At 30.6% G+C, this 118986-nt stretch overlaps 27 protein-coding genes and 2 long non-coding RNA genes across 36 annotated transcripts; 12 read left to right on the forward strand and 17 right to left on the reverse strand.

The window, feature by feature from the left end:
- Positions 1 to 564: 564 nt before the first annotated feature.
- On the reverse strand, positions 565 to 9874 carry LOC139094530 (protein dead ringer-like). The gene is made up of 5 exons (XM_070645599.1): positions 9419 to 9874; positions 8778 to 9149; positions 5355 to 5427; positions 1839 to 2197; positions 565 to 1597 (listed from the first exon to the last, which is right to left on the reverse strand). Exons 1-5 carry the CDS (start codon positions 9455 to 9457, stop codon positions 1394 to 1396), a joined length of 1047 nt encoding a protein of 348 aa, XP_070501700.1. The 5' UTR covers positions 9458 to 9874; the 3' UTR covers positions 565 to 1393.
- Positions 9875 to 14391: 4517 nt separating this feature from the next.
- Positions 14392 to 16553, forward strand: LOC139094408 (cytosolic carboxypeptidase 6). The gene is made up of 6 exons (XM_070645445.1): positions 14392 to 14449; positions 14510 to 14599; positions 14657 to 15578; positions 15652 to 15881; positions 15942 to 16471; positions 16545 to 16553. The coding sequence occupies exons 1-6, from the start codon at positions 14392 to 14394 to the stop codon at positions 16551 to 16553; spliced, it is 1839 nt and encodes a 612-aa protein (XP_070501546.1).
- Positions 16554 to 17406: 853 nt separating this feature from the next.
- Positions 17407 to 29995, reverse strand: LOC139094689 (uncharacterized). 3 transcript variants are annotated; one of them, XM_070645825.1, is made up of 7 exons: positions 29878 to 29895; positions 22428 to 22858; positions 19801 to 19933; positions 18628 to 19719; positions 18542 to 18564; positions 18306 to 18464; positions 17407 to 18245 (listed from the first exon to the last, which is right to left on the reverse strand). In XM_070645825.1, the coding sequence occupies exons 2-7, from the start codon at positions 22469 to 22471 to the stop codon at positions 18029 to 18031; spliced, it is 1668 nt and encodes a 555-aa protein (XP_070501926.1). In that variant the 5' UTR covers positions 22472 to 22858; positions 29878 to 29895; the 3' UTR covers positions 17407 to 18028. The 3 variants fall into 3 exon arrangements, with proteins under 3 accessions (XP_070501926.1, XP_070501925.1, XP_070501927.1); XM_070645824.1 differs by lacking the exon at positions 29878 to 29895 and adding an exon at positions 27930 to 28108; XM_070645826.1 differs by lacking the exon at positions 22428 to 22858 and having other exon boundaries at positions 29878 to 29995.
- Positions 29996 to 31110: 1115 nt separating this feature from the next.
- On the reverse strand, positions 31111 to 31884 carry LOC139094410 (Golgi-associated plant pathogenesis-related protein 1-like). Its single transcript, XM_070645447.1, has 3 exons — positions 31645 to 31884; positions 31455 to 31582; positions 31111 to 31284 (listed from the first exon to the last, which is right to left on the reverse strand). The coding sequence occupies exons 1-3, from the start codon at positions 31882 to 31884 to the stop codon at positions 31143 to 31145; spliced, it is 510 nt and encodes a 169-aa protein (XP_070501548.1). The 3' UTR covers positions 31111 to 31142.
- A 932-nt stretch (positions 31885 to 32816) lies between these two features.
- On the reverse strand, positions 32817 to 36056 carry LOC139094629 (gamma-soluble NSF attachment protein-like). The gene is made up of 4 exons (XM_070645757.1): positions 35920 to 36056; positions 35751 to 35818; positions 35368 to 35678; positions 32817 to 35277 (listed from the first exon to the last, which is right to left on the reverse strand). Exons 1-4 carry the CDS (start codon positions 35970 to 35972, stop codon positions 34753 to 34755), a joined length of 957 nt encoding a protein of 318 aa, XP_070501858.1. The 5' UTR covers positions 35973 to 36056; the 3' UTR covers positions 32817 to 34752.
- Positions 36057 to 36199: 143 nt separating this feature from the next.
- Positions 36200 to 39761, forward strand: LOC139094506 (E3 ubiquitin-protein ligase LRSAM1-like). Its single transcript, XM_070645551.1, has 9 exons — positions 36200 to 36386; positions 36473 to 36810; positions 36938 to 37238; positions 37302 to 37628; positions 37755 to 37864; positions 37930 to 38254; positions 38311 to 38426; positions 38493 to 39036; positions 39089 to 39761. Exons 1-9 carry the CDS (start codon positions 36365 to 36367, stop codon positions 39184 to 39186), a joined length of 2181 nt encoding a protein of 726 aa, XP_070501652.1. The 5' UTR covers positions 36200 to 36364; the 3' UTR covers positions 39187 to 39761.
- On the reverse strand, positions 39446 to 41746 carry phr (deoxyribodipyrimidine photo-lyase photorepair). Its single transcript, XM_070645552.1, has 4 exons — positions 41600 to 41746; positions 41317 to 41541; positions 40098 to 41251; positions 39446 to 39952 (listed from the first exon to the last, which is right to left on the reverse strand). The coding sequence occupies exons 1-4, from the start codon at positions 41644 to 41646 to the stop codon at positions 39810 to 39812; spliced, it is 1569 nt and encodes a 522-aa protein (XP_070501653.1). The 5' UTR covers positions 41647 to 41746; the 3' UTR covers positions 39446 to 39809.
- Positions 41698 to 43029, forward strand: slx1 (Nuclease slx1). Of its 2 annotated transcripts, none has more exons than XM_070645553.1 (2): positions 41698 to 41838; positions 42068 to 43029. In XM_070645553.1, exons 1-2 carry the CDS (start codon positions 41745 to 41747, stop codon positions 42778 to 42780), a joined length of 807 nt encoding a protein of 268 aa, XP_070501654.1. In that variant the 5' UTR covers positions 41698 to 41744; the 3' UTR covers positions 42781 to 43029. The 2 variants fall into 2 exon arrangements, with proteins under 2 accessions (XP_070501654.1, XP_070501655.1); XM_070645554.1 differs by lacking the exon at positions 41698 to 41838 and adding an exon at positions 41989 to 42007.
- Positions 43030 to 43670: 641 nt separating this feature from the next.
- LOC139094652 (larval cuticle protein LCP-17-like) lies at positions 43671 to 44323 on the forward strand. The gene is made up of 3 exons (XM_070645779.1): positions 43671 to 43741; positions 43804 to 43945; positions 44002 to 44323. Exons 1-3 carry the CDS (start codon positions 43730 to 43732, stop codon positions 44205 to 44207), a joined length of 360 nt encoding a protein of 119 aa, XP_070501880.1. The 5' UTR covers positions 43671 to 43729; the 3' UTR covers positions 44208 to 44323.
- A 1127-nt stretch (positions 44324 to 45450) lies between these two features.
- Dis3l2 (Dis3 like 3'-5' exoribonuclease 2) lies at positions 45451 to 49903 on the reverse strand. Of its 2 annotated transcripts, none has more exons than XM_070645783.1 (5): positions 49755 to 49903; positions 49597 to 49692; positions 47344 to 49532; positions 46148 to 47173; positions 45451 to 45782 (listed from the first exon to the last, which is right to left on the reverse strand). In XM_070645783.1, exons 1-5 carry the CDS (start codon positions 49834 to 49836, stop codon positions 45576 to 45578), a joined length of 3600 nt encoding a protein of 1199 aa, XP_070501884.1. In that variant the 5' UTR covers positions 49837 to 49903; the 3' UTR covers positions 45451 to 45575. The 2 variants fall into 2 exon arrangements, with proteins under 2 accessions (XP_070501884.1, XP_070501882.1); XM_070645781.1 differs by having other exon boundaries at positions 49597 to 49695.
- A 122-nt stretch (positions 49904 to 50025) lies between these two features.
- On the reverse strand, positions 50026 to 60316 carry LOC139094656 (oxysterol-binding protein-related protein 2). The gene is made up of 4 exons (XM_070645786.1): positions 59789 to 60316; positions 52087 to 52764; positions 51409 to 51999; positions 50026 to 51009 (listed from the first exon to the last, which is right to left on the reverse strand). The coding sequence occupies exons 1-4, from the start codon at positions 59815 to 59817 to the stop codon at positions 50907 to 50909; spliced, it is 1401 nt and encodes a 466-aa protein (XP_070501887.1). The 5' UTR covers positions 59818 to 60316; the 3' UTR covers positions 50026 to 50906.
- Positions 53760 to 57502, forward strand: LOC139094657 (uncharacterized). Its single transcript, XM_070645788.1, has 8 exons — positions 53760 to 53841; positions 53919 to 54585; positions 54644 to 54844; positions 54913 to 55131; positions 55970 to 56034; positions 56099 to 56573; positions 56645 to 57296; positions 57358 to 57502. The coding sequence occupies exons 1-6, from the start codon at positions 53835 to 53837 to the stop codon at positions 56221 to 56223; spliced, it is 1284 nt and encodes a 427-aa protein (XP_070501889.1). The 5' UTR covers positions 53760 to 53834; the 3' UTR covers positions 56224 to 56573; positions 56645 to 57296; positions 57358 to 57502.
- Positions 58708 to 59451, reverse strand: LOC139094659 (peptidyl-prolyl cis-trans isomerase-like 3). The gene is made up of 2 exons (XM_070645790.1): positions 59395 to 59451; positions 58708 to 59216 (listed from the first exon to the last, which is right to left on the reverse strand). Exons 1-2 carry the CDS (start codon positions 59395 to 59397, stop codon positions 58731 to 58733), a joined length of 489 nt encoding a protein of 162 aa, XP_070501891.1. The 5' UTR covers positions 59398 to 59451; the 3' UTR covers positions 58708 to 58730.
- A 494-nt stretch (positions 60317 to 60810) lies between the features above and the next one.
- RpL19 (ribosomal protein L19) lies at positions 60811 to 62157 on the reverse strand. Its single transcript, XM_070645789.1, has 3 exons — positions 62102 to 62157; positions 61627 to 61733; positions 60811 to 61399 (listed from the first exon to the last, which is right to left on the reverse strand). Exons 1-3 carry the CDS (start codon positions 62104 to 62106, stop codon positions 60906 to 60908), a joined length of 606 nt encoding a protein of 201 aa, XP_070501890.1. The 5' UTR covers positions 62107 to 62157; the 3' UTR covers positions 60811 to 60905.
- Positions 62158 to 62311: 154 nt separating this feature from the next.
- On the reverse strand, positions 62312 to 63559 carry LOC139094660 (uncharacterized). Of its 2 annotated transcripts, XR_011544789.1 has the most exons (5): positions 63408 to 63559; positions 63113 to 63153; positions 62859 to 62930; positions 62579 to 62639; positions 62312 to 62389 (listed from the first exon to the last, which is right to left on the reverse strand). It is a non-coding gene; the product is annotated as an uncharacterized lncRNA (long non-coding RNA). The 2 variants fall into 2 exon arrangements; XR_011544788.1 differs by having other exon boundaries at positions 62312 to 62639.
- Positions 63559 to 64932, forward strand: LOC139094662 (uncharacterized). The gene is made up of 3 exons (XR_011544790.1): positions 63559 to 63795; positions 63861 to 64227; positions 64719 to 64932. It is a non-coding gene; the product is annotated as an uncharacterized lncRNA (long non-coding RNA).
- Xpc (DNA repair protein complementing XP-C cells homolog) lies at positions 64852 to 68972 on the reverse strand. 2 transcript variants are annotated; one of them, XM_070645785.1, is made up of 5 exons: positions 68541 to 68972; positions 67904 to 68481; positions 66903 to 67777; positions 65716 to 66848; positions 64852 to 65606 (listed from the first exon to the last, which is right to left on the reverse strand). In XM_070645785.1, the coding sequence occupies exons 1-5, from the start codon at positions 68774 to 68776 to the stop codon at positions 64922 to 64924; spliced, it is 3507 nt and encodes a 1168-aa protein (XP_070501886.1). In that variant the 5' UTR covers positions 68777 to 68972; the 3' UTR covers positions 64852 to 64921. The 2 variants fall into 2 exon arrangements, with proteins under 2 accessions (XP_070501886.1, XP_070501885.1); XM_070645784.1 differs by having other exon boundaries at positions 65716 to 67777.
- An 849-nt stretch (positions 68973 to 69821) lies between these two features.
- Positions 69822 to 71308, forward strand: Polr3D (RNA polymerase III subunit C53). The gene is made up of 5 exons (XM_070645816.1): positions 69822 to 70067; positions 70127 to 70290; positions 70353 to 70547; positions 70611 to 70670; positions 70751 to 71308. Exons 1-5 carry the CDS (start codon positions 69886 to 69888, stop codon positions 71242 to 71244), a joined length of 1095 nt encoding a protein of 364 aa, XP_070501917.1. The 5' UTR covers positions 69822 to 69885; the 3' UTR covers positions 71245 to 71308.
- mRpS26 (mitochondrial ribosomal protein S26) lies at positions 71261 to 72066 on the reverse strand. Its single transcript, XM_070645818.1, has 2 exons — positions 71798 to 72066; positions 71261 to 71735 (listed from the first exon to the last, which is right to left on the reverse strand). Exons 1-2 carry the CDS (start codon positions 71995 to 71997, stop codon positions 71318 to 71320), a joined length of 618 nt encoding a protein of 205 aa, XP_070501919.1. The 5' UTR covers positions 71998 to 72066; the 3' UTR covers positions 71261 to 71317.
- On the reverse strand, positions 71955 to 75760 carry ValRS-m (Valyl-tRNA synthetase, mitochondrial). 2 transcript variants are annotated; one of them, XM_070645815.1, is made up of 4 exons: positions 75660 to 75760; positions 72843 to 75604; positions 72653 to 72706; positions 71955 to 72071 (listed from the first exon to the last, which is right to left on the reverse strand). In XM_070645815.1, exons 1-3 carry the CDS (start codon positions 75751 to 75753, stop codon positions 72656 to 72658), a joined length of 2907 nt encoding a protein of 968 aa, XP_070501916.1. In that variant the 5' UTR covers positions 75754 to 75760; the 3' UTR covers positions 71955 to 72071; positions 72653 to 72655. The 2 variants fall into 2 exon arrangements, with proteins under 2 accessions (XP_070501916.1, XP_070501915.1); XM_070645814.1 differs by lacking the exon at positions 71955 to 72071 and having other exon boundaries at positions 72592 to 72706.
- Positions 75761 to 75838: 78 nt separating this feature from the next.
- Wbp2 (WW domain binding protein 2) lies at positions 75839 to 77597 on the forward strand. Its single transcript, XM_070645549.1, has 7 exons — positions 75839 to 75996; positions 76077 to 76149; positions 76241 to 76357; positions 76445 to 76637; positions 76700 to 76806; positions 76867 to 77179; positions 77238 to 77597. Exons 1-7 carry the CDS (start codon positions 75941 to 75943, stop codon positions 77384 to 77386), a joined length of 1008 nt encoding a protein of 335 aa, XP_070501650.1. The 5' UTR covers positions 75839 to 75940; the 3' UTR covers positions 77387 to 77597.
- LOC139094505 (golgin subfamily A member 6-like protein 7) lies at positions 77517 to 78451 on the reverse strand. Its single transcript, XM_070645550.1, has 2 exons — positions 78305 to 78451; positions 77517 to 78252 (listed from the first exon to the last, which is right to left on the reverse strand). The coding sequence occupies exons 1-2, from the start codon at positions 78356 to 78358 to the stop codon at positions 77614 to 77616; spliced, it is 693 nt and encodes a 230-aa protein (XP_070501651.1). The 5' UTR covers positions 78359 to 78451; the 3' UTR covers positions 77517 to 77613.
- Positions 78452 to 78557: 106 nt separating this feature from the next.
- Positions 78558 to 79852, forward strand: LOC139094676 (heterogeneous nuclear ribonucleoprotein K-like). The gene has a single exon (XM_070645808.1). The coding sequence runs from the start codon at positions 78631 to 78633 to the stop codon at positions 79822 to 79824; it is 1194 nt and encodes a 397-aa protein (XP_070501909.1). The 5' UTR covers positions 78558 to 78630; the 3' UTR covers positions 79825 to 79852.
- A 940-nt stretch (positions 79853 to 80792) lies between these two features.
- Positions 80793 to 82313, reverse strand: TyrRS-m (Tyrosine--tRNA ligase, mitochondrial). The gene is made up of 2 exons (XM_070645756.1): positions 82155 to 82313; positions 80793 to 82089 (listed from the first exon to the last, which is right to left on the reverse strand). Exons 1-2 carry the CDS (start codon positions 82265 to 82267, stop codon positions 80835 to 80837), a joined length of 1368 nt encoding a protein of 455 aa, XP_070501857.1. The 5' UTR covers positions 82268 to 82313; the 3' UTR covers positions 80793 to 80834.
- A 217-nt stretch (positions 82314 to 82530) lies between these two features.
- Tsen34 (tRNA splicing endonuclease subunit 34) lies at positions 82531 to 83485 on the reverse strand. Its single transcript, XM_070645449.1, has 2 exons — positions 83079 to 83485; positions 82531 to 83021 (listed from the first exon to the last, which is right to left on the reverse strand). Exons 1-2 carry the CDS (start codon positions 83482 to 83484, stop codon positions 82531 to 82533), a joined length of 897 nt encoding a protein of 298 aa, XP_070501550.1. The 5' UTR covers position 83485.
- Positions 83486 to 83548: 63 nt separating this feature from the next.
- On the forward strand, positions 83549 to 84057 carry LOC139094645 (small integral membrane protein 12-A). The gene is made up of 2 exons (XM_070645773.1): positions 83549 to 83717; positions 83804 to 84057. Exons 1-2 carry the CDS (start codon positions 83621 to 83623, stop codon positions 83956 to 83958), a joined length of 252 nt encoding a protein of 83 aa, XP_070501874.1. The 5' UTR covers positions 83549 to 83620; the 3' UTR covers positions 83959 to 84057.
- On the reverse strand, positions 83831 to 85318 carry LOC139094644 (putative leucine-rich repeat-containing protein DDB_G0290503). Its single transcript, XM_070645772.1, has 2 exons — positions 85290 to 85318; positions 83831 to 85237 (listed from the first exon to the last, which is right to left on the reverse strand). The coding sequence occupies exon 2, from the start codon at positions 85213 to 85215 to the stop codon at positions 84118 to 84120; it is 1098 nt and encodes a 365-aa protein (XP_070501873.1). The 5' UTR covers positions 85216 to 85237; positions 85290 to 85318; the 3' UTR covers positions 83831 to 84117.
- A 436-nt stretch (positions 85319 to 85754) lies between these two features.
- On the forward strand, positions 85755 to 86210 carry mRpS18B (mitochondrial ribosomal protein S18B). Its single transcript, XM_070645450.1, has one exon. It carries the CDS (start codon positions 85755 to 85757, stop codon positions 86208 to 86210), a length of 456 nt encoding a protein of 151 aa, XP_070501551.1.
- Pyroxd1 (pyridine nucleotide-disulfide oxidoreductase domain 1) lies at positions 86068 to 87878 on the forward strand. Its single transcript, XM_070645774.1, has 2 exons — positions 86068 to 86201; positions 86264 to 87878. Exon 2 carries the CDS (start codon positions 86361 to 86363, stop codon positions 87840 to 87842), a length of 1482 nt encoding a protein of 493 aa, XP_070501875.1. The 5' UTR covers positions 86068 to 86201; positions 86264 to 86360; the 3' UTR covers positions 87843 to 87878.
- Positions 87879 to 118986: the final 31108 nt, after the last annotated feature.

The following is a 118986-nucleotide window of genomic DNA, read 5'->3' on the forward strand; positions in this document are numbered from 1 at the left end:
TTGTGGACGGATTTACTCGTCTGTATGTCCATTCATGTAGATAGACAGACAACAAAAAGGAATAAAAATATCTTCGGCCTTGAAACTTACCATTCTCAAAATTATGATACTTACAAGCCTGAAATAAATAAGAAAATCCATATGGCGAACAGATTTTTTCAGACTTTTCTGTTCCTCATGTTCCTTATTCTTTTCTTCACAAATTACTGTAATAATAATGTAGGGCGACTGGACTGGACGATTTAATGGATATGCAACTTTCTAACAATTTTTATACATTTTGTTTCAATGAAGGAAGCCAGTCATTTCAACAACAAAAAAAATCGATAACTATTGAAATTCGACTCTTTACCATAAATATTAAATGCAGTCACAGGCATTGAAATGACTCCAAAAATAAAAAGGCAAATTTCTTTAATTTCTAAAATCTTTTCAATACTCATTTCCTTTATTTTTTTCTTTTTTTGTATATTTTTGTATTTTTGTGTTTTGTTTTTCTGTCTATAAAGAAAATCTAATTTTTTTCTCGATAAATTGATTTTTATTCCTTGCAAATTATTATCACATAAAATTTTTAAGCATCTACTGTTTTAATGGATAAAGAAAAAACTAAAAAGATGATTTTTAAAAGTTTTGGACTTTTTCACAATTTTATCTATCAATTTAAAGAAATTTTTGTCATAAAAACTTGCATTTCAAAAATAATTTTTCGCATCTTTTCCAATTTTACTCGAAAATTCCGCATCAATTTTATCTTTTTAATTTTGCAATTTTAGCGTCAATTTTTTGCTTCTTTTAAAAATTTCTGCATCACTTAATTTTTTTGCAAAATTTAATTTTTTTAAGTCATTTAAATTTATTGCATCTTTATCAAAAACTTTGCGTCTTTTAGAATTTTCGCATCTTTTACTGTTTAATTAATTTTCTAAACTTTGACTCAATTATATTAAAAAGTCCTCAATGAAACAATAGAAAGAAAATAAAATTAACATTTTTCTACAGTTTTGAGGTTAACAAAAATTAATAAAAATTATAATGGAAAATCAAATAATTTTTCATCAACAAAATGAAAATTTTTCTAGTTAATAAGAAATGCATTCGTTACACGTCAAAAATTTCCTTCAATTTTTTGTCATAAAAAGCTCTAAATAGCAAAATATTAGAGAAGAAAAATTACATCCCTCACTAAATCTATATTAACATCATTCTTTACATGAAAATTTGTCCTTTTTTTGCACAATTTTGTCATGAAATATTTTCTACTACTTCCTCATCTTCCTCCTTAATTGTAATAATATGTATTTTTAGAAATTTCTTTAAAAAAATTTTTGGCCTTCAAATCAAAAGTTTAATTTATATATTAAATTACTCGTCAAAATAAACGACTTGCAGTTCATGTTGATTGTCCTTGAGCTTGTATCATTTGATTATAAAGGAACATCATCATCATAAAACGTTGTTGTGCCAATTGCATTTCATTGAGTTGTTGTTGATGATTGCTAGGTAAATCATTCTGTTGACTATTGTTGTTATTGCCTGTTAAGTTTAATCCTACATTGGCGGTTGCTGCGGTTGCTAGTGTTGATGCCATAGCCGCCTATTTTTAAACAAAAATAATAAAATTGATTAAATGAAATGTTTTTGAATCAAAAATAATTGTAACGGTCATTTTCAATTTGAATTTTCAAGGGGAGTAAAACTATAAAATTTAAATTTTTTGTGAACAGTTGAATCTTAATAATTGTTAACTAGATCAACTTCTAGTAGATCAATGTCATTAGATTCTTTAAGGATAGCATCAAAAAATCATTTAAGAAATGCAAATAAATTCGACTTACCATTTGAAGTTGCTGATGATGAGGGTTTTGTGGTGATTGTGGGGTGAATTGATTGTAATTTGACGTTGATCGACGACTACCGTCACGCTTATTATTCTCAATAGCTGCTTGCAGTTCCGATTCAGATGATAGATTATATTTTTCACACTCATATGGATATAAATATTTTGTGTATTGTGTGCGTAAAGTGAAAGCAGCACTTGTTATACTTGATGGTAAATTTAAATCTTTGATAATTTCCTGCCATAATTTTTTGTTGATAACATTAACAAGACCACCACGTGCGATTACAAGCTTGTATAATTCATAAAGATCCAATACAGATTTTGCCATGATGGGAAGTCGGTTGATTGGTGTGCCTGAATTGAAAATAAAGAAAAAATTAAAAAATCTGAAGAAATAAATTTATTCCTTTCAACATTCATGAATGATAAATTGGATCTCATCTTTAATAATTTAATGCTTCTTTTAAAAAGTAAACGAAGATGAAATTTTTAAAATTTCCAGATTTTTCTTCTGTCTTTTAGTTGACATAAACCCGATCCTCATTCATTTCTTCAAATAAATTGTGAAATAAAAGTCGTAAGCATCATGTGAGTCATGTGAGAATTATGACATTACCACTAATTTATCATAAGCTAGCGACACAATTAATTGTAATTCATATTGGATGAAAAACGTAAGATGATTTAGTCGTTAAAGATCATTTATATCATCATAATACACATCACGCACGGTATATAACATAAATAATTGAATAGAGACTGAACCGACAGAGAGTATAAAATAATTGGAATAAAAAAGCAATTTGTCAGGTTCGTTTTGTGAATAGAAAAATTATTCATATTGTATATCTATGATACCATTTTACCTATGTAGTCCATAGAGTTCATTCGTACTATACCGTATAATAAATAATGACTTAAAGATTACAATTGTAAAACATAATCATACAATTTGTAATTTTTTAGGTTAGATTTAATCCCATAATGACTCATTAATGGCTGACATATAAGTCTTTAAATAATGTTAAATTCTCAATTCTATTCAAGTAAGCACTGCGAACTCTGCGTTGATCAATTAATGAAATAGTGTGATCTAATATCCAATAAATCATCATCTACACTCTCTACACAGCAAAATAAATGAATTGTTCTTCCTCTGCAGACATTTTTCACACACAAATTCGAAATCAATTAACGTTTAATGACTTGTTCACAAAGAGACGTGAGCTTCGCTTATTTCATGTTTGTACATAAAGAAATGTGGAAAGAGACGAAGAAAGCAAGAAACTTATTTCTTTCTAAATGATGAAGAAAATGTGGCTATAACGTTCAATTGTCGAAAATAGTGCGACATTGATTGCTCTTTATTTTCAAATCAAATATATTAAGATTTGTGTCACATCGTCCACACGTCACTTTTTTTGTCTTCATTGCTTTAATGTTTATTCTATTTTTATTATGTCCTCTTATTTTGCTTTCGCATGTTGATGAATGATTGAAGGTTTTAGTGAAAAATTGTTCATTAAAATAATTAAGTGTTTATTGTGAGTTAAATTTTTCCTTATCATAAGCTCTGTGTATGATGTGCGTAATTTTTTTTTTTGGGGATATTATGTAAGCTCATTATGCAAAATATTATTTCTCATGGGGGACATCAAAAATTATTCGTAAATAAAGGCAAACAAATGAAAGAGAAAATTAATGAGTAATAAAAATTTGCAATTTTGAAATACGTAAGGTAATTGATAAGCAAATTACTCAATATTCATGAATCTGAGGATGATGAACATTTATAGGCTGTTGATCTTGTTGGATTCTTCAATAGTCTAAACAATTCTAATGTTAGTCTGGATTTATGGACCATTCTGACAGTTACGAACAGTGAGTCGAAGTGGCTCTATGGGAGAGTAATCTCATCAAAAGAATTCTGCAATGGGTAGGTCTACTGAATACAGGTCTAGCTCACGCTCAGTCGTTAAACATTTATTAGCCGCGAATTGCCTTAGTACAGCTCTGGATCTCAATGATCTGAATAGCTCAAGGTATTTTTCACTTAAGAGCAACTACTTAGGTCCAGAAAGCATTAAAATCAATTATGATTCACAGCATTTTCCCACGGATTGAGGTGATCCAATTTACCTCGCGCCAAATTCCTTTCTATCTGAAATCCGTTCAATCTCAATTGTATGTTATAGACAAATCTGAAAGCTTCAAGTCACAACACACGTCTCAAATGTCAAAAAAGATTAAGTTGGAGATTTATGACTTGTTGCTGTGAATTCTCAAATACAAGAAATAATTTATGCATTCTTATCAAATCAGATGGCAGTAGCTACCTAATTAATGATTTTATATCTAAATCCGATTAATAAAATTCAAATTAGTGTATATTTTTGCACCAGACCATGAGAAAATCGAGTCTAATCCATATCCAAAGACCACATAATGATCATTTTCAGTATTAATTAAATATATTATCGCATAAATTTTCTCATGATTTCGATTATTGCCTTAAAAAATCCATAAAAATAGCTCATTCACAAACCAATAAGAATGAATTTCTTGACTCTTTGCTCTACAAGCCAAAAATTGAGCGAGTAAGTGAGATAGAGATAAATTTTACCATAATTTATTATCAAACATCAGACGAACGTGAACATCTAATCGACATCGCGTGTGAGAATCATCACTTTGATGAGGAATATACACATAAAAACTAGTCTCGTCTCTCATATATGAGAAGATAGAATGTGATGTTTTTACGATCATCAAAAATGTGTTTTTCAATCTACATAATTTTTAATGGGAATAAGAATAAGAATTGATGATGATGATGAATTCTGTGGTGAACCGCGGGTTCCATCAACATTATTTGACTGCGTCTAAATCTATACTCTTTTTTCCCTCAAAATCTTTAAGAATTTAATTGATGATAAAATTAATTGATGCGCTTATAAATAAAATGAAGCTTATAAGAATGGAATTTATGTGAGGGACTAAAGCGTTTTATTGCCTTAGATCTTCATTTAATTGCTTTATAATTAATAGCAAGCGTGATTTTGAATTAATTTGTCAAACGAATCTCATTCTTTCCACATCATTTTGATGTTGTTGATTATGATGATCGTTATTTTACAAACAATATAGGAAGATAAATGCCCTCTGATCATCGCCAGTGTGAGACATGAGGCAGAGATGCTTAAACTTTAGACAATTTTGCGAAAATCATCGCAAACTCGAAAATTCAGCATTTTTACTGATTGTAAGCCTATTCAGATTTATTCAGCAAATTTAGCTGAATTCAAAAAATTGATCTAAATTCAAAATGTTCAGCTGAATTCAGCAAAATAAACCAAATTCAGCTAGACAATTTCGATAATTCGCACGCTAATAGCACCAATAATCAAGTATGTACCTCAGCACAAACCTTAAGTACCAATGCCATAGAGTAAAGTGAGTCGCAAATGAATGTTGAATAATAAAATACTTTAATACTTTTTCTTCTACTTACCTCGATCTTTCATGAACGTAAATAAATCATCTAAAAATTCTTTGCGCTTTGGATCGTCATTAATTTCATAAAGCTGTAAAAGAACATGAGAAGAAATATAAAAAATTGTATTTTATAAGATTGATTAAAGAAATGAAATGAAAAAAAGTTTAAATATTATTTTTTTTCTCTTCAGCTACGTCAAAATAATTAAGTCAATTAATCAAATTTCACGTTTTTTTCTCTACTCAGCCTCTCTTTTTTCATAATAAAGAAAACAAATTTTATAAAACAAGAACAAGCAATTTGATGAGATTTCAAGATTAAAAGGAAATTTGAATATTTTTATATTGATTCCTTTCGATAATCATCGCGGATAAAAAAACAAAGGTTTAATCTTTTTGCATGTTTGATAGATTTGCAGGGATGCATGCTGATATATTTATGAAGCAAGTAAGTGTTGATATGTTAGATTCTAAACATCAATCTACAAATTTATTGGAGTATCTTACTGATAGTGCGCGTTTTGGTCGAAGAACTTCCTCATTCAGGAATCATCCATGGATTTCTCAGGAAGCTTTGTGGTATCACCAAAATTGTCGAGTGAAGTCCATGCGATGAAGATATTTGAGAACTAGAAATGCTTGAAACTATTCGATGATAAGGCTACATAAAGCCAAGTCATATGAGAATGTGTCATGAAGGCACACCCCTGATAAAAGTGAAAAAGAGAAGGAAAAAAGAAATTGAAAGGAATTTGCAACGAAAAAGAATTTTAATCGGCCATGCATCCTGTGACTTGAGAATTTATAATTCGCTCTTATCACGTAATTTACCATAGGAACTTGTTCGAATAAGCAGTAGCAACAGTATACACGAGCGAGTGAGTGAGAGAGAGAGGTACATTATATTTTTGATGTGAAGTCGCCTTCAAGAAATGCTCGACGCGGCTACGGCTACCGTTGAATGAGTAATTCAGTTGCAATTTTTCTTCTCTTATTTTATTATGCACCAGGCCTAACAACAATAATATCGTGAAATGCCAAAGAAATATCAAGAATTAACATCACGCAATATATGATGATTATTATTATTTAAATATATTTCTCTTATAATGAATTGAACAATTTTTTATTTAAAATTATTATAAAAAAATGAGAAATTGGAATGAAATTAAAATAATTATGTGCACAGTTCAGTGCAAATGCCGAGAGTTTTGAGCTGCAGGATGCAAAGGTGATGAATTGTAATTAGTTATGTATACATATCATTCTACAACTTGTCGGACGTTAAATATTATGTTCAATTAATTTCATTAGTGAATTACACATGTATTATAATTAATTCCATAACACAACTCATTTTATTATTATTTATTTAACTTAATTTATCTCAACACTTTAATCTCTTTTTAGATTAAGAAAGGCCTGCAATTTTCCAGTCAAAACATGACTAGACTCTGAGGTAAAGTGAAATAAACTTCCATTTCTGTTATACATTAATTACATGAGCGCAAGCGAAACCAATTAAAATCTATAATTTTCATTTTCATTTTCTTTTGATTGTTTGCTTGTTTGCTCACCAACCAGACAACTACTGTATGTTCTCACTCCCTTTTGATATGCATCAACACAAATGCACATCTGCAATTGCAATTATTGATACGAAACTTCTTTGTTTATATTCAACGTGAATTTGGAATTAATTATAACTTGCTATGTGAATTTTGATAGACAATGCCTGATATGAATGCTGTATTGCAATCAACTAAGGGATTACATGCAGTGAAATTCAAGGATTCTGATCGAATTATTTTAACGGAAAATTTTATTTTGAAATTTAATTTCGAATTTTCGAAAATCTTCAAAAAAACACGTTCACACCCCTTGAAAATCTCTTGAGAGAAAAGAGTGAAAAATTAGTTAATTTAATATATGCCAATGGGCGGAAATGAAATAAAATACATGAAAACGGGATGTTAAATGCTATTGCATATCGATCGCTATGAAAATTGATCCACTTACGCACAATCTTATTTTTTTAATTCTTGTTTATTTGCAAATGGATTGCATGTGAAATTAATTAGAAAGCGTATTTATGTAATTAGCAAAAAAAGGCAGCATAAATGGATGTTATATCTATGTGAACAAGCACAGATAGATATTTTCTAATTGACAATTTTTAAAAATGAAGTTAATGAAAAACATTTCGTTTGTGGTTAATTTTGTCCACGTAACAAGTCGTTCATTATTATTGGCAATAATCTATGGATAGGTTATGTGAATATGGGAAAATTTACGTGCATTTGGAAAAAGTGCGATGATTTCAAGTGAAAAGAAATAAACAAAAGAGACGATTCATTTGATGTGAAAAATCACATGATAGTCATAGCTGAAAATTTCCAATAACGGGTTTTATCATTGAAACAAATCATCGACACTAAAACATTTCCAATCATAGAATGGGATTAATGATAGATAATTACAAAAAATTAACAATTGTTTTAATTCACACGCACTCCATCTTTTTGTAACAAAATAATCAATTTTAAAATGAATTGTGATTGTGAATGAATATATCCCATCGTACATACATAATTGCAATTCATCTATACAATTTTCACACCCTAATCAAGTCATTAATAATCCAGTGAAACAAACCTAATTAAGATCGTTCTCAATTTTTAGAATTTTTTTAATTATTGAACATCACGAGAATTAATAGAAAAATAGAACTGACCATGAAAAGCCCTCTGAATTTCCATAAAACTCTCCCTAATGCTGACATAAATATCATCATCAAGAGCAACCCTCAAAAAATATAGAAATTCAATCGATAGCAATGCATGCAAGCAGATGAAGACATTTTTAAGGATGCATGAAAAATGCGAAACACATGTTTTGTGACTGCATAAATATGTATAAGTATATGCATGCATATAGTTACAAAAGAAATCAGTCCTTTTTTACAAATGGAATTTTTATGGAAGATGCATCAATAAAAATTTTCTAAGACTTATCCTTAATATTCTTATTCTATTCTCCCTCACATTATCCTTGAAATAAAATACTTAAGACATAGAGGCACAATCTTCTTATATTTAAGGAATTAATTAAAAATTTTGTAGCTTTTGAGATGTTTTCTTGTAAATTTTGAAAGATGAGGAGCAATAGAGATATAATTATTATGACGCCATATGACAGTATGCTTAGGATAATGACTAGAGGTTCTAGACGCTCGGATTAACGTGTTATGCTGTTTATGCCGATTTAATGACAATTATCAGATGTTAAGGAGTATTATCTGATAGTTTATGAAGGAACTAGACTCTATAATTCCAAATTCCTTAATTTATGGCTTCAAGCACAATCAATATTTTCGAACATCCAAGAACCCCTAGTTCCAGCTGTAAAATTCAATTAACCTATAAAAATCTCAACTTACTTGTCTCACTTGTTTGAATTGATCCTCATAACTCCATCCATGGTTAACTACATTCTTCTTCGATGACGATGATATTTTGATTTCTTCTTTTGATGGCGGAGGTGTTGGAAATCGGAAGGGAAATTCATTTTGAGCCTCTGGTTTTATTTTTTTATTTTCTTTACTTATACCGACTCCGGTATATTGGACCGGATTTTGAAATGGAAATGTTGAGAACTGTTCCTTCAGTCGCTCGAGTAATTCATGTTGCTGTTGTGCGTAGGCGTCTGGATCTTCATGCGGTGGTGATTCATCTAAATATTTTGCAGGCGGTGATCGTGCAAAGTCTTCACTATGTTTGTCATCTTCCTCTGAATGTGGTGTTGAGTTTGACTGGATGTTTTTTTTGGAAGTAAATAAGATATTATTAGAAATTTTGTTGTTTTATGATATGCGGCATGAGAATATTTTATCAAAGACATAACGGGACAGAAGACCTTCTTGTGAATAGAAGATTTAAGGGATTATTTTATTATCACTTTAGGTACAAAATTCTATACAAATTTCTGCATATATTGTTGTAAAAGAAGGAAAGAAAGTAGATATTCAGCAAAAACAAAGAACATGAAATGGAAACGTGCTTAAGAGATACTTTAACTTACCAGTGGTGAATCATCGTCTGAAAAATGCTCACGATCCATTTTGTTAATTAATTATTTATTTTCTATTTGAATATTCACAATAATAAAACAGCACTGAATCCCTTAATTAATTAACCTTTTAATTAATTTCCACTATTTTTTCTCTTATCACTAAATTAACAAGCGAATTTTGTTTATTTATTTATTTAAGTTTAAACTCGTTTTCTTATCACTTCCAAAGTTAACAAACAGGCGCAATATATTAATTTTCAATTGTCTATCACGAAACTTCGTGAAAATTAATTAAAATGACTTAAAAAAATTATTTTTTGCTAAGCGCGTTTTTCAGCGCTTTTTGTCAACTGCTCAAATACTTTTTTCTATCGAGAACGACCGAAAGTTATTTTTTACATCTATACTTCAGAAAAAAGGAAAAAAAAACGAAGCGAGAAATATTTTTTGTTCGCTTGCAAGCAGTTGATATAAAGAATGATATTAAAATGAATTCGGAATCTTTAAATTTCACTCACGACAAACATTTTATCATTGCATGATAGATGTGTTGGTGAGAGAGCGCAATTCTCATAAATACACAGATAAGTCTACAAAAAACATTACCCCCACCTTAATTTCATTACTAATACAAATAAACATCAAGTAATCTTTTCTTTTTGTTTCTCATTTATTTATTTTAATTTTATATTCATGTTTAAATTATTTTTTACATATTACAATTTTTAGCAAAATTTATTGACAGATAATAATGAGGCAAAAGAGAGGAACTTGCGCTTTGTCCTTGTTTATGATGAAATTTCTAGAATTAAAACTCCTCCTACAATCTTAATCGTTTACATACATAACAAAAGGTTATACCTGCTTTTTATATCAGACAGTGTGAAACTTATCACTTTAGGCCTTTCTCTTTCTCATTAATCACATTCGTTTAGAGTCTAAAAAACTAAAAACCTTTCAAGATGGAATGATTGATTTAGATTTTCATCTAATTTTAGCATCGACCAAAGGAGGAAATTTTTGTTTCTTCTTGCAATGTCATTAAACAAATATTCTGATGAGTACATTACGATCTGATCACGTTTCAGACGAAACAAAAGTAAAATCACGATTTTTTCACCTTTTTCATAAGTACAATTAACTGATAATAATTAAATGATAAAAAATCTATAAAAATGAATCTTTATGGTCATTGAAGCTGTTTATCACGTTTAAGTAAACATGATATACTTTATTTAAGTAGATTTTTTGTTGCTTAACTTAATCAACAAACACTGTTCTGTCATTTAATTAAAATAACCTTATTTTTGTACAAAAATGTGCTTTTAATCCTTTATCACTAATGTCATGTCCGAGAGAAAACTACTTAGTTCAATATAATTTGAATTTTTATAATACGTTATTGACAAAATTTTAAAATTTCGTGAAAATTTTTTACAAATTTAAGCAACTTGCGGTAAGAAGAGATTTTAGATGCTTTAATTGATCTTTGTCAATTTTTCCTGTTAAATTAAATAATTTACCTGAGGATTAAGAGTGGATTTCATTTATAATTTTACATATTAAAAGATTTAGTGTTAATTCTAAGAATTTAACTCGCACTAAGACCATGAATTTAATTAACTTTTTACAGGAAGCACTGTTTTTACTTACTTAATCAAATACTGTAAAGTAAACTGCAAAGTAATTAAAATAAGTACATTTAAATTATGTTTTCGTGCTTAAATTTTATTTTATTTTCTTCACGTGCCGAAAAAAATATCAAAGCTTACTGATTTCTTGAAAAACATTTGGATTTCACTAGAGTGGATTATCATCAAATTTGGATTGGGCACCATAAAGTCAGCTATTAAATCCTTTTGCACACAGCATCAAAAAGCGCTCAACATTTACTCTTCAAATTCAACGCAGAAAAATTAAACTCGCTTATCGTCTATCCCCACCAAAAAAACAGCTCAGTTACTCTCTTCTCCATTTGTATGTGTATATAGCATTATTTAATTTTAATTAGAGGTGTTTTTCTGTATATTCAATTGAAATAAAACACAAAAAAAAGATTGTGAGAAACAAGCTCATGAGCAAATATTTTCTGATGTACAATTGCCACGCCAGTTTTTATCATGATAATCCAATTGGAATTTATTGAGAAAATAAGGCAAAAAATGACCAGCATGAGTCAGATTGTAAACATCAAACTCAAACTTTCGTACATATAATTGCAATAGATATCCATTTATGACTGTGGTATTATTATTGAGTTTTTGTAAGGCTAGAAAATCAAATATTTACCCGACACACAACTCTTTTTATTGCTAATAAGGCATGAAGGCATGACGTGGGTATGTCAAAGTCAATCTAGTTACTTATAATTTAACATATTGAAAAAAGAGGGATGAACGACTGAACCACGAGATCTAATTTTGATTTAATATTTTTCTTCTTTCCTTCTTTCTTCGTTTAATTTTATTTAGGTTTTTTTGGAACTGAAATAAATGAGAATTGTAAATTATGCATGAATACTTTTTATTCTTTGTAACAGGAGCTTTTTATTTCCAAATTTAATCATTGAATGCTCAAAATTTATTCAGTTTTTGATTGATTTGTCAATGACTGAAGGTGTTTCTTGAACTTTATGAAACTGTTGTTAATCCAGTTGTGGCTTTAATATTTAAAAAGACCGGGAACTAAAAGATGTAGGACTGAGTAGCAAAACTAGAACAAATTGTTAATATTGTAACTTCTGGATTTGTTTTGATGACATTTTCATCCGGTTTATTGTTTGTTGGATGAAATGAAAACAAAAACATGCCCAGATATCAAAATGTTACCTGATAGCCGCCTAATTCAACCAAATCAAGTACCTGCTCAGACTATTTTTCCTGAATGACAATTTGACAAATAATCAAAACAGACTAAATATTTATATTAAGGGGACTAACAACTATTAGAGGGGAAATCTAGTGATTGCAGTTGCAAATATAATTTGAATATTAAACGACAGTTGACATATTCTCAAAAGGGTTGTCAACAGCTTGACAAATAAAATTTAGTATGAATCGCTAAATTATTAAATTATTTTTCAGACAATCCAGCCGCAAAAATAAAATTTTCAATCAAGTAAGCTTTGAAGAAATATTAATTAACTATTTTCACGATTCAAATCAGACCAATTTTATAGTCTTATTGGAAAAATTTAATATCATTTCAACTAAAACAAAAGAGAACCTCGAAATGAAATTTTTTTCATTTTCTTTTGTCCCATTTGACTGATTCCGACTTGTATTTTTTCCTGTCGCTAACAACAATGTTGAAAAAGTTTGTATAAATATTCCCTAATATGCTGAATTAAATTTTTTTGAATCTAATAATTCCACATATTAGTGAATGTGAAGTAAAGCAATATGACTTTGCTGACGGCATTGTTACTATGCAACATAAATTTATTATTTTTCATATATTGATTAAACAAATATATATTTCTAAATTTTTTAGTAACTTTAAACTAGCAAAAAAATTAAAATTCAATTTATTAATTAGGTAATAATAGTAAATTTAAATTCCGAGTATCGGTCGAGATAGGATAGACGTTGAGCGATGGGATCAGGTAAAACCGGCAGACAGAAATTATTAGAATTTATTAAATTAGACGAGACATAATTAAAAGCTTGTAAAATTTCAATTGAAACCCATAAAATGTTTTTAATTAACCTGTCTGGATTAAAGATGAATTTTGTATTGTTTTATACCTCCCACGAGTCTGTAAATATTAACTGCTTATCGACCTGAGCAAAAAATCCTTTCTGTATTATGTGATCTCGTTGCCTGTTCAAAATCAACTGAGCCTTTACAAAAAAAGCATTTCTATTGCGAAAAAAATTCATGGCTAAAAATAGCAAGAATTTGCATTTCATGCTAAATAGCTCTTTACTTACTTTACATGGGCAAGAAAGAAAAGCAAAATCATTTCTATTTACTTACTTTTCACTGCTTCACCCTCTCCTTCCTCGATAAAGGAGGGTAGATACTGTCTTTTGATATTATTTATGGATAGAGCGCATTTTAGTTGATTCTAATTTTCACAAAGTTGGCTTTGAAATTTTTTTGTCTAAGCTTTTAAGCTTTAGAACACAGCAACCATAGCGTCAGATTGGTTTTTAGTCAGATAAGGCATGGAAGTGGAAGTAGTCAACTGTTACAGTTGATATCACTTGCCAGTTGACGAGACAAACTGAAAGTTGCACATTCCAAAAAGCACATTCCTAACAAAAAACCATCAATAAAAATGTACAAGCAAACTCCTGTCTTGTTCATGAAAAGAGGCGTTTAATTGGAATTCAATTCATGTACATACACTCTTCGGCAAAACTTTATAATTAAGGATATCGTGCACGGCAGGAATTTATCGTGCAATATAGGTATGCAAGGAATTGCCTCATGTATATACAATTTAAATTAAATGTAGCTATTTGATGTTTATGTTCTAGCATCTAATCTATTCCAAATTGCAAACTCAATTTCAAAGCGTTATAGCTTTTTATAAAGCTATAGCATTAAAGTAAATGCAAAGATTGAAGTTTAAAATGATGTTCACTCATATTTGTTTTGATTGAACATCAAAAAAGTTTTACAGGAAAGTTTGCTTGAAGCTTTCGTCGTGCATGTAACGTTAAGAACTACGAGTACATATGGAATGCAACAGTAGTTTACTTATATGATGCACAAATCATACATTTCCTTGTCCATTGTTTGAACATGCTGTATAAAGCTCATTTGAACTTTCGCACTCATTCTAAGCGCGCAACAATATTGCAACTATTGGCATCAACTTCGTACAATTGATTTATATTCCGATTGAAAATTTAATTTCACTTCTAGTTATTTAACCCAATTACTCACTTCCCTTACACTTTCCAACCCTTCTATTTCTTGCACGTTTCTATATCCATTATTCAGTATTGTGTAAGATTAAGTGGTGTAAAGTTATGACTATGATTGCTTGTGATCCTTTAGCGGATCGGTCTATGTATGAAAAGAATGGAGGTGGATTGGATGTGCCTTTTTGTGGAAGTTGAATTAATTCAAAGTTATTTATTCTTACAGATAGTGAAGATTCGGATGAAGAAGGAGGATTGGGAAATGTCAATCGACTGATTATTCGACCACATGGACATAGTGGAAAGGCAAAGAAAGGTGAGTGTTTAAAATCCTCAGATCCGTTCCTTATCTTGATTATCAATTTGATTTTAGGACATTTGTGCTTCGATGCTGCATTTGAGACTGGAAATTTGGGGAATGTATTATTGATTAATGAGTACGAATATGACCTTTGTCTTCGTCCCGACACTTGCAATCCGCGCTACCGCTTCTGGTTTAACTTTACTGTCGACAACTGTAAGCAAGATCAGCGTGTCATATTTAACATTGTAAATTTAAATAAGAATAATAATCTCTTCAATCAACGAATGACCCCGCTTGTAAAATCAACATCACGCCCGAAATGGCAACGGCTGCCAAAGGAGCACGTCTTTTATTATAAATCGACAATTCATCAACAGCACTATGTGTTGAGTTTCGCATTTATTTTTGATCGTGAAGATGATGTTTATCAGTTTGCATTGACCTATCCATACTCATATTCGAGACTTCAATCTTACTTGTCGGTTTTGGAGCAGAAATTTCCACTTCAAAGGGATGCGCTGACTTATAGTGTTCAGCAGAGGAGATTAGAACTGATAACATTTGATGATGTTAAGAAACCAGAAGCACTTGAGCCTGGAAAGAATCAAATACGTGTTGTGGTCATTATGGCAAGGATTCATGCAAGCGAATCACCAACATCTTATGTGGTTCAAGGTCTGATTGAGTTTCTTGCCATCGCGAATCATCCAATAGCTAAATTATTACGTGAAAATGTCGTCTTTAAAATTCTTCCAATGATGAATCCGGATGGTGTATTTTTAGGCAACAATCGTGTCAATTGCTTAGGACATGATCTCAATCGTAATTGGAACAATATTTCATTCTATACGCATCCAACCTTATCAGCCACAATGGACATGCTTAAAGAATTCGATACATCTGAATGCTATCAATTGGATTTTGTAATCGACATACATGCGCACTCTACATTCATGGGATGTTTCATATATGGAAATGCATATGAGGATGTGTAAGGCTGAATATATGCAAATTTTAAAGATTTTAATTCATATCACATTTTCTCTTCTTTTTCACATTTCAAGCTATCGATACGAACGTCATCTCGTATTTCCGAAATTATTTGCCAGTCGTTGTGCTGACTTTCAAAATGACAATATGATTTTTAATGCTGATGATCGTAAGCAGGGAACAGCACGTCGTTATTTGTGTAATCGATTGAGTGAAAATGTTAATGTCTATACATTACAAGTGTCAATGAATGGATATTTTATTAAAGGAACAAATATTGCAACACCATACACTGAGGCTGACTGTAAGGAATTGAAATTCAAGAATCCATAATGATTTTGCACATTTTATTTTTACTTTGTAGATATGAAAGTGGGAAGGAATTTAGCACGTTCATTATTGGAATATTATAGATTCACCAATATTCTACCCATTCCGCCGCTCATGGAAATAATCACGAAACGAAGGGGAAGACCGAAAACTCATCGACCACGACGTAAAATCAAGAATATCTATCCACTCCGACCCAAAACAACACGCGAGAATGCTCCAATTAATTACACTGACTTATCAATTTGTTATGACAGTGACACGTCAGTCGGGGAGAACTTATCCCCCGTTCGATATCCGTTCCATAGTCATTTTATGCTGCAACATAATCGATTACGATTTATTCAGACTCAAAGTGACCTATTTCCATCACTAAAGTTAGCAAATCTTGAATTGAGTCCAAAGCACAAGAAGAAGCCAGCACCAGCATCAACAATTTCTGAAAATTTTCCTTCAAAAGCTGAAACATTTATGGCACCGCCAAAAGCTTATGTATCGGTAATTGACTTTAATCTTTTGACCCGCGGAGGGCTGGAAGAAGCAACACAAAAGACTTCTGATAAGGTATGCGCACATCACTATCAAAAATTGAATCGATCTAAGAATTCCAAGTAAATCCTCAATTTTGTTCCTATAGTTAGCTTAAATTTATTTGTGCTTGTGTTTTGGGAATCATTCGTAAATGACGGTCAATATTTTAGATGTCTGGTGGATCTAGGATTCAAACTTAGATTATTTGATACAGTTATAGTATTGCATGATATGCATGGCTGTCCTGTGCTTTGACTTAAGCCTTGCATGGATTAATTGACGTCATTTATGGATGTCCCTTCTTAGGGGAAATTTTACTGATAATAAAGAAATTGTAGATTTTTTATTTGTGAGAGGAGCTGAATTTTGAGAATTTAAATCAATAGTAGTATGTAGATGTAAGGAGCATGAAGTATGATGTTTGTATTGTTTCACCCTGAGAATGCAGAAATGTGGTCGAGTTATAAAAACTTTAATTTTCCATTACGAAATGTACAAAAATTTTATGATTCTCGTCAGGTAAATTGCTGATATACAAAACTTAATGTATGTTTCAGGTAATTTGATAAGACAAGAAAAAAAAAGATTTACAACCACACCCGGGCAATGGCTATAAAATATAAAGAAAGGCAATATAATCAGGGCTTCCAATATTCACCATTGTTGTTGTTTTTCTTGCTGCCTTTTACTTTCTTTCCTCTTTACATGAGATTTAATTATTATTGAGTATTTCTACACAACATTGGCTCATAAAGGCTCCTTTTGTTGCCCATATTCGAGTCATAAATGAATTGATAATAGGCAAATTCCAATGCCAACATTGATGATGCATTTTACCTTGATTGATTTATCGATAAAATTCAAATTTATTTCGGTCGTTATTTTTCTATTCGTCATTTTCACTAAAATTTGTCCAATTTTCTTGATTGTTAGTGCTGAGTGTCATCAAAAAGTGATAAAACATCTCATTTAAGAGTTCATCAAAATGGAAATTCAAGGATTTTATTAACTTTCATCAAAAATTTTTGTTGAACAAATTCGAATAAAATATTTTATTTAAATTTTTTATTTCATTCTTTTCGACTTTCCCTGTAAGTTCAAAATTATTAGTCATCGATCCCTTACTCACTAAAATTATTCATGATAATACTTTCAATAATTTATAATATTATTAAAGTTTAATTAAGTCAAAAATGTGTTCATATCCAACAATATGTGTGTATATTTTCCGACCGACACAAGTTTTTCATGGCAATCAATTGGCTACCACGATTAAATTGTGCCGGTCGGGTGTTTATGAATAAGTTTTAATGCAAAAATCTTAAAAATGCTTTTTTTGTGCATAATTATGTTTAAAAAGACTTTTTTTAAAAAATCCTTTTTATGGCATTTATTAGGAAAATATTAAGGAATAAAAATGGGATTCTCATAAATAGTCGGTGAAGGCTTATTAAACCTGGATTCTTGCAATGAGAAAGCATCTATTGCTTGCGTTAGAAATCTATAATGGTTTTACAATGCTTTTGTAATAAAAAAAATTCTATTTGGTATTATGCATATTATTGACAAGGGATTCCAGTCTCATTCAGTTTAGTTACTTCTCCTCACATTATTCAAGAAATGTCCAATGATATTTCCACGGGGATAGTAGGAAGCTACAACGATTACTTTTCCATTCTTAGTGCGGCCAACACCAATGCCTAATTCTTTCGATGACTTCCAGACCAACTGCGAGAATTGGCCAGCCTTAAAGGACGTTTTCGGTTCTACATTCCACGCGTATTGCTTGACTTCATCATACCAAGATCTGCAAAAATACAAAATAAATTTAAGGCCCCCAATAAATGTGAATCTAGTTCCAACTCACTTGCAAACTTCTTTGGGATTCGGCCATGCATCTCTGTCACTGCTCCATAAGCAATACAAATTTTCTCCATATTGAGAGCTCTGTCTGTAGGTAAATTTATCTGCTTCAGCTAATTTTTCAGCCCAACGTTGTGCATCATTCATGACTTCTTTTGTTAGTCTAAAAAAATAACGGAAAAAAATTATTTGAAATTATCGTCAGTTACGCCATCTACATGTCATGTCTGTAATACTCACTTTAATTCGGGTGCAAAGTGTTTCTGTAATGAAGGATAATAATAATTAGTACAGAAGATTAACATAACAAGTGATTAATTACCAACCTTTCGGTATTCATTGTGATGTTTTAGCATTTTTTGAGCAAATTCTTCCAGTTCCTCATCAAACGTCTTCGTACTTTCAATGCTTGATTTCTCCATCGATTGTCGTGACTTTAAGTCATCACCAAGTAAAGGCGGTACATTTTTCTCAAACGATCCGATAAAATTACCGGGTGGATCATAATTAGCAACCACAAATACCTCACCGCTTCTATTTCGAGCCATTCCAACGCCCAATTCTCGACTTTCTTTCCATACGACTTGTGTAAAGTGACCTGTCTTTAATGTTGTCGGTTCCTTATGAAACACATGTTGAGAGATTTCTGCATACCATGAATCAACAACCTCACGTCCATTTACATGATTATTATTTGCATTGGAACTCCACAAACAGAAAATATTTTCACCATATTGCGAATTGTTTCTGTGAATTAAAACACCACGACTTGCCAAAATTCTCGCCCATTCTTCAGCATGTTTACACAATCTCTTACTTAATTTTAGCGCCGGTACACCATGTCTCGCTCTATATTCATTATGTGTTTTAAGACATTCAATTTCAAAGTCACTGTAAAATGACCTACGATTAATTGGCGAAGGTGTTGAGTGACGAAGGCTTGGTGAAGACCGGAGACTAGGGGAATTTCTGAGACTAACTGCTCGCTCATCATTATGCTGGTTCAGTTGTTGCTGTTGAATCTTGACATTAAGTGAATTGCGGTTGTGTTTCGAGTATAAAGTCGGCGTACCATAAGGATTATTATTTGTGTCACGATTGACGACACCATTAAGGATTGTTTTCCTCGGATTATTATTGGGGCTGTTACTTGTACTGTTATAAGCTGTAGCATCATCTGGAGTCAACAAGCTTAGTGAACTAAAATCTTTGCTCATTTCCGAATTCAATTTCCGACTTAATGGTGAGAATGTGGAATTATTGAGTGATGAATATCCTTGATCACGTTCACATGACGGTGATGTTGATAATACAGCATTCGCTGATAAGTCACGCTTCTTTATCACCACAGTTCTATCCGGCTTATGTCCCTTATATGTCTGAATTGTTTCCATAGTAATCGTCTCAACAGGATGATCCTATGTAGAGAAAACACGCACGTGTTTTAATGAGAAAATCGATATGTGGCGCCAGCAAATTAATAATTAAGCTCAATTTACCTTTTGGCTTTTGTGGTTAATGACACGCTGATCTGTTTTCCGCACCATAACAACTCTCGCGAGATTTCCGCAGTCATGATTTGATATTGCGTTACTGAATTTTGTTACATCCTTTGCTGTTGGTCGAATAGGCCTGTTATGGAAATAGACATGAAGAAAAAGAAATTGAAGGTTATACAATAATAAATTGTTCTGTGATTTATGACGTGACGAAAACAAATACTAAGAATCTTGTCGAGGAAAACTATTTCACTAAGGAAAAAGCTTTTGAGAGCTTTTATGATTTTCTTTGTTTGTTCGTTTATGTTCTGTTCATTTTAATTTGATAGAAATGCTTGATATTTCAAGAGTTTTATGAATACAGAAAGGGTGTATCTGCTTTTGTGATTTCAAAATAAGAACATAGCCGGAAGGTTTGAATTCTGCTTTGTTTAAACAAGGCAATAAAAGTATAGCTATTTTATGACGCATAACAGTAGTCAAAAAAGATCCAGTAAATGTAAATAAAGCTTCTAGGTTTTTAATAGTTAATTAAATATACTGGATCTAGTAAATCAACTACAAAACAGTCAAGTACACTCAATTGTAACTATTAAGAATTCAAGTTATGCTTATAACTAGCCTAAAACTGAACATTTTCAATATGTCCAGTTTGTAAACAAAAGGTTTGGCGCGCAAATTTTCTAAAGGTCAAAGTTTATGAGCAATTATATTCATCCTTGTAAAAGGACATCAAATTAAGGAAATAGCTCACAATTCATCCATAAAACTCATGAAATATGTCACTAAGAGAGCAAAAAGTGATGGCAGCATAAGCAAATGTAATAAAAACTGAAAGTCAAGGATAAACATGTAACATAAAATTTTATTATACTAAATGGCAAGTAGGAATGACATTTTAAGCACTCAATATAAAGAAAATAATTCCAACTATGCCAGCATATATCATATAAATAACCCCATTCTACTCTTGCCTATCTCTATCTCACTCCCTTATTGTTTTCATTCTTGTCGTGAAATCCAATGAATACACATAAGCCGGCAATGAACTGAATTATAAGCAAAAAATTTAATTACGAATTCAGAATGCATTCACGATTATTTTAAGAATCAAGCATATAAACACATACAGCAACAACATAAAAGAGTGAAAATAAAGACAAAAAGAAAGCCGGAATGAAAAATAAATCAATAAGATTCAATGTTAAATTCTATCGATTTTCGGAAGGTGGGTAATTTCGTTCACATAATTTACATTCTCGCTTCTTTATGTTAATTAAGGCGAGATTATCAATTCCAATTTATTTTTTTGTAAGTGTGTCTGAAAACTTTCGAAGCCGCTCATATGCACGTGAATTGCGAAAAACTAAAAGCGGAAGTAGTAAGAAGACTATGAAGGCTGAGGATGCCATAAATCATGCAATTTCTTCATGCTAATTATGGACTAAACTGTTTGTACATCGCGATATTCCCCCAATGTATTAACTTCAATTTATTAGTTCGTGGTAATTCCACTGATGTTTGTTACTTAACATTGAAATTAATCTTGGTTTTATTGAATCACTAAATAATCCGTGGGCATATACGACATACAAATAAAGGCAAAATAAGAACCAGAATAGTTTTATTTATTACACAATTTTTTAAGTGTCACATCGATCTATTTTTGTTCTTACTTCAATTGAATTGAATGTAACTAGCTAAGCTCTTCACTTACATCGGCGCGAGCCAAGATCAATGCCTGATACATGATGTAAACAACAAAAATAGAAAATAGTTTGACGAAGATAAAATCGTGTCGCGAGCATATTAACTCAATTGGACACGCGATTCAATTGCCTTTTTTAGGGAAACGGAAAATATTTAGAAATAGGGAAAATTAAGTAATTTATGGTGTAAAGTGACTTTTAGGTCTATAACAAGTAATTGAATGTAAGCAATAAATTCTAATCGTCAATGAAGATAAATTGAAATTGTAACTGATCTACAATGTAATCCAAAACATTTTTATTATTGTAAGCTTATGTAAGGAAATGACTTGAAATGAGCCGAAAGTTTTCTCACGTGCTGATCATTTAGATTCTGATCTAATCTTGTTGTTAGAAAATAGATTTACAAGAGTTATGGCTGTTCTACATTTATGGGAATCCATAAGGCTTCCATAAAATCGTGCGAATCATAAAATGCTTAAAACTTTTATTGCAGTCATTAAAATTTCTGCAATTTTAAATCGGAATAAACAACCAAATCGCACAATAAACACCATTATTCTGTGTCTGTTCTGCATAATGGGAAGTTTACATGTAAATAAAATATCAATTAAGGTATGAACAAAAACATAAACAAAGAATTCTCTTGAGATTTTTTCATACAAAATCTAAAATATTAAGGAGGAATTTAGAAAAATCAATAGCAGCGCATGCTGCACAGTGTAAAGGAATTTTGAGCTAGCTATATGTGAATTTATCCTTCCCAATCATAGTCAAAATATGCAAAATTGATTAATTTTCTGAATTTAAGCCCAGAATTGCTGAGATTTAAATTCAAAATATGATTTTTTCAGTTTGAATTGGAATTTTCATAAGCCAACTGAGATATCTATTAAAATAGCATAAATAATGATTTACCTCGAGCATCTCGCAGACATACGGAGACAACAAACATCAACCATGTTTATTGAGTTATAAATTTTATTGTTATATCAATTAACGGACGAAATAGTAGGTATTAAAAAGTTGTATGCAAATAAAACAGTTTGTTATGATTATGATTATTTAATTAATCGCACTTGTGCTCATTCACTTGTTCGTTGTCAAGTTTAATGTTACAAACTCAGATATTTTTCGCTGTGTCTGTGAATATTTTTTTCTACACTTAATTAATATTTTTATTGACAACTTGATTATCGTTTCACTTTTTCAAAGATAAAAATTGATATAGGCATTGCATTAATATTATTATTTTCTCGACACAGATTGCAGTATGCGTTGGCTTTTCATCATTCAATGTTTTTAATGTCAATATTTTATTTTGCAGCTATTCCATTGTCGATATTTATCTATCAAATTTTAATAAATAGACATTAATTAGCATTGACTTGTTACTTCTTAGTTTTCAACTAATTTATGCTGAAGCATGAGCTTCAAAAGTAATTAATTCATAGAAATATTTGCACAAAAGTGATTTGTAGTCTATGCTGGTCTATGCATAAGCACACACCCATTTCATAACATGATTTACACTCTATCAATCCGTTAATATCTATCATGTATGTAACTACATCAATCATGCGACTAATTGAGTATGATATCTTAATTCCATGCGACTAATTCCTTATACTGTCAACAAATAATTAACGTCACTCTCCCGGGTATTTTTGTTACTTCCGTTCCTCATATACTTCCACTAGATTGATGATGAGTTTTATAATAGAAGTTCCATAAAAGACATACAACGTTGCGAATATAAATTAGTAGTAGGGTGCTAGTAAGCAATAGAATGTGACGAAAAATATTTTAGAACACAGCCAATGGTCATTATCATCATCATCATACTCATTATTACTCTTTATGAATATGAAAAAGTAATTTACAATGGGCTTGGTTTATGTTCTATTATTACAAACAGATCTTCCTTTACTTCATGTGCCTTGCATACAATAAGCTATAAATTCTCGAATATTCTTTTGCCAATTTTAATAAATTTCATTCTTGATGACTCATGAATAATGTTGATTTTATGAATTAACAATTTTGACACAAGAGATATTAATATGATGATTAAGTCATATGTTGTGAGGATGATTAAGACGTGGATAAGAAGTTAACCGCTTTCAAAAATTTAAAATTTAATCGGTTTTGTAAAGTTCAAAAATTTAACGGTTTTAAAGTTCAAAATTTTATCGGTTTTCCAAGATTCAAAATTCAAAATAACCGTTATAAAATTGTAATTTTATAAATTTACGAATAATGATTCAATTCCAGCATAAGTGATCACTCCATGAGATCTCTAATTTACAGCAAGTCGCGAATAAAAAATTATTCAAGTTTCTGTTTGTGCAATTGCTATTCAGAGAAATAAATATATTGCTGTTTCTGTGCTGGCCTTTCACAAATGTTATTTGAGCAAGCAATTTGTAAAAAGAGAATTTCAACAAGTTTGCATGTTTCTAAAAAGAAGATCATCATATTAATGATGTCCATAAAACACTTTTGCGAAGACAAAAAGTGTCTCATGCAAATTTCATTATTACAGATGATTCAAGAGCATTTATACAAGTGTATTTCAGCTCTTTTTATCACGATTATGCTAATTAATAATGTCGGCAACAATGAAGCATTTTGTAAAGTCTATATTTTTCTACACTATGAATGGACAGCATGAAATAGCAATAAAAAGTCATTTCAAGTGAATAAATAGAATTTTTGTGTTTGAGACTTTTGTGATCGTTATCATTAATAGCTGTAACATTTCAACTTATTACGTAATGATTAATGAGAAATAATTTGTATATTGTAATTTAATAAGGTATGAATGATATCTAGATTAACTCAAACGATGCACTTTTCGTGGAAACTGATGATGCGATCATGTGACTTGACAACAATTTGTTATGCTGTTATTTAATTTTGAGCATTCATCCTATTGTCACACAATTTACATTCAGGAAAAGTTTAAATTCCCAGGCAGTTCAAGAGCAGTCAATTTCTTGAAATGCCAGTTTCAGAAACTCTTAAGTGAATGACCCCTAATGTTGTCAGTGCCAAAACAGCTTCAATGTATGAAAATTTCTTCAAAATATTTTTGGCACGAAAGGAATTCTGATAAACATCAAAAGCTCGTTCTAGCTCATTCAAGCAACAAAGTTCACAGAAGTAAAAATCAAATTCCAAAAAGTTCAAAAGATTAGAGATTTAGAAAAGAGCTACAAACTTTTCAAAGGTTCCCTCGATCAAACCCTTTTTAATTCTTAATGTTATGTACCGACAGCTCTTAGCATATTATAAACCTTTTGCTGCCATAACTCAAAAATCTTCTTTCCATACCCATAAAATATTCAAGATACAGGAGAAAATTTTGCAATGTTTGCTCAAAATATCCTACACACAGTATACAGCATACAGAGAACATGAATTGATGGGAATTTAACATCAATTAAAATCCGATTGACTACAGCTGGAATGTCTAAATTCTTAAATCATACAAAAATTCAATGCATCAGCATGAGAATTTGAATTAATCACTTCAAGGCCGCTCCTTTGCTGCATGTATGCACTAGCAGTAGTTATAAACTTAATTACAGCAATAATAAATAGCTGTAGAAAGAAAAAAATGCAATCGAAGTCCACTGGAGCGTAAATAATTCGCCTAACTATATAAATTATCATCATGAGTAAGCTAATACATCATACCGAGAGGCAGGTTACTCGATATGAACTTTCTGTTATTTATTGTCAACGATCAAATTTTATTGTACGTAATTTGAGATGGAAGCAGTTTTCACTATTTTTAGACTCGACTTAATGAATTTTTCGTGTCGATCTGAATCATAATTTTTCATATTTTTCCATAGTTTTCTTCGCGTTCTTGTTTTGACAAAAGTTTTTCCTTTTTCATGATAAAAAAGCCGCACATAAAAATGAACTAAAGTTGATTTTTCTTGGAAAAACCAACAATAATCTTAATTCTTTCATGAATCACTTGGTATTTACGTATGAAAAAGTTATACCATTCACAGTGAATCTTATCGTCATCAATCTCCTTGGAAATAACAAAGTACCTGATTAAATGTGGCGGCACGTAAGAATACTTTCAAGAATTGGCAGTTTTATAACGGTTAAAAATTATTTGAATTTGAAATTTGGAAAAAAACTGAAATTATGTCATCTCGGTAATATTTGTTTTCATTCTATGCTTTTGGTTCTTTATTGTACTCTAGAGACCTATCCTGAATAGCATGTGCAACCAAAACAACTGTGTCTTCCAACCAGTATCGAAGATTAATTTATAAACGGAAGTTTAATACCAAAAAAATGTCAATTTTTCATCCAACCAACCCTATTAGAAACTCAATAAATTCTATCCATCTCCCTCAAATACCGCAAAAACAATTTTTCTTTTTATTATATTATTTTTATTACTTTCTTTCATACTCAAAACTTGTACATTCGTTCTCGATTTTCTTTTTATCTCCCCCAATTGTATCCAATGATGTTCTTGTGCAACATTTATAAATAAAATGAGTAGAGTGAATCAGATTAAATGACTTTAAAGGCGACACGTCGTCGAATTGGGAAGAAGAGAATGGATAAAAAATAAGAAGATCATTGATAGTAGCATAAGAATCAGGATAGCAAGAGTCGATGATCTTTTTATTTGTGCGGATATTTCAGAAAGGTTATAAATAAAACTGTGTATAAAATGCATTGTGCTGAAAACTCAACTCAATTTGTGTCATTCAAATCATGTTCAAGTTGCATGAAGCTTAATCAATAATGAATAGCAGAAATTATTACGAGAACTAAATAAAGAAGGTCAATTTTTTTACAAAAGGATTCACAACTCATAAATTCCGAAAGTTTTCAATCGGAAATTTGACTCCTCATTGGCATTCGTATACGAAAATTGAATACGTCAGGTGGTATTTAAGTGTCTATTCATGCAACGTGACGTGAAAACCTTTATATAATTTATTTTAAAAGAAAAATAATATTTTTTTACGTTTTCGATTCATGTCAAGTTTGAGGAATGAACCATTAATGCAACTGATTTTTATGAGGATATAAAAGAGTTTATTCTCGTCAAGAACGGATTTTGTCGATACTGGTTTTTTTAATGAATTATTGAATAATATTTAAGAGCCTTTGGGACGCAATAAAGTTATTTTGGGAATCATGACAACCAGGAACGAATTTTGAAATCTTAAAAGTCGTTAGAATTTCAAATTCAAAAAGTCATAAAATTCTTTGAATTTTAAAAAGTCGTTAATTTTTTGAAATCTCTAAAATCCGTTAGATTCTTAAAAATCGTTAAATCAAAACTTTCATTCTTATTTATTTGCGCTAGTCTAGACAATATAATAACATAAATTACAGCATTAAATCACACATTTCAGAATACGTAATTACGTTCTATATATATCAGGATATTGCACGAAAACTTCACAGTACAACGAAAAGGAAGAAAATCATTTCCCCGACATCGAACATAACAATTTCACTTAAGGCTATGAAATAATATTGATGTATCTTTTAAAAGCTAATCATAAGCCTTTAGCGGCATGAATTATTAAATTCCAATTCCGTTTTATGTTTATTTTTAAACTCGCAAAATCTTCCAACCCTCAATTTAGCATCCAGTGAATCCTTAGAAGTTCATTCATTCATAAAAATTGACAAAATGGAACCAAGGAGGATTACTGAGTCATCAAGTTTTATTAATTGTCTCATCACATCACTAATTCATGCTCATAACGTAAATATTTTTCCACCCCCATCCACCAACCGACCTACATAGAATGTGAGATGAGAGGAAAGGAACTGACGTTTCATCTCCTCATCCTCCCACTTCCAATCTAGTTTAACAGAATTTTCTCGTTTTTACCTCCCACAATTTTTTATTGTGTACTGCCGCATACTGTTTCGAGCAACAAAAACATTTCATTTGTGTCCTTTTTTGCCAACATCGCAATTTGTAATGAGAAAATGGCAAAAAGCCGGAAAAATGTCGAAAAGCTATAGGCTTGTACACATTGAATGGATATTATGCCGCGCTCAAAGAATTTATGGCTGTGGAGCTTCCTAGCAAATATGCTCCCGATTTTCACTTTCGTGCTCGCAAATGAAAGGGAGAAAAATCGATTGTGTGCATTTTCTCCCCTATTTACTGCTACTATACAGGATATAGAATATTCATTGAGTACGAAATTTATGTTGACAAATTGTATGTCCTGCAATATGTTATTTGTCGTAGATAATCACTTTGATTTTAAGGAATCACTGCATATAATCAGCTTCCAGTATTTATTATGTCCAAAAAAATAGATTTATGTAAACATTAATCTCATCTAAACTTTTGTGCAAATATTTCCACATCACTTTTGTCAATAAAAGACAGGCATTGTCACCAACATTTGCTTGATTCTTCTCTGTGACTTTATAATCATTCTCGATAAATAAAAAAATAATAAAAAATATACACAAAACAGTGTAAGAAAAAAAAGAAGTAGGTATACTATGTAAACTTGTGCACGAAACAGAAAACTTAACGACTTATCATCAGCGCGTCTCAACATCAACTGAAAATGAAAACTGATTGTGCCGATTTTTTTTCGCATACAAGTGCGGAATCTCCCAAAGTGCAATGGGATATTAAATTGTTGTTGTCATCACGAATGAAAAATATTTTCTGAGAGAGAGTTCTAACAGTGCGCATAAGCACTGAGTCATTCTCTTCTCATTCATGCTGAGAACAAAAATTTTCCCTCCAAAATATGAGCTTTGAGAATGTGTGGTCGTCTTATCAAGAAGTTATTGAGTTGTAGGCACAAGAAAATCTTTTATTGCTTTTTAATTGATTGATAATGAACAGCAGAAAGGAACCTCAAGTAGTTATTGTTAGACAAAACACGTGATAAGATTTCGTACTTCCCGTTAATGTAATACATTTTCAGTTGTACTTGAAAATCACATTTGGAAGTAAATAAACCTTAACTTGCACAAAAGGAACTCATTTTTTATGAACGAAAAAAATTTTAATCCATAAAACTGGAACTAATTGTTGATCGTTTTTTTCAAGGTTCCTAAAACATTTTCCCAAGGAACAATGAACTTTTTATTTTCATTTGAATGACTGCATCTCATGAAATTGCAATATTTGCTTCTGAGAATATGAATATCATAATGTTTTGTACTTAGTGTTAAGCAATGCTTACTTTTCAACAATTCTTAACAAATTTTGATTTTTTTGAAAAGTAAAATGTAAACAAATGAAAATTTCAAAGATTTTTAAAAATTGATCAGTTTTAACTAAGCAGACAATGAATCTAATTAGATCAATGAATCCTTGCCACTTTTTTCTATTAATTTCAGTTATAAAAGGTAAGAATCCATGAAAGTTAAGTAAAAGAATCCAAAAATAAAACTTTTAGTGTAAAATCACACTTTTACATTCTTGTTTAGTATTAACCTCATTAATTCATCCAAACTGCACTCCTACTTACGTAATTAATCCATCCCAATTAAAATCATCACAAACTACTCTAAAAATCAAAGCATACGAGATCAAAAACTGCCAATTGACAACTCAATAACACTGCTAATTCATTCCAATAACATTTTGCGAAAAATGTGCTAATAATTCTTATCGGCCTGCGACAACCCATACAAAAGTAATCAAGAATGAAACAATAAAAAAATGAACTATAAAAATTGCATAAATATAGAAACAGCTGATAGCCGACGTAATATTATTTTGTTCCAGTCTCAAGATGAAATTTACACAACTGGAGTTGAAAATGTTGAAGATGTATATCAAGTCTACATGATAAATAGGCTGTTCTCTTAATAAATACTCCAAAAAATAATAACTAACTTAATCGAGTAAGATAAAAACATTATCATATCCAAGCTAGTGTCGCGATCATCAATGTAATATATGAGTCATAAAAAACGCCTTATAAGAGATCTCTTTGAGACAGCGATTGTCTTATCAGTTTAAAAGTGTATTGTATAATTTATTGCCATTCTTATCACATTATAGCACTTGCATTTGGGTAGTTTTGCTCAATGTCGCAATGCTTTGATTTGATTCTAATTATAAGCATCTATCATATAATTACTTAATGACGTATGACTCTAACATTTAGACTTGAAAGTCATATCATTTATGATGTATAGGAAATGCTTTCGAAATTAAATTTATGTGAAGCAATTCCAACTCGGGAAAATTATAAAGTCATGTGAAAATGCTATAAATGAGTTCACTCAATTTTATGAAGGCTCCAACAAAACAATTACAAAATTTTTAAGCACTCTACGATCCATAAAAATGCATAAATTGCAAAACTTCATTCCTTACTTTTCCTTCTCGCACATTTTCACTGGAAAAATCAAAAATTTTAATTGAAAAACTGAAGATTATTATTTATTTCTCCACTTGAACTAGTTCCGCGTCTAACTCCCTTAACACATTGCTTTGAACTAACAGCAAAATATGAACTGACACATCAGTTATTGAAACAAGTTGTTTATGTGTTTAGGGAGTGCTTTTAATAATTTTTATGGCGCATTTTTTTTGGGACAAAATGGATTTTTGGGAGGAATCTACAATTTAAGAATCAGGTTTGGAGCAGGGACAAAGACAGGAATTTTTTAAAAGGGTTTAACCCCATACCCTTCTCCCTGGTGATAGCATAATAAATGAATAAGTGAGCGACTCTTCGTCATACCAGCATAGTCTCAGGGTATATCCATGTGACATTGACTACCATAATTCAAACTAAGTATGCAAATCTGTGTCTATCTCAAGTTATTATGATGTGTATATTGGTCTCCTTGACCCCCTATGACCTTATGTTGCACAAATACCGATTACTGCTTTTTACGGAAGGGGGAGGAGAGACAGGTCAACAAGTCTATTTTTCCCGTTACGCAATAAATGAAGGTCCATGAAAACTCAAAGATTACTCTGAATTAGTCAAAACTCGAACCCATGGTCACTTTGTCTCTGTTCCAAATTGCATCATTCCATGTACACCGCGTCACTCCAACTCATAGAGATCGGAAACAATCAATTGTATGCTTTAAAAAAGCCATAAGGCACCAATTCCTACACGTCTCGATAACAAATTTTATTATTTATGATGATTTAATAAAAATCAATTAATTAACGATTGAAAGTTGTCAAATATTTTATGCACGAGAATGAGAAAGTAAGCGAAATTCAGGAATTGATAATTGAGTCCATTAATAAGCAGAATGAATAAAAACTGCTCATATGCATTAAATTTATGAGTGATCATATTCTTTTAAAGATTAGCGAAATCTACAAAAGAGGTCACGTCAATACAAGAACTTACTTAATGGATCTGTTATCTCCAAACAATTTGTATATTCATGCGGTCGTGTACACAATTTAATAAATTAATTGAGACGTCTTCTTGTCAGACAAAGTGAAAATGCGTACTAAAATCGTATGAGGGAATGTAGTTAGGCATCATGAGTGAATGAATGGAGTTGTAAAAATGTGTTATTTATTTTTGTAAGTCATCAAGTACTTTAAACAATTTTTCATTGACAATTGAATGGAATGGATGTTCTAATTGTTTCGGGTGCTGTAAGCTGTCAAACAATCTTAACGACAGATGGAAGTGATTTATTCTTTTTTGCATAACTCTTTCGGACCGGCTTTACGTTATCACAGAATGTTTCATAGTCATTACCTGGTGGATAATAATTAGCCACGATATATAGCTTCGTCTCGGTGCTGTAAATATTGATGATTAATTGATTGTCATACCCGTGTGACACAACACAGTCAACATGAAAGTGACAAAATGTTGCATGGATTTATAAGTGTCGTAATGAACAAATTGAGGAAAAATTGGAAATGTCCAGCTGTGTACCGGTCGGGTTATGTATTAAAACTCAATTTACCTATTTAAAGCAAAGGCAACTCCCATGACACGTGTGTTCTTCCAAATCACCTGTGCGTAATGCTTGATATCTTTACTTGGATATTTTGGATTACAATTTCTTCCTTCGTCATACCAACTGAGGACAGGCTGAAGATATTTTCACGTTTCTGATAAGATTTTAGATAAGACAAAATAAGCATTGGACCTACCTCAATAGCATCGGGATAAATTTTGCGGTCACTGCACTTGAAGAAAATATTTTCACCAAATGTACAGTTTTTGCTTGGTGCCAAAACATTACATTTTGCTAGATATTCAGCATATAGTTTTGCATATTCACACAGTTCCTTATCAAGTTCTATTCTCGGTGATCCATGCTGAACTCGGAAATTGTTGTGAGCTTCTAGACAATCCACTTGAAATTCACTGTATTTTCGGCCGCCGCACATGGTGAACGTAAGTGACTTGGAATTTTTGATGATTAAGAGAAGCTATAGACTTATTCTTGAAATGTCAAATTTTGATGAAATTTTTTAACAAATGATATAAAAACCAATGATTGCTTTGACCAATAAAATTTATCGTTCATAAAATACTCTTACTTTACTTTTTGAAAGGTGAGTCAATCCATTGGAGAGTTTTATTTAATTCATTCAATGGAGCTTTCATTAAGTCATTCATGTCAAAGCTTTGAGAAAATTAAAATTTGAAATAACGGCTTTTTCAAAATTCAAATAAACTGTAATGAAACGAACTCATGATTCACTGAACGAATTTTGACTCATTTTAAATTCCATAAATTCGTTATTCAACCATAAAGTTGAAGTCATTAAAAAACTTAAAAATAATACAATAAAATCATAATTTGCTTATCTTTCACGCTATTTTTATTAGTAAAGAGAGCGCCGAGTGTTAATTTAATGACTAAATCTAAATATTTTGTCAACACCATTGAGAAAAACATATGGAAACAAACAAACAGAAAGAAATTTATCTCTAAAATCAACATGGGATTGTCTACATGTAGGAATCATATTTGTATGGATTTTGTTTACTCATTGTAATCTCAATACATACGTGTGTAAAAAAATCGAGCATTATCAATATTTTTCATATCTTATCATTACGAATACGTATGTAAGAGAGAGAGAGGAAGAGAGAAATCGACATTCGTGTCATGATTTTTAGTTCAGTTTTGTAAGCAGCATGGCAAAGTTTACAACGTTATTCGATACATTGATAGGATTTTTAGTAATTCTCTTGATATTAATCTTAACATTTGCACCATCAAGTATAAAATTAGTGCGAGTCAGGTCAAATAATGACGGAATAACAATGTGACATCTGTAATTGTAATAATAATTAGTTTAAGATATATATATAGTGAGTTGAACATTAATATTTTTATACATTTTATTGAATTTCAACCTTCTGGATGCATTTTAAGTTTTAATTCACAAGTTTTTGGGCGAAAAATATACTTTTGTTTTATTTATAATTGGAGTCGTCTACCTATGACGTCATATACAGTGTTTGAGGGATAAAGATTCAATCTTTGAATACAAATCTATTTTTGTGAAATTTGAGTTAGAGGGATCTTTAGGGAGTGGAAATAGACGTCACTTGTAAACGACCTCATGGAATAATAAATTTCTCTTAATTATAGGTACTTTATATTAGCAATTACTGACTGAGCGAGCAAAAAATGAAGCACAAGTGCCAAGTGTCTTGGTTAAATTATTCACAGCACTTCCTGATCTTTGCAAAACATTTAAAAACTGTCTTCACATTATTCTCTAAACATTTCATTCAAAATATAAATTTATTCCCTTTTTTGCTGTAATATGTTAGTTGAAATGCATTTACATCACAAAAAACTTAACATCATCGTAGCTATTGACATAATCATCTCTTTCATAATTTTTTAAATGGTATAGCCTTACTTTCATTCACAACAGAGAAATTGATCTCACTTGTCTTATTAATTTTATGTTTTTTAATGATAAATATCTCTGACTTTATACTTTTTTTAAAAATGAGGATTAAGTTTTTAGCAAGGAATGATAGTCATCAAACTGAATACAATGACATATTAAGTTTGATGACGATCACTTTCTCCGTGCAATCTACCACTAGTGAGACATCAGTAACAAGGTGTATATTGACAATATATTAATAATACTATAATTCCAGTTGAGTAACTGTATGTCACTTTGTGTGATTAAAAGAAATAAATTTTCGGGTCTGTTGTGCTTGACCAGAAGATGCGCTAGTTGTTTATGCATTTTATAGATGTATTTGTGATTTCATTGAATCAGCTGATCAACTTACTGTAACTTATACATCAACAACATCTCGCGTATCTCAAATTTTTGGCAATAAATTTTCACATTTTTGGATGGAATAGAAAGTTATTGCATATTTTCAATATAATCTAAATATGTTCAACATACTTTGTATCATTGCCTCATTATTGGTAAAATTTCACAGAGAATCTGTCACTTCCTTGCCTAATTTCTTATGTATACGTAATTACTTTTTTTATCATTAAAAAGGGAAATTTTTTAAATATTCATCATGTTGTATCTATATTTAATATTTTTTTCACATAACGAATTGCGAAAGAACAATTTATTCACTCCCTAATCAATTGATGATCTCAAAAAAATTGTTACATGTACATACTTTTTTTCCACGATAATGATGATGGATTTGTTTCGTAATGAGTTAAGAAGCTTTTTAAAACATTTTTTTACTGTAATCAATCATGCTGATTTTACATTTGCATTGACTTGTTATATGTTTGTTTATATATATCATTCTTTTATGATAATTTTAAAAGAAATTGTTAATATTAAGTTTTTGAAGTTAATCAAATCGAATCAATTGACTCAAAACCGTACAAATTATAATGAATAACTGTTGTATGGTTTTGTAAAACCATCCAAATTATTTGTAGGGTTTTCAGAATTATTCTTGAGTGTTTGAAAACCATACAATTCCTACCAAAGTCTTTGTAATTTGTACAGTTTTGAGGAATTTGATCACTTAACGCCTTCAATAGTTGATTAAAATTGTACATTTTTATATAAAAAGAAATAAAACTATTCTTATCACAATAATAAATAAATTGTCAACTTTAAATTAGCAAATTGCGATTTAAATCGCATAAAATCATTCAATAATTAATTAATTCAGTTATTTTACACGCACGCTATTTTCGATGTGCATAGAGTTACATTTTTTTAAGAAATAATTAAACTCAACAATGTAATTGCATCACGTTTTAATAAAATAGTTGTAAATGATTTACAAACTTAGCACAACCCGCCCTCATCGTCCTCATCATCAGCTGGTGGCGTTTGAGCTGTAGATGAAGATTCACCGCCAGTTGATGGAGATACATAAGATGCTGTCGCATTTTCAATTACGGCAGCTTTGGGTGCTTGCAGACCTTTTGGCAGTTTCAAATCTCTGGCTAATTTGGCATACTCAATATCCATGTGCTTAATGAATGGGCTTGATAATGCTCTCAAAGCCAATTCAGGATCTTCATCATCATAAGCTTGTAAGAGAGATTCCAATGTCTGAACTTCATGTGGGTCGCAGCAATTTCCCCATTCTTTAAATGCCTTTTCAGCTGCTACATAATCTTCACGTGCCAATTGAACGAGAACAAGTGCTACTGCTAATCGTCCAATAGCTCCATATGCCTCACTTGTTTGATGTAAACCTATTTCTCGACGAATTGCGTCAGCTGCCTGATCAAACATGTTTAATTTTACGAGAATACGAGCAACTTTACTGGCATATTCCGTAGCTTGACGACTAGAATCTTCAATCTTTTAAAAAAAGATACAGTGAAAAGTGGGGTGGAAAATATCAAAAAATGAATATGAATCAATCATTTCAAGTACTTTAAATTTACTTACCATTGAAACATCGAGTGCGCTTTGATATAAAGCAAGAGACTCTTGTGGATAATTTCCCTCCAAAATTTTTGCAGCTTTATCAAGAGAAGCAGCACCAGATTGTGGTGATCCATGCTGTTGATACAAATGGCAAGCTCGCTCAGCCAAATTTCTAATTGAATTGAAATCATTCAAATCCTTGCAGACGAGAATCGCTTGATCTAATGCTTTTGCGGAGTGGAATAATTGGCGATTCTGTTTGTTACATTCAGCACACTTCAACAAACAATCCTTGCATTCACTAAGCTGTTTTGCGTTTCTATATGCCATTGCTGGATTTTTTGATATCACAAAAAATTTATTAGAAATGACGAAAATCTTTATTAATCATTCAATAAACTTGCCTGCTTTGTTGTATTCATCAGCAGCACTATCATAATCAGGTCGCCATTTAAGAAGTGATGTTTTTAAGCTGAAAACATAATTTTTATCAAATTGAATTGATTTTTTCTTGAACACAAAATCAATAAAGTAAATTTTCACAAATATTCACATATTTTATGCTTGACTTACTATTTTTCAGCTTGTGCTATATGCTCTTGAGCTTGTTGAATTTTCGATGCCATGGTTTTTGTTAATTAAACACTCAAAATCACTTTTTTTTTCTTTTCTTTATTTTCTTTATATGAAAATTGTTTTCACAGAGAAATTCAGAAAAAAATTCAAATTTTTCACGACCGTTAAACGCTGATTATAGAAAATTTTAGTTGAAAGCCCCCGCTTGTACAAAAAGTTTAAGGGAAAGCTATTGGACAATAAAGTTTTGTGTGTATAAAGTAATTTTCGCACGACGATAGCTTACCGTCCAATTGGAAAACATTGAATGAGAATGTTTTGATTTTGAAAAAAAGCTTTTATTTCACAATTAATTAACTTTTCAGTGAATTACTCTTTGGTTTATTTTGTTCGTAGTGGATTGTAGTGAATATAGAAAAAATATACAAAATTGGTCAAATTAATGGGAAAAGGTTGTTCAAAAGGTAAATATAGAATGATAAGTAAATTAATTAATGATTTCACCATTATCGGATTTCTACATGATAATTTATTCATTGCGATGACTCAGATGCTCAACATACAGTACAAGACGACGGAAAACAAGATACAATGGAGAACCTCAAAACAAGTGACTACAAATCTCGTTTAGAGAATAAGTTATGCTTATCAAAAGAAAATCCAGCTCCAATTTTCGATATATCACAATGCAATATAGATAAATTACCCGTTTCGTTTGCATTCATCAAAGTACTACGAAAGGAAATCCTAATTCTCAGCAGAAATCAATTAAAATCGTTAGCTTCTGGAGGTGAAATAAAGGAACTTGAACTTATAAAAGTCATCGATTTAAGCTATAATAAGTTCAAGATCATCCCAACCGAATTATGCTATCTAAAAAATCTAAAGGTGAGTAAATAATGATGTCAGTATGATTGCATGCCATTAAATATTTATTATATGTTCTTTGAATGAATAATTCGTGTATGCATACAACATATAACATGTATCTATAAATATTATCTATAATTATTAGGAGCTATTTTTATCGCACAACAACTTGACGCGTCTCCCTAACGTGTTGAATCGGCTTCAACAGTTGGAATTATTAGATATTTCACATAATGACTTGGTTGATATTCGTTCAATATCATTTATGCCTAATTTGCGGATTCTCAATATTTCGGGCAATCCAAAACTGGAAATTTTACCACCAGAACTCGCAACAAATGACAATTTAAGCGATTTAGTGTTCGATCATGAAAACATCAAGTCTCCAGCTATGGAGATTGTATCAAAAGGAACCATAAACATTTTGAAATACTTCAGAAATTGTGGTACGTTCTTATCATTATCAGTTAATTGACGTATGTCAATAAATAATTAAATTTTTAATTCAGATGACTACTCGGAACTTATGACGGCACCAAATGATTTTGAAGCTGAAGATAATGCAATCAATCAACAATCCAAAATAACTACAAGTAGAATAATTGACGACTCAATGACAGCTGCAACGAAGAAATTCTTAAATAAAGAGAAAGTACAAGCACCCGACTTTATGAATAATGAAATGAACGAACAGTTGATGAAAGAACACCAAAAGAAAAAGGAAGAAATGCTTAAATCCTTATTGGAACAACAAAAATTCACTGAAGATGCTGTCAACAAAATTCATTTGGAGAAAGATGCTGAACGACAAAAGTTGATTGATGATATTAAGGAATGTAAGTAGGAATTGTAACGTTTTTTTTATATTTAAAAAAAGTGTCCTAAAGTTCAGTTTCGTTCAGTTCATTTTGAATTTTTGAAAATCGTTGAATTTCAAATTTTTAACTAACCGTTATTTTCAGACGAGGTGTCATCATCAGTAGTAGTTAACGAGTTGCTTTCGTTGAAAAAAGGACCTGATCCTGCTTTATTAGAGCTTGAGGATAAAGCGCGCGATGCTTTGTTAGAGAAAGTAAGAAAAATAAAATAATTAACTTAATGGTCTGTCATTAATGCTAATAAATTCTTATAAAACAGGTTCATTTAGAGCAAAGTGAACTTCGAAAAAAGGATATTATATCTGCTATGTCTCAACTGTTGAAAGAAGAACTGGATCTCATCGATAATTACAATTCAGAACGTTCAAAATCATCAAAAATTTTGTTAGAGAATGAAACGAAAAATAATCTCCTGCTCAATGAGGTATTCGATGAGTATGACAAAAACAGAAGTCAACTTGTTGAGAAAATTAATCAAGATGAAGAATGGCAAAAATCAGCTGTTGCTACATGCATTTTGCGTACCGATGCACGCACCTGGGGATTAATGGAACAAATCAAAATCGTTGAAGTACAAATAGCCGGTAAGATCAATAAGTTCAATTGTGTCAGTTGTAAATCTATAATGGATTATTTACAGCAATGACAAATTATGAAATCGATAAAAAGAAAATGAATCAAGAAGAACTACTAAATGACGTTGCCGAACAGAGATCAAATTTGACCATGATCTTGCTTGATTTGATGGATCAACAGGTAGTTTATTATTGTAATTAAAAAGTCGATAATCTTGTTTACATGAAATCTCGTGCACACATATAGGAAAAGAGAAAAAATCAGCTGCTACAAACACTTTCAGATATGGAAAATCAGAAGACAGAAAACGATTTCTGGCTATTACAATATCAAAAATTGATTGATCGAAATGGAGTCATGCAAAATGCACAGGCATCAATTGATCCCAATTTGGGATATAATTTCTTGCTCAATGGAGTAATTCATGTAGTGCCATTCCTGCTTAAAATATGGAATAATAAAAATTTCGCCCTCGAGAAAGTTACGAATGAAGATCTGCAAAATGCTGGAATCAAAAATCCAAAAGATCGTGAAGGAGTTTTAAAAGCAATTCAGGATTTCCTTGCCAATAATAAAAACAATAATGCAAAAAGTATCGATGATGATGATGACATTCCTTGTTGTTCAAAGACTACATCGAATGATGTTAATCCACAAATGCCTACTGCTCCCACTCAGGAACCAAAAAGCCCAACATCAAGTGCCTCGTCATCGCACGATGCTACTACAAATGCTGCTGAATGCGTTATTTGCATGGATGCGGTCACTCGTGTTATTTTCTTGCCTTGTGGTAAGTCATACTATATTCCTTATTTTTGGATGTGCCTAATTGTTTTTTCCAGGTCATTTATGCTGCTGCATTAGCTGTTCAAGTGATTTAACAAGCTGTCCAATGTGTCGTGGAACAATTGAAAGAAAAATTAAAGTTATACAACCCTAAAAAAATTATGTGTGCGTGATACTAGCAGAAACTAATGTTATTCTACACCAAACTTATTACCTATTTAGCTTTTCATTACTACTTATGACAAGGAGAAAGACATTCTTTATTTATATCTCTTTATGATGCTTCAAATTAATAAATGAAGAAAATCGTGCAAGTTTGTTCAACTTTGATATTTATACGCTATATTACTATATCAAGAAACAATGTTTTAATGCATATTTATGACATGTTGGTTTTTACGATCATACAAGATTTATATTGAAACAGTTTCCTTATCATTTGTACTTTGTGTATTTTTATTAAATTTTAAATTTTATTAACAAACTGAAAGAAAATTTGCAATAATATTATGTAAAATCACACGCCGTTTTCAGTCGTTAAGTGTGCCATTTCTTCTCAAATCGTTAAAAATGTTTTTCTACTCTATTACAAAACAAAAACAATAATATTAAGGAAAATTTTATAAATCATCAAGAAATTGTTACCAAAAAAATATTTGTGATGATACGCATTTTAAATATATATTATTAAAGTATGAAAAAAATGTTTTGGCGCTGAAAAAATACAAACCATCAGTCTTTAAATTTCACTTAATATAAACTTTCTAGGTTTCTCATCTATTTCTTCTTGTGATGAACGACTCCGCCATATCGAGCGATGAACTTTTTGATATCAAACTTGCGCTTGCAGCCATCATAGTTCATAAAACGAATCTTTCCAAAGATTTTTCTCTCGCCCCAGCCTTGATCGTGGATTCCTCCTGAAAAATTTAATTAATAGTTTAACGAATTTTCAAGATTTGAAAAGTTATAGTTCGAAATTTGAACTTTCCAGTTTCTTCCAATATAAAATTCAAATTTTCAAAAACGGTTAAATTTTAAATTCAAAAAAGCTTTAAATCTTACCAATACTCCACATGCAGCCAACATATCCATTCGGATCTCTGCCATCAAGATTAAAACGATCATTTAAATAAATTGCTGTTTCAAGACCTTCTTCTGGCGATGCTGTCCATTCTAAAATCTTCTTTGCCCAATACATTCGTAAAAATCCGTGCATTTTACCTTCCTTTGTCATTTGAATTTGTGCGCTATTCCATAAATCATCATGAGTTTTTGCCTCTTCAAATTCTTTGCGTGTATAAACATAATCACGTTTGTCTTTACGGTGATCATTTAATGTTTTCATTGCCCAATCAGTGATTCCTTTTAGATTATCGTAATTAGGATTATAGAAACAAAAATTATCACTCAATTCTCGACGAACAATTGCTTCCTCACAAAAGGCATCAACACTAGCGGAGGCTGAACTTTTGTATTTTTTGACTTCAATGATTGAACGTTGAACAGCGATTTGACCATAATGGAAATAAGGCGATAAATTTGACAAAGCATTTAAGGTTGGGTCATTCCGTTTGTCGCTGAAATGTTTTAATCGTTTCATTATGAAAGAGTCAATCATGTCAATGCCATTTTTGTATCCTGGCTTAATCCAGTCAACTGGTCCCACAGATCTATCAACTTTGAGTGATTCTATAAGATCCTTCCAATCAATTGGCTCTGGACGGTATGAATCTTTCGGTTTATAAGTATGCTTTATTAAAGGCGGAAATTCAGTCAAGTATTCTCCAAGCTTGCTGTTGATTTTATTACGAATTGTTCGAGCTGCATATTCCTGCTTATCAGAAGCTATCCAAATTGGAACAATATTATGAGCATCAACTTGAATAAATGGCACTTTTGATGGCAGTTCCTTCTTAATATTTTCAACCCATTCACGGTGAATCCTTAAAGGCGAAAAATCACAGACTAGAGCTCCAATCTTAAAGTCTTTAACAAACTTTGGTATTTCCTTCTTATGTTCTCCTCTTAATAGATGGAAATTAATACTTAATTTCTTCAGATCCTGTGCGACTTCTTCCAATCCTTCAAGCATAAACTGATAATGCCTTAATGTAGCTCCTGGAAAATTGTCTATTAAGCAGAATACGACGTGAAGTGGTAATTTATTCTTTAAAGCAAGCTTCTGTGTGAATAGCATAGCCCAATTATCCTGAACTCTGTAAGAAATAAAGTATATAGTCAGGATGCAGCAATAATTTATCATTATTATGAAATTACTTACCGCTGATCTCTTGCCATCCAGTAGCAAATTCCTCCTTCACTGTTTGTTTCTGGAACCTCCTCATACTTATTGAGGATCTTTATGCGTTTCTTGTTGAATTTGAAGTCTAGAATCGATTCCGCTGTTTTTAATCGATTATTTTGAATTTCTTCCAAGAAATTTTCATTTTTTGCTTTTTTGGATGTTGAAGGTTCCTCGGAGCTCGCTGTTCGCTTCATAATAATCCTAAAATATGTTATGATACTTAATAAATTTTGATAATTTATTAAAACTAGCTGCAAACCTTGTAAAATTAAAATATTTAATTCTTCTGAACAAAATTGTTGACATAAAAAAAATCTGACAGAAAAAAGTCGTTAAAATTCAAAAAGAGCGCAAAAAAATCGGATAAAAAAGTTTCTGAAAAAAAAAATGAGAATTAATAAATTATGGATCAAGTACAGGAGATAGAGAACTTCTATGGTGTTTATTTGCTTGTTAACAATAACGACAACCCAAAATTTAACGGGAGATGTTATGTCGGTGAGTCAAATTGGATTTTTTGCCATTTATTGATATTTTAAAAATAAAAACAGCTTAAAAATAATTTTTTTTGCCAATATTGCAACATAATCCACACGACAAAAGCCATTCCGGTCGTTTGCTATGACTGCATTAAATATATTGAATGCGTTTCAGATGTCAATTCTTCGTAATATGAATAAATTTACTTTCTAATGCCACCCATTATTATTTTTGACATATTTCTTAGGGTTTACGGTGAATCCAACAAGACGAATTAATCAGCACAATAAAGGAAATAAATTTGGAGGAGCAAAACATACTACAAGAGTTCCTGGACCATGGTCGATGGTATTAATTGTACATGATTTTCCGGATAATATTTCAGCACTAAGATTTGAATGGGCATGGCAGGAACCAAAGAATTCAAGAAGGCTTAAAGTCATCGAAAGTATACAAAGAAAGAAGCCTAGTGAAAGCTGGTTCAAATATCATTTTCGTATCCTAACAGAAATGATAAATCTTCCACCTTGGAATCGATTGCCATTAAAAGTTCGATGGCTAGAACAAGATTTTTGTACTGACTTTCCACAATCAAGATTCCCCAATCACATGGTAATCTGTTTTGGACCAATTAGAGCTCGAAAAAAGACAATAGCAGCTGCGGAACAAAGTAAGGAATTAATGGATATAATCAGAAAACGAAAGGAATGTCATTTGTGCATGAATGACATTCAAAATCTCGAAACAGATCGAGTTCTTTGTGTTAATCCAAAATGCAAATTAGTGGCGCATATGAAATGTCTCGCAAAGACATGCTTAGAGACAAATCATTATGTTCCAATACGAGGTGAATGTCCGCTTTGTGAATATAAATTCTTATGGAATGATATAATACGAAAGAAAAAGGGATTATCTGTAAATATTGCAGACAATGAAGATGAAGGAGACTATGATATCTGACTTGCTTGCTGTTGTTTTATGTATCTCATTGTGATTTAAGATGAATAAGAAGAATCGATTATTATTATTTCAATAAAAGCCTATACTTAAGTCTATAAAAATAAAATTTATGTTATTACGAATTGGCAACATCTGATGCGGTCAAGATTTAAATTTGTGAATTTTTTACGGTCAAAGCTTATCAGAGGCGAAAGGCATTAGATGTTAAAAGTGTCTGTTAACATCTTGTGATGACTTTATCATGATTTAATGAAAGACATGCTTTTTTGTAAACATTTTGTGAATATTTAATGCAATCTTGACTGTCTAACGATGTTATTGATGGCTTGGTTGGAGGAACGTTATTTTGGATGCTTTGGTTCTTGTTGTCAGTCGTTCAGTAATTTCTTTGACTTCGTTTCAATTCAGTTCATTTGAATTTCAAAAAACCGTTAAAATTTGAAATAAAAAAAACCGTTATTATGATCTTGAATTTTAAATCAATAATTTATTAATTAATGACATGATTAATCTGCGCTTACAAGCCATTAATTAAAGAAGACTCGATAATTTTTAATCAATATTCACGCCTCTCAACACAAACATTAGCAAATAGCTATAATCGTAAGAGATACTTGATGTATCTAAAGAGGATGCCTCCTTAAAGAAACTAATTGAACAATATAATATAAATAAACAAAATAGATGAAGGAATAAGAGGAGTAAAAATGAAATGGAAAAATTGCAAAAGCATTTCTTCAAAGCTCAAGCAAAAAAAAGACTGATAGTCCGTTATGTCATGGTATTGATGACCGAAAACTAGTATCAGAAGAAGAAAAAAGATTGAGCAATTACAGCAAAGTCAATCGCACTATAAAAGATGGTGTTCAGCGTTGATAACTTGCAGTCCATTTTCATCTGTCGAATATCTCTAGTATCTTTTTTATAAAGTGTTAAATATTTGTCAAACATGAAGTTTATGGTAAGGAAAATTTATGATCAACGGAATCGATTATGGAAATTAATTAATCAATTTTATTGTAGATTCTCATCGCATTTTTTGTGAGCGTGATGCAAGTTGTGCTTAGTGATCGGGATGCTATTGTGGTAGAACAATTGAGTAATGTTAATCCTGATGGAAGCTATAGTTATGTGTATAAGACTAGCAATGGAATCAATGCTGAAGGTTAGTAGCTCTAGATCTAATTCCGATACTTAATTAATTTCTTTTAAAAAATCTAGAAAGCGGAAAAGGCGCCGAATTTGCAAAGGGCAGCTTTAGTTATACATCAAATGATGGTCAACCAATTGCACTTGAGTACGAAGCTGATGAGAATGGTTATCGACCAAGAGGGGATCATCTTCCAACACCCCATCCAATCCCAGACTATATTCAGCGAGCTTTAGATTTCATTAGAAACAATCCACCAGAAAACTTATCTAAATAAGCTCAATTATTCTAGATAATTCATTCATCTTCCTCTACGTCTTTTGTATACATGATTTTTCACACTATTTTTAGTTTTATAAATATCAATAAAATATGAATTTTTGTTAATGTTAATGAACATTTTTTTCTCCTTTGACAACATTTTTGCATTTTTTGATATATTGAAGGTCATTAAACCGTCACTAATTCAGATGTTCACCATTTGACGAAGAAGAAAAATACTATAGGTGCAACCTTTAGCTTAACGATTCATAAGTTGTTGTTTTTTTCGATCTTATTTGAATATATTTTCATTAATAACGCAAAAAAAGCATGTTTGTCAACAATTTTGATTGGAATTTGAGGTTGAAGAGTTCTATTGAACGCAGATTGACAGATTTGGTCCACAATTAATTTATAGGGTTTTAGATGACTGTTATATAGTTTTGAATCATTCAAATTGAAAAAGTTCGTTAAATTTGTTATTTGAAACATTTGTATGGTTCTTATATGTAAATGTAATCATTTATATGGTTTCAATAAAAATTCAAATTTAAAAATTCCGTTTAAATTGAATAGAAATAAATTAGCAATTCTAATGCGCCTTGCTGCACCCAAACAATCAACAATCGTGACTAATTTCTTCAAGATAAGCTCTTTTCATTTGTTTATTTTGATTTTTACATTCAATGTTACCCAACAATATTCGCGAGCCATCAATGAATCATTTAATCTTAAGATTTTGTGCTTATAACAAATAAATATCTCGGTCGTCTAGACTCATATAAGTGCGATTGCATTTGATTGTAAAAAATTACAATTTTATGACATTTACTATGATTTAAGGAAAAGAGAGCACACCGATATGATTTATTGCTTCATATTTAAGTGTGTCTTCTTTTAAATAGCACTTTTATTGGGTCTGAAAATTTACAACAGTCTAATAAAGATCAGACAACGGCCTATTATTGCCCACGCACAAGCATAAAACTGTATTAACACATTCAATTAGCCCAACTTAATTTACCATAAATAATGTGAATATGACACCAACAGAAGTCACTCGATTTGCATATTGAATATCAAACAAACAAAAAAAAATTCACTAAAATTTCCATAAATCCCAACGGTTTGTAGCAAACGCCATTGATGACTATTCGATGAGATGTTTGTTTTAATGGATATACATGATAATATCTAAAGACTTTAAATCATTTATTATTTTTGAGATACACATCTTGTATATTGTGAATGTAAAAGAATTTATGTCTCATGAACTTGACAATGGCTGATTTTATTATCAAATGTTATATATTTTTCGTATAAAACAATATTCAATGATGATTAAGTGGCTCCTCTTATGATACATTTTGTACAATGGAATTCCTCAGTCTATCACTCTGCCCGGTAGCTTTTTATTGTATAAAATCTTGTTCACAACTAGCTTTTCATTAACTACTTCAACCTTTGCCAAAAGCTCCATTCCAAATGTGTATTTAATCATTTGTCTAAATTTTGGTAAAAGAATTCTTACACTTGGCGGTGATCTGTCTTTGAATACCTGAATTATGATTCCATCACTTTCTTGAAGATTCTATTTATTTATGGAAAGAAAGCGAGAAATTGTTATATCATTAATTAGCAAATAAATATCACACAAACGCGAAGCTTGATCCAAATGCATTTTTTTCCGCAAAATTAACTCTAAACTTTTTGTTAAATCATCAGATGTTAAACAAATAATAAATATTTTTTTTGGGTATTGTGCTCATCAAATTTTGGCGGTTTATCACATTTCGAATTAACAAGTTTCAAAGATCGGCTACTCGTATTTCACATCTGTTCCAGAAAAAAATCGATTTGCAATTTGATAGATCTTAATTATGTGAGGTATTTCACGCGGGAAAAATTTGCATTTGTATCGTTTTCAAAATGTCTTGGATTCAAAATAATAATTACCTTATAATACACCTTAATTACATGTCCTGTATCAAGAAGTACGATTTCAAAATTGAATTCATAAATTCCAACTATACAAGCAGTCATTAGTTTCGACTGTAATGCCTTAATAAAATGGATTAAATAAAGGTTTGAGCTATCATCACCAGCTAATTTAGCATTATATTTTTGAATGTTGCATATATTTGCCAATTTTTGAACTTCATCAGGTGTTCTTGACGGGACGGGTTCATAATTTAATGCGGCATTTAAAACTCGATGAACCAATATATCCGCATATCTACGAATTGGACTTGTAAAGTGTGTATAGATTGGTGTTGATAATGCATAATGCCAAAAAGCATCAGGATTTTTAGCCATTGAACTACAAAAATATCTTGCTCTTGTCATTGTTTTTGAAACCATTTGATTAATGCTTGTTCTCATGGCGTTTGGATATCTTGCAGACGCAACCAAATTTTCTATGGACTTTGAAAGTGCGGCAGATGAGCTCGTATCGAATTGAATTTTTTGTTTGTTCAGTATCTTTATCAACTTATTCAAAGCATTTTCGTTCGGAGCGTCATGCTGTCTCAATAGTGATATATCAGGAAATTTCTCATAGATGAATTTTGCAACATAAATATTTGCTAACAACATAAATTCCTCAATTAATCGATTTGAATCTTTTTGAATATAGTTTGCAAAATCAACAGGAGTTTCCATTCTCTGGTCATCTTTTTCAAACTTAAAATACAACTTCGGTTGATCAATTTTAAGTGCACCATTTGCTTTGCGATTAGATCGCATTACCACAGCCAAATTCTGTAGCTTTACAATCACTTCTGCTACATCAGCAACTGTAAATCCATTATAAATCACGGGAAAATCAGCCTTTAAATCATCCCAATTTTTGTCTTTCTTTTCAATCACTGCTTGTGCATGATCATAACTTAACTTTCCACATGAATTGACAATCGAACGTGTATATCGCGTGTTGAATATTTCTGCTGTCTCAGGATCCATTTCGAAGAAAACACTGTATGCCTGGATGGATAGAAGAAAGAAACAATCATTAAAAATTTTGTCAATTGCAATTTAATTAACGGTTTTTTGATATTCAAAAAAAATTCTTCGTGAAGTTTTAACGAAGTTTTGAAATTCAAAAATTTCAAATTTTGTTTGATCGTTAAATTATGAAAGTTTAAATAGCTTACCAATTTGTCTGATCCAGGCAATAATGAACATAAAAAGCATAGCTGCTCAGGCAACATGTGATAAACAGTATCAACCAGGTAGATTGTCGTAGCTTTTTCTTTCACAATATTGTCTAAATCTGAATTTTCTTTAACAAAATAAGAAACATCGGAAATATGAACTCCAATTTCGAGATTTCCATTCGGTAAACTTTCACAGGACAATGCATCGTCTAAATCTCTAGCGCTCTCGGGATCAATTGAAAAAATACATTTCTTTCTTAAATCCTCACGATATTCAAATTCTTTTGCGGGGATTTCAAATGGTTCTTTTGGCAATTCGTCGATAATTTTTTGCTCAAAAGGCACTGGATTTAAGTTATTTTGCTGTAAAATAGCAATATTTTCTGTCTTTAGTTGACCTTTATTTCCTAAAATGGAAACAACTTTTCCTTCTGGAATGTCGTTAAGCCAGCTAGTAATTTCTACCGTCAATAAAAGCCTTTCATTCAATTCGATGTTAGTCGGAATTCCAGTACGAACATCAATCTTTACATTCGGTACTTTTGGATCACGGACAATAACCATCAAAAATTTTCGATTTTTATTGACATTTAGGAATGGAGCAAAAGATCCAATAACTCGACGAGAATGTCGTTGCTCTAAAATTTCTAGGACAAATCCAAAATTCCTATTTTCAGATATATCAGGAGATGGCTCATCTAATACTGCTGCACTACTTTCTTCTGGACGTTTATTACATGGATCATTTTTCAACTCATTAGAATTATCTCTTTTGACAACAACGCGAACGTAATCTCCTTGAAATGCATGCTTACGTAAAATTATCATATTTATGCAGACATCCTTCATTCCACGTTCATGTGTCACATATGCTTCCTTATTATTCCTTTGATTGATACGAATTTCACCTTCAAGGATGTATGCTTGTTTACTATTTAAAAGATATTTAACTATATCCTCAAATGAAGTAATGCTCGCATCCATATCTCTTATCTCATTTTTGAAGAGAGAAAGTACATTTTGCTCATAAATTCGTTGATTCACATCTTCATAATTGCCTGGAATAAATCTTAATTGCTCGATTTGCTTTTTCTCTTCCTTAAGGACTTGCTTTTTCTCTTCCGGATTTGGACATTTTACTTCTGAATTATTCTTTTCTTCAGATACTTTGCTTGGAATAAATCTTGATTGCTCGATTTGCTTTTTCTCTTCCTTAAAGACTTGCTTTTTCTCTTCTGGATTTGGACATTTTACTTCTGATTTATTTTTTTCTTCAGATACTTTGCTTGGAATAAATCTTGATTGCTCGATTTGCTTTTTCTCTTCTGGATTTGGACATTTTACTTCTGATTTATTTTTATCTTCAGATACTAAAAATTTAGGTGGCATGTAAGTAAAATCATTGAATCCTTTACGTTTAATAAACATTCTTTCTTCAGCTTTCTTTAGAATTGCTTCATTTCGTTCATTGTCTGGCAGTTCCAATATTGACATCAAAAATTTATCAAGTTCATTCAAATGACTTTTACAAATCTTCAGTTTCAGCAACTTTGGTACCATTTGCCATGTACTGAATTGTTGTAATTGATAAAGCTGCTCAAATGAGTATCTATAGATTTCAACTTCATTGTTAGATGTCTTGATAAGAGTTTTTGGAATTGGCAGTTTATTATTTTTGTTAGACTTTATCTTAATTATCGGTGGACATCCAATGCTTGTGCTTGAAGAAGACTCAGAAATTGCAGGTTTCTCTACTACTATTCCATTTAATGGATTTTCATTAATAATCGACTTAAGCTTAGGTTTGACATTATTAGCAATTTCCTGAATTTTCTTATTTAATGCCAGTATTTCTTCTCGATTTCTTGCTTCCCTCTTTTTGATTTTTGGAACTTTTAGTTCTGGAACATTGTGTAATTTCATTACAGATTCGGAAGTCATTATACCAGTTTGCAGCTTTTTGAGGCAGTCAATAAGTTCTTTAGTTGCTTTTGTGTCCTCATTGTTTTTAGCTTGTGACTGACTTTTTTCTGGCGACTTTGCTTTTTGACTTTGATCATTTTTTATAGCGATTGACATGCTTTTAAATGATCCATCAAGATTTTTTACCTTGTCTATTGTCCGATGATCATCGTTTTTCTTTATTTCCTTCTTCCTCTTTTCCCTTTTCTTTTTATCTGGAGACACTGAAATTAATTTTATTTCATAATCCAGTGAAATTTTTCCACAATTTTTAATAATAATTCAAACCTGATTTTCGCGGCGACCTGTTGATTGCTGCCAAATTCTCGACTGCATTTAAATCAAGTCCATAATAATAAAACTCAGCTGTTGAAATTGCCGGTTCTACTGTAAGTAAGATTTTCCGTTTCGTGACAATGCAAATTACACAAAAATATACAATTTACCTTTGGAAATGCTTAATTTTGCAAGATCTGTACATAATTCATCGCCATCTGAAACCTTTTCTTTATTTTTATCCTTAGCCATTATTAAAAATGAGCATGTACTGTTAAATTATTAATAAAAATTAATGAATATTAAAATTTGCGAAATGAGCTTTCTAAATGAAAATAAAAATTGTCTGAAATTCAAAAATATTTTGACCGTTAAAAAAAACTCAAAAATTTATTTCGTTATAGAATACATTTTTATTAAAAGCAAATTAAAAGGCTTACATGTAAGTAAAATTGATCGATTTTTCATGATGATTTTTTTATGTCTTCTCTGTATAATTTCCTTTATCGCTAAATCATTAAAAAATGTAGTCAAAATTCTTTTTTTTGTCCCTAATTCATGTCATATAATTAAATTTTTTTACTCGATTTGATCAAAAACTAAGTGTATTGTCATGTTTAAATAATTTGCTTCCTCCTTTGCCATCATTCTTATTGAAATGAATACTGAATTAATGATACATTACGGCTCAAAATTGCCTTTTTTCTAATTTTTTCTAAATTCAGGATGTCTGGATGTGTTAACAAACAAGCATTTTTGGCCATCAATTCTTTGTAAGAATTTTGAAAGAGAACAGTCTAAAGAAACGTTTAATTCTTTGCATTTAAAATGCTATATTATCACAAAACATAACTGTCAAAGAAATTTTGAATTTTATCCTTAAAGATTTTTTTCAAATTATTTTTATCCGTTATAAATTTAATTTTTTTTTCAAACGTTAAACACATTCAAACATCCTGTCTAATTTTTAATTTTTTTGAAATTACATCGATTCCTCTATGGTCATATTCTCCTTTAATTCGCTATGATACGCTATATCCTCTAATTTAACACATTTTTAAACTTTTACCACTCAGCTTAATTAACAAAAAATAATTTTACGTCCATAATAACTTGAGTTAATGTGGTGATTATTCCCTTTCGTCCTACTTAATTGTGAATAACAATATTGCTATTTGAAAATTTCTCATTTCATACTGATTTTGTTGTGTTTTATGTATTTTAATTCTATTATAATAAAATGGATATGATTTCGTTTTTATTTGTGTTATGCAAATGTGGTTTTGCTGTTGATAATAACATTAATGTCCAACAAAAAAGCATTAAAACAGATCAACGTCCGTATTTCGGTGATTTTCCCAATAGCCTCCAGCATAGACCCAATCGTCTTGCTTCGTAATTGAATTGTGCTTTATCTTGAACCATCTGAAATATGATAAAGGATGAACAGGAAAGTAAATTGTTAGAAAATGTCTATATTAAGGATAATAGCTTGTCAAATTTCCTGATTGCTGACAAAAAATTATCGAAATTTAACAGTTTTTAAAAATTTAAAATAGAAATGAACTGAAATAAAATGAAGTATTGATTACTGAACAACATGAATTCAATTCAGTTCAGTTTAAAGATTTTCAATTATTTTCTAGTCGCCAAGCTGTCTCAATCTACATGCTGGATAACAGCCAACACAGTAACAAGAATAATGAATCGTTAAGCCAGTGAGTCAGTCAACCAAAACTGAACTCATTAGCATGATTATCTTCCAAAAAAACAGTGATAACAAGGTCATGTGACAGTATTAAGTATAAATCTGTTTTCGCATACCTTGGCTGCCAGTCATCAACTCCGCCATTTTTGGTTTTTCGAGACTTTCTGGTCTCACGTTGTTTCTCTTCTAAACGATTTTTCTCAACGATCGCACCTTCAACATCACCATGTTCTAATTTTCTAATGTCTGGTCGTAATCGTGAGTCCGTAGGCTGTAATTTTGTCATATGAGTTTCAATTTCGTTGAGCGACATTGCGAAATTCGTGAATGAGAAATAATTTGCACTACTGTCTGGTCGAGGATCAACAGTCCATAAAGTTTCTGAATTTGGTATTTCAATTGAATAAGTAGATTGTGATTTCGGGATGTTCATTTCGACCGTTTCTGGTTCCGGTGATTTATCGTGTGGATGTTCATGGACGTCATTATCTTGTATAGAGAGACTTCTAAATGAGGACATTTTTAAGCTATTAAGCTTTGAAAATACTTTTCTTGGTGTATGAGCTGGTGATTCTGAATTAGGGCTTTTGCTTCCGTCAGAACGTTTGAATTTACTGGGATTATCCTTCAAATACGCTTCATATGAATCATAATCTGTACATTTAAGTACGTCGGTCCATCGTCCATAAAGGAATAGCTTCTTCTTGCTATAAATTGGAAATTGAAAAAAGAAAAAAAAAAATCAATTAAATTCTTTATCACGTCAAAATGCCATTATCATCACTACTACGTACTTTCCGTCTAATATTGTTCCTTCAACGCGATGTAAATCCTTATGTATTGAGCCAGCTGCTTTAAATTGCAAAATTGCTTTTAATCCACTTTGATGATTGACAATCTCAATTGTTCCATACTGTTCCATCCATAACTTTCCGACAATAACATTGTGTATTGTACAATTTGGATTATTCCAAGAATAAGTCTCGCCCCATTTTGGCAATTTTACTGTCACCGTCCCTTTTGGTTGAATCTCAATAGATTTACCCCAGAATTTTATTTTCGGATAAATAGATCCGTAAAATTGAAAGCTTGGTGATTCAGCATGAAAAGCTGATACAGGTGGATGGTGACTAACTTGTTCACATAAGCATCGGAACTCAGGACGTTCTATTTCATATGTTTCGCCTAATAAAGGATTAAATGGCTTTCCCATTCTGTCCCAATTGCACGCTAAAGCTGATACAGCAAACGCCGCAATATATTTCATGCGATTTATCGGATCTGTTTGTTCTGATGCAATACGTAATAACTGTGCATATTCCATGTATTCAACCATTCGTTGTAAGAAGCTAAGAGGTTCATTGAAGTGAACGGGCATTGTTATTTTGCTTAGATCCTTTCCTATACATCCTTTAAGAATCGACATCATGTTTATGTCTTGTTTCTCGAACATCGGTGCTGGTAGGCTTTTTCTGTTGATTAAATATGAGTGATGGGTATGATAAATTAATGTGTAAAATTTGTTTAAAGCTAAAATGTCATGTGCCAAAATTTTGTGGTGACATGTGTCTGATTAATTCAATATTGTCGTAATTTTACACGACAGCTAATTTGGCCTAGTTCAAAGCTCGGCGAGCAATAATTTAATTTTTGAGTACAATCTCAGCTTTAATCTCAATTAAGATCGCAATAAATCATTTTCTCCTCATTTTTAATGCCGCACTTTTTTTCTTCATGTTTTATGGCTGCAGTTATCAAATAAAGAAAGAATAAGCTTTGGCAAACAAAAATAATGCTACGTCACTAACAGCGTAAAAATTCATTGTATTATTAATTTATGTGAATAAAGGAGATGAATATCCTTTTGTTCATCAAATGGAAAACATAAAACAATTTACACCTGTAAAGATAATCGTCACAACTTTTTGGGAATTCACCAGATTGGGATTAGTCTTATCCAAATAATCAGTGCTGACTCATGTTTATTTTTCCATTAAAATTTCTTACTCATATTTTCAATAAATGTAATTTCATCATAATCTCTAGAAAAAACCTTAATTAGATATATCAAGAAAACGAACAAATGTCGCAAAGTCAACATGTGCATGAAGCGCACGTTTTGAGGTGAAAATTTAATAATTTAAATTTGTAACGATTTTCAAAAATTTAAACTGTTGAACTTAACGAAAACGAAGTAGGTTTTTAAGTTTGTTTACAAATAAAATTTTATTTGGTAATGTTTCAATATTTTGCTAAGTCAGTTTTAAGCAAGTTTACGTGCATTTAATCAAGCAGTTCTGAAATAACAGAATGTGAAACCAAGTAAATATGTCAAATCGATGATTAATTTCTCAAAAGACTTTGTATGCTTCAATCAGATGTTATCAATAAAAAGTAAAATAATCCATGAATTTGGTTCCTTATCAGAACTAAGAGTAACGATAAGGAAACAATTTTCTTTTTGCAAAAATTGCATCAGTTTAGTTCTAGTCATCATAAGAGAAACATAGCATACAAAAATATCCATCGAAATTAATAAATAATGGAAGGTCAGGAAAAGAAAGAAAAATGTTTTCAACTTACAATAACGACCTAATAAATTAATTACAATTTTTCTTAATTACAGTTAAACATTTGCAGCTTCTTTGTATTCTGCTGATTTCAATTAGCACCATTCCGGCTGTTTTATGTGCGACAGTTGAGATACCCGTCATTCCTCAATTTCCATCAGTAAATGTCAGACAGGTTTGTTACGGATTATTTTTTGAAGCTCTTCCGCTACCATCAAATGAAAAGTACTTTATTGGCTGCATAAAAGGAGAAGGTGTAATTTTACAATGTAATGGAGAACAGATATTCGACCCAACCGTTCGGACATGTATTGACAAAATTGTGGATACTACGACAGAGATTCCATCCACAACGACATCGGAAATTCCGACCACAACACCCGGTTTCAATTATCTCTGTAGAGGGCTAAACAATGTGTTTATAAATCATCCTACAGATTGTGGTTTTGCCATTTATTGCCACAATGAAGTGGCCTACCTTAGAGAGTGTCCTGAGAATACAATTTTTGATATTAGTATAAGTCAGTGTCGTGGTGGAAATCGTGATACGTGCGAATTTTATGAAACAACAACGCCACCGGATTTTAATCGATTGTGTGACGGATTAGATCGAGTTTTTGTGGAACATCCGACTAATTGCCAAAGTGCTTTTTTCTGTCTTAATGGTATAGCAATTGAGTCGAGATGTCGAGAAAATACAATTTTTGACATAGTTATAAATAAGTAAGTCGGCTATAAAAGTGAATTTTATTGCATATATAAAATTTAATGCATTTTGCAGCTGTCGTGAAGGAAATCCTGAAACTTGTGAATTTCATGAGACTACAACTATTGCACCAGATTTCGATGGACTATGTGAAGGTGTTGTAGACCAATTTATTAATCATCCAACAAATTGTGCAAAAGCAATTTTCTGCCATAACAATCGAGCATTTCTCCGCGAATGTAATGGAGGATCTATCTTTGATTTAACTTCATCAATGTAAGTTAATTATGGATATACCGGGATATTTGAAAAAAAAATATTAATGTAATTGTTTTCCACACAAGATGTCGTCCTGGAAATCGAGAGACTTGCGATTTTTATGATGCGGACACAATCATACAACCAACACAAATTGAGGATAACTTGAAGGGTTTATGTAAAGGTCAACATTTTAATTACATTAAACATCCACATGAATGCGATAAGGCAATATTTTGCTACAATGGATATCCAATTTTAAAGGAATGCCCACTGAATAATGTATTTGATATCAGCACTGAAAGGTATGGATTTTGTCTACACAAAATTTGCAGATGTGGCTTTAACAAATAATTTATCATTTTTGGTATCTTTGCATCTAATCATAAATTTTTACTGTCAAAAGAAAAACGTTCTTCCTACATTTTTTTCTCTTGCTTCATTTGCATTTCCACCCAAACTAAATTCATCAAAATTTTCGCTCAAGTAGATTTAAAGTCTAGATAAATATCCTCATTTAGTTCTTGTTTGTTTCAAGCAATTTTATTAAATTTAACAAGTTTTCTATAATTTTAAATTAGCATTTAACTCTGATTGTCTTTCTTCTTTCTGCTCGCATTGCCATTACAAAATTTAAATTGAGATAAATCAAATAAATTCCACTCAGTGAGCATAAAATGAACCAATTAAAGCACTATGCTAGTTTGAAAGATAAAGGAGAAATTTATGCAAAATATTTAAGAACGAGAGAGACAATGGCAGATTTCGCTAAAAGACGTATTGTAAATTGTTGCTGAATGAGCTCTGGCATTATAATAAGCCATTATGTTTGGTTATCAAAACTTCTAATTAGAATGCTGAGCAGCACAAACCGTCATTTGAAATTCAAATTAAATTGAACTGAAATGAAATGAACTTGATTTTACTGAACGAAAATAATTTTATATCACTGGATTTATTTTTAATCCAATATTCATTTAATCCAATGAAGATTAATGAGCCACCGTTCTACCTACCATTCATCCAAATGGAATTTTTCAAGACATTCTCAAAAGCCCTTTTTGTAAATTTTCTATTTTAATACCTCATAATAAATTTAAATTAATGGATCAACTTTTCAACTCTCTTATTCCTCCTACATAGTTGTATAGAAAGGAACCGTGAGACATGTAAATTCAAACTTGAGGAAAAAGCTTCTTGTACAGAAGGTAAGAGTAAAAACATCATAAATATTTCAATTTATAAAATACATTTTTTCATTCCTTTTCAAAGATTTTCTACCTCACGAGACTGACAAATCAAGATATTATCGCTGTAAATCAGGTGTTGCTTATTCAATGATTTGTGAACAGAATCAAGTGTTTGATATTAGTCTATCGACTTGTGTAAATCTTTGAATTATTCCAAAGTTTATAAATGTGATATAAATTTTATGTGACAAGATATATAAAATAAATAAAAAATTAGTCATTGAGGCTTTAAAGTAACTCCAAATTCGTCTTATCAAAAAAATAGCAATTATTTCCTAAATCTTGCCTCAAGAGCTTTAGTCATCAATTAAATTTTTTGATGACATATTAAGGTAGCATTGGTAATCTTTTGTATTAATGCATTGACTTTAAAAGTACTTAAGCTGCAAGATTAGATTAGATAATGAGCATTTTATCAAATGTGATTTGTCAATTTTTAAAAAATCAAGTTCCCTTTAGTTTTAAGGTATTTTTTGGAGAATAAACACAAATTAAAAGTAATTCCTTTAATATTTTCATTAATCTTTTCCTAAATAATTCAGAAAATTCTTCTTTTTTTATTAATTAGTGAAGCAGGTATACATTGCTGTTTTACTAGCTTTCGTCTACTCTGTAGACGCTCAAGAAAATCCATGTGAAGGAGTTTACAATGGAAATCTTCCACATCCAGATTTCTGCTATAAATACTATTTTTGTTACATGTCAAATCTTACAGAGAGAACCTGTCCTAATAACACAATTTTCAGCACCATAACTGATTCTTGCGTTCATGGCAATCAGGATACATGTGAACCATACTCAATTGAAACCACAACATACCCAAATGTACAAAATACAACTTCAATTTATGTTGAAAGTACCACAACTGGATATGTAAATTTGACAACTACTCCATCCACCCCAGAAGTAGACTTGAATGAAATTTGCAAGGGTGTATTTTTTGCTGCAAGACCATATCCAAATTCAATTCATTTATACGTTGGTTGCATGCGTGGCTCGGGATTGGTCTATCAATGTCTCGATAAGGAAGAATTCGATGATGAAATTAACGAATGTGTTAGAATTTGTGAAGTACCAGATAATGTTTGTGCTGGAAGTCCACAAGTCAGAGTTATTGAAAATCCATGCAATTGTTCAAGCTTTATTGTATGTTATAATGAACGAATTATTGATACCCGAATGTGTGACGAGGGATACATATTTGATGTAGAACACGGAAGGTATAACTAGCTGTTGATATATTTTAAAGTTTAATGTATTCATTTTATTTTTCATTCACAGCTGCTATCCGGGAGATCCAAAAACTTGCCTTCCAATTGGTTCAACCACGATGGGAGTTACATTTTTCTAATATGTAGCAAGTCTGATAATTAAGTGAAATAAAATTTACGGTTGTGGATTAAATTGTGTAATTAATCATGAAAAATGTGTGATTAAAAATTTGGAACGATACTTGAAAGATATTGATAACTGCTAGTTTTTCAGGAAATGTTCAACAGACCTTCATGGAAAGTTCTACATTCCTGATATCGATTAACAAGTGAATCGGAAATAACATTGAAAAAAGGGGTGAAGCATAATAACAATGCAAAACTACTAATAACACGGAACTAATGCAAAAGGAAAACATTGTAGAATAATAATTTTACCATGAAATTATCCGTTAAGTTTAGTGAATTTGAAAAACCGGGGAATTTCCAAGAGAATTTCAGATCTTTGAATTCCTGAAAACCGTTACAAGTCTAAAATATTTGAACTTTCCAATATTTCCAAAAAATTAAGGGAAATTTTTCAAATTTTAAAATTCCGTTAAATTGTTTACTTATTCTTATTTCGCTTACCAAATGAAGAAATGGACAAAAAAAGCATGAATATATTAAGGACAAGCTTTTAAAATGTAAATAAGTTTCCATTGTTTGCTATAGATTTTCTAAAATGATAGCAATCAACGTGAAAATAGAGATAAAACTTGACTGCTAATTTATCATGCTTGTAAATGTACTAAGGAATGATGTATTACTTCAATATGGCATTAATAATTCATTGTCTTTTCAAGTCTATTTCCTAATTTATTTTCATTCTAGTGACTATCTACCGATAAATGTAATGTCAGATTATATTTCGATTTATAAAAAAAGAAGTGAATTTCACCGAGACATGAACTTTAAGGACGAAGATCTTCAACTTGATGAAAAATACATGAAGCTTTCAATTATTAATTACACATACTTAAAGAGCTTTTCTTAGCTTCCCCGGCGTCTTACTTTTTAATAAATTGTGCAAACATCTTCACTCCCTAATGAATTATGTGAGATAGATGAACGTTTATGTTGTCGTCTTCCCAAACCAACATCTTTAATTTGCATCAAGTGTCAAAAACTATAAATATTTTCCTCGTAATAAATAGAGCATAGAATTAGGAATTGTATGAGAATGAAAAGAAAAATCGATATGAAGGAACATTGTAAATTTATAGGCAACACGCAAAGCTGCAGATCTTTTTAACTTGTAAACGAAAAGCTTATAAAAGGTACCACACATAACTCAGCATTAAATGTATCATCAATATCACATTAAAGTAAGTAATCGTATCATTTTGATCTCAATCTATCTAAAGACTCGTTTTATTCAGTCATTAAAGGTCACATTATTAATTAAATCATTGCAAATGGATTGGAATGAATTGTAACATAATTTATCTTCTTTGACTGAAGAGGTCTATATGTTTTTGGATCAACTGAAAGCTTTTCTAATTCCTCAAGTGTCTCAAATCCATCAATGACCCGTCCAAAGACTGTATATTTTAAATCAAGCATTGGATGTGCTGAATATGTGATAAAGAATTGCGACTGATTAGTATTTGGACCGGAATTAGCAAAAGAAACTATGCCTCTCATATCATGCTTCAAGCTGTCTGTAAACTCATCTTCGAACCTTTCATGCCAAATTGATTCTCCACCCTTTCCACTATTTGTTGGATCTCCTGTTTGCACAATAAATCCTTTAATATTTCGAATAAACTCACAACCATTGTAATAATTTGAGGCACAAAGTGCTAAAAAGTTTTCTGATGCTTTTGGCACTTCGGAACAGAAAATTTCCATTTTTATGTCACCCACGTCCGTGTGAAGAGTTACAGACTATAGAAAATTATGAATATTTAGTTTATGAGAACAGAGAATATTGTTCAGCTATCAGAAATAATTAAATTGACACATTTTGAGGAAAATGTGAATCGACATTATTTGCCATGGATACAATATATCAATGACTTAATTATGTGCTCATTCTATTAACAAAAGTATCAGTTCTTCTTACCATTTCCTTCCTTTTCTCTCGTCCGTTGTTAATCAAATTATAATTAACTTGGTTCTTTGTTTTTATCTTGAGAACCTTTCAATTTTTTCTAGGATTTATATGGTTTTGAAACAAAAAACTAATTTTTATGATTTAAAAATCCGTTAAATTTGAATTTAAAACTTTTCAATTGTTTTCAAAAAAGCATAAAATTTGAAAATCAAAAATCCGTTAAATGCTTTAAAAGTTCCGAAAAAATTCATCAGCAACAAATTTGTCTCAAGTAGAAGAAAATGTTTTGGGAAAACAGAAAAGCGAGACTTTTCACATGTCAATTACGTATGTCGTAATCAGGACGTCGTGTATAAAATTCATAAAAACTTTTCATCAAAATTAAATTTATTCCACAACTCACCTATATTGATTTTTTGAGCATTGAGCCATCGCTGTCTTCTATTAATCCAAAATTCTATTCACATGCGATAATTATTTGTTTGTGTATATAGACAGCAAGGTAATCCAATTTATATTTTTTTGGAAGTTGGCGGAAAAAAATTAGACTCGTTTATGATTTTTTTATGTTGCGAAAGCTTTGATATTTTTCCTCAGCCGTAATTAATTAATCATTTTGAAGCATGAAATCATGAAACTTCTGACAAATTTTCAGCACATTGAATATTCAAGCATTTAAATTAAATTTTTTTCAAATAAATATGGTATTTTAATGGATCAATATTAAATCATTTATGCTCTCCGACGACATCAGTTACATATTTTTTTCAACATAAATCAATGATCTTTTTTTGTCATTTAATGACTTTAATTAATAAAAATTTAACACTTTCCAAGCACTAACATAAATTAACTATTAAAAACTTTATCATGAAAGAACTTTTCATTACTTTCACAATGGAACTTTCGGGATGGATTGACTTTATCTGTTGTCGTCACACGAATGAATGAAAATGTATAGAAGAAAATTTTCTCTGTTTTTCTATATCGAAATTATCCTCACACGATGTTCATGCGCAAATGACAGTTTATCACATGAAGTTGACATGTGAGAGAAAAAGCTCAACAGGACTTTAATCCTTTATCTCATTATTTTGATCGTAGTAATCTTTATGAATGAAAAATGAATTAGTGTGTGAAAATCCTTTGTATTTTAATTTTTCGTCAGTTCCTGAAAATGCTTTCAAATTCTTTTGTTTATACTCGAAACACGAAGAAAATGCGGCATACAAATTCTCAAGTTTTTTATTCGCTCTCAAATGATGAAAATTACGAATTTAGCAAATCTCCTATGAAGAATAAATCAACAGTATTAAAATCTAAACAAGATTACTTGACACAACGATATAGGAAACGACCATCTGAAAAGTATAATTATCCGGAAGCAACTAGTTGGCGTTATGGATGGTTTTAAATGAGTTTAAATGTATTTTCAATATAGTATTTTATTTGAAAATCTTTGTTTTTTACTTCTTCACAAATTGTTTGATGGAAATTTCAATAAAATTATTTCACATAATTTACTTCTTGGCGACGACTGGTGTTGCTTCTTCTTCCTTTGCGAATGTTTGCAAAAGTTCTTGTTTCTTATTTGCGATTCTCTGTTCACGTCGTTTTCTTGCCTCACGAACTCTGTTTCTGCGGGCTTCAGCCTGGTCATTCAACATCTTGGTACGGGCCTTTTCTGCCTTTCTCTTATGGATATGTTCCATAAGGACACGTTTGTTTTTGAAAACATTACCCTTTACCTTCATGTATAAATCGTGATAAAGATGACGATCGATCTTCTTTGCTTCACGATATTTCTTAAGGAGACGACGAAGAACACGCATACGAGTCATCCAAAGGAATTTAACTGGCATTCTTGCGTTTGCTGTACCCTTACGTTTACCATATCCACAATGACGTCCCTTACGACGTGCAATTGTATTTTTACGGACACGGAATCTACTGTGAACTACAACAGGTTTCTTAATGATGAGACCATCCTTGATCAATTTACGAATGTTTTGACCTAAAAAAATAGGAAATATCATGTTATTATGTACACATTTCTTTGTTATTGAGTTGATAATGTCGCAAAACTTTGCAGTTACTTAAATCACAGAATCAATATTTAAACAACGAATAAGCTGTGCATCTAATATGGCAAACTTAAATAGATCAGATCACTATGGAAACAGGTGAAAAGTCAAAGTGCATTTGCCATAATTCAAACTGGATTTGTTGACTATAACTTACGTGAGTTTGTGTTTCCGATTTCGTTGGTTTCATTTGGATCCAACCAAACCTTCTTTTTACCACATTTCATCACCGAGGCGGCGAGCCTCTTCTGCAACTTAAGGGAACTAAAACGAGAGAAATTTAGAAATACATTATTTACATTTTCAGGTTATGGGTATTCAATAAATAAATTTTCAATTTCACAATTTGGCGAAATATCCTCATCATCATTATGGATAAAAACTATTAATTATCATCATTCATTCCGTTCATTGATAGTATAATTAAAAAATTGCACAATAATTATTGCATCCCAAAAAATTTGAATTGTTGATGTAGAGAATTTTTTCAAAGTTAATTATTTCCACCTTTAAATGCCGGAACTTCCTGAATTTCACATTTAAATATTCTGCCAATTTGTTGTGTTGAAAATTTTATTAATTGTAGTACTTTAAAGTCCATTTTAACTGTAGTAAATTAATTTTTTTCTTACCTCATGTTGTTGTCTTACAATCGAATTCCAAAAAAAGAACGAGCGTAGTTTTTTACCCTAGGGGGTCACAATTTTCAAAGAATTCAAATTTAAATTGACCGTTACTTTTTGAAAAATTTGAACGTGGAACGATTCACATCAGCAAAAATTTATCATTCAATCCATTCTATTATCCTGTAAACGCTAAATATAAGTAATAAGATACGTGAATTTCAATTTTTAAAAGTAGATTAGAATTTTTATTCATTTCGTTTGTTCATCTTTTATTAACAAAAATCATTGTGAATCCTGAAATAAAGAAAATCAGGAATTAGTAACAATTCATATTGACCATTAATTTAAAGCTTATAGGGTGAAATCAGAATAACAAGTAATCACAGTATTGATTCATAAGAGATGTCAGAAATAAATTATTGTTATTTGGAATATCATCACTGTAATCAATTAGGTTTGCTTAGTTCTGTCCTCGAAACTTACAGGTATTGATTTTGATGATCCAGGCGTATTAGCTGCTTTATTTTTATCAAGTCAGTCTGATCTGTAAACGAAGGAAATTTTAAGACTATTTTCTTAATTTAAAGGATATAATGTCTCATTCACGTCAAATGACATACGCTGTAAATCTGATTTTTAGATTCAAGTTTTGTTTGTGTGAATGATGTTAATTTACGAGTGGAAAATAGCACTGCCAAGATACTTTTTTTCAATCAAGTCAGAGACTCTAAACTCGAAATATATGAATTTATATCCAACTTACTTTTTAAGACATCCAGTTCCTTCTCCTAAGGCATTTTCACCGAATATGTTGCATTTCCTCGTGCTGAGATGTCTGCAATAAATTAAAGTGTTATTTAAGTCTTATTACGGTGATATGAAGAATATTTATGTGATGAAATCAGTGAAATAACTAATCATTATAATATTGTCATAAGAGATGTCAGAAAAAGTATATGTATATGGTTGGATCATCACATAAAATGCTTTAATTAATAATTATAAAAAATTACTTACATCAACCATTAAGTATTCATTCCGAAAAGATCAGTATTCATCTGTAATTAAAGAACATTACATTCCATGAGTTTTTGAATTGGAGCTTTAAATTATTTTTTAACCTTAAATGTTAAGTAAATTTATTTCATTTGCGTCAAAATGACATACGCTGCAAATCACATTAGCCGTGAAATGAGTTTTGTTTGTGCGAATGAATTTAATTTACGAGCGGAAAATAGCACTGATATGATTTGATTAACTTCATTCAGAGACTCTAGCTCGAAATTTTGTATATTTCTTCTACTTTGCTTACCTTTCTCATCTTTGTATTCTTAACTTGACCATTATGGATCTTGTTATGTAATAATTAATCATTGTAGACTAAAAACCTATGAATTTAGGCTTAAATATATTAAATTCAATAAATTTATATTCTCGCGTGTTGTCTGTTTGGAAAGATTTTTGAAAAGAAAGTTAGGACGAACAGTTATCCGAACATTGAAAACGTTCGAACCGATTCAACAATTTGAATTTCAATAATTCGTTAACAATAGACAAAAGACCTTAGTCTGACAAAAATGACTCTAGTCTATGATTTAAAATATAAGTGTGAAAACTGCTCAAATGTGGATAAAATCTGCAAACTTGCAGTTTCTTATCGATGTTCTTTGTGCAGTTTTATCAATTGCATTATGTGTAATGTAAGTTAATTTGTTTTTATAAATTTTGAGGTTATGCATTTTTTTTTCAAATAATTAACTTACAGAAAACACATGACAATGCCTGTGAGATATTCAACAAGAGCTATAAAGATGTTTCATTAAAATCGGCAGGCACCGAATCATCGGTTGTACAGACCTCTACTAAAAAAAGACCATTAAACATCCAGAAACTGGATGTTGATAAAAAAACGTTAAACGTTTCAAATTCAGATGATTTGAGCACCGCACCAAAAAAACAAAAAATCTCTAATCGGAGAAACACAATTGTGTTAAATACGTTAACAAGTCGAGAAAATGTGGATAAATGCAAAACGGATTTGAAATGTGATACATGTAAATCTTTCTTCAAGACCAAAACAACATTGAACAAGCACTTATTGAGCATCAAACATAAAACCAAACTTTTAAAAGGTATGACTCTTAAATTAACTACAAAAAAGAACTTGTTAGAAGGAACAGGAATTATTTGGGGTTCAATATTTTGGAATTCGTACTTTTTAAGATTCAAAGATTTCATATTAGTACCAATGATGAATATCTAGATAGTTTGACATAAATTTTATACCATTACTATTTACTGTGACATCTCAAAAATTAGGATATAAGAAGAAAATGTATCTGTCTAATCTGATTTTTCGCTCATTTTCCCATATGAAATATTGGGCACGTAATTCGGGTTTTGCATTCTTCAAGTATATATTTAGTTTGACGCTTATTTCTAGTTATCAAGCATATTTAAAGTTACTTTAAAGACAAAGCATATACAAATAAAGTAACATTAAGCTAGATTATAATCACAGTTTTTACTTTCATTTGTTATTGATGCATGCACTTCCAAAAATTTTGTAGCTCCTCTGAATATCTGAAAAATTCTAACTGCAATAATTAAACCTTTTTTCCAGATGCAAATCCGAAAAAAGGAACAATAAAGGTTGATAACGTCTGGAGCGCTGAAACTATCGTTAACGATTTTGAAAGTTATGAAAAAAAATCATAAAAAATTTTTAAATAATATTAAAAATGAAGACAATCCAATTGAATTAAAAGATTAAGGCTTTATTCAAAAGAAGAGAAAAATAAATAAATTCGGAAGCATACAAAAAATTTAATGCTTATCCTCAAAATTATTATATTTTTGCATTAAACGTTGTTTGATTAATAATCCTTTAATTAATTTCTTCCAGTTTCCGTAAACTCGCTTCTCAATCTTTTCACGTTCTTTCTGTTCGGCTTGTTCCTGTTCACGATTCCATGCATCAATAACTTTCTCTTCAAACTCTTTACAGACAACAAATCCATCATATACCGGATAGGGCCATCCTCCACTAGAATCAAATCCAACGATTGCTTGTGAACAATCAATTCCTAATTTTCGACAAACTTTATTTAAGCCAGGAAGTTGAAGATGAACAGTACCGCCAGGCAACATACTAGGCTTGAAAAGTTCTACATTTCCGTATGCATTTCTTGGTACTATTCCATTCTCAGCATTTGGCGGCTTATACTCTTCAGTTTGCCAAATTCCAAACAACTCTAACGGAACGTCCTTAATAATTTTATTCTTTGCTCTATCATACTTCATAGTTTTGACAGTTTTGTATGCCTGTTCATGCAATTTGACAACTCGAGCATCTTTTATCCAAGTCTCACGGCTATGTAAAGTAAATACACAATCTCGCGGATATATAGCCTCATCTCTAATATAGCCTAAAATTGGAGGCTCTGGTGGATAAATTGCTTGAAATTTCAGCAAATGTCTCTTTAAAACATATAGTGGATGATTTTTGAACCTGTGAAATAAAGTGATTTTGTTTTAGTAACGATTAAAAAATATTTGAAAAGTACTTAATTCAAAAAAATTTAAAAATAATTTGACCGTTAAATATTTTGAACACTTACTCGGCTATTGATGTTGGCATTGGTGTATCGAACTGTACTTTATTTAACTCCTCATCTTCCTTAAAATCTCTGTGTGTTTTCTTAGAACCAGCATTGAAAATATTCAAAATTGGATACAAATATTCACGATCAACACGCATTTTTCTGATTGTTGTATTTAAATTAATGCAATAACGTGCTGACACATCCTTTACGGTTCTATCATTATTCCATGCAAATACATAGACCATAGGATGTGTTGCTTTTTGATAAATGTCCTTAACACAATCGACCTTATTACGAAATATATCAATGCAAATCCATTTCTCTTCCTGTTCACAATAAACTTCAGCCCAAATGTCGATTCCTCTAACTTTTTTTGGTGATGCATTTTGCAAATCTGCCTCATCATCTGTCGATAAAATCCTTCTATCAATTTCATCTCTTGATGTTGATAATTTTGGTTCCGATTTTATTGCCGATTTTCGTGATGTTGATGCTTGTGGCTTTTTATTGGAACCAGAAATTGTTCTAAAATATTTTAAGCTGCTGTCATCAGAATCACTTTCATCAATAACTTTTTCTTTTGCTTGCTTAGATTTTTTCGGATCAGCAATTTCTGGTTTAGCAGTAGCTTGTCGTTTTCTTGAAGATCTAGCAGTTTCTGTTGTTTTTGATTTTTTAGAGTCAATAGAATCTTCCTTCACAATTGATTGTCGCTTCCTTGTTGTATTCTTTTTATCGGCAGTTTTATTTTCAGAACTATTTTTTGGATCTTCTGTGCTACGACTTCTGCTCCTCAAACGTCTAGGTGACGGCACTAAAAGCTTGTCTTTAGGCTTAACATCACTGTTTGGTTTTGGTGGCGTTTTTTGAGACAATGACTTTAAATTTGGTTTCTTAACTTCCTGTTTTGACGTTTTTTCTTGATCTTGAGTCGGTTCTGTGCTGCGACTTCTTAATCGCCTTGGAGAACCCAACACTTTAAGGACATCCTTCTTATTTTCAGCTTCTTTTGTCTCTTTTACTTTTGCATTGCCATTTTTTAAAGGCTTTGAATTCTTTTTAGCAATTAATGTTGAAACTTCACTACTGGCACTTCTAGTTTTCCTTGGTGACACTAAATGATTCAATCTATCCGTCTTGGCATTTTTCTGTAATTTTTCAGATAGTGAGATTTTATTCTGATTTGGTGTCGATAACGATACTTTTACTTTTGGTGCCAAATTCTCTGACTGTTTTGGTGAGGCTTTATTTAATTTATTGATGTCAATATACGATTCATCAACATTAAATGACGATGATCCTTTAAGCTTTATTGTTCTTTTCTTTCTATCCTTTGGAATCTCATTATCACCACCATCAAGTTGTGGAATTTTTGGTTTATCTGAAGTCTTTTTAGATCTTGACTTCGAGTTTTTATTAGATTTGGAATTGCTTTGCTTTGCATTTGTACTTTTGGATTTGCTTGTTGATTTTTTCGAGTTGTCAGACAAACTTTTCTCTTCCTTTTTAGACAAACTCATTAATTCCGATTTTGGACAAATTTTTGGGTCCATCACTAGAGATTGGACCATTCTGCATTGAACGCCAATGGCTCTTAATAAAATAATATACATAAGTACATAATCTCTTCGACACATGGCAGTTTTGTACTTCATTTGAAGTGCTAGACTTACAACTAATGGGGGACGTTTCTTAAACTCTGAATACATCCCTTGTTCTCTTATTTTTATTGTTTGTTTAAACCATTTTGTGATCTGCTTAAAATATTCCACATCGGTTTTATCTTTTGGATAACATTGTGCCTTATCTTTGGTTTTCGGGAGCATATCTAATGCACATTTCATCAAATCTGAATGATTTAAACGTTCATTGACAAAATTGCAGTGAGTTAACCAGCCCATAAGTTCAGTTTTATGTAAATGCTCTTGATATTCCTTCCTTTTCTTATTAAACTTTCTTTTTAATTGAGCTTCAACATCCACTGGTTTTGCATCCTTCTTGGAATGTTGCTCTCCAAAACTGTTTAATAGAATCTCCACGTCCTCTTTTGGTCGTACATAATTGTTCGATTCATCTTCTGTAAATATTAATTAATTTTAAATTTAAGCTTTATTTCCTTAATTTTATTCATCATATTCAAATCTTTTAAGAAATGTCACATAACTTGGAACACTATTATTAGCTTTAAAATATTTTCTTTTACCTTCAACATCTTCCCAATTGTCGGAATCAGACTCGTCGCCTTGAGATGCTTTCTTTCGTTTCTGTGATGCACCTGCCTTTTTGGCATTTTCTCCCATTAGTAGTAAATCAGCAATATTATCATTATTGCTTGTATTTTCATTTGAATTTTCAGGTGCTGAGTATTTAGAGAGCTTTTCTCTGGCAAACTTCATCTTTTCTAAATTATCATGAATTGCCTTAAGATCCATCACTGGTTTTTCTGATTCTTCTTTTATACTGCTTACTAATTCGACTGTTTTCTTTTGGGTTTCTTTTATTTTTGGTTTAGTCTCATTTTCTTCACTTTCAGAATTATCGCTTCCGTCAGATAATCGTAAACCGCCAGAGCAATCAAATGTTGGAACTTTATTTTCAGTTTCAGAGTCAGAGTCACTAAAGACACTTTTATTGTTATATTGTGCCTTTTTGAGAATATCATGAAGGTTTTGACTTAATGAAGATGAACTAGGTGGTTTGACAGCATTTAGTTTACTGATTGCTTCCCTTCTCAATGCCGCCATACTATTTCGTTTGCTTTGCGCCGTTTTTGGTTTTTTTCTGTGAATTGATAAGTTATTAATACGAAGATCCAGTGGGAAATAAAATTAAGAAATTACCTATTATTTTTAACAGGCGATTCTTCATCTTCAGATGTTACATTTTCATCATTAATTCCTTCCGATTCTTCCGATTCCTCAAAAGTCTTTTCGTTGTCCATTGATTTGTCTGGTTGATACTCATCTGATGATTGAGATGAAAAATCAGCATCATCATCGCTCTCTTCAATATCAGACAAGTCTAATTTCTGTTGCTGAACAACTTTTTGAGATGCTGCTCTTCTTGGACGCGACATGTTGTGAAATACCTTAATACTGCTTTACTCGAGAACTTAATTGCTTATTTTTTTCTAAATACTAAACATAAAAATTAATACAAACTGCACTGATAACTGCTTTAAACTATAAGCTTTTAATTTAACAATAATAATTTAATAAACACGGTTTAAAAACCACAATAACAATAATAAATTTATTTTTCTTTCTTCTTATTTCGCGTGTAGACCATTGGAATATTCTGGAAATGAGCGGCAAATTGCAATTCAAAATATTACTTCCAAGAACTTCCACACCACATTTCCAGTTTTTCAATGAGAAGCATAAAGCAACACTGAATTAACACTTTGTCCAACGAGCTGTTTTATGCTACAAGACAACATCTAACAAAAATAAATAAACTTTGATCACTAGACTTAGGTATATTGAAAATACGTTTATTAAATCTTAGAAATTAGGTATAATGAGAGCAAATTGGTTTATTTTTGCATCTGCTGTTTTAATTGTTCATTAAAATCATCTAAATTATCGAGATTATCATCATCCCAATTATCCTCCCATACTGTAAGTGCTTCTTCATCGTCGCCTTCTGTTTCGACCCAATCTGTAAGAAAAACAATAGTTTATTAAATATTTTGCATAAAACTTGCATGTCATTGTCAAAAAAATGGAATTTCCTTTTTTTGAGTTTACTCACCTTCCGCTGGGAATTCTTCAAATTCGTCGTCTTCCTCTAATAATCCAAGATCGATTTTTGCCTTTTCCTTATCAGCCATCTTACTTAATTAGTGTTTATTTAATTAATACTTCTTGCGACTATTCGTAAACAAAAAATCTGAATTCTGCAGTCATTCAATTTTTTAAATATCTCCCGACCGTTATTTTTTCTTGAATTTTTATTGCACATTTCTCTTCTTCTAAACTCTTAATTATTTAGGTATGCATTTATAATAAACTTTTATTAAGTCTTTAAGTTTATCAACTGAATCAAAGTTTGCTTAATTAAACTTTCTCAATTTTATTTCAACGGTCATAAACTTTTCAAATTTGAATCACAAACAATAACAAAACTTTTAATCACATTTTCACACTGAATTTTTAAATTAATTAATTAGACAGAATATACGCGATGTCTAAGAAGGACAATAAACTCGAAAGTAATGGCGAAAGTCTTAATTTACAGCGATTGTCAAAAACATTCTCTAAACCACCAGATTTACTGCTAACAGGCAGTAAAAATAATCAGAGATCACAAAATAGCAAGAAAAATAATTATGCACCAAATTTGAATGTCATTAGAAATAAGAATCTGTAAGTCAGTTTATAAACATGATTAGAATGGAAATTTAATATTGTTATGCATTTTTAAGAGATGTCAAAACAAATGAAAAAGATAGCAAAAGAGACCAAAGTAGTCGTGGCAGAGGTAGAGGAAAGGATGCACGTCCAAATAATAAACGAGTTAATCCTAACTTGGTCCAAACGATGGGCTTTTTGTCCGAAGGAATAGGAGATGTAGCACATCAGAAAAAAGGTAAATTCTTAATTAGTTTCTAATAAATAACTATTAAAATTTTACTGGATCTTTTGTTTTAGAATATTCCGGAGGCTTTTCGAGGGATACAGGCAATGAAGTAATCCAAAAGCCTCGTCTTAACAAACGAGAAGTTAAACACAACAAGGAAGACTTAGAGAAAGAGCAAAAAATTTTGAGCAATTTGCTCGAAGAAGATGGAATGGATGACGAAATCAAAACTCCATCAGACGAAATTGTGCCTATTAAGATTAATCGTAAGTATATTTTCTTCATTTCTGTAGACGCAATTTTAATAAATTTGCTATTGTATGAACCAGATGTATCCAGTAACAATATTAAATTAGAAGATGTTAAAATTAAATTAGAAGCTGTCGAGGGTGAGTTATAAGGCAGTTTGTAGCACTGGAACAATTTTCAATGTATTATAATAAACTAATCAAACTTTTTTTATTTTTAGTGAAAAATGAATGTATTGATGAAGCAAATGGAATTCCTTCTGTCAAAGTTGAACCTGGACTCGAACTGAAATCAGAGTTTTACCATAGAATGGATAGACTTTTTCGTCCAGAATCAAATGAAGTTGTTCTCTTTCAATTGCCTGATACTTTACCTCAAAAACTGCCAGACGAAGAAGAGGGAGTTAGTCAAAGTACTGAAGACGAAGCATCTATTGCGAAACCTGTGCAAAAGCTAAGTTCACTAGAACATTTTAGTGAAGGACTAATTGGAAAACTAGTGCGTTATAGATCAGGAAAAACTAAATTAATGATTGGAGATTATATGTATGATGTCGAGACTGCAATTTCAACAGGCTTCCAACAGAATGTTGTATCAATAAGTTCTAATCCACAAGAACGAAGTGCTAATATGTACAGTATTGGAGAAATACATGCTAAATATAATGTTATTCCAGACTGGAACTGGCTTTTCGATAAACTAGCTACATCATAATAATAATCTGTTGATCTAATTTTTCAAATAAATGAATTTTTTATTAAATTCTTGACTAAGCATACTATGTTAATTATTCTTTCTTTTCCTCAACAACATCCGATCGTTTTCCATTAGGATCAATAGAAAAATTGAAGTCAATTGGATTAGCCAGTGCAATTTCAATGGCTCGATCGATAGTTTCTCGAGTTATGAATGTTTCAGCATTTTCTTTCTCAATTTTCACTTTTTCCTCAACTTGCTTCAAAATTATTTCCTCTCGTTGCTTCCTTCTTTCGAGATTTAGCAAAATTTCTTCACGTCTCTTTTCATTTTCTTCTTCGACTCTTAAAATGCGACTTTTTGCAATTTCCTGATTCCATTGTTCATTCAATGCAAAACATCTCTGGAACTCAGCCTCTTCATCAGCAGGAGTTTCCTGTAACTCAAACATTTTCTTCCTTTCTTCGACTTCATTAATTAAATATCTTCTGATTGAGTTTACTTGAGTTCTGGAACGCACATGAAATTAATTAATCAACTGGAACTTGTACGTAAATTCTGAAAAACTTACCTATAGTTGTTATTTAATCTTTGCCATTCAATTTTCTCTTCATATGGCAAAACATGCCTTTCAGGTACTCGAAAAACTTTACTTGGTGCTGTTGGCAGCCATCGAGGCTTCCTTCGCCATCTAACACTTTGCAATCCAGCTAAATTCTGGTTGATGACCAATTGGTTAATATTGTAAACTTTTTGATAATTTCGAAGCATATTTTAATGTTTTGATTTTGCTCCCGATTTTGTTTTCACTTCCATGAACTTCCACACTAAATTTGAATTTTTTTCTAACGGAAAAATGTACATTTACTGAAGTTATTAGCAATTATGGACATAAAAGCTTGCTACAGTGTAACCGAAAAAAATGTCAAAAAATTCACTTTTTCAACTCGGGTTACGCAGTGTAACCGAAAAAAATGTCAAAAAATTCACCACTGTTACACAGTGTAACCGAAAAAGAAAAAAAAAATTTGTATGTCCACGGACTCCCGGAGTCCGGACTCCAAAGTCCTGCCAACTCTGTTTACAATTTAATAGAGTTACGGAAACTTCATTTCTGAAGGATTTAGTTAGATTAACTTACTTGAATCTTGAAAAAAACAGAATTAAAGTTATTTCCAACAATTTCCCTAAAAAGCTATAGTACATTGACTTATCATTCAATCTGATTAAATCAATCGAGCTTTCAGCTATACAACATATGAAAAATCTAAATGACTTAATTTTAATTAAGAATGTCTGCACAGATAAGCACTTAAATGATATAAAGTTCTATCGAAAAATATCACTGAATTATTGAGTTCTGAATCGTGTACAGTAATATGATTTTATTATGTCAAATTGTTTATTCTATAAATTTAAATCTTACATCCTATTTCCTAATTTGTTTTATGTTGTCTATCTCTATTCTCAGCTTTTCAATCTGTAAATGAAAATAATAAATAACGGTTTTTAATAATTCAAAATTTTTAACGGTTTTTAAAGATTCAAAAATTTGATCTTAACGAAAATGAACATTGTTCTACTGAACAGAAAATTATTTTTCAGTCAATGCTTACCTTGTCTCTATGTTTCTGCTGAACTTTTTCATTAGCTTTCTCCTTATATCCATCTTTAGAAACAACATTAAGCATGTTTTGCAGTTCATCTTCTAATTTTTTAAGCTTTTTCGTGTTTATAGCTTCATCTGATGCATTTGATTTATCACGCGACTCTAATATTTTGATTCCAAATGAGCACATGTGATTGGCAGTTAAAGTCATGTCAAATTGTTCACTATCAAATATTGACCTGTCTGTGATAATTTTTAAATTCTCACTGAATGTAAGATGCAGCATGTGATTTAAATTGTTATTCAAAAATTTTTCATGATTTTCATTATCTACATGAATTATGATTGAGGATTTATGCTTCTTAGTCAACTTTAAATGTGATTTAGCTTCCCTTATACTTGCACAAATGTCGAGAAGCTCATTAATTTGATTTTCTAGCTCGTCATTAACATACTTTTCAGCATCAAATAAAACATTTTCAGGTAGATAATTTTTCAATTCTTTGACTAAATAAGGAGTGAATATTTCCATATAATCTAATCCAATAGATAGACATAAATTAAGAATTTGTGCCGACGAAAATCCACGATCATGTTCCTTTAGGTCATTTTTGGTGGTTTCAAGGTAAACATCACAAAAATTATTGTAGAAAAAGTTTTTTAGTGCTGATGTTGATAAATGGAAGTTATATTCTTCATTTGCATGTTTAACTGCTTTGATAGTATTTCCTAGGCGGCTAAGAATCCATAAATCCATTGTTGACAACTTCCCAAGATCCACATCTTTAATGCCTTTAACTTTAATATTTTTAATTTCAGCATAGTTAATAGCATATTTTGTGGCCTGCCAGATTTTATTGAAGAACAGCTTGTTAGTGACGCATTCATTGACATCAAAATTAATAAAATGCTGCTTCGTATTTTGAGAACAAAGAGTAAATCTTAAAGCATCAACTCCACATTCTTGAATTCCATTCACAAACATTTTCTTCTGACCTTGAATGGACTTTTCTAGTTCGGATTTACTTAAAATTCCCTTCTCGACCGACTTTTCTGTTTCTTTTCGCAGATCATCCAGTGTGGCACCTTTTATAACTTGTTCAGGCAGAATAACATTTCCAAGACTTTTTGACATTTTTCGACCAAATGAATCGCACATGATTCCATGTAAAAGAATCTCTTTAAATGGCACTTGACCTGTCAATTCAATTGAAAGCATCACCATTCTTGCAACCCAGAAGAATAAAATGTCATGTCCCGTTTCCATTAAATTTAATGGAAAATATTTTTTTAAGTCTTCATTGCTGCTATTTGGCCAATCAAATACTGTAAATGGAAGTAAACCGGATGAAAACCAAGTATCAAGCACGTCTTGATCTCTTGTGACTGTATAACTAGTGAATTCATTGGTTTTCTTGAACTTCATCTCTGCTTCGTCTTGTGAATGTGCAGCTATCCAAATTTCATTGTTATTTTCAGGATTTGTGAATTTATATGCTGGAATTTGATGACCCCACCAAAGTTGTCTTGATATACACCAATCACGACAATTTGTCAACCATCTGTACCATTCTTTCTCAAAATTTGATGGGATTATTTTAATTTCTCCTGTCTCAACTGCGGTTACTGCCTTTTTTGACATTTCATTGCATTTTACATACCATTGAGGTTTAATCATGAATTCAACAATGTCCTTTGATCTTGAACATATTGGAAGCACCATATTGTGTGATTTAGATCCACGAAGAAGCTGTAAATTAGCTAAATCATTGAGTATGATTTCGCGAGCTTCAAAACGAGGAAGTCCTTTAAATTGTGAAAAGTTATCAATTATTGATCCATTTTCTGTAATTACGCTAATATTGGGCAATTTATGTCTCTTTCCAATTTCAAAATCATTCTTATCATGTGATGGAGTAATTTTTACGGCACCAGTTCCGAAATTTGGATCAACAGACTCATCGAATATCAATGGAATTTCTTCATTTCTGTATGGATGATAAAGCTTTTTATTTATGAGATGTGAATATCTTGAATCTTCTGGATGTACTGCAACTGCTGTATCTCCTAGCATTGTTTCTGGACGAGTTGTAGACACAACAATTTCTTCATCAGAATCGACAATTTTATAGGCAAAATCAGTTAAAACACCGACAGTAACGTTTTTATCATAATTTGGAATTGCTATTTGAGTTGTTCCTGTAACTTCCAAATTCTCAACTTCTATATCCGAAATTGCTGATTCTAATGCACAGCTCCAATTAATTAATGAATTATCTCTATAAATTAAGTTCTTTTCAAATAATCTAATAAATGCTTCATTTACAGCATTACTGAGATTTGGATCTAGTGTAAAATATTCTTTGTTCCAATTAAATGTTGTACCTAATTTCTTCAAGTCATCCTTAATTGAACATCCTTTTTCAAGCTTCCAATTCCATGTTTCATTTAAAAAATCCTCCCTACCAATTTCATGTCTTGTCTTTCCATATTTCTTATGAAGGATCTTTTCTACAACGACTTGTGTTGCTATTCCAGCATGATCAGTTCCAAATATCCACTGTATCTCACTTCCTTGCTTTCTTTTCCATCTAGCAATAACATCTTGAATTGTTGCAGTCAATGCATGACCTAAATGCAAATTTCCTGTAATATTTGGTGGTGGAAATATCATAGAAAACCTATTGTTTCCACTATGAATGCTGGATGCTTGAGATATATCTACATTTTCAATTTTTGAAGGTTGATATGCGGCAATCCTTAATTGATCTGTAAAAAGAAAAATGATTAATGTCATGAATAAAAAAAATTAATCGCAGATTACCATTTAAAAGTTTACTTGAATTTTGTGATTTTTGACAGCATAATCTAATAGATTGCTTCAATTTAATTAACGAAATTTTTTGTCGTAAAATCATGTTTGTATTTTAAAAATCAAAACAAAAACAAACATTCCAGTGATCAAAATTTTCTAGTATATATTCCAATGATTACTTCCAATAATTACTGGAAGTCTGACTCATATTTTCTAGAAATAAACTATATAAAATTGTGAAATTAATTAATTTCTTTATTTTATTGATCAAAAAGTGATAAAAATTAAAAATGAGTGTTAATACAGCACATGCGAATGGTGGTGTCCTGATACATGCTGGAGAGACGTAAGATATCCACTTTGCCGAATTTCTATTGTTAATTTTATTTTGACTTTGACATTTAACACTTATTTTCTTATCTCCAGAATTCTCTTATTTAGTGACAATGTATCAATGGAGTTTGTAGGACAAGATAGTCCAATTTTCAAGGGAACGAAGGTAATTTGAAAGCTAAAAATAAGTTAATTAATATGAAAATTTATAGTTTCACCATTTTCATAAGATTTGTTATTGTTTTTAATGTCTACAGCAAGGTCGAATATATTTGACAACTCACAGAGTTATTTTCAACAGTAAAAATGGCAAGGATCCGTTGCAATCATTTAGTTCTCCTTTTATCTCAATGAGTGAGGTGGAACTTGAACAAGTAAGTAACTAGATCGATCTAGAAATTTCTCATAAGAGATTAACTATATACATATCTATATATATTTTTCCTAATTAATCAATGCAGCCAGTATTTGGTGCAAACTATATTAAGGGGAAAATTCGAGCACAACCAAATGGCAACTTTACAGGAGAAACAAAGTTTAAAATGTCATTTAAATCAGGTGGATGTATTGATTTTGGACAGGCCTTATTAAGAGCAGCTTCAATGGCTCAAAGAAATTCACATGGAATGGCACCACCACCATATGAGCCACCAGGTAAACATTCATACGTCATGGATTAGACTAAAAGTTAATATGGTTTTAAATTGAAATTTTAGGCAGTGGATGGTATCAAGCTCCACCAGGTTATCAGGCAGCACCTGGAACTTATGGATGGATACCACAAAATGCAGCATTCGGACAGGCACCAACAGATGGAGTTTATGTACGATTTATACCTTTTCTTTATTTTTATTAGCATCATAATTTATTTTATTGCTTGCAGATGAGCGATGCACCTCCTCCTTATCCTGGAATCAATCCAAATCCCCCAAATTATGCACCTCCTGGCTACAACCAAGGTCCTGGATATCCATCACAAAATCCATCGCAGCCACCACAATATTCGTATAATAATAATCCTGGAAATGCTGCGCCTCAATATCCTGGATATCCAACTGGTCCACAGAATGCAGGTCCAGCTCCTGGATATCCAACTGGTCCACAAAATGCAGGATTTCAAAATGCCGGACCATCGTATCCTACATTACCAACACAAGCATTCGGTTTTAATGCCCCCTCTGCTCCTGGACAGCCTAGTAAGTCAACTAAAAATTTAACAAGCAGACATAATTTAATAAAATATTTTTTATCTAGTGAGCAAAGAACAAGAAGCAGCAGCATCGGCATTTTATGATCCTCGCAACATGAATTCTGCATTTGTTCAACAGCAACAACCGTACGATATTCCACCGGCTTATGACTCATTGAATCAAAATAACCCGAACAATAAGAAGAATCAATAAATATTGTGGCTTAAAAGTGCATTCCTTAATGATTTTTATGGAAAATATATTATACTACATAAAATAGTCAGTTCATGCTATTGAGACTATCGCTGATGTTATATATTTCGTGTAATAATAGACACTTGAATAATGTTTCTAATAATTTATTTTTCAATGTTAAATTTATGAATTATCTTCAATAAATATTCTATATTTAATCTAAAGTAAATAGATATTTCAGTTATTTAATTTTCAGTGTTCATGGCCAACTTCTTATTTGCCTTGATAGCTGCTTGACGCTTTGGTATTGTTGGACGAATTTTGACCGGTGCATTGACATTAAATGTATAGTTATTGACTTTATTGACCATAACTGTTGCCTTAACCGATGTCTCGGTTACAATTGAATCTTCCTCTAATTTTACAAATTTTAAGCGTTTTTGAGCAGGCTGATCATTAGAACAAAATACTTGAATTGAAGAGTTGTGTAATGTCTTTCGTTTACGTATCATTTCTTCACGTTCTTTTGCAAGTTGCTCTCGTTCAAATGCAAGAAGTTTACGTTCATGTGCAATTCTCATTCTTTCCGATGCTAATAATTGACGTTTTTCATGATTTATATAAGCAATTTCATCTCTTTCGCGTTTCATTGCTTCTTGTTCTCTTTTAATTTTTTCTCGGTCATAGGCCAACTTTTCCCATTTTACTCGCATTTCACATTCTTGCTGACGATATTCATTTTGTTCTCTTGAGAGCTTTTCTTGTTTGGATGCAATAATATTCCGGATTTCTTGAATTTCACGTTCTTCATCATTTAACTGCTGAATTTCAGTATATCTCGAATTACGTAATGCATGATTGTGCCCAAATGGCAAATGAAATCCCTAATGACGAAATAATTATGGTTGTTTCTATATTCAGCTATTATTTACTTACATATAAATCAATATGGACAATATTGTGCGTCCAATTCGGTCCAAACACAAACATAATGGCAATTCCTGATATGAATGAACTCTTATCACGTTGTCTTTACCTAAAAGTATTATAAATACATAAAGATTAACTAGGTAGGTAATTTAATAGAAGATTTCAGCAAATTTGAAACTTTTATTTAGAAACTTAAATTTCTCTAACCTAGAAATCTATATTTTTACAAAATTCTTTCTGTGAAATCAATCACAATCAATCAAAGCACGCTAAAAATTTTGAAATATTAATTTTTTTTAAAAGTAGCTACAAAGCGTATTTTGTGAATTAAGATGAAACGTGCAAACGAAGACGATGAGGTTGAAGTTAAAGAGGACGAAATTAAGCAAGAATTGGAACCGCCAGCTTTAAATCAAGAAGTTGAAAATTCTTGTCAAAATTCAAACATTGAAAATAAAAACGAGGAAGTTCAGGATGTCAGACCAATAAATCCACCAAAGCGTCGACGTAAGAATGAAGACGACACTGAAATTCGTATACTTATATCTTCAAAAATGGCTGGAGCAATAATAGGAAAAAGTGGCCAAAACATCCAAAAGCTACGCTCTGATCACGATGCAAGAGTAAATATTGTTGACTGTAAAGGTCCAGAACGTGTTCTAACGATTGTTTCAACTTTGGACGTATGCTATAAAGTTATCCCAGACATCTTAAAGCATTTTGAACCATCACAATTGAATGAGTATGATTTGCGATTCTTGGTACATCAAAGTTTAGCTGGTTGTATTATTGGAAAAAGTGGATCGAAAATAAAGGAACTCAAGAGTAAATTTGGATGTCTTGTAAAAGTATTTCCAAATGTTGCACCTCAAAGTTTTGAACGAGTTGTACAAATTGTAGCAGTACAAGATAAGTTAATCAATTGCTTTACCGAAATTATGAATCTGATAAAGTCAAACAGTATAAGAGGACCAATTCGTTTTTATGATCCACATAATTTTGATGATCATTATGCTGACGAATACGGTGGATATGGAACTGTTATTTCCAGAAATGGAAATGTTCCTTTTCAACGTCAATTTAATGACAATAGAAATAATAATTTTAATAACAACCGTGGAAAATTTAACAACGATCGTCGTGGAGATACTCGCAGAAGTATCAAAAATGAATCTAATTTTGTTGATCCATGGGCACCAAACTCATTTGGAAATAATCAAATACCCCAAATGAACAATTTTGGAACTAGTAACATATCTAATGATTTTATCAGTTTCAATAGCTTCTTGAACAAACCTGAAGAGACTTCAACTCAAGTTACAATTCCCATTCATTTAGCTGGAGCTTTAATCGGTAAAGGAGGCACGCGAATTCGAAGTATTCGAAACGAATCAAAAGCATCAATCAAGATTGATCAACCACTTCCTGGATCTCAAGATAGAATTATTACCATCACTGGAACTCCTAAGCAAATTGAATCTGCACAATATCTTCTTCAACGAAGCGTCCAAAATGGATTGAATTAAATAATATTACTGAAAATTATACAGCTGCTATGACTTAATTAATTTTGAATATTATATAGAAAAAATCCTATTAATTACTTTATTAGAAAGATTTTATTTGCTTTATATATTGAAATCATACAAAGTCATGTATGCTGGAAAAATAAAATAAATTTTGTATCTTTATCAAAGAAAACTTTCAGTTTGCTATATTTCAAATTTAACGACCAATAAAAATTTGAAATCAAAACCTTACAAATCCAATTGTTCTTTTCAAAAATTTTACAACCGAATTTATATTGATTTTTCATTACACGAGAAAATTTGCTTAAGATAACAAGTGTGCTTTTTGAAAGAAATAATTAAAATAAACTAAAATTAACAATGAAACCTGCAATATTGACAAAAAAGAATAATTCTCCCAAAATGGTAAGAAAAATCCTTACATATGTATATCAATAAAATCATTAACTAAATATTTTTTTGTAGCCAGAATTTCCATTTGCAGACGAAAACATCAACTTAACCATCGCCGCAATGGAAAATATTGAAAGTATAATAAGTAAAGTCTCTGAGGAGATAAAAAAGACTGAAAATTTTCTGCTAATGAAAATCCAAGAAAAAAGTTTTAATAATGAAACGTGCGAACAACCTTCGGAACTGAATTTTCCAAATGTCGGAGAAATGGGTCCTAGCAATAATATCAATAAATTTGGACAACCTGCTTCAAATATGAAGCAATGCATAAATTGTGAAAAATATTTAAAACTGGAGAAAATTAATAAGGAACTAAAAGAGCAGAATGCAAAACTGCTAGCCGAAATTAAAATTTTGAAGAACATGGAGATCGATTCGTAATGTCGTATTTACGTAAATGACTAGATATATTTTATGGAGCTTTTTTAATTTTAACATTAACTTATGGAAATCATGTATCAATGTACGGATCAATTTTATTATGAGAACAATAAACAGGTAATAGACCACAGATAACCTATTATATCCTTTATTTAAAACTAATTCATTCTAACTTACAACCATCTTACAATATAATAATTTCTCTTTCCTACTCGAATTAAAGAAATGCCATTGTTAAGAATATGAATGTTAGGCACAACGATCTCTTGTGGATTAGTACTGCGTTTCATATTGATATAAAATCCACCGGCAGTTATTATTCTATTGGCATCATTTTTGTTCTTAAAACATTCAGCTTTCAATGCTAAATCCATTAGAGTCGTTCCTGATTCCAAAAGAAATTCTTTATATGGAGCACCGCTGAATATTTCCTTAACTTCTGAGCTTTTCATTTCACCTATCGCATTTATGTCACCATTATATAAGGCATTCGAGACATTTTGTGCCTTCTTTAAGCCATCTTCACCATGAATAAGTAATGTCAACTGATCAGCAAGTATTGTTTGTGCTTCTCTTAGTTCTGGGTTCTTTTTATGCTTCTCAATTAAATCAAACACCTCATTTGTTGGAAGGAACGAAAATAGTTTAAGTAACTTTTCAGCTTCACTGTCTGGTTGTCTTAAGAAGAACTGATAAAATGAAAATTCTGACGTTTTATTGGAATCAAGCCACACTGCATTTCCCGCTGATTTACCAAATTTGTTACCTTCTTCATTCGTTATTATTGGCAATGCAAGTCCATAAGCTTGCTTCTTTAAAACTCGAGTAATAAGTTCACATCCAGTCATGAAATTTCCCATTTGATCCATTCCACCCATTTGATATCGGCAGTTATATTTTTGGAAAAGTTGAAGCCAGTCATAAGCTTGAAATATTTGGTATGTAAATTCAGTAAATGACATTCCTTCCTCATTTTGTAAACGACTTTGAACGGATGTTCTTGAAAGCATTTGTCCTAGACGAAAATGTCTTCCAACTTTTGATATAAAATCTACAAAATTTATATTCTCGTACCAGTCAGCATTATTGACAATCATCAATTCCTTCAATTGTTCCTTCTTAGATTTTTTCTCCCAGAAATATGCACGATGATTATCAAATATATTATTGATCTGTTTCTTAATTCCTACTAAGTTATTCTGGATAATTTCATTCTCTAGTAGCTTTCTTTCTGTATTTCGACCGCTTGGATCTCCGATTAATCCAGTAGCACCTCCAATCAATGCAATCGGCTGATGTTGTCCTCTTTGTGCATGAATTAATCCAATTAATACTAATAAATTTCCTACATGAAGACTGTCACTTGTTGGATCAAATCCAGCATAAATTGTTTGTTCTGCTTTCCCTAGTTCCGCTTGTATCTTTTCACTGTAAAATTTATGAAAATTTCAAAAATCACAAATAATCTATTAAATATTGAATGATTTACTTACACAGCTTCATGTGGAAATACTTCTTGAAAGAATCCTCTACTCCGAAGCCTTAAAAGATTATAATAATTCCTTTTTTGTGAATAATTTAATAAAATTTTCGCCCTCTTCAGCATGATTATTTTTATAAACAAAACATGACATTTAGCGCATTTTTACACGGTGAATCGCGCTATTATGATCAGTTTGATCTAACTAGCGTGTATTTTGTGTTAATTAAAGTTTATTTTTTGGGAAATAATGTCCGTCAGGAATTCAGTTCGGTTGATTTAAATTTAATTTAACCGTTAGATTTTATTATTTGTTGAAAGGAATTTCTTCTGTAAATTAATTAAGAAAAATCAGGATAAATTAAAACATGCTCAATTTTTATTTACTGCTAAGTGATGTTCTCGTCTTCATTTATTATATCAGATTTATTCTTATCATATAAATCTTTAACTTTAGGATTGTCCCATTCGAGAGTTTGGTATACAATAGAATCATTATTTAAATAAGCAAAAAGACACTTCTTCTTCACAGACACAGATAATCGACCACAACTGATGAGAAAATGAGGTTCCAGAAGTTCTTCCCTATTTATAATATGTACAATTTGTGTAGCATGAAAATAAATGGGATCTCCGCTGTATGTCAGAAAATCACCACCAAAATTTTCAGCATTTGTGACATAAAAGCCCTTCTTCCAGAGATCATGAAACACTTTGTATTTTGCTACATTTGATACAGGAAAACTGTCGATTCTTTTGCTGTTTGTTGTATGAAATGGATGTTGTGTGGGAATTTGCGAATGCAGATTTTGTGGATTATATGTCTGTCGATATCTTACTTCCTCTTCTTTAATGATCTGCTCTGGTGTTATATTGATTTCTGAAAGTAAATAACATACATCCAGTAAACACAATTTATATGAATTCGATGACTTACCACTTTCTGAAACACCTGATTTGATCAGCTTTTTCCTCTTTCCTTTGATTATTTGCTGCATATTTTGCATAGTGATTTCCAACTTATTTTTCATATGTGCATTCTGTAATTCATCACAGATTCCTTTCTGATGGGCTTTAAACGCTTCCTTCATATTTTCACTTGGCGGTTCCTCAAGATTTTTATCGTATATCTCTACAATATCCTCTTCAATCATAAGTCTAGTCTCATATTCGCTGTAACATGCTGGTAAATTCTGCAAATTAACGTTTCGAGGATAAGGTGCTGAAATTCCAATCAATTTTCCAATTATTCTATGTTCTTTTCTCAATTTTATATAGTCGTCAGCATTGAATGTCATCGCTCGTCCATTTAATAAAATTAATTTTAATTTCACATGCTCCATTGTTTACTAATAAAATTGAATAAATGAATTTTGATCATTGGAAAGATACTGGAAATCTGGAAAGTTCAAAATTTATTCAGTCGAAGATATTTTGATCGGCACAATATTAATTCATTTATAAAGCATTTAATTCAAGATGTGGCCATTAGTTTACGGATTTTTAAGGTCAAATGCAAGATTTGTCGTATTTCCAGTTGCAGTCATTATTGGTGTTATTGGCTATAATGTTGAAAGTAATAAGAATAAATGACATCCAGGAGTAAATATTGTGTATATAACTTTTCTTCTTTTTATTTCCATTAATTTATTTGACAAATAGATCTAGTGTCATCAAAATATACTCCCTATAATCAGAGCATAGAGCAGCAAAGGATTGAAAGACTCACATCAGATGATGAATTAACAAAGAACAAAAAAGCTACTTATGAAAATGTCTTGGAAAAGAATTTATCGGAAAGTTTAAGGAAGAAGTAGTGAACTTTTTATTGGATTCTGTACATAAGATCGATTTACTTAAGTTAATAAATTCTATAGCACAGTGTATGCATCAATTAGAACTTTAGTATAATTAAATCTGTAAATCTTTTCTGTCTTAAAAACTAACTAATGAATTAAAATATGCTCTTCCTTGAGCTACTTTTGAAATGATACACACGGTACAAAGCGAAAGAATCGCAGTTTCTTCTTCTTTTTGTTTAAATTCTTTGGCTTAATATTTGGAATTTCATTTTCGTTGCTTATTAATTTCCCATCTATATCATGAGTCTCAGCACTTAGGTCTATTTCTGGTAGCAGTTCATCTAGTGATGTATTATTTATTTCTGTTATATGCGTTTGGTCTAATTCAGAGTTCTCGAATGCCAATTGTCGTGGATTTAGCAAAACATGATTATGTTCATTGTGATGATGTGTGATGACGACTGACTGTCGCGTAACAATTTTTGAATATTCTGAATCAAAGCCACTATCGTTGTCAGTTTGGATTATAGCATTTCGATAGTGTTTGAATGGTGAATATTGAGCCTTTAATTTGTTGTATTGCTTTTCCATCTCTTTTAACTCTTGCATTTCTACTCGTAATTTATCAAAAACCATACGCATTCGTGACTTTTCTCGTTCCAATTCATAGATTTGACTATCTTTCATCTCGCATTTCTCTTCAAGTTCATAAATTTTTATGGATTTCCTTCGAAGTTCTCGTTTGACGTCACTTTCGTCTTTTTCTAAATCATTTTTCTTCTCATCAATTACCGGTGCTTGCGTTACACAAACAGGCATTGACTTGTGTCTTAATAATGTCTTTCGTCGATCTTCAGCTAAATTTTCTATTAACTTTTTGACTTTTGACTCAATGTGATCATAATTATGTCCAACACTTTTCTTCATGTTGAGATTATGACACGAAAAGGATTTCTTCTTTTTAATTGGTGCTTGTGGTAGAGCTATATTGACATTTTGTGATGTTTCACTTGCATATGATGCTTCTGGATGTGTAATTTCCTTGTCTGTTTCGTCATCAGATAATTTTATTGATTGTGTGCTTAACAATCTGTCTGTTTCCATTGAATTTGCCATTGACTGTTCTGTTTCTGTTGAACTGTTATGATTATCTGATGATAACGAGTTAATTTCATTATTTGAATGAAATTTCGGAAAATTGGCAATTTCGTCCCCATAAACATCTTCTTCATCCGAAATTAAATCAATTGGGAATGTCTCGTCGCTTAGCATGGTATATTGATGTATTAAGTACCTATTTATAAACTTAATTAATATAAATTTGTTAATAAAATGTGCTGTCTTACTTAATATAACACAAAATGAAAAATATCAAAACTTCCAGGAATTCTATTATAATCATTTGTATGGTTTTTCTATTGTTTAATTAGCAAATGTTTAATTTTATACTAGACCATCATTCTCGGAAAAGCTTAAATTCTCTTTTCATACTTAACACCTGGAGAAACATAAGAGAATCTGTTAAATCATTTAGATTTGGGTCCAAAAAGCTGATTTAAAAATATGAAAAAATTCCAGGAAATTCCAGGAAAAAAACATGTTTTGTTTTTACATCACTTTTAATCATTAATTATAGCATTTTGATATAAAAGAACTTATGGATGCAATGATTATCATGTTAACTAAGATTTGTTCACATTACTTGCCTTAAAACTTGAGAATTGTCAATTTCTTAACGACACTTTAAAATTTAATATAATTTTACTTTGAACTTCACTGGAAGTTTATTGGAAGTAACAAAAACAACAAAAATGAGTTTCATCACTAAATTAACGTGTTCATTAAATTCACTAAAAACTGTAAATTATAGACAGTATTCGGGTACATTAATTAGGAATATAGCAACAACAAGTGCTCGTTATTGTGATGAACAAGAAAAGCCAAAGCTACAAAATCCAAATCAGAAAAATTTAGATGAATCTGAAATTGACCGAACAAAAATAATTCCAGTAGAAACATCTATTAGGTATTTAAAGAGTTCAGCATATAAAGAAACATACGGAGAAGAGCCTGTCTGGGTTCCATACAAACGAAATTATAAAGGTCTATTTCCGCCAAGAAAAACACGCAAAACTTGCATCAGAAGCGGCAAAATATCGACAGGAAATCCATGTCCAGTGTGTCGTGATGAGTACTTAGTTCTACACGAAGAAAATACTGAATTATTGAATCAGTTCATTTCACAGCAAACTGGGAAGGTAAGATAAACATGCATTTACTCAATACCGCTTTAAATACTAATTGACATTTCATAAATTAGGTAATAAGCACATCAAAAACAGGTTTATGTCAGAAGAAACATTTACAACTATTGGTATCAGTAGAAAGAGCAAAGGATCGTGGATTATTAACATACGATGTCCCATTTAGAGACTACTCAGAATACTATGATGAGTACAAGTCAAAACAGTAGTTCGAATAAGAAAGAAATCAATCAAAAAGAATGTACTTTTCTCATTATTGGTGGAGGAATCGCTGGTGTATCATGTGCTGAAACAATCAACTTCTTATTGCCTGGAGAAAAAATAATTCTTTTAACAGAATCCTCATTAATCAAATCAGTAACAAATTTAGTTCAGTTAGGAAAATTTTCACAAAGATTTGACATCCAGGAAGTTGTATCGAAAGAGTTTGAGAAGCCAAACATTGAAGTTATAACTGATGAATTATCAACAATTAAAAGCAAGAGTAAAGAAGCAACAACAAAAGGTGGTCTGAAAATAATCTATAATTTAATGTGTATATGCACTGGATCTCGTCCAAAGCTTGTTAATTTTGCTGATAATGTAAGCAGTTATATTCTTGGAATCCGAGATACTGATTCAGTCAAAGAATTTCAAAAGAGAATTAAAACCAGCAAGAGATTTGGTTTAATTGGAAACGGCGGTATTGCATCGGAAATAATATATGAAATCGGCAATATTGAAATTGAATGGATAATAAAAGATCAACACATATCGTCAACTTTTATAGACCAAGGTGCTGCAAAATTCTTCGAGTCACGTCTCAAAAATAAAAATACTTCAGATAAAATGATTGTAAAGCGAATGAGATATGTGGAAGAACGTGAAACATCCGAGAATTTAAAAAGAGGAGCTGCTTTGGGACCTGATTGGCATCGTTTACTTGATATGAAAGGAAATATGAGCTCATCATCTGAAAACATAAAAGTTCATTATAATTCTGAAGTCAAAAGCATTAGTTTATGTACGGATAACAATTTTCCTGTGTGCATTGAACTAACTAATGATGAAAAAGTTTTCTGTGATTTTGTCGTGTCTGCAACTGGCGTTGAACCTTACAAAACTTTTAGTTTTTTGGATGAAGCTATTAAGTTGGGTGAAGATGGAAGTATTTTTGTTGATGATTTAATGAGAACTTCGATTGATTCAATTTATGCTGCTGGTGATGTCTGTTATGCTGGATGGGAACATTCGGAATATTGGCATCAAATGCGTCTTTGGACACAAGCACGACAAATGGGAATGATGGCTGGAAAAAGTATGGCTGCAAAATTTAATAATGAGGAAATATATCAAGACTTTTGCTTCGAACTGTTTAGTCATGTCACGAAACTTTATGGCTATCAAGTTGTTTTACTCGGACGATACAATGGTCAAGGACTTGATGATGATTATGAGCTTTTGTTCCGCATTACACCAGATAAAGAATACATAAAGTTTGTTTTGAAAAATGGACGTCTTGTTGGAGCATTATTGATTGGTGAAACTGGACTGGAAGAAACTTGTGAAAATCTTATCCTTAATAAAATAGATTTGACACCTTTTGGCGATGATATCTTAGATCCAAACATTGATATTGAAGATTATTTTGATTGATTTCTAATAAAATGCACTAGTATCTTTAAATTGTAACTTAACAGTATTAATAATTTAGTTCCAATATGTTTGGATATACTTCAGCCTTAGAAAATAGTTTTGACAGTATCTTGAGCTGTAAACTAGTACATGTCATCAAAAACTTATGGATTTTCAATTAAAAATTTTCTTCCATCATTAATTGTTCCCTAGTTCTGTAGTTACAGCTCACACACACAATTGTATACGGAAGTACATAAGAACTTTCCACTTGTGTTGATATTACATAAGAACAGATGATTTTAAAGATGTGTATGTATTGGTGAATACATAATTGTTATGGCTCACTCTCTTTGTTACTCTCACTCTCTTTTGGCTTTTTGAGCTTAGAGAGGAACTGCCAGATTTTTTAAAAATCGAAATACATTCTCGCTTAATGCTTATGATTAAAATAAATAAGTTTCGTTAATGTAACACGTGCGATATAGAAGCTTCGATTACATCCTTTTGATCCACTTGAAGATGTCATGTGTCATCACTAATTTAATTCCATTATTCATCACTTGGAATGAGATGACTGTAAAGATAACATGTTAAACTACAAACCACATGTCTTTAATGTCAAAAACATGTCAAAACATGAACTTTAAAATATCTCGACAACAGATGAAGCACATTTGCATTTATTGAGATGAAACTCATTCGGATGGGAATCTGTCAAGCTGTGTGAACTTTAATTTCTGAGTGGATTATAATTAGATGAATTGAAATTATAAATGCACAAAAGTGTGGCTTATAAACGTGATTGCATTATTAAAATACTATTTACATAAGGGAATCAAACAACGTATAGCTAGCCGGTAAAGTGGTTAATGACCAATACAATACTTGCGAATAATAGAAGTAATAAAACTTTCAGCACATGCCGCATGAATTTGAAAAAAAGTTATAACCTGTTATAAATATAGAGTCTATTTTCTAGGAGAGAGAAACATGACATGAGGATGATGCAATAGTCACTCAAATTTTCTTTATCAACCTTCTTGCTCCTAATTTCCTTTTTAATTTCCTCATCATTTTCTGTTGACATTATGAAATTATTTGTCCATACACATATTTTTTCCGTCAATAAATCTAGTTCTAGGCATAAATTCCTATTCATTTTGCTCTCAAATATTTGAATGATTTATACTCAAATAGGAAGTAAGTTACTCACATTCCATGTACAGTCAGTAAAAAATGTATGTAGATCCCTTTTTATCCCTAATCTTTATCGTATATTCCTTATCAATTCGGAAGCGTGGAAAATTTGTTCATTATTGCTCAATATTTCAATTTTTCCTTCCTTCTAGTCATTCCTTTCTCTCTTATTTGCTTTTGCTACATCGACAAAATTCCAATTAGACTATTCATGCCAAATTTTTTGTCATTAAAGATTATTCACAAGAAAAGGAGAAAGCAGAATGTATTTCTCTCAATGACAACGTTTTTCAGCTGATTCAGGATTACATTAAGGATGTGGAAAGTAGAAAAGTTGACAAATCATAGTAAGCATTTGATTTTCTAGAAAAAAAAAATTTTGTTTACGAAAATATTTTGCATTGTTGTTTTTGCGGGAAGTAAAAAAAGTGATGATTTGAGGTATAATTAGATCCTTGACTGCGCAAACATATTCTGGTAAGTGCCAGTAAATACATTTAACAATGTTTTTAACAAAATACAACTGAAAATGTCCAAAAAATTAAATAATTCAATCATCCAGTAGCGTCAAATTGACAACAAAACACTTTTTTCATATAAAACATTAAGCAGGCTAAGTGTTTCTATAGATTATTGTTAAACGCTCAATAATCAAATGTCTATAGAAATAGCAATTCGTTGAATATGTTTACATGAATTAGGTTGGGAACATCGAGTAATAATTTTTATAAATGTGAAAAATAGAAGATCCGTATAAAGAAAAGAAGCATAATGTCGTCAGCAGTCTTTAGAAATAGTCATATTCCCCCATAAAGTAACTGAGCATGTCAGCGAAAGTTTGAAAAAAGTGGATTTTCTTTTTCTGCACATCCAAATTGATCGCTGCTTTTGTTGTCAATCAAAAGACTAAAAGGCATGATTTTAAAATTGGCAACATAGCTTGTTGATGCATTTTAAGTGAATAACATCAATACCTGCATTCATCAAAACAGTCTGTAAATAGAAGAAAAAACAGAATTTGATGTCACAAACAGCCATAATTTATATTAATAATAATTTAAATTAATCTCATAGTTAGCTTGTTTTTGTGTGCTTCTTGCCTCTATCATCGACGACATTTGAGTTGTAAACAAATTGGTTCATTTTTCATTTTCTTTATTGGCAACGTAAGTAAGTAAATAAATAAGTAATTCGAAAGAGAGACAGAGTATGAGAAATAACGTAAATACACCCCCACTCATAGTAATCAGCATTAATGACCACAATTTATTGTGCTTTAATTGCTTCTTCACATTATCCCTCCTGTAAGTGATAATGTTCATATATTCTCTCTCATTGCAACCGTGGATGATTTTATGGATACATAAAATAGTATGCATTAAGTTTATTTAGACAGTACTACTGCTTAATAGCACTCACCCTGGCACTCACAATGCTTTAGTGTAAATATCTTAACAAAAAGTAGTAAGGATTATGCAAATTTTCTTCTTCAAAAATTGTTGCTAGGTGGATATTACAATGTATAAATACAGCAGAAGAGAGAGAGAAGAAATAAGCGTTGTAAGACGTAGTAAGTATGATGATATAGCTGGAGTTAGGTTCTTTATAGACGCATTCATTATATTTAAAGGTTTGACTACACGTCTCTTATAAACGTGATTAGGAAACTTACAAATAAGTCATGCAAGTTTAAATCCAATTTCATGTAATGCAAAAAGAGTTGCTATTAAGGAAAAAGATGCTTAAAATAACCAATACCATACAGCTTAGCAAGCAATCTAGTCTGTTTGGATAAAATTTTGAATTTTGGGTCAAACAACTATAGAGGGGGTAAACAACTGTAAATTTTAGTTACATACACTATTTAAATATTAAACGACCGTTGATATATTCTCAACATAAAAAAGATAGCAACTCTGGCAGCAAAAAGTTTAATGTGAAGCCCTAAATGTCACTCGTGTAGATTTATTATCCAATGACACCACTTTCTATACCTAAAGTGCAATAAAGCACATGAATTAAATAAGTTTGATATTCCTTTTGACTAACTGCACTTACAAGAAGCAATGTTTGCTTGTAAGAGGCTCAACGAGAGAGCAGTTAAAAGCTCGTGTATGCCATTTCATTAGAATATTCAACAAACGTGTTTTAAGGAAGAAAATACTTTTTTTAGAGTCATTTTAAATTCAAATCATATCATAAATAAAGCTATAAGGTATATCCAAAATAGTTGAAGCGTTTTTCAATTTTCTCAGTGTATGAATACACAATTAATGAATGGTGATTGCCTTCATATATATACGATTTTGTATTTACACATTCGCCATATGTACATAGGCCATAAATGCTTCTGTTTCTGCTATTGGAACTACTAAATAGCGAAAAAAAAAGAGAGAAAAATTGTAAACAAGAAAATAAATTACAAATCTCGACACACTTAAGTTAGTTAGTGTGGTATTGACGATATATATTGATTGTTAAAGGAAGAAAATCATGTAAAGAACCGGTTAAGAGATTTTCAGCGGATTCAAGGCGCCGGCAAACTGTTGAAACGCTTTTCACTTCTCTTTTCTATCTAATTACGCGACTATCATTAGATTCAATTGCAAAAGTTACAGAAACTTTGTGAAATTTTTATAGATACATCCACAATAAAATGTCTAATTTATTCATCTCTTCCTTTATATTATGATATAACTAGAGGTCATTCAAAGAAGACGCACATCCTGCTTAAAATATGTAAAGAAATCCTTTCGTCTTCAAACATCCTCTTCTTATTCCACCCTTTCATTTCTGTAATGAAAAAAGTACAAACTTTCTTATGGCTTATTTTGGGATTCTTGTTTATCAACAAACTATAATGTTTCGGAGTTGTTGAAAAATAAAAAAAAAAACTTTATATATGGATGGAATAATGTACATATTTAAGTAAAAGAGTACAACGACAACCAAAGCAATGATGCTGTTTAAAAGAAAGGAAGAACAAATATAAAACAGCTAAAAAAGTAAAGAAAAATTTTCAATCTGACGAAGTTTGACGAATTTAGCGCATTTAGAAGTAGATTGGAAGTATTAAGTTACTTCAATCGCTACGAGAAGTTGTTGGAGGCTAGGTCTCTATTATAACGACCTGTATGATCACTTAGTAATGTGCAGGTCATGAAAGATGATGCTTAATTTGAACTCCGGGGTTCGAATCCCACCATCATCCTAGGATAGGATGATTTTTAGGAAGTTTATATACTTCGGCTTCTTAAGTGTATTAGTTTAATGACGGAAAAAAAGAGATAGGTAAAGTGAGTTATACGAACAGGTCATGAAAGATGATGTTAGAAATTAGAGCGAACCTGAAAATATTGTAACTTACTGAATAATTGGAACGAGAGCTTGCATTAATACCAAACCTTACACTGAGATTCAAGAGTTTTCAGTTGGCTACTGCACTTCAATCACTGAAAAGAGATTATATGCTGCATACCTTAGCTTTTAAATACATAATATAGATTTAAGATTTATTGTTAAGGATAAAATCGTTGCCCTTTAAAGTTGACAAAATGATTCCCCAAAATAAAGCTAGATATCCCAAAAAAATCGTGCAAAAAAATAAAATTGAAATGTGTATACTCATAGAAAAAAGTTAATAACTTTTACTAAAAATGTATGAAACTTTTTAATAAAAGTTAATAAATATACATCTTACTAACTTTTATTAAAATTTAATAAAAATTATTAAAATAATTTTGTGTTTACAAAATTTTAATAAATTTTTACTAAAATTTAATAATAAGTTAGTAAGATGTATTTTTATTATTTTTTATTAAATTTGTTCGAAAGTTTTAGTAAGAAGTTAGTAAAATTTTGTATGGAAGTTTTTCAAAAAAAAATGCTTTTTACTGTGGTTTAAGGATCATTTCTTAAATCGTTGCCCTTTAAAGTTGACTTTATGAGGGAATTATCATCATACTTGTACAGTCATTTCTGCATAGGTTTCTGAAGTATATGAATGTATTGAAACCTTACAAATTTCTAGATATCCCAAAAAAATCGTGCAAAAAAATAAAATTGAAATGTGTATAAGCATAAAAGACTCTTATTTTATGATCATATATATACAGATATACACATATGTACGTACGTATATTTATTATGATACAACACAGTGCTATTTTTTTGTTTTGTATAAAAAAAAAGTGGAGAGCGAAAGAGAATATCAAAATAAAGAGCCTTGAAATTTGAATCAAATGAAAAGAAGTATTTTTATGTGTGTTTCTATTTTGTAGGCCTTTTTTAAAAATAATAATCATAAAAAGAATGAAAGAGAAGAAAGAAAAAAAAAAGTCAAATCAACGGGAGTGAAGCATTATAACACTTGATAACGATGGAAGCAGAAAAAAGCTGATGTTTGCTATTTCTCCTATGATGTTATGATATTTCCATAAATATAAAATTAATGGCACCCTCCTCATAGGAATCCATCAGAAATAAAGTAAACATAACATATTTGATGCTATGGCTGGTATAATATAATGCTAATACAATTTAGAATTTATTAGAATTTATTTCTATATGATTTTTTTTTGTGTGCTGTATCGTAAACATGATATTGTTATTTATTCGACAAAATATAGAATAAATCGACATGGATTAATATAACAGCGATGGTGCTACATAACAGAAAATTAATTCAGTATACATATATGAGTACATAGAATATGAAGAAGTGGAAGAGAATCAATGTTTATGTTTAAATCTTCATTTTCATGTATATTGTACATATCCAGTATATGTATTGCTGTATATAGGCCATAGAGCGAGAGAACAAAAAAATAATATTATTATTTAAGCCCTTTAAATTTTTAAATGGCCCTTTGTGCTTTGCTACGCACAACGTCCTTGAAAGATTTTTTTTGTTGTTGTGTAGATTTCGCGTAGCTAACATAAAGCAGCTGCCTATATTATTAAAAGCTAAATTATTTATTTCCCTTGTTAACAGTTTTGACAAGTTAAGAATTCTTTTTTTTTTTTGTTTGATGGAAGCCATGCTTCATATCAAATTCAATTTCTCTTACATCGTATTACACATCTTATTTCGCATGATACCTGTTGAAAGTTTATTATTATTTCATCTCAGCTTTTATTCACAGCAACAACAACACAAAAAAAAACTAAGGCATCGAATGAACATGAGTGAAAAAAAAATATAAAATAAACAGCAGCAACATAAATATATATAAAGGTCTTTTATATTGTTGCACATAAGGGAACTGGTTTTTTTTTCTCTTGCTTTGTATAACAAAACACAATATTGTTAGATGAGGCAAAAAATCAGAACTCGACTCAACTTTTTTTTTTTATATTCATTTAATTTACGAGAAAATACTCTGCTATTTAAGATGTTTATCATTGAACAAAAACAAAGAATCACCGGTTAATTTAGAAATAAAGGAAAAGGATGCGATCAGTTTTTTTTGAGGTGTTATTTTTATTAATATTACGGGTTTTTCGGATTTTTTATAGAATTAATGAGAAATATTGAAAAAATCTTTAAAACTCAATTTTAGACTAATCGCAAATATAGATCGACTTGAAGCTAGTTGAAATGAGCTGGTTTGAAGATTTTAATCTTGTTTTTCGATTTGATAGCTTGAATATCTAAATTTTAACCTTACTGAAACTATGTTTCTAATTTATTTGCCTTTTTTGGTTTTTAAATTACCTGGATCTATAGATTGACTTCTTGATTGATTCTTAATCTAGTTTAAAACCAGTCCTTTGTAGTCGTTTTCTTCCCAAAATACATTTTAGATTTAAATCTGCTCAAAAAAGCAATCTAACTCTAAAAGATATGATTTCAAGATTCAAAACAACTTGATAAGCCACAAAGAATCTCTTGGAATCAGCCCTTAGGCTAAGTTCTTTAATAAAAATTCATAATTATCGCCATTAGCTCCAAAATGTTCAGATATGAAATAATAATAAACATTAAAAAACAATATGGCACTTATTATCTTTTACAGCACACTTAAATGTTTTCACATCCAGCTCTCAAATTTTAGAATACATAAAAAAATTCAGCAAACGATAAACAACTTTGGAGAACTCTTTTGAATTTTTTATTACGAATTAAAATTAAAAACACTTTTTTTTCAAAGGAATCAATTTCCAGTAAAATGTTTTTCTCGTTTATTTGGCTTTTTTTTATATGCATGCAAAATATGTATACGTTTATCGAATGACATTGTTGGGTGAAGCACATATACATACATTTTGGCTTTTAAAGAGGGAATAGGTACGTAAGAAAGAAATTTCTAACAAAAGACGGAAAGCGAGCATTAAAATTAAATTTTGTGGAAAAAAGGGTGTTGTTGCCTCTCTTTCATTTCCATTTTCTTTGTGATTACTTGTACGTGATACTCACAAATGGAATAAATGAGTGAAAGAATGTGAACGTTTCTCGTCTTGATCATTACAACAAACGAGTAGCTTTGATGTAAGGTGATTAAAATGCAAATAAGACTTTAATTGCTTACAGGAGAGAACCTTTTTCCTCTTCATTGTTGGCCTAAATGAATTAATTTGAGGCAATTTATAAAAATGAAACTTTCGTAGCATTTAAGCAATTATTTATGCTTTTTGTATGTATATATACAAAACTTAGTTCTCATTCTTATTACTTAATCGTCATTCACTTTTCAACTGTTGACTTCATCCGATTTTTATCATTTCTATCGTTTATTTTCTGTCCAAATACAATGTTGTATGTACACATGAGTGCGTGACCAAAAGAATAAAAATCCGCAAATCAAATGACTGACTGACTGACCGAATGAAAACATGTCATCATTGTCTCGTTCTATATGGAAAAGAAATTTAGAAGTTGCCTAATCGTTAAGAGGATGATGCGCATTACTTTGTAGCAACGAGGTGTAAATTTGTGAAATACGACTACTTTTTGAGGACTTTGTATTTATTTTTGATGAGCAGCTTCCACGGAGTTCTGTTTGCTTTTAAATTAACAATACTATCCCAAAAAGATTCTTTTTTGGATGTACTAAAAATAATCTTGTTAATTTTAATACAAGCTTTAACAAAATTTCTAGTCAAGTTTGTCATAACGGTCACTCGAAATTTAAATAATATTCATTGTGTCATAGTTGTTTACCCCTATTTATTCAATGTTTAGTTTCTTTTTAGAACTCGAAGAATAAACAACAAAAAGTTTGATATTTTACCATAAGTCTGGTAAATTGATGGACAATCATAAACGGGATGATAAATTAAGAATAACACCTTCATATTCGACTGGAAAACGAGCAAAAAACTTTAATTGCTAATTTTAGATGATCGTAAAAAAGTAATTAGTAAGTTTAGCATTAAAATAAACACGAGTGATACATTTTTAGTTCGTTAAAATGGAAGCATCGACAAAGAATGAACAATAGAGTATTCATTTCAGTATAGCACCAGAAAATAACGATACATTTAATTTATTTATTTCAATAATGCGATGGTATTATATGAATTTTAATTAAATATTTTTTTGTGTAGCAAAATAATACTCTGTCCGGTAATTATTGTATTATTTCCTGTAGCGTTCATACATTTAGAACAATAATTGTACTAACGCATAATTAGTGGTGCCTTTTGACGGCAAGTGCTCGTATGTATAGATGTAGATGTGGATTGTATAATAACTTACGCGTTTCCTTCTTATTTTCGGGTTTGTTTATTATCCATTGTTGTTAAATTAATTAACCAATTTATTCCACATTTGAATATATAATCTCTCACAACCTATCTCTTTATATATTTTATTTCATTAAATATTCTATCCATACATTCTTCATGTGCGTCACTTTTTTATGTTTTTAATTTTTCGCTTGACATTGACATACAGAAGAATATTATACGGGCACTGATGCAAATAATAATAACAAAAAGAGACTTTGCTTAATGGCTATGCATAAATTTTCATTATAAATACTGCCGTGTAGACTCAAAATGTATTCATATCCATATTCCCAAAAAAATATATATAAGGAAACCAATAAAAAAATTTCTTTTCTTGTGGTGAACTATATACAGTCTTTATGAAGATCAATAATTTTATTTATCAAATTATTTATTGCAGTGTGTCATGAAAAGATCTGAACGATAAATATACATACTTACTTATTATCGTTATAGCTTGAGGTATAAAAGTATACAAAATGACTATAATAAATGACATCGAAATTTATCGCGCTTTTTGCCTTGTATTTAACGAGATAGAAAATCGTAAATTTGTGAATCAGAAGATTTAAAAATTTGCACAACCAAATAGAGGGATTTGGGCTGGTTCTTAAAAAAAATTCACAAAGTAGGTGAAAATTGAGAATCTTTATGCAATCTAGTCTGAATGAGGAAGCCGAAGTCTCACTTCGCAGCTGAGGCTACTAGTTGTGGACGGTTTTAGTAAGTGATCAGTTCCTAAGTATAGTAAAATCTAATTTTTCACCTAGGTCAAAGCCAACTCAGATTTTGATTAAATTTCAACTTCTGATCTTTTTACTTGGCTGGAAGGTTTGCAGAGCGGACTTTGAGTCAAATTTCTAACAGTCTAACTCCACTTCCATATTCAAAACATTAGAAATGTTAATTACGGAAGGTTAAAAATTGACTACATTTCTTTTATCACCATTTCCTTGTAAATTTCCATAGATTCCATTCTACTTGGCATTAAAATGAATTTTCTTTTCCTTCCTCTACTTTTATTGTCTCGTAATTAGTAGTTTGCATACATTTTATATCCTTATACATTTTTTTGTTTCCGAACGCACTAAATGACATTTTACAAATTACGAATGTTAAATTTTTTATAAATGATCAGATATTCATTTAAGTGCGAGGATAATGCTCGTCATAAATTTTATTAATGCCAAAAATAATTTTCTTTGATCATTTTTCATGCTTCTTCTTTTTTCAATTTCTTTCTTTTTTTTTGGATATTTATAACTTTATATTTATTGCGTTCTCATTCGTAAATCGACTGAATTCTCATTCTTGAGACTTGTCCTCAAATAGATTTTTAATTAAGAAATTTTATTAGGAATTTTATAATTTACCATGAAATACCACCAAGGTATAGACATAGATACCCAAAAAAATACACCGAGCAGCTTAGTCTGACATTATCTATTTTATTATAATTTACGTTCAATTTAAAATCAGAAATTCAATATTTTATTCTAAAACTCGAAATGGAATAAGCTTGGTCGGTGTGGTAGGCATTAAGGGCATTCTTAAATTGACAATGGATTTACTTTATATTTCTACAATGCCCATTTTCATTAATATGGTTTCGTAAATAAACAGAGTATGCCAATACATCCCTAAACAATTTGATTTGTTTACTAGCAATAAAGTATTGCAAAAAATCAGCTTTATTTGCTAAATATATGACCAGACGACCTCCATTATTATCAATATTCTATAAAACAATTTAGGTTAAAAGACTTGACAATGATTTATTAATTAAGATTAGAAATAATATTATTTCCGCATCTTCAAATTTCAACACAACAAAATGATAAAAATAATAAATTTTTTGTTCAATAACAAGATCCATCAGCACTCCCAGACTATTCAATGCATTAACAAAATTATTTGAAATGATCCCCAACGCACTCCAGCTAAGCTGTTGATGAGCAGAATTTTAATTTCATTCATTTTTATTTTCGCTATCGCATTCTCACCCAATAACTTAAAATGTTTTCCAAGGTCTTGCTCAATTTCTGTATTTTCTTTTTTTCGCTTAAAATTCATTCGATGAGAGAGAACTTTACATAGTGATGGAAATAAAAATGCGTAATTTATGTAATAGTCAGAGATATATATTTTCATTACAGACTATTTGTATTTCTATTTCTACATATAAATATTAGATTTCATGTTGAATGATGCATATGAAAAAAAATTGGGTTTTCAGTGCAAATATACTCGCAGACGATAATGAGGAGTATTAAGAGGTCGATAGGAACAGAGACGATTGATAAGTGGTTAAAACTAGTTTAAAGTCTGTATTTTTCAGTTATCTATAAACTTGCCATTTCAAAACACTTTATTTAGACAGTTCTACTTAAATATGATATTAATTTTTGTAAATATTTGGAAACTGGGCACTTGTTAAAGTCCAAAAATTGAAATATAGAATCATGACATAATAATAATAATTACATGACCGATTTTGTAAATTTTATGGAATTAAAATTAATTATTTTATTTCATACGTGACACCATAGCCATTATTCAATTTAGTTTTAATCTTTTGATGGGATTTAGTTACGTTTTGAATATATTTGATGTACATACGGCCAATGTTTGAGATTAAAAGTATCAATTTCTGACTAGTTTGGTTGTAAATAATAAGATTATTTGTAATATTTAGACATTTTAATTTATTTATGCCTTATAGCCGTCATTCTTTGTATTATTAAACAATAAAAGATAAATTTGGTTCTGATAACAAAAAGTTGTTATTTTGGCACAATTCTTCATTTTTATCATAGTAACCTTGAACGAATTTGTTTGAATTTTGGAACTGAAATTAAAGCTTAGCAACAAATTTACTGATTGTCAGAACACGAAATCAACAGAATTTTTGCATGAAGTCTAGCCGTTTTGACCCGATTTTCTGTACATATTTCGAGTCTGAGAAGATTGGGTTTATTATGAATATGCAAGATTGCTTTGTTATTATGGAATTTATATCATATTAATTTTGGGCTACAAATATCTGTTACAGTAGAGTAACAAGAAGCAACATCCTTACCTCAAGCTCTGTTACTCGTCCTGCGTCTTCATGTTTGACATATGCTCCAAATTCATCTAATGTCTTGAAATTTGCCATACAAGAAGCTGCTGGTGATCAATTTTGACAATCGGTGGTTGTGGCTCATCTCCAAGTGGACAACTTGAAATAATGTCTAGCTAATGTCGACAGTAGGTCTACTTATTAACTAGACATCATGTCATGTTGTCCACTCTGGATCGTATCTGATATCGCTTTTCATCTCTAATAACCTTTAACTCCATTGTTTGACAGTTCCAGACAACAACTCTGTTGGTAAATACATGAATAATATAGCTACTGCTATAATAATATTTAATTTCTGATTTTAAAACATCTTTTATTACCAGTTGTATTTACATTCTAGTATAAATACCTTACGTTAAAGTATGTGTTGAATTTTCAAGTTCTTTAGAGTTTTCAACTCAAATTTTGAACGATTTCAAGGGTGTTTACTCACCAGAAAGCTTTCAAAGTGCTCACAAATCAACTTTATTTCTTATTCTTTCAATAAGCCGTAGCGGCAATATTACAAAACTCCAATGTTTCGCGATTTTACACATCAATAAAAATACAATATATGACCAGCACGTACGTCTGTACGAACAAAAAGGTAAAATATTAGTATAATAATTAAGTTCACATAAAAGAAGAAATATGAATTAATTAAAATAAATTTGACATCGAATTTAGCTTACTGTTTATGTCACTTTTCTCCATAAAAAGCAGCTACCGATGTTAAAAAAATCGTAAATTTCTATATGTAGCTCTAGGCAGTTAGATTAGCTTATATAGAAATCGTCCATAAAAGGACGTAGGCTTCGTTTAAATGGAAAGCACACACAAAAAAAAACATAAAAATGAAAATATTCAATTAATCAAATATTTAATTGTCTAAAAGCCATAAAATTTCTTTGTCTTCCATTTTTATTATGAGTGTGCTTTATGTGAGGTATACTAAGCATAAAAGATATCCTTAAAAATAATTACATAAAAATGTTTTCATAGTGAAAAATCACATTTAGTAAATAGATGAAAGCACGCGATTAAAATGTTTTTTGTGCTGTTTACTACATAGTTTAATGGGAAAAGTTTAGTGCTTAATTTTGGTTATGAATGGGGTGCTTGTTTTGGCATGGATGGAGGAAAACAAATCAGAATGTTCTATATTTGTTTAGAATATTCTAACGGTTATTTTAAATTTAAACTTTATAATCAATAACAACTAGTTGATTTTCCCCTTTTAAGTCTGTTAGTCCCCTCTATCGAATTTTTCAAACAACAAAAATCTATTATTATTTAAGTTCCTTCATTTACAAGTTACAAAAGTGATTCCAACAAAATCAATCATTTTTAATGGGAATCTAGCCAATGCTTTATAGTTTTAATTACACTCTGTGCCCTAGTTAAAAAAAACAGAAAATTTTCTAACTTGATGCCAATAATGGTTCCTTAAATCCAATTAAAAACTTTTTCTACTCATTTTCCGCAATAAAAAAGAATTCCGTGAATCAATTGCCAACATAAACAATTCATTCCCTACACTATTGTTTACATAGAACTTGTAATGACTTTCAAACTTGTTGATGGAATCATTACTCCAACTTTTGGACTATCATTCAATCTCATCGGGACTATTAATTCTTCTTCCCTCGCTATATTTCAATCTATGTCCATTCAGCCATTTTTCATTCTGGAAATTTATATTTTGATTTGTTGTTTCTCCACCAAGACTGATAGAATTAATTAATGATTAATGTCGCTTCATTTATTATGCTTGATGTGCGAATTGTAAACATTAGTCTAGCTCCCTTATATCATATTATGTTATCAGAATGTAAATAAATGGAAAAACAGGGATGAAAATGTGATTTACCCAGTAAATACAAGCTGTTTAGGAGTGGTTCACAACTACCACGTGCAGTGAGTTTCGAATAAAAAAGTGTTCATTTTTTAATGTTTACATAATCAGTTTTATAATTTAAATCGCCGATGGTAATGTGTGGAAACAAAAAAATGTCTTTTTTTGATCAGCACGTGGAGCTAAAAATATCCAAAATATTTTTACAGTACCTGTCTGCCAATACAATGCAAATTTTTTGATTAATATTATTCTAATAACGATAATGTACAATAAATGTTTTAGAGATCTCATGGGACTTCCAAAAAAAGTATAAAATAGAGCACGCAACAACTGAATAAACAATTTCTGTCGCATGAAGAAATAAGAATTTCATAAATTTTTATCTTCTTGAGACAATAAATAAGGGATGGAATCAGGAATTAATGAAGGCACTTGTGAATTACTTTAGTTGAGTTTTTGGAAGTGTGAAGGTTTAATGGCGTGCAAGCTGAGTATATTGATGTATAATTACTATGATGTCGCCATATAAGCTTCTGCTAGACTGAATGGAGAACTGTCGGATCTCATTATAAATCAGAAATCTAATTGACTTTGAATAGAGTTTATCCGATTATTTTCGATCACTATCTCTTTGACAATATTGGATTTGATATTTGAAATTGGCAAGTGTAAGCCAGTGATATGATCAGTTTCAGGCGACATCTGAAGGAGACCATGAATCACAATTGATCTGTACAACCAGTGAGTTAGTAAGTTCGAACTCTATTGTGTTGTGAAGTTCAAAAAATCCAATTTATAAAAGCTGCATTTTTCAATTGACAATATTGGAAATTGGCAAGTGTCAGTCAGTGATATGATCAGTTTCAGGCGACATCCGAAGTAGACCATGAATTACAATTGATCTGAACTACAAGTAAGTATAGACTCTATTGTACAGTGAAGTTCAAAAAATCCAATTTATAAAAGCTGCATTTTTAAATTGCAAATTTAGAAACTTTCTGGATCTAAACAGCACTTAATTCTATTATGTCAAAGCAATCACTGAACTCGATACCTTTCAACATGAAAAATTGAGTTAAAGACAAACTAAATAAAATTGAATTTGAATTTTAATTCCTCTTCTTTTTCTATCTATGTATTTCTATTTATAAATGCCTGTTTTTTTCTATGAAAATATCTCGAGAATGTGAAATAAATGTGTATATTTGAAATTTTCTTCACAAATCAACATGAGAGGAGATGAAGAATTCAGGAAATAACACTCTCGATAGAATAATATAATAAATTAGAAGCATTTAACGACCATCTTTCACATTTTGTTTGATTGTTATAAAACTCAAGTAACTAGGTCAGCAAAATATTTAAATGCTATATATTTTTTCGTAAGCGTAAGAAAAAAATCCAGCAAAAATAATCATTAGGGTTGAGAAAAATTGGAACATTTCCAATGTTCTAGTAAGAGATTGCATTGAAATTTAATATTGTGCATGAACTTTTCAGATTAAATAATTTTTCATTAATATTTAAATGTAAGTTATCTTAATTTTCAAAAATAATAGCAATACAAGGCAAAATCTAATGCGAGCACAGCTGCAATAAAGTTTCTATACAATTTATATTCATAAATTGTTGATAAGAGGAATATATAGGTCATTCAGCTTATAAGTACGAATGTTTTTCATATTTTCGCATATTTTTTTGAAGTATTTAGCCTTTCGTATATACACAGTTGAAATTCATACTCGAAAAATGCTAAATTGAGATGTTTCTATGCGGATATCACTTCAATGCTAAATACGATATCGCTTTAGCTAAATATTTCATTCACTTTATGTATATGGAAGTGACAAAAATATTTAATTTTGGCTCTTTTTCTACAAATGTTTATTTTGGTTTTATTTTACTTAACATTCCATGTGCTAATAAGCACTTTTGTGGTTGCCACAATGTCGGAGTGACTTATCTACTTAGGACAGCTCGACCCATTGATCACTTTGATCTGGATTTTTTTGACTTTGATTTTCGAAAGATCAAATTTTGAACTTGAAAAAAAAACTTAACTTTCAAATCTTAAACGGCAGTTAAATGAAGAAAATGAAAAAGATCTTAAAAATAACTTATTTGCCACACTTCCACAACTTTTTTGATGTTAGGATTAAAGAAAAATTAATTAATGGAAGAATTCGCAGGTGTAAATTAAACTTTTTTATTAATAGATGTTCATTCACATGATGATCATAAATATAGAAGTGAGAATAGAGCGGATTTTTTTTTGTTATTGTTATTTTCACTCAATGTCTGACCTACATTTTATCATTAAACGTTGAATAAGTAGCCTTAGAACGAAAAAAAAAAAACAATTTTGATAAAGCCTTAAAAGCTTTTGATATGATAAGAGAATCCATATCATACTTGTACTGTATTTTATTCAGAACAAAAATAAGAAGAAGTATATAATATACTACATCATAGCTTACATAGGCACTATAGACCGCCTGTCAACCACCATAAACTGAAATAATAATGACGAGGGAAATTATTTCTTCTTGTTCACGCTTTGACATTCTCACAATGCTTTTAATGAACTTGAAATTTTAAGTACTGTATTAAGTATTTAGTTTCGATGAATCATTTCGAAAACAATAATCAATGGAAATAATAATAATAATAATATTAATGGAATTACGAAAACAAAGAATTAAAAATTATAATTGCCTCGAATAAATTGGAATTCTAATTTCCAGTGGTGAACTAATTTGATTATCAAGTTAATGATCATAATTTAGCAGCAAAATGATGAGTCTTTCATCAAATACATAGAAAAACAATGAGGGACAAGCGAAGAAAATTTGAGCGTTAAAAATCGATTTTCAGGTAATGCCGCAACCAAGAGATTAGAGACAAAGCAATATGAAAATTCATTTTTTTGTTTTCATTTTACTTGTTTATGAAGAAATCACAAAGCAAAGGTAATGACTTTTGAAAATTACATTGAAATTTACTAGAAAATATTATACGGATTCAGACTGTCGTCATTTCAGTTATTTTTGACATCTTATTTTCTTCTGTGGCTATATTTACATTCAAATCAACAAAGTTTATTATTTTCGGTATCCGAAGGGTGCACCCTGTTGGTAAATATTGATCACTTTGGTGTCGTTGTTTGTGTTTTTGTATAAGCTTCTTTGTTTAGGTCCTTAAAGTACAATTAATACCGAATATCAGATAATCTACAACGTATTCCATTTTAAGGGGCAGAATTTGATATAAGCAAGGGGTTCGGCAGAGACAAGGGATTCAACCTACGCAAGGTGTTCACCATACCAATGAGTCGCTTCAGAACTCAAAGTCAACTTAGACCTATTTGGAAAAGTAGCAATTAAGACTTCATTGTCATAAAATTGTAGACTGCGGTTCTAGATGATAGAACAGAATTAATGGTTGACACTAAAAAGTCAAGAGAATTGAACTCGTTGCAACTGTCTCATAGGTGAAGCTCAACTCAGACATTTCAGATTTCCTTGTCGTTGACAATTTCTCATCGAATAATAAAAAACTTAATGTAAGTTGCATGCAAATTTTCAAATATAATGCCTACATTAAAAAGGAAAATTATTATAAATAATATATTAAATGACAGATTGTCCCAATGAAAAAAAAAATCTGCAAAGACAGCTTGTAATTTCTGACATAAAATTAAAATGTATTCATTAAAATGCATCCAAGTATATCTACGGATCAAGAAACGTGTATATATAATTTGTATAAGAAATCTTTTGAAAGTCAAATTGAGAACGAGGGTAATAGCAAGTAATAATGATTATAAGCATATGTGTAGGCGGTAAGCATTCATTTGTATACGAGAGGCATCTCATTAAAGGGCTAGTTTGCCTGAAAAAAAAGAAAAGAAATCAAATTTAAGTAATGGATGTATATTCAAAATTGTATCTTTGAGATATACAAATTATATATAATGCAATCGTATAGGCAATACTGTATTTTTAGTATTATTATGATGCAAGTAATTGAATATACGTAATGATAATATTCAGCTCGTGGAAATAAAAATTCGAATGTTTTGTAACATTTTACAAAAAATCATTTTACTGGATCTTTTTGCATGCATTTTAATTCTCAATAAAATGTATCTGTTGGCACTGGAATTTAATTGTTATAAATATTTACGATAATATAATATACACGATATATATACGTCAGTTAGCAAAGTTCATAGAAGAATGCACTTTTAATTTTGGAATGCTTTCTTTTTTTTATTTTAATACTTTACATCATCATGTATGCACATGTTAGTGTGCATTTACAATTCTTTTTCTCTCTTCATATGCACACGGACGTAGCTTTTTTATTTTTTAAATATTTGCACATGATATTTACTATAATTTTTTGATCAATGACCTCTCGAATTTAGCGTCTTTGCTTCTCAATTTTCTGCAGCTTTGTATATTTAAAAATGTTATTTAAGGTTAAAATAATAGCGTATTGGAATAAGGTAAACATTTCATTCTACAGCTAAACAGATTCAATTTATATATTTTTACGTTTCACAACGACTAACATTGTATTGATGTGCAAAGATACTTTAGACTTGCAATCGTGATCATTATAAATATAAATTTATTAGTGACATTATCAATCATCAATATTGATGATATTTGTAAATAATTAATCTTATAACCTGTCAATTATTGCCTGTAACAACATACATAAATTACATTGTTGATGAAGAAGAATATTAAAGATTCTGGACTCGATGCAGTTGGGGTTAGCAACAGTAGGATTTTTCCAAATTGTTTTGTCCTTATGTTGTAACGTTCATTTGAGATTTGAATAATATTTATTTTGCATAGTTGAACACCCTTTTTCATACAAAAGCTCAGTTTGTTTTCGAACTTCAAACAATAAACATTGATATTATTATTCTAAAGCCATTTGGCATAACTTTGCCTACGTAAACTTGCAAAACCTAACACCTAATTTTAAGATCATTTTGTTTCTCACACATTAGAACTTCCAATTAAGCTCTATTAAAACAATATTCAAATTTAGATGAAAATGAGATGCATTAGCACACCCCATAGATGCACACAACCTATAATTTTGTCCATATATGCATTGTAAACTACAGAGCATGGGAAGTGAACTGTTGACCTCATGACTCGTTCATACTTAACATTATTCATACACGGAAATGCGTGTTAATGCAAAAATATACTGCTTCATATTAACATATGAAAGTATCATGTGCAGTCATCATAAAACGGTAAATGGATGAATATAATATAAAATGTCTTTCTCTCATTTTACATTAAAATGAGGCTAGCATAATGATCACAAATTAATTCAGTGTTTTTACCTGCAATACGCTTACCTTCTTCATGATATCCAATGCTGTATGCATAAATTTTGAAATTTTATAGTAAAATTAACTTAATTCAAATGTGTATTCAAGAGAATATGCGACCCAAACAGAAGGAGATCGACTCGTCTTGCTGCTTAAACTTTTTTTTTGTTACCAAGAAATTCAAATTTATAAAAATTTCAAGTTTTTTAATTCTGCATATAAAATTGTTTATCAAGTTGTTACCCCCCTGGCAACAAGATGATTTAAATTGACATCATTAGTGCTTGATTGAATAAAGGTTTGACAAAATGCTTCCTTTAATTTGTCTTGTGATGTGTAAAATGTCGTACAAATTAAATTTTCAAAAGATTAAAGTAGACATATGAATTGATACATTGATTCTAACACCTCAGATACGTCGTAGTAAGTTATAAATGCGTGAATGAAACTTGAATGGAAGTTTGCAAGAATCTTGAATAAATTTATTCGACATATCGCATTAATTCTCTTGAACATTTTAGCATTTTAAAATATAAAAATCAAGGAAATCAAAACAATGGTAGCTATAGTTACATATAATTAAAAGTTCATTGGCACTTTGATTTTTAAGAAGATTGTAAACTGGATTTTATGCTACTCTAAAGTCAAAATAAATATAAATAATAATAATATTCAAACATGCATGAGCTAAAGAGCTCGTGAAACCAGTCAAAGTCGTAATATAAGAGATTTGGAAGCGATTATGAAAGGAAAATATGATAAATAAATGCAAAATAAATTTGTTATGCAAATAGTGTCAGAGAAGTTGAAGGACATTCTGAATGATGGACAAAGAAAGGCTTTTTAAAACGTGTAATAGTCTGATTTGAAGCCAGAGTTGGTATTTTAATCTAAATACACTAAGCCTTGATTTTAAAACGAGACCGATGACCCTTAACTTTTGAAATTTATCATCGAAAAAATTTAAATATTTTTTGACAGTTGAAATATTTGAACTTTATTTGACCGTTACTTTTGAATTTATTTGAAGTTTAAAATTTTCCAACAATTTTTAAACTCATCGATGGTCCTTCGAGGAGATTTAAATTCAAACCCACATAGGTAGACACATACCTTTGATCAACAATACCATAGTCGTATGTAAATTTTGAATTGTAAATGTCTACACTAAGATCACTTCTAGACATCCAAGTAAACAACACTGTTTTAGCCACATATATTACATGTCAGGAAGGAGAAGTGATAACAATTCAGTTTTCCCATGAAATCAATCTTCATAACTAGGTCGGTGGATTGTAACTGTAACATTCTGTACATTAAATCATTTATGGTCTGATTCACTCTAAAAAGACTTTTCAATCAAAAATATCAGAATCCAATAAACTTATGTCATAAACGGCAGACAAAAGATTATACGACACTACTTGTTTTCCATGTTTGGCTGAATGTGAAGAAGAACTAAATTGAGAATAAACTTTTATAGTAATGGTAATAATCACACAATTTATATTCGATATTTCTTGATCTTCAACATTGAAACCAATCAGCGGAAGACACTCAAGAGTATTCAGCAGTGCCTTGGCATCTCTATTTATAGAGATACATTTAAAAACCTTTTCGGCAATTGAATTTTTTGAATTTTAAATTTTACTGTCGCCTGATTTTTGTTTTCATTCTTTTGGCTTCATACACGTGTCTTGACCAGACAAAGTCTCGACAAAAAAGGGAAGAACTAGCTCTTGTTTAGAATGTAATTATATTGATGGACACATTTATTTGCCCGTTATTTTTGAATTTTTTTGAAGTTTTAAATTTTTCGACAATTTTAAAACTCATCGATGGTCCTTCGAGGAGACTTAAGTCCAAACCCACATAGGTAGACACATACCTTTGATCAACAATACCTTCGTTGGATTTTTTTAAGTATTTCAGATCTCTTTGACATCCAAGTAAACAACTCTGTTTAGCCATTGTATATTACATGTCAGGAAGGAGAATTCCCATGAAACCAATCTTCATAACTAGGTCGGTGGATACTGTAATTCTGCTATGATTAGTGCATTAAATCATTTATGGTCTGCTAAAAAGACTTTTTCAAAAATATCAGAATCCAATAAACTTATGTCATAAACTGAGTACGACAACTTGTTTTCCATGTTTAAAAATTTGAAGAAGAACTAAAGAGAATAAAAAGTAATGGTAATAATCGCTACAATTTATATTCGATATTTCTTGATCTTCAACATTGTCAGCGGAAGACACTCAAGAGTATTCAGCAGTGCCTTGGCATCTCTATTTATAGAGAGATACTCTACGGAAGCAAACCTGCTTTATTGACTTAGTTTGAATTTTAACATAATTAATACTTCTGATTTTTGTTTTGAAAAAAAATATTTTTCATACACGTGTCGTTGAAATTCTTGACAAAAAAGGGAAGAACTAGCTCTTGTTTAGAATGTAATTATATTTCTTTTTATATAACACTGTAGATAATGAACAAAATAATTAAAAAACAGTGTTTATTCTACATAATAACTTTACGCATTTTTATTACTTAACACATTTAATAGTAAATATAGGAAAAGTATGCGTACAAGGTGTGCCAACAGATAATACTGATACTGTAACTTTCCAATACTCAAAATACACACAGAAGTTGATTTCGAGTTTAAAATTCAAACAAACAAAATTGAGGTAGTCAAATCAGCTCTTGAAGGTCAAAATATTGGCGCAAAATATCGAATGTGGTCAGAATACCTTAATAATCATCTACAAAATTTAAACCAATTTGTTTGCTAATTTATAGTATTACTAAAGTGTGATCCATTGGCACTCAAATGTGAAAATTGTATCTTACTGATGTAGAGTGAGATGGAAGAGAAAAAAATTTATATTCATTGACCATATTATAATAATATTCATTGTTTCATTTGGCGGGCGCCGGTGGTGCAAAACGTGTTTTTTGCGTAAACAATATGCGAAGATGGAGAAAAAAATATATAAAAATTACATATTTATGAATATTAATCAAGATCATAGAGATGTTAGGTTTACGCTTAATATGGAAGTTGTATCATAAAAAGCTGATAATTTATTGAAATAGAGATACATTTTTGAACAAGTTATGTAGAGTTCAATAAAAGAATTTGTAAATAAAATGTGAATTATCAGTCAGCTTGATGAATTTTCTATGAGATGAATTGCTCTTTTAAAAATAGAGAGTCAAGGTTTTTTTTTTGACAATAAAATATTGTCATGAAAATGAATCAACCTTAAATGACGAAGTTCAAGGAACTCGGGAATTAATCTGTTTAATTGTGACATAATTATTGACTATAAATTTAAATTCATTGTGTTGATTAATTTTAAATTTAAACTGGATTGAAATGAAATAAACTGAACTGAAATGAATTGAACAAATGTTTAACTGAATGACTCATTTAAAACAAAACATAGTAAACAGTTTATTTGTGCAAATTTTATTTAATTAAGCAGTTTACGTAATGCAACATTCATCCAGCTCAAGTAAGTGTAATAATACCTTTGTCTTGCAACAGCGCTGACTGTTGAACTAGCAAATATTATAAAATATACAATGGAATGTCATTTTAACATGTTTATTTATCACAAAGATTATTTAAACAAGATATTATCTTTTATTTGCTGTATCTAAACTAGGAAGAATTAGATCTAATTGCGTACGAGTTCCTAGTTCTGGTTTTTATTACCATCTATAAAATCAGCAAAAAAAAACAATGAAATCAATGAGTTCAATAAACAGTGAGTAATAACAAAAAAGCAATAATCAGATTATTGTTTTAATTAACTAGCACTACATTTTTTTTATTGTAGTTCAAATTTTAATTTCTTGACATTTATGACCTCTAATGTGAAGAAGCAATAAAGTGTCTATTCTTTATATTTACATCAAGCAATGAAAGAAGCAATAAAATTGTAATGTAAAATAGTTCAGCATTGATAATTGTAAAAGGAAAACTATAAAAGTCAATAGTTAGTCAAATGGACATAAACTACCTCAATTAATTTCTCATCATGATCTTATCTGAAAAAACAGAGAGAACAGAAATTCTTATTTTCATACATGTCAAATATTTGGCAGCGTTTCAATTTAAAGTGATGAGCGTCCATCACGGAATTTTATGAGAATTAAACAAAGGATTGAAGGGAGAACGGCTGTATCATATGACTGTAATAAATGTAATCCATATGAAATATTTTTTGGATTTTTTTTAAATGCTGTAAGTCGTCACATCATCATTGTAAAAATATTTTTCCCACAAAGCATCAACAAACATATGGCATGAATATTTTCAAAAATTTAAAATTCATCATCCGAAATAACAAACGAAACAGAAGGAATAAATTTAAGTATTAGAGTTTCTAGAAACGAGTCGGTGCTGTTTTTGCATGTCAATAAGCAGCTCTACAACTCCTTCATTCTAACCCTATCCCTACCAAAACTTCAATAAGTTCTAGCTACAACTTCTTGCCAAGAAATTATCAATGTAATATGTTATAATAGAATTGGCACCAAGATCAAGTTTTCAAGGGCATCTACTTCTGCCGCATAACTTAAACTGTCAGTTTCATCGGATTGACCCACTGTAATGTGTTGTTTGGCAAGTTATGCCAAAAAAATAAGTCAACATAGGAAGAGTTCCGACAAAACAACACCAATGTGGCATTTCTCAACGAGAAAAGTGCCTGTTATGTTATTCATATTTATGTGTTGTGCTTTGATCAAATGATGACAAATAAAATGTTGGAATTGACTGCGAATTCCTTCCCATCTCTTTGGTTTTATGAATCTATACATTGTATGATGTGTGATGAGGAAAGAGATTTCATCCTAATTAATTAAGACATTTAAATTTGAGAATGTCTAAGTATGAGTAGTATTGATAATTTTTTTGGCTCACAGAGTGACTCAAGGCCACTGAACTGCTCTACCCGAAAGTAAATAAAATTTTCTTCTTTTCACTTCAATATTCTTTTTTTTTTGTTTTCTGATAACAGACCATAAAAATCGCACTCTGGGACAGAATGACTTCATGTCTCTTACTCTCTTGTTTATTTCCACATTATTGCGCATTTATAACAGCAGCAACCACACAAAAATTGTTTTTCATTTCTACTGTGGAAATAAAAACATTCCTTCATGTTTTTGCTATGTCCATGATTATGAATTCTAATCAGCATACGAGAGTTCAATTGTTGTAAATGAAAAACAATTCAAAATGATGAATATAAACATCTATCAAAGTATTAGATAATGTAGAAGGAGGGAAAAGAGGGTAGCCAATTGTTTTGAACAACGCAATAGAAATAGCAAATAACAAACATGGGAATTGATGTGCACTGACTTCTAATTTTTTTTATATTATAGTTTACAAGCTTGTCTAGTTCTAAGTGCAATAAACGATTTATTGCGCAATATTCACATATGATAAATTGTATCCAAGTCCAGGGAGTGCCAATAGACAAGAATTGAAGTCACTGCAGAGATGATCCAGTTCACTGGATCTTTCAAAGTTTGGCATATTGTCTCAAGTATATGTCCGTTAACTTAGCAACAATATCCATGAATGAATGACTCCTGGCAAGCAGCTTCATACTCATGAGACTATCATGTTCATTATGATTAATATGATCATTCAACACGCAATACGAAGAAACTTGGCAGGCATAGAAGAAAGTCTATAATTGCGATTCTTATGCACGATATTAAATTACTTTCATCAAGATCTACGCCCAAAGGGAAAACTTTGCTATATTTGATTGTTTACTGCTTTTTTAGAATGAAAAACACAATTTTTGAGTTTTCATTTTTTTTATTCGTCTCTAATTTAATTTGTTGAGGAGGAGACAACAATGTATATACATTATTGTCGACTCATTAATTACACTCAATTGACTTGACTTTATTCAAGGCTAAATGTAAAAGTTTTGCCATGAACTTGTGTACATTAAATGAAATGCTTGAAGCTAGAAGCTGTTGAACTTTGCGGATACTGCGCGATAGATATCTACATGCAATTATATTTGCTCTATTCTTAACAGCGTAATACATACATTACAAGCTTAGTAAGTGGAAATAGTAAATATTATTTTAGCTAGTTGCGGCTTGCAATTCTTTCATTACTATTTTAAATTTATTCGACATTTTTTTTTGTATCTGATGTTAATGCACAGATGTTAGGAGAGGAAAAATATATAAGCAGGCATTTTGCTGAGATAAAAATACGTCTGCAATATAAAAAAAATGTCAAAAAAAGAGTCTTAAAATCTCATAAGAATATTCATCTGTCAAAATCATTAAGGAATGACCCAAAAATATGGCGATTTTAGATAGATATAAAAACTTTTGCGTATTTCAAGTCTCAAAAGCCAATTTGTTCGATAATTAATTATGAGACTTGAGACAATTAGGTGATTTTGTTTTAAATTTATTGTTCTCAATTTCTGAACTCAAAAATGTAAGTTTTAGCAAGATGAATAGAGCAATTGTATGAATTTATCACTAATGGAACTAATGATCAATTATGCTGAAATTGCTTTATTACTTTGAACATTCTGACCTACCATAAAATATATTATGGATATACCCCATATTTTATCAGACAATTTTATCTTTTTGACTGCGTCAATCAGTAAATTTCAAAATTTCCCAGAAAGTCTTTATCTCTTTGTCTCGGTCTTTCGGCACAAAAAATATAATATCTTAATTAATGACTGCAAAAAATCTAGAATTGCTGCATTGCAGTAAATGTAAATGAATTGACAAGTTTATATTGTATAGACTTCTATGAAAATGTAATTTAATTCAATGAGATCATTTAAGAATATTATCATAGCAACCTTTTATAAATTTTCAATTTTCTATAGACTATTGAATCATTGATTGGTTAGTAATAGGCTGATTGTAATACAAGTCAACAAAGTCCAAAAAATCGATGGTCATCCAAGTCATAGACAACAAAGACATAATTTAGAAGTTGATTCAAAACGACGGCGACGATTTTCTTGTTTCTAAGCATACTTGATTTCTACACATAGAAAAATGACTCGGACAACATTCAATAAAGCTAAAATTTTAATGGGGGAGGATAAAAAAAATGTAGAAGAAGAATGTAGGCCACACATATTTCAATTCACAATTTGCTTACTCTTTCAGCTTGTAATAAATTTTCCTCGATCATTAAAAGAAAATGAGAGAGACAAAAAAATTAATTCTAGAAAGTGCTACGACCTCATTAGGCACAGTCTTTAGACAGAAAATTTATCTACTATTAAATCCTTGGGGAAATTTAAGTGATGAATTCGACTTCGGACACACTAAACCGTAGCGAAATTGTCTTGTTGCTTACCTGTAAACACGATAAGCTTATCTTTATTTGTGATGTCTTGGATGGATTTTAAGGAAAAACAATAATTTTCATAGATAAACGATTGTGACATCACCGATTTGGAAACAAAAGCTTATTGTTGTTGCCAATGAGATTAGAGAGCTTTTATACATTTCGTAATATATTTTTTCGAAAATAGTTTTTATCTTGTTTACTTCCTGAATGAGTATTTATACAGAATAAGGCTGTTTTAATCTTTCCATTTAAAGTAAATAAGAAATCAAAAATGTAAACATGAGTTTCAGTATTTTATGGCAGTGATAAAAGTCTTTCAATTAATATTCTTATCAGCCTTTTCGCGTGACTATTCGATCAACTTACTTAAATTTGGAAATTATTGTACAGATGAGAATTGAGCGAAAAAAAAGAAAATTAAATTTATTAGGATAGGTCAATGTGTATAGCATGCCAAACACATGCTTATATACATATGAGCAATATAGCGTGGGTTGTCACTTGATTCAGTCAGTTTGAAAAATGAATAGCAAAGTTTTTTTGTGTAAATAGCATTGTTTTGATGTGAATGGATTTAAAATTTAATAAAATTTCTCAAGTAATACATTAATTAATTACAGGATGACCTAGTAAATGACTACGTATGGTAAAAATTTCACGAGAATAAAGCTAGTTCAATGTCAGCATTTTTATTATTTTTGGACAAAGAGTTTCAGTTTTCATTAAATAACTCATATTCGGTAATATTCTCTAGAATTTTGAAGGTTATACTGATAACATTTCATGGCTATTTTTGAAATACGAGCTCTAGACAATTAGATTTACTGAAAAGGGTCGTTCGTAAATCATGTGAATTGAATTTATCAAAGTAGGCTTTCGTCCTTTCAGTTCAAATATTTCGAATTTAATTTCGAATTTTTTCGAAAATAATATAGACTTGTGTCTTTTTTTCCATAAAAAATTCAAGTCGACTTCGACATCTGGGTGGGTTTATTAATTCATTTTCTGTGAAGTGTCCAAACTAAGTTAACGACCTCCACAAAAGTATATCTTATTAAGTGATGAAAGTTATCGTACTTCGACCTGAAATCTAATATTTATTCATGTTGATACCCCCAAGGAATTTTACCATTGACAAAGAATTTATAGGCCGCGAAAAAAACTCTAAATTGATATTCATCTCTTCTTATTGTAAATTTCACTCAATGTCGCTCGAGCTATTTTCATGATTCGGTCAAAGCACGTGTTTCCCACTTTTTCTTTCTACTATGTACAAAATGATATATTAATACTAGAGAAAATCATACGTCAACCACAATGGTCAAGAAGACATATCGTGACGTAGTTTCTTTCAAAATTAATTGTCAAACAACAGATTATAAATCATGCAAGAATTTGTTGCAAGGAAATTAATGGACGACAATTTTACTTTTTCCGGGATTTTATGGGCTTTCCCAATGAGGATGACCTAGTAGTTATTTTCAGAGTTACTACTTGATCTGCAAATATTGGAATGATCCGTATATGGTAGTGAAGACGGGATGATTAGAATAATACTACCTACTTCCAAGTGACTGTCAAGTTGCCAATAATTCATTCATGCTTTAGTCCAGTGTTGTCCAAACTTTTTTTGTCATGGCACACTTTGATGGTACGCCACATGTGGTTCATGCCATTTTCAAAAAATCATAAAGCGGCACATTAATGAACCGCGATCACAATTTGGACATCACTGCTTTAGCCTATACTAAGACTAACTTCTAAGTCACGACATTCTTGCTGTCAAACGTCTAATAAACTCGTCAAAAATCAAAGATTATGAAAGAATTTGCAAAAAATATCTAGAATTCCTTAATATTCATTCATAGATTTGCTTGAATTAATTTTAGCAGTAAGAATGCTAAACTAAGATACATTATCATTTCGTCTCAGTCCAGACGTGAGAATTTAGTCGAGCAAATTATATTACTGTAAAACAGTCGTCCGATCGCACACGTATTAAAGTTTACAATATATTTAAAAGATTGAATAAACTTTGAGATACACGTGAAGCTACGCACATTTGTGAGTTTTCTTTGATATAAAGTTTCATACATGTTACTAAGTCTGTATACGTGAAAACTTTATATTAAGTGTTAATCACTCGACTCGACTCAGTAATTTAAGTAATTATTTCACTTTACAGTAAACTTATATTTTGATAATTGATGTCAATTTAGTTGATCGGCTTGCTGTAATGTAAAAGCTGTGATTATATTCACTTTGCAGTTGCCAAGTGTATTCTCATGGATACAGCAACAGAAAAAAAGCACTGAATGGAAATTTTTTCTCCACGCTTTATTCCCTTCAACAGCAAAATAATAATAGCAGTAATAAGAATGAAAATGAAAATGATTCATGACTTGATAAATGAAAATGATATCACACATCGGATATGTTTGTTTATTTAGATTTCTATTATTTGTAATAAAATATCATACATTGTATATCCATCCATATGGTTACAATATCTGATTTCATAATGATGATCTCGAAAAGTACATTCAGTGATTAAAGTGCAATTAATTCTAACAATACATTTCGGATCACAGTTTATTGCATATTGAAACATGTGTGTTGCTGTTCCCATGTGCTTTATACTCAAATTGTCAATAAAACTTTTACGATCGGCAACAATTTTGTGTTATCCGAAAATAACTGTGTTTAAATGAAGCTCATTAAAAAGTTACAGCAGCTTATGACTTCATGTTGAGGTCTGTTTTCCTGTTTTTCATTAAACTTCATCAGCAATAGAATTTCAAAATAAACTGGATCATTTGTTAGTTTAACCCTTTGATTCCAGTTGATTAATGTTTACCGAGATCAAGTCTGAATTCCATTTAGATGAAAAAATCCTGACAAAGACATTAAATCCGTGTTTAAGTCACTAACAACTGTAATTAACCCAATAAAACAAATAACTTAATGTCTAGATCAGCAATTATTATCAACAATAAGCTTTAATCAGACCAAGGACCTTCTATTATTGTGAGATTAATGTCCTATCAGAAAACAATGCTTTGACGTTTAAACTGACCCTTAATTTATAATCAGGCTGAGCATCTTTTCTTCTTTCCGACATAACAAGTGATTTAGATTCTCAGGAATAACTCAATAAACAACAGTCGTGTCATCAGCTTCTAGGAATGACTTCATTTTATTATTGTTTGCTTTAAAACCGTTCATCTATTGATAATCTAATAACTGTTGCTAACCTTTTTCTTTATCAAATAGTTAAGATAATAAAGACCTTATGCCAAAAAGAAAACTTGGCAAGTTTTATAATCAAATCACTAAATGTTTTGACGCTGTACAAAAATTATGAGGCAATTGTCAACGGAAATTTCCTAGATGGAATATTTTTTGAACATTGTTTACTTCACACATTGTTTATGTTTGTGTGAATGCAAGAAAATTGCCGTTAAATTTTCAAAAATTACTCACACAATCAAAGCAAGAACAATGGAAAATTTCAATTGTTATATTGGACAAAGCTTACTTTGTAAAATTCTGTACAATTTTTCATATCTTTAAAGACGAGCTTTTCTGTCAATTATAGGAACTGTTTAGATAGAACTGTAAAATGTGTCAAATTCCTTTAAATACAACCTACAATCTTAAAAATGACTTTTTCCTTGCTCGGTCATGCATGGTTTTTTTCCATTGCAGAAAATAAGATTAAGGAAAGAACCCAAATTGATAATCAAAAAACAAAAAAACTTTCCATCGTTTTTTATTGTGTTTTTCGACCTTGTTGAATTTGTTTCTTTTTGTTTTGAATCAATTCATAGCCTTTATTTGATATGTTCTTATTCGTACATTAAACCAGTGGTATGCAACCTATTGTGAGACGGTACATCAAACCACGATCAAAACCTTACACAGCATTCGATTGGCATGTCCTTGGCAGTTCTAATAAATACACTAGACGTGTCCCGCGGCATACAGGTTGCCCACAACCGCATTATACGAAACAAGCATAAAATGACTTCAAAGTAAAGTCAAAAATTATTGCTTTATTTTATTTTATTTTATTTGAGTTAACTAGGCATTAAACATTTACATTTCCTTCAAAATGTGTGAAAGCGAATAAAAAAGTAGAGCAAAGAGGAGTGCTACTGTATGCATACATATTTTAGAAAAGAATTATGTGGCAACAAAAGTACCCCTGAGGAATCCTCCCTAAGCCATTAACATAGATTTTTATGACTTGAAGTTGCTATGTCTTTCTTAATGGACAGTTCTGCTGGTTTAAATTTTGTGAATAATTGGTGCGATTTTGAAGCTTTAAGGCTTGAATTAATTCACAGACAAAGTGACTCAAGGTTGTTGCCTTAAAGTAAACAAATTAGAATAATCGTGTAAGCAGCAAGCATGTCTTTTTTTGATTCACAAATAAATTTAAGTAGTATTAATAGCTTAATTCCATTCAAAACGGATTCTTCGGAATCAAATAATTCACTAATCTCCAAATCAATTTAAATCAGCAA

The sequence above is a fragment of the Chironomus tepperi genome, unplaced genomic scaffold (genome assembly GCF_022539635.2).
Source record: "Chironomus tepperi strain 1889 unplaced genomic scaffold, CSIRO-AGI_Ctep_v1 contig_354, whole genome shotgun sequence".
In the NCBI taxonomy this organism is placed as follows: domain Eukaryota; kingdom Metazoa; phylum Arthropoda; class Insecta; order Diptera; family Chironomidae; genus Chironomus; species Chironomus tepperi.

Coding starts and splice junctions, on each gene's coding strand:
- LOC139094530 (XM_070645599.1), bottom strand. CDS start 9,457: ATGGATCGTGAGCATTTTTCAGACGATGATTCACCACTG. Junction 9,150..9,418: donor CAGACGATGATTCACCACTG/GTAAGTTAAAGT, acceptor AAAAACATCCAG/TCAAACTCAACACCACATTC. Junction 5,428..8,777: donor AATTCAAACAAGTGAGACAA/GTAAGTTGAGAT, acceptor GTTCTTTTACAG/CTTTATGAAATTAATGACGA.
- LOC139094408 (XM_070645445.1), top strand. CDS start 14,392: ATGACTATGATTGCTTGTGATCCTTTAGCGGATCGGTCTATGTATGAA. Junction 14,600..14,656: donor TAGTGGAAAGGCAAAGAAAG/GTGAGTGTTTAA, acceptor ATTTGATTTTAG/GACATTTGTGCTTCGATGCT. Junction 15,882..15,941: donor ACCATACACTGAGGCTGACT/GTAAGGAATTGA, acceptor TTTACTTTGTAG/ATATGAAAGTGGGAAGGAAT.
- LOC139094689 (XM_070645825.1), bottom strand. CDS start 22,471: ATGGTTGATGTTTGTTGTCTCCGTATGTCTGCGAGATGCTCGAG. Junction 19,934..22,427: donor ATGTCTGCGAGATGCTCGAG/GTAAATCATTAT, acceptor TTTCCATAACAG/GCCTATTCGACCAACAGCAA. Junction 18,465..18,541: donor CACTTTGCACCCGAATTAAA/GTGAGTATTACA, acceptor TTATTTTTTTAG/ACTAACAAAAGAAGTCATGA.
- LOC139094410 (XM_070645447.1), bottom strand. CDS start 31,884: ATGTGCGGCGGCCGAAAATACAGTGAATTTCAAGTGGATTGTCTAGAA. Junction 31,583..31,644: donor TTTATCCCGATGCTATTGAG/GTAGGTCCAATG, acceptor AAATATCTTCAG/CCTGTCCTCAGTTGGTATGA. Junction 31,285..31,454: donor GTTGCCTTTGCTTTAAATAG/GTAAATTGAGTT, acceptor CAATATTTACAG/CACCGAGACGAAGCTATATA.
- LOC139094629 (XM_070645757.1), bottom strand. CDS start 35,972: ATGGCATCGAAAATTCAACAAGCTCAAGAGCATATAGCACAAGCTGAA. Junction 35,819..35,919: donor ATAGCACAAGCTGAAAAATA/GTAAGTCAAGCA, acceptor TTATGTTTTCAG/CTTAAAAACATCACTTCTTA. Junction 35,278..35,367: donor GCGCACTCGATGTTTCAATG/GTAAGTAAATTT, acceptor TTTTTTTAAAAG/ATTGAAGATTCTAGTCGTCA.
- LOC139094506 (XM_070645551.1), top strand. CDS start 36,365: ATGGGAAAAGGTTGTTCAAAAG. Junction 36,387..36,472: donor GGGAAAAGGTTGTTCAAAAG/GTAAATATAGAA, acceptor GCGATGACTCAG/ATGCTCAACATACAGTACAA. Junction 37,865..37,929: donor GCGATGCTTTGTTAGAGAAA/GTAAGAAAAATA, acceptor CTTATAAAACAG/GTTCATTTAGAGCAAAGTGA.
- phr (XM_070645552.1), bottom strand. CDS start 41,646: ATGTCAACAATTTTGTTCAGAAGAATTAAATATTTTAATTTTACAAG. Junction 41,252..41,316: donor TGGATGGCAAGAGATCAGCG/GTAAGTAATTTC, acceptor TATTTCTTACAG/AGTTCAGGATAATTGGGCTA. Junction 39,953..40,097: donor TGGCTGCATGTGGAGTATTG/GTAAGATTTAAA, acceptor TAAATTTTTCAG/GAGGAATCCACGATCAAGGC.
- slx1 (XM_070645553.1), top strand. CDS start 41,745: ATGGATCAAGTACAGGAGATAGAGAACTTCTATGGTGTTTATTTGCTT. Junction 41,839..42,067: donor TAACGGGAGATGTTATGTCG/GTGAGTCAAATT, acceptor CATATTTCTTAG/GGTTTACGGTGAATCCAACA.
- LOC139094652 (XM_070645779.1), top strand. Junction 43,946..44,001: donor CAATGGAATCAATGCTGAAG/GTTAGTAGCTCT, acceptor TAAAAAATCTAG/AAAGCGGAAAAGGCGCCGAA.
- Dis3l2 (XM_070645781.1), bottom strand. CDS start 49,836: ATGGCTAAGGATAAAAATAAAGAAAAGGTTTCAGATGGCGATGAATTA. Junction 49,696..49,754: donor AAAATTAAGCATTTCCAAAG/GTAAATTGTATA, acceptor TCTTACTTACAG/TAGAACCGGCAATTTCAACA. Junction 49,533..49,596: donor CAGGTCGCCGCGAAAATCAG/GTTTGAATTATT, acceptor AATTAATTTCAG/TGTCTCCAGATAAAAAGAAA.
- LOC139094657 (XM_070645788.1), top strand. Junction 54,845..54,912: donor TTTGATTTAACTTCATCAAT/GTAAGTTAATTA, acceptor TTTCCACACAAG/ATGTCGTCCTGGAAATCGAG. Junction 56,035..56,098: donor AAAAGCTTCTTGTACAGAAG/GTAAGAGTAAAA, acceptor TCCTTTTCAAAG/ATTTTCTACCTCACGAGACT.
- LOC139094656 (XM_070645786.1), bottom strand. CDS start 59,817: ATGGCTCAATGCTCAAAAAATCAATATAG. Junction 52,765..59,788: donor TGCTCAAAAAATCAATATAG/GTGAGTTGTGGA, acceptor TTTAATCAACAG/AAAAAGCCTACCAGCACCGA. Junction 52,000..52,086: donor GGAACAATATTAGACGGAAA/GTACGTAGTAGT, acceptor TCCAATTTATAG/CAAGAAGAAGCTATTCCTTT.
- RpL19 (XM_070645789.1), bottom strand. Junction 61,400..61,626: donor AATCGGAAACACAAACTCAC/GTAAGTTATAGT, acceptor CTATTTTTTTAG/GTCAAAACATTCGTAAATTG.
- Xpc (XM_070645784.1), bottom strand. CDS start 68,776: ATGTCGCGTCCAAGAAGAGCAGCATCTCAAAAAGTTGTTCAGCAACAG. Junction 68,482..68,540: donor TCGCCTGTTAAAAATAATAG/GTAATTTCTTAA, acceptor ATCAATTCACAG/AAAAAAACCAAAAACGGCGC. Junction 65,607..65,715: donor ATGCCAACATCAATAGCCGA/GTAAGTGTTCAA, acceptor TTTATTTCACAG/GTTCAAAAATCATCCACTAT.
- Polr3D (XM_070645816.1), top strand. CDS start 69,886: ATGTCTAAGAAGGACAATAAACTCGAAAGTAATGGCGAAAGTCTTAAT. Junction 70,291..70,352: donor TGTAGCACATCAGAAAAAAG/GTAAATTCTTAA, acceptor CTTTTGTTTTAG/AATATTCCGGAGGCTTTTCG. Junction 70,548..70,610: donor TGTGCCTATTAAGATTAATC/GTAAGTATATTT, acceptor TGTATGAACCAG/ATGTATCCAGTAACAATATT.
- mRpS26 (XM_070645818.1), bottom strand. CDS start 71,997: ATGCTTCGAAATTATCAAAAAGTTTACAATATTAACCAATTGGTCATC. Junction 71,736..71,797: donor AGATTAAATAACAACTATAG/GTAAGTTTTTCA, acceptor TGTGCGTTCCAG/AACTCAAGTAAACTCAATCA.
- ValRS-m (XM_070645815.1), bottom strand. CDS start 75,753: ATGATTTTACGACAAAAAATTTCGTTAATTAAATTGAAGCAATCTATT. Junction 75,605..75,659: donor TTCAAGTAAACTTTTAAATG/GTAATCTGCGAT, acceptor TTCTTTTTACAG/ATCAATTAAGGATTGCCGCA. Junction 72,707..72,842: donor AGCAGAAACATAGAGACAAG/GTAAGCATTGAC, acceptor TTTCATTTACAG/ATTGAAAAGCTGAGAATAGA.
- Wbp2 (XM_070645549.1), top strand. CDS start 75,941: ATGAGTGTTAATACAGCACATGCGAATGGTGGTGTCCTGATACATGCT. Junction 76,638..76,699: donor ACCACCATATGAGCCACCAG/GTAAACATTCAT, acceptor TTGAAATTTTAG/GCAGTGGATGGTATCAAGCT. Junction 77,180..77,237: donor CTCTGCTCCTGGACAGCCTA/GTAAGTCAACTA, acceptor TTTTTTATCTAG/TGAGCAAAGAACAAGAAGCA.
- LOC139094505 (XM_070645550.1), bottom strand. CDS start 78,358: ATGTTTGTGTTTGGACCGAATTGGACGCACAATATTGTCCATATTGAT. Junction 78,253..78,304: donor TTGTCCATATTGATTTATAT/GTAAGTAAATAA, acceptor TTTCGTCATTAG/GGATTTCATTTGCCATTTGG.
- LOC139094676 (XM_070645808.1), top strand. CDS start 78,631: ATGAAACGTGCAAACGAAGACGATGAGGTTGAAGTTAAAGAGGACGAA.
- TyrRS-m (XM_070645756.1), bottom strand. CDS start 82,267: ATGCTGAAGAGGGCGAAAATTTTATTAAATTATTCACAAAAAAGGAAT. Junction 82,090..82,154: donor GTATTTCCACATGAAGCTGT/GTAAGTAAATCA, acceptor TAAATTTTACAG/TGAAAAGATACAAGCGGAAC.
- Tsen34 (XM_070645449.1), bottom strand. CDS start 83,484: ATGGAGCATGTGAAATTAAAATTAATTTTATTAAATGGACGAGCGATG. Junction 83,022..83,078: donor ATCAGGTGTTTCAGAAAGTG/GTAAGTCATCGA, acceptor ATTTACTTTCAG/AAATCAATATAACACCAGAG.
- LOC139094645 (XM_070645773.1), top strand. CDS start 83,621: ATGTGGCCATTAGTTTACGGATTTTTAAGGTCAAATGCAAGATTTGTC. Junction 83,718..83,803: donor TATTGGCTATAATGTTGAAA/GTAATAAGAATA, acceptor TTTGACAAATAG/ATCTAGTGTCATCAAAATAT.
- LOC139094644 (XM_070645772.1), bottom strand. CDS start 85,215: ATGCTAAGCGACGAGACATTCCCAATTGATTTAATTTCGGATGAAGAA.
- mRpS18B (XM_070645450.1), top strand. CDS start 85,755: ATGAGTTTCATCACTAAATTAACGTGTTCATTAAATTCACTAAAAACT.
- Pyroxd1 (XM_070645774.1), top strand. CDS start 86,361: ATGTCCCATTTAGAGACTACTCAGAATACTATGATGAGTACAAGTCAA.